Below are 144,179 nucleotides of genomic sequence, written 5' to 3' on the forward strand. Positions count from 1 at the left end.
AGTTCGAACTTACTACAGTTAGACAATTTACTACAGTTAAGAACTTTACTAGTTAGGAACTTTACTACAGTGAGACACTTCACAAGCGTGATTGCTATGGCAATCAGCTATGACAGGAATGGCAAAAAGCTTACCAAAGGAAAGCAATGGCAGAAATTGGATTATACGTCAGAGAAAATCTGGGCAGCACCTTTAAAATACATTAATAATAATATCAGAAGAAGAACGAGACATCTACAAGATCACTGCAATGTTAGGAATACTTTTATATCTACGTCCAGCACAGGATATGCATGTGTGCCTCCGATATGCTCACAGGATATAACCATACCGCCAGCACCTGCTACGATGTTGCCATATTTCTACCAAATTGCACCGTTTGTTCGACAAAACTTTGATGTAAGAAATGATGGCTACTTATAGATTGGTCAGTTAGAAATATTTGACGAGTTAAAAATATACTCACAGAGTTAAAAGTTTATCAAGGTACGGACGGCCACATGTAACAATTTTTTCGTCCATTCTGAGCGAAGTTACGAAATGAACGAAAAACACGGAATTATTCGGCCGAAATTCACAGAATTGTCTGAGCTGCGCATGCACACCGAAATCGTCGACGAAATGTTTTTAATTGGCTAAACAAATTATTAGCGAGCATGAATCTAGCAGCTTTTGTAATTTATATTGTCCAATCCACATAACGCGACACGTAAAAAAATACTAACACGACATGATATTGTAGAGATGATGCAACTGACGTGATTAAGCTAAAGATGACAACTCTTTCTACAACGGAACTTATGCTGCTAAAAAAGAAATTATTATTATCAAAAAAGAAAAGAATCTGTAGCCATAGTGTCCGAACGATAAAGAATCAACACTAGCGCAAACTAGGCGGTTTCATCGAACATACTATGTCCAATTGCGCTAGTACTTTTATTGTGGATTGTAATATGTGTCTTGGTCTATATAAATTTGTAAAAGCTGATAGAATCATGTGCGCTGATAATTTGTTTAACCAATTAAAAGCGTTTCGTCGACGATTTCGGTGCGCATGCACAGGTCAGACAATTCTGTGAATTTCGACGGAATAATTCTGTGTTTTTTGTTCATTTTGTGATTTTGGTCAGAAATAACAAAAAAATCGTTACATGTGGCCGTACCTGGTATTACTCAAAAACTTTAGAGAGCTGAATTAGAACAAATAAGTAGCAACTTTTTATTTGACACCCTTTAATCCTTTAATCCCTATGGGGATTAGAACAAACAATGGGATAAACAAGATGATATGTATAACAATGATAATATATAATATGTATGACAATTATCTGACTGAGATGTACATAAAAACCTATAGCACACTTTTTACAACTCACTTCTGTTGGTTGTCACAAGTATTTGGATATACCACATACAGTATGATGTGCAGATGTTATTGCACCCAATGCTTCAATTACTAACAGTATTACAGTTGTTCTCCCATACAAGCGCTTTTCAATCTCTTCAAGTTGGAGACATTTATCATCTTTTTCCTTTCTTTGCTGGCTATGCTGCAGTCATTGAGTACTGCTATATCTATCAGCCTCTAATCAATAAATATATAGCATATTTCTTTGCAAATTATTTTTTATTAATACTTTCATTGCAAAACAATAGAATAAAGCGGTTTTCATACCAAATTCTAAGCAAATAATGTAGTTTTTTTAGGTATGTTTCTTCAAGCATCCTGTGTTTTAAAATTAAGCACATTTGACAGAAACATCAAAATTTTACAACTTTTTGGTAATTTTATTTAGCATTTTCAAAACACACGCCCTTTAAACTTATACAAAAAAGTATAACATTGTGAGGTGTCGAATCTTACAAAGTGCAGCTACGTAAGAGGTCAAGAGGTATCGTAGGGCTAGACTCCAAACATGTTAAGCTGAGTGTATGCTAAGCCAGTAGCCTGGGACCAGCACTCCATTGATTTTTATGAAGGACAATTTGCTTAGCAAGTATGTAAATTGCCTGATGTACACTGTCACCTGATATTACACACGCATTTACTTTCATCGTTATTATTGCTCATTAGCAATAATGCTTGAAGTCGAATCCGTACCTAATCTGTTCTGATTGGTTGTCATACCTGAGAAACCAGTTTTGAATTGAGTGAGGTTAAACTACAGTTCGACTGGTTGTTTGAAAAATTATAAAACATGGGTTTTTTGTAATTTGGGCAAAATATGTCAAATAATCTGTAGTTTTTATGCAGCTCAAAATGAAAATTAACATACATTCACAGCCACAGAACTGTATACAGTACAGATTATAGTACAGTATTAAAATAACCGGTCTCAAACTTACGGAAATCTGAAAATGATCATTCCAATGTTTTCTTTAATAAAGTCAAACTTTCCTTGATGGAACAGTAGTAAATTAAGGTGTATTTTGACAAGCAGTTTATTGTATTGTTGTAGCCCTTGACCCACTTTAAGAAGATTGTCAAGTATGTTATCGTATTCATGAAATGGATCACAGCTCTGAGAGAGGAGTAAGTTGTCATATTTATGCACTTTCCATTTATAAAATCAGCTGAGAGTTGGAAGATCTCTGATTAATAGTTTAAAAAATATTAATAATGTTAAGTTAAAGTAAAAGATAATATTGAAATAAATAACCGGCTTGTTTTTAAAATGTCTAGAGATTAAATTACATTTAATAATTGGCATGCAAATTCACGAAGGTACTCTAGTGAGTGTACATCTATTTACAGGTGAGTAGGCTGGGCGGTTTTTTTTATCTTGAATTATAAAATGTAAATGGCAGAAAACAGGTTAAAATCTATATAATGTACTTTCAGGAAAAATAAAATTTTCAACTTGAAATCAAAATTGTTTTAAAACCCAATTATGAAATTTGCAGACTTAATATTTGAATCAGACTTGTAGAAATATTAAAAAAACGTTGTAGGATTGTTCGGTACCATCCCCCTACAACTCTTAAATATCCTCTTTTGCGCTGCAATGAATTGTTCTATTTAAGAATGAAATGCTCTCAAAATGCCAAATGGAAAAAATTTGAGCATGCTAAAAGTTGTTTTTGCTGCAATTTATGTACAATTTTAGTTTTCTGCTAAGAAACTGTTGGACAGACGAATTAAAGATTGTAATCTTCAATGGGACGTTTTTATTTTTGACAATTTGTTACAATGGGGGATTATGACTTTTGGTAATTATCTTGTGCTCCGTGAGTTCTTAAATAAGAGCATTTTGATCAAAGCTTACACAATTTTAACAATATTTTGTTTTCAGCACTAAGATAAAATATTCGGTGGCCAAAAACAAAAAAAAGTATAGTTTTTCTAGCATTAAAAAAATTTATTTATTTAAGAAGCGCTGCAAATACAGGTCAAGTGTTACAATGCGTGAACAACTTCTTGTTTCCTTTTTTGCTTTTGATTTATTTGAGTGTTGAAAATTTAGTTAAGGTGTTACAATGTGTAGACAACTCCTTGTCAATTTCTTGTTCCTTTTATTTATTTGAGAGTGTTGAAACTTAAGTTGAGCATTGCAATTTGTAAACAAATCTTAGTTTTCTCTTCGCACCTTCTATTTTTGTTCCTTAATGTTGAAAACTTAAATCAAGTGTTACAATGTGTACACAACTCCTCAATTTCTTCTTGTTCTTATTTATTTGGAACTTCTAAAAACCTTGATCAAATGTTATAATGAGCAAACAACTCCTTGTTTTTCTTTCATTTTATTGAGCAAGTACATAGAGATAAGGAATACAAGCAAAACGCTGAATTATTGACTGACTCTCACAATGCCTCGATAGATGAGGTTGTACAAACCAATGATAAAGCTGATGATGAAACTTCGAAAAGCTATTGATTTTTAGTATAACACGTTTCAATAATATCAAGCAAAACAAAAGAATTATTTAATAAATAATATCTGCAATTGACTAACAATAAAATGATGATGTATTGATGATGTATAGATAGCGCAAGGTCACATGATTTGAAGACAGTGGTTCATTTGCCGTCTAGTGATTGACTCCCAATCAAATTACGTATTTTAATATACTCTGCTATTACGCAACTGGACCTCTTGTCTGAACATGAAATCTGTTGACAAAGCTTTAGCGTCAAAAAATATGAATAAGCTTTTTTTATCAATATATTTCAATCTTTTGCAGAGCTGAGAAAACAGGTGGTGGCGGTTCTGAAGCGATCACTGGCATGGCCACACAGGACTTTGCCTCGGCTATGATGTCTACTGATGGGACGACCTTTGACCCTAAGCATTTTCAATCAAAGAAGGAGGTAAGATGTTAATACATCTCAGTAACTAGCCATTTTATGCCAATTTCTGGTCTATATTACTCATCACTTTTTGGCAGGTTTAAAAGTGACATTCAAACTACATATTTATTTCATTAAAGTGAATGCTACCCTGTTTTTGTTCCACATACAGCACTGCGCAAAATAATGAGACCGCCTTCCATGTTCTCAAAAATCATAATGCCTCTATTTTGATCATTGTTACAGCCTTAAATGTCTACTTATTCCTACAATATGCATATCGACAGACTCAGAAATTTGTGCTAAAGAGAATGGTATAAGGTGCAACTATGTGCATTGTATATAGACAAAAATGCTTTTAGCTACTCAACTTATCACACTTTGTATTTTGTAAATGGCATGTTATTACCCATATCAACAATAATTTAAATGGTTGGTAAACTAATATTTCATTGCTATATTATGATATCATTAACATTTAAATAATACATGATAAAAAATTAATTAATATTTTGTTGGCTCCAGTCACACTTAGCTTTTAATAGATTTGTCTTACTTTAATCTGGTGCCACTAATCTGTTAATTGGATTTGGTTAAATAGCTTGACACAAATTTATTAGATACCATTGCATAGAGTGCAGCATTTTGTACACATTGGTATAAAAATTGTTGAAAATAGGGTGTGTCGAAGGTTGACAGCTCTTATAGGACTTTGAAAACAACTCAAATTGGAGACTATTCATAAGCTAATGCCTGTAATGAAGATTTATGCTGTGACAGCTTTCACTTCGATGTTGGGCAGGTTCTGCAGCTAGCCATAGCATTATTTTGAGTCAACTAAGTTTAACTTCGAGCATTGAAATGAGTTTTTCAAAACAACTCAAAATTGGAGACAGCGCTGTAGATGAATAGCTTCCTTCTCTTGTCAGACATAGGAAGCTGATCGAATGAATTAATGTTTTTATTTTAATTAAGCAAAGCACTTTAACAGCATTAACTAACATATTAATGCTTTTAATCTCACACCATGCTGAATGTGTAAATGTTTTCTCTAGCAATCTAACAAGGCAACTGAATTTTTGTCAAAAATCCAGGAAAGCTATCACTGCAAATGTGTCAGCTTTCAATTAATATGTGTATTCAAAAGCTTCATATTTATACAGAGAACACAATGTGTAGGTAATAAAATTGCAGCAATATCTTTGACATTCCGAATAAATGTATTGAATTTTCCGGCAGTAATATTTTATAGGCTTACAAATTCTGAAACACCGAAAGTTCATTTATATTATGGTAAATTTAGTGAAGTCGAAACAGAAAACTTTTTAAATAGTCAATTAAAATTTTGGCACCTTGACTTACCTTGAAAACTACTTTTATACCATTTCAAAAGTACTCTATCTTAAAACAACTTATCAACAACGAGTATCCATAATTATTATTTAATCTACTGAGCTTAAATTTATGCTTTTGAAAATAGATATCGTAAATATCTGATATAATGCGACATTTCAAAGATTAACTTTGCCATTGGCACATTTTGTCAATCTTGTTTTTTATTTATGGGCTGTTGGGCACTACTTTTACCAAATTTTGGGTGAAAAAAGTTTTATAAATGTTTAAAATGAAATAATTGCAACCAAATTAGATAACAGGCAGCACTTTTAAACCTGACATATGATTACAGGAAACATCAATTTTGCCCAATCCTAAAGACCCTTTTGTGCATTAACAGGAAAACCCTGCTGTAACAAATACTTAGTTACAAAAAGTTATGCCAAACATTCGCAAACCTGCATTATTTTATATACAACTAATTAACATTACAATTGGAATGTGGTAGTAATTTAGAGTTCAAGAGCTCAAGTTTAAAGTTCATTTACCCATATGTGCTGTCACACAGTAGATGTGGTGACACCCCGAGTTCTTATATACGACCCCTTGTGTGGGTCTATCAAGAGAAGATTCAAACTTTTCGTTAGACGTTGTTTTTATTGCAAGTGAATCACGAATATGAAAGTACACAGCCAGCAGCATGTCAGTACCATATTGTAGCCTAGTAGTTTGTGTGTGGGACTATAGAGGTTGTTTAATGCACAGTACTCAGTTCTCACTGTTCAGACGTTTTTTAAAGTTTAAACTTTTTAAATGTCCGTACATTTTCCAGTCTGTATTAATCAGAACAAATAAAAGCTGTTTGTACAGTAAAAACAGACATCATTCACGAATGCAAATTACATTTTACAACATTCAGATATAAAACTGGCAATCCAGTTTGACAACGACTGTTGCCAACTAACATTTTGTTTAGAAGCATTCTCCGAGTAGTAACTTTTCGTTGCTGACCAAAAAGGTTGGGTTTTGATCAGCTTTCGGACAAGCTTTGTTGGGTGTCACACAGTAGATGTGGTGACACCCCGAGTTCTTATATGCGACCCCTTGTGCGGGTCTATCAAGAGAAGATTCAGACTTTTCGCTAGATGCTGTCTTTATTGCAAGTGAATAACGAATGAATCAAGCCAGCAGCATGTCAGTCATTATATACTAAAACATTATTCCGGTAGTTTCCAGAGAAAACAGTATTATTAGTCAGTTGCTAAAAATAGAATATTGCATAATAACTAAGTAAGTGAACTGTGTCAATAAAGAAATAGTATGACTCAACCATGGATTGCGCAATACTACATCAGCTATGTAACTATTGCGCAATATGCATGTATAAAGTCAGCAATCTGATGCAGATTATATTGACACATGCGATGACTGTTAAAATTAATGCCCACTCACCAGTACGTATAGCAAATTAAAAACCGCATTTCTCAGTAAGCTGAACTACTGTATTATATATAGAAGGTTACAAAAGAACGTGTAGGCAGACAATGGGCTCCTATAGGCCCACTCAGATCCGTATAGTTTCATAGAATCCCGCTACCAACAGAAGCGTATATGGGAGCCCACTCATTTCCGAACAAACAGGCTGCGCCCACTATTTTGGTAAAAGAAAAATTACATATAATCGAGAGACCGCAACATTACCCAACAAAAATTACTCCCATTGGTAGTCGCTCTGAAGTTAATTGTTGTATTAGACACCATTTGAAAAATGACACGTTTCCCTACAAGAAACTACCAATAATTTTTTGTAAAATTCTAAAGTAAATGCAAAAAAGTGAGGTATTAAAAGCGAGGTAGGAATATTCTATTAGAGATCAGTATGTTGATCGGGTTTGTTTGGAAACAGGAGTTTTTGTTTCCAGATGTGGTCGCGGGACTCTGTGAAGCTATAGGGCTTTGTGCCCACATAATTCAGGAATCACATACATATATACATGTACATGTATATATAATGCTATACATATATGCCATAAATATATATATATATATGCTATATATATATGCTATATATATGCTATATACATATATATGCTATATATATATAGCATATATATATATATAGCATATATATATATAGCATATATATATATATAGCTCAATTATACACAGCTCTAATTGACTCGATTATTGAGCCCTTTACTTTACAGTGTAAACCACATATACTATATATATATATAATCTTTCTTATGGTAATCAATAGCCATTATTTACTATGTGTTTTCCACGAGGTACATGGTCACTATGCCGTTCTAACTCAGTGGTAGAGCGTCCGGATAACAAACTTGTCGTAGCCTTCGTGGTGTTTGTCGCGAGTTCATCAGAATGCATTAAAACATCCAACAGAATGCGAAATTTCATTATCAAGATTTTAATAACTATAGCTAGAGGGACACACATACACACATACTTTGAGAAATAAATATATATTTCTCTATATATTTTATTATTTACGTTTATTTTACTCAATTGTATATATATATACACTATAAATTCCTAAGAATTATGAACTAGTATTACTAAAATTAGAGTGCTCAACAATATATTGGAGCAGCTATATACTAATAAATTATTTAAAAGCAATACTTATCTTTTTTCTCAGCTGAGAAAAAAAGATAAGTGTTGCTTTTAAATAATTTATTAGTATATATATATACATATATATGAGCAATCTTTCTTGTGGTAATCAATAGCCATATTTTACTACGTGTTTTCCACAAGGTACCACAGCGAATAAACCATATAAAAAGCAGTGTACAACAAAAAGTAAAAAAGAACAACACAAAAAAACTATAATCTACCTAAGAAACTAATGAATAGTCTAACTAATACAATATGGTAATGTTGGAACAGAATGCATAAAAATGTAAAAAGCAAGTTTGAGGATTGATATAAGTATTATTTAAACAAAAAGTGGATAAATAAAAGCTTTGTGAAAATAGTTATGCATATCTATGACAACAAACTTCTAGTTATGAAAACAACGTATAGTTACTATAAAAATGTTAAAATAGGGAAGGATAGATGGTGAATGGCATGATTGGTTAGAGGGTAGTAGGTGTAGTTTGAGTTCTCCATGCCCCTTCAACTACCGTTCCTACAAGACCAACATACGCGCTAGAACTGTACATATACGGTAATACGTGAACATAGATTGCGTTGATAAATTTCTGAGTTTACGATTATGAAAGTTTAGACAATGACGTCATAGCTCGTCAGCTGTGGTGGCGGAAATGCCACGCCTCCAATTGATAGCATATTAATGAGACACTAACTTTTACCCTCTAAAACCCATTTAAAAAAATAGCTAGGGTTACTTAACTACAACAATTCTACTTCTCAAATCTTTACTTTGTTGTTGACTTTTAGATATTAGGAGTTTTCTTTTCCTAGATACTTGAAAAGATAACTCTTAAACTATATATAATATACCGTAACTGGTAAAATCCGTTTGTTGAATAATACGGTAATTACTATTTTGATTATTATTAGAAGTTAGGCTTCTCTGTTAGTTTAGACTGATGTAAAGTCCCCCCGTCAATATTTATTTTTAGCAGTAGTTCTAAGCTTCAAAAATGTAAAAAGAAGTTCAGCTCATCGCAGGTGTATGTAAATGACCTGAACAGACGCTGCCGCTGGAGTGAGACTCTATATAAAACGATGTTTACACGATTGTCTATACTCTATAGTTATACTCATCTATGTTCTACTTAGATAAATCTCCTTGCTTATGAAACTGAACGAGTTGACGTTTGTGTCAATGCGTTTGTTCTACAATAGCCGTAGTCGCTATGTACTGTATATACAGTTCAAGTGCGTAGCCGGTTTCGCTAAGCTTTTACATGTATGCGTATTGATGCACACGTGCATACTGAGAGAGACCATAAAAATTATCACGGTACTGTACATGTATTTTCGAGATAAAACAAAGCTACGAATTTTTGACGATTTACCAATAGCGATTATAGGTAGCTACATACTCGCAAGCTACTAGCCTACTACCCACTATGCGTATTAGAAATTTAGTAGCGAGTGAACCTTTTCTTTTTGTTAATTACAGAGTCGCGGGCGTGTTTTCGGCACGATTTGCGTTAGTAATTTGTCATACATTACAATAACTTGTGGAATGCTGTGAAGATTTTCATTGTATTTGCAGGTATACAATAATTTATGATTTACAAGTACCGTATGTAGTAGCTTAGATCAAGTACGATTACAGCTGCAAATTCCAATCGATGGTTAATCAACGCATCAAAACATGTATTTTTTTCTAATGTGTGGTTACTGTTCGATTTTGCAATCCATGGCACTTTGACAAAGTGTCATGGATTGGAAAAAAAAACATGGTTTTTGTGAAAAAACCGAAAAAACCAGGTTTTTTGGTTGAACCAGTTTTTATGGTTTTTATAATTTTACCAAGGTTTTTTGCAATTTTAAGTCTAATTGACATCACTTACCATAGCTACATGATTGAGTATTGAACATACATATGTGGAATCATCTGTTGAAGATGGCAATGTGTGAGTTGTTATGGAAAAAATAGAGAAAACATATGGAAATTTCCGAATGAGTCTTTAATCAAACATGATCGATGAAATACAGAGCAGAAATCTTATCGCATAAAGTGAATATTTTACATACAGCTCTATGTATAAGTATGAATTTTAATCCAAGTGATTAGTCGTGTTGTAGTGTAGAGCAGAGCATAATGCAGATGCATTTTTAGTGTCTGGAGCAGTGGCAGATGACTCAACTTCTATCACCTGAATACTAGCATGACTGTCTAAATTGGTGTTTTCGGCTTGACATTTTGCTACGTGAGCTTTAAGCCTATCTGCGTGACCTTGCGTTACGACCGCACACCTATTACATTTGCCTTAAAACCTTTGCCTTTTGCAGTTCAAGTGAAAAACTGCCAAACGGGATCCTGTTTGCGAGGCATGTTGAAAGTTTGAGGCAAAACTTTAACTTTTCAAAAAACAAAAAACTTGATAAACGGAATTCTAACAATCCAACTACTTTGGCTTGTGCCCAATAAATGAAATATTAGTTTGCAAACTTGAAGCTTTTGCCCAAAAAGATTTTATTGTTTTAATTTCTAATTATAAGTAATCCTTTCTCACTGGCCAGACTTGAGAAAGTATTCATTCATTATTAGAGACGATGATTAGATTAGTATATTTCACATGGTTTTTATATTGCATCAGTAAAGAGATCCTCATATCACTTGATAAAACCAATTGAAAATGAAATTCACTAAGTCATTGTTGTGCTAGGATTTCATGTAGTTTCAACTTGAGCTCTGCCATCAATTTACTACTGTGTCCTAAATAAACTTTCACAGCTGATAATTACATATAATTGCATTTCTACTGCACATAAACCACTAGGAGCTTAAAATATTATGTTTTTCACCAAAAATAATGAAAAAACCAAAAAAAACTGGTTGTTTCACCCTGATTTAAACCGGGTTTAAACAACTCGGTTTAAACCATTGGTTTAAACCGAGCCAACCCTGCACTTTGTTGATAGAAGATATTGTGAAAACAGGTTCCACTGGCTCTAATGATCAAGGTGCACATCTTTACTGTGAACAATATCATACCTGTGTCTCAGATAGCGATCTGATGGCAATAATGATGCATGCACTTCTTCGTTGAGTCGACTATTGTTTAATTTTTATGTGAGAGAAAGAGCATCTCTTTTGTAAAATAAACGCAAGCTAGATGATGTAGTTTGGGCTCATAATGTTTGTCCAATCACAAGATTTTACCGGCTATCCTACTATGTTATGCTACTATGTTATGCTACTATGTTATGCTACTATGTTATGCTACTATGTTATGCTACTATGTTATGCTACTATGTTATGCTACTATGTTATGCTACTGTGTTATGCTACTGTGTTATGCTACTGTGTTATGCTACTATGTTATGCTACTATGTTATGCTACTATGTTATGCTACTATGTTATGCTACTATGTTATGCTACTATGTTATGCTACTATGTTATGCTACTATGTTATGCTACTATGTTATGCTACTATGTTATGCTACTATGTTATGCTACTGTGTTATGCTACTGTGTTATGTTACTATGTTATGCTACTATGTTATGCTACTATGTTATGCTACTATGTTATGCTACTATGTTATGCTACTATGTTATGCTACTATGTTATGCTACTATGTTATGCTACTATGTTATGCTACTATGTTATGATTGCTCTATGCAGATTCTGTTGAGTGCTGACGTGCGGGACATTCTTAATCAGCATCCTTCCTTACGAACCAAAGAACAGGTGCAGCTGGCAAAATATGGACTGCAGCATGTTCAGAGCTTTTCCGAGTATCCACTGCATATGCAGGAGAAGCTTGCTACTGTTGCTTACTTCCAAGAGTAAGTGGTGTGCAACTAGCAAAAGGTGAAGTGCAACTAACAAAAAGATGTGTGCAGTTAGCAAAAAGTGGTGTGCAACTTGCTTATAAGCTTCAGTTGTGTCTGGCCACTATCCCTGGGTTTCCTTGCAGTTTCTGAATAGTTTAGGGCCTGTTCACGTACATTGCTTTCATTGGGCATTTGCCAATTTAAAACTGTTTTGCCAGTGTTTTCAACTTTTGTACAAACACTCTCGGTAGACGATGCATAAAATGAGTTCAGCAAAAATATTCAAGTTCTGTAATTAATGACTGGAAAGGGTGCCTGGATGCTATTTGTGCAAGTCAGCATTCAATTAAGATTTAGCAAGGATGATAGCTGTTATTTTATATTGTATTTAAGTTTTTATTTTTTATTACTTGGATCTATTTCGTAGCAATAGTAACAGTAAAAATGGTGACGTAAACTTCGAAACGAGTGCCACCATGGTAATTTTTTATTTTCCAATTTTTTTTAAAAGTAAGTCTAGATATATAAATTTTTTCTTGACTAAAATTTGGTCAAGGACATAAAACCCAAGTTATAGCAAAGTTGGCCTTATAGGGTGGTGCAAGGAAAAATCTCCAATAAATTCAAACATTTTAGTTTCTCGTACTAATTTTGGAATAGGCCTATTACAAACTGTTAAAATCCATTCTCACATCTTTCGTGAATACATTGTCCCACGGCCTAAAGTATGGGCCTTTGCCACAAATGCATTTCGTAGCTGCGCATTTAGGTAATCTGTTTTCCAAATTGTAGCATATTGTCATTTTAGATATTTTTTTCGGACTTTTTATTGAAGAGAAATTGTATTAAATGCTTGTTGAGCACCTGTGGAGAACCTTATTAATTAATGCCATTGTTTGACGATAATATTCTTGCAATAGCATCGATGGTTATCAACAATAGATTGTCCTCAGTTAATAAAAGCGATCAAATATAACTTGAGATTAAATGCATGTAGGCCTATGTATATCACCTGTTCTTAGAAATCAATGGCTTTTACAATGCAATATAGTAGTGGTAGAGAGACTGAGCTAAGGGCAAGGTAAGATTTTTTATTATGAGAATCTTGTGTAAAATTTGGCGAATTTTTCAGTTTTTTAAACATTCTCAAATGTTTGTTTGTCGTAATACAATATCTTATCTATCTAAAACATTGAACAAATTTTAAATCGGCCTATAATTGATCCATGATATATTGTCACTTTTGTGACAATAATTATCCATTGTTAAATTGAAATAGATTTAATTCAAGTAATGAATAAAAAATAGATGACAACAAATATTTTAATTGACATACAGCGCTGCAATAAATGATAGACCAGAACCAATAGTTAATCATGTAGAGGCATACATACATGTGTTAGAGTTGTTTCCCCTTTTAAGAACATGGTCAAACAACTCCAAAAGTGTAAAATTACTTAGGCAAGAGGCTTAGCTATCATTAATAATCAAACACCTCTATAACTTAAACCTTTTACACCTAGTATACATTTCTTGAACATATTCTTTTAAGAAATTATGACTATTAAAGCCAAAATTATTTTGTATTCGCTTGATCAACCAAGTGAGTCAGTTGCAGGCAGGTGGTAACAGGGCCAGTCATGTTTTGCCAATGCCCATGATTTGCCATTGTCTATGGCAAAATGTTTGCACTCTGAATGAATATATATATTTTCTTTCAAAATATATGCACCATATACAGCATGCTTAGATTAGAAGTTTCAAAGCAAAGGTTTCTGACGAGTGGCTTAATACTATAGGTTGTTGTAGCAAGAAGGCTATAAAACCACCGGAGCTTTACTTTTAAAATCTTTTTTAAATAGTCAATGCTGATGATGGTTTGATGGTTATTTAGAAGTTTGGCATTTCCGTCAAAAAACTGTATCCAGCTTTGTCAATTTTAAGAGTTTTAAATATCAGAGAACAGCAGATAACAGCACGATGACAGCAGATTATCCTCAGGGCTAAATTTGGTACTAACTTAATGAGTGATGCAATATTGATGCTCATTTCCAATTTAATATAACTCATGGTGACTGAGTTAATATTATTAATGAGCCAAAATATTCACGTTCTGCTAAGTATTTTATTTTGGTTCAAATATTATCACATTGACACTCAATAAATTATTCTAAAGAGGGTGGAAACCAAAGGACGAATGGGAAAGAATTTCACCACAACTGCCTCTCTAAGAGTAATCACAACAAAGTTAGTAAAACATGTCTGCTATATTTTGTCGAGTTGTTAGGCGACTGCAGCTATGGCTGCTGCAACTGCTCCTGAGGCAGCTGCTGTTGCTCCACTAACGACAGTGCCAACTCCAGCTGCCCCTACAGAAACATATCACATAAACTGGTCACCACACAAGCAACTTAAGTAATTATTATGCAACTAATCAAAAATAAGTTGAATACACAACTAGCAAAAAGTAAGTCGTATGCACAACTAGCACAAAATAAATTGAAAGGCCAATAAAAGGCTCAATATAAAAATTCTTGTAGCACTAGTTTATGACAAACACTTCGGGTTCTACCGAAGATCCCGTATCAAATATAGATGCTCGCTACTTTACAGTTTTGTTTCAGCTTGGTCTAGTTGTCTAGTCGTAATCTGATCATGTGACCCAATACTTTGCAAGTAATTTCTGCAGCATTTTTCGATAATCACAGGTGACCAACAGGCTCGTCATGTTTATCAGACAATGATATGTATTCCTTCGAGCTAAGGTTGAAAAATTAAACAAATTTTTACGGTAAGTTATAAGATATCAGTGCTGAAAGTGAATGCATTACAATGACGATAAAGTAGACGCGTATGAACAATAGGCATGGTTTTATAGGCATGGGCAATGGGCATGGACGAATGAGGTTGCATGAATGTGTAAACAGAAACCATCTACGACAGCTACATCATATTTGAGCCGTTTTGGAAAGAGATTTTAATCTACGGCGGTTTCGTGATCGCTGCAATTAACTGTTCGTTTTTGAGCTTTTAGGAGCTTGTAATCACATTTCCACATATTTTGCACCTACAACACAGCAGAGTAAAACATATTGAATCTTGATACCAAATAACTGCAATGTAAATTTTGTTGCAGGTCAAACTTTAAGTTGCAGGTCAAACTTTAAGTTGCAGATTTGATTTTGCATTAATGTTAAACTATCTCATTAACTCCTTATTTGATGTCTAGTTCTCAGACAGTGGTTCATGCTGTGATTATGTCTTGTGGCAACAGGTTCACATTCGACAAGATGCCATTTAATGATGTTGTTGCATAGAGTTAAACCACTGAGCCCAAGAATGATCCTGTGATATATGATGATACTGGGTTGATCCGATGGGTCGACGCTCTATTGTGTACAAAATAATGGGCTACCAATTTTTGGCAAACATCTATTATTCGGCGACACAAAATTAATATTCCGCAAAATTGTTGTTATCATTTTTATTGTGTATGCTTTGTTGTGGTTAGAGCGACATGAAAGTCGTGATCTCATCTATCGTTATTTATGCTGACAGTTTGAAAATCTACTGCCTTGTTATTGTGCGACTAGTTCATTGATGTACAATCATCAACTCTGAAACTTATTAATAGACTGAAGGTTTAGTTCACAAGTCTATTATAAAGGTTACATATTATGTAGGCCACAATCATGTTATCTAGGTCGCTATCATGTTATCTAGGTCGCTATTATGTTATCTAGGTCGCTATTATGTTATCTAGGTCGCTATTATGTTATCTAGGTCGCAATCATGTGATCTAGGTCGCAATCATGTGATCTAGGTCGCAATCATGTGATCTAGGTCGCAATCATGTGATCTAGGTCGCAATCATGTGATCTAGGTCGCAATCATGTGATCTAGGTCGCAATCATGTGATCTAGGTCGCAATCATGTGATCTAGGTCGCAATCATGTGATCTAAGTCACAATCATGTTATCTAGGTCACAATCATGTTATGTATGTTGCAAGTGTGTTATATAAATCAGAAACGTATCATGTACGACACAAGCTAGTATATCATGGAGTTGCAAAATAGCAATGGTGTCTGCACGCTATGTGATTTTTACTACAAATTTAATTGACTCTAAAACCAACCATGTATCACTGTGCAAGCCAAGGCAGATAAATATTGATATTGTTCATTGATTTTGCCAAACACAGTTATTGAGTTTATGCGCTACTCACCCGCACTTTGACATACTGCAAACAATGAGCCAGCAGCTACATTGCCAATTCCAGCTTGAACTCCAGCAGCAATGCTGCCAGCAGCGACACCTCCAGCGGTGAATCCAACAGCTCCTTGAAATTAGGTAGAGCTATTTTAAACACATAGGATTACTAGGGAAATGAATTGAGGCTCACTGAAGTGAAGTTGTCTGACCATAACGCAAAGATCGGACTGATTTTGTTGAGAACTGAATTGTCTGATCATTCAACTAATACTTTTTGTTATTGAACAGTTACTACCCACTTACATACTACTGAATCCTTACTAAAACTTCATATTTCTTACATTCATCATTCAGATTATTGATCAATCAGGAAGAACGCCCAATTGATTAATTGGACTTGTGTATATACAGTAAGTGCCAATACTTGTGTATATACAGTAAGTGCCAATACTTGTGTATATACAGTAAGTGCCAATACTTGTGTATATACAGTAAGTGACAATACTTGTGTGTATACAGTAAGTGCCAATACTTGTGTATATACAGTAAATGCCAATACTTGTGTATATTTAAAACTTGTAAACTTTTTCTTGTACCACATTTTCTTGTAGGTGATTCAAAAGTACCGTTTTTTTATTTCGCATGCATAAAACATTCGATAAAAATTTTCTATTAAGGAAACTCGCATAACTTGCAGATTATTTGCCAGTTCCATCTTGCAGTTAACGCGAACTAGTGAATTATCAATATCATGGAAACCTAGCATACGTCACAGTAAAAACTTAAGATGCAAGGTGATCATACCAAAGCAGATCTTACAATAGATTTTATAACTAAAGGAAACCTACAATAATTACATTCCATCCTCACTATCATTTTCGATATTATTTTCAATAAGTAAGTTCTTAAAACTGAAAAATATATTTGATGTCGATCAAACCGGTCCTTATAAACCGAATTTGGAGACTAAATGCTATGGGAAGTTGCTGAAATGTAGCTTTTGAGTAATAGCTTGGCAGTACAATGGAAAGTAACTTTGTATGAGGTGTTGTTTGACAATAATCAATAATTTTCAATTATAAAATAACAAAAATATACGGAGATAAGAAATATAATCAACTTGTTGATGCTGAAGTCAGCTATACCTGCTCTCCTATTGCAAAAATCACTGATAGTTCAAGAACTAGTTCAGCTAACTCTAAAGCAAAGTAGGACAGGTTTATTGAAAGGAATCTCCGTCTTTATGTAATATTGATACTTTTGATATGCAACCAACGTGTCTTAGTTTCAATAGTGAATATGAAAAGGAAAAATTGAAATATAAGCTTATAAAATATCGTGTGAATTAAAATTTCAAATAAATTTTTAATGATGTTTTGTATAATAAACTAAGAATTGTATGTCAATTTCGGATTATGTAGTGTTGTACATACGTACACATTCACTCCCTTGCATGATGCTGGGAGGGAGTGTGGACTAAAGATTGTATGCCAATTTCGGCATACAGTCAAACATGGATAACTCGAACTTCACGGGACTAAGCGAAAGTGTTCGAATTATCAGAGCATTCAAGTTATCAGAGCACTGTCACAAGTCCATGTATTTACTTATTTATTAGTAGATACATGTACATATACAAACTATAATATAAATCAAAAGCACAAATGGCTTGTTTCAAATTAAATGCTTCTAATGTAAAGTTTAAAACGTTTTTATCAAAAAGTATAGAGATTTTTCTATCACTTGAGATTGGTTTGTTGTTTGAGGTGATGTTATTGCCAGGACGTTTTTTAGATTGACATTGGCAAAACTTGATCGTTGTTGAAATGCTCAAAAGATAAGACATCTTTTTCTTTTGAGCGTTTTACCCACGATCAATTTTGCCGATTTTTCGTGAAGTTTATGCAAAGATTATCTTACTTTACCTTGCTTCCGAAGGGCGATTGCTAAGCGGATTTTTGGTATAAATCAAATTTCACCAAACCTTTAGAAAAGTCATTGACAAAAATATTTTGTCGATGGTGGTAATAACGACGCTTATGTATTACGAAAAGTTGAGGTTTACCTCTATGGCTCTAAAGTGATTTTCTAAAGCGATAACAACCGTTTTGGTAGCCATTGGGAAAAACAATTCGAGTTAACAGTGTTGAGTTCGAGTGAACGGACCAAAGAAACCGTTCGAGTTAACCATGTGTTCGAGCTATCCGTGGGCGAGTTATCCATGTTTGACTGTACTTAGTATTGTACACAAGTAGACACTCTCTCCCTTGCGTGATGCTGGTAGATCAAGTATACCGAGTTATTTTGGGATACTGATACCGTTGCTATGCTAAACAGGAAGTACTTAAAAATGGCGTCCGAAAAACGTAATCGTTTATTTTTTGCTGATTTGAAATATAATTCTGACATTTTGGACACTTATAAAGAGTACTTTAGTGTTCCAGCTGATGTCAAAAGAAGTGAAAGTAAAGGGAATGACCATAATCTATACCTAACAATTCTTATAAGAATATTACAATATTTAATTATAAAAATAATTATTTGATTTTATAAGATTTAATTATAAGAATAATTATTCGAATTTACAAGATCGAAGTATATAATGACCGATGGTGTGCAATATGTTACTGTTATTATTTTTTTTAAAGATTTTGTTGATCATGCTACGGTTGTGCACAATATCGCGGCACTTGCAAGCCGTTTTTAAAATCTGCAAAATTAAGTAATACATTTTTTTTATAGATATACAGCTAATTCTATGACAACCAGCCAAAAACTGTTTACATTTTTGAATTCAGCATAATGTTTTGGATACAGTGACAGAAATCTAGATAAATATCACAACCTCTTAATATTGGTTGCTATGACGTTTTGAAATGTAAACAAAATTTTGCATCAGTGTTCGTTTCACAGACTTTAACACCAGTTTTCTCGGAACTATGTTTTCGCACTAATGGTAAACGTGCATTCAGTTTATTGACCATAAAATCTGCTGTAAATAAGCTAGAATCAAAATTCTTTTTGCAAAATAACCGTGAGAATTTTGTCCATCTGCTAGTGTAGATAACTCTAAATCTTATAATTCTGACTTTACCATGGTTTCTGTGATCATGACACAAATACCCATACTTTCTGATATAATTGACTAATTTAGAACAGGCTTGGGCAGCGCGCGGCCTTCAGGCAAGTGCGGTCGCCTTTTTGCTGTTTCAAAGCGGCCTTTTTGTTGCTGGCTAAAGAGGACAAAACTGAATGTACTTTTTACTACAATCTAAATACTGCAAAAATCGATTACTCGCAGCTTATCCTCGTGGCCTGTTTGATTTACCTGGAAAATTTGATAAAAGTTGTACGTGGCAGTTATGGTTTGACGTAAAGTTGCTGTAACCGCTGATCTGAACTCAAGTGCGAGTGATAAGTTGTTATAGGAATAACTTCTTAGGGAAGGAAGGAATAACTCAATCATGAGTTATCACTGCTCTTGTCTGCAGAAAATAACATCCCCTTTTTACATGGGGAATCCCCTCCAACGGTTTCTTCCCACAACAAAATATCCAGCATCTCTGTGGCAGTGAGTTTTCAAGTGCAGCATTGGCAAGTGCAGCGATGTCAAGTGCAGCAAAGATTATAAAAAAGCGAAGCAAATAATAATACAGTCATTGCAATAATTGGAAAAAATGATTTTTTTCCAATTTCCATGAATTTCTAAAATTTTATAATGTTAAAGCGATTGCTAAAAATTCATGCTATTAACATTAACATTTTGAGAAACACTGATATAGGAAAATAAACATTATTTTCCCTGCACATTGTTTTTCCTCCACTGCACTGCAAGTTAAAAGTTATAGTACACAGGTGATGGTGGTCTTTTATCAACTTACCATCCGAAAGTGGCCTTATGCCTAAAAAGATTGCCCACCCGTGAGCGAGAAACATCCTGGCAGTCAAATCACCTCAAACATTTAAAACAATCTCAAATAGTTGAAAATTACCCATACTTTCTGATATAGTCAACTGAAAATCTTTGTGAAAGTGCATCATTAAATTGTAATGGCGGCCCGCACAAGGTTTACCTAATGGGTAGCATGACTAGAGATTTTCTGGTTAATACATCTAGATGTAATCCTTGCGATAACAGTATGAAAATGGTTCTCTAGGAATGTAAGCCAAGTGGTAGGTCAGCTTATCCTCGTGGCCAAACTTTGACATTCGCTTGTTTAGTTGTGAGAGAATTGACAATAAGGAAATACAATATGACTTTTTTTTCAAGCCAACTTACCTAAAACAGCTCCTGGAACGACTAGCCCTCCCACAGCCACTGCTGTGCCGACAGCGAGAGTTTTAAGAGCGATGTCCATTCTAACTAGCTTTGTAACCGCGTGTCTCCGCGTGTCTCCGTTTACGTACTGTAGGACTGGCTTTCTAGGTGAGCCAACTTAATTGGTCACGTGTCATGACTACAGAAAAACAATTGGCGCGGTGTTAACTCAGGTGTATGATATCAGCGAGCTTGATTTCTCTTTCAGTGGGTGCCATATTATTGACTGATTTTTGCCTTACCAACAAAATCTCAGATAGCTTGCATATGCAAGCCTAGTAATCAGTGCTCTCCTAATGCTTTGGTTAGAACTTATGTTGATATGTTTTATGACTAGGCAAGAGTGTGGAGGAGTTGGAGTAAAGAATTTTATGTGACGTAAACATCCTTTCACATTAATTCCACTGAACGCAAATAATTTACGTAGTTTTTACTTCTTATTACTTAAAAAATTCCATATACCATAAAGCGGCAAACCGGTGCATGGGCTCAAATTAAAATTGAATTATGAGAATGTCATGTTTAACCTTAGAAATATGGTTTTCTCTCACCGCACTTGGGAAGGAAAATGGAGTAGAGGGGTATCACTATCACATATGCTAGTACACTGGTAGAGTGTAGTCTGGTGCGCTGTTAGAGATCTTCATGTGCGCCAAGAAAACACATAATAAGCAATTGCGCAATTATTTAGAAACATTAAAATCCGTTGCTTGTGGCATTTCTTAGAGTGTCGGTCTATCAAGCTGGATGTCACGAGGAGTCTCATTAAAAACAATGTTTTATCCTACCTGTTAACACCGACTTCGGACAAACAGACAGACATTCATACGCTGCTCTTATTATAGTAAAATGTATTTCTTTTTACTATATTTTAAACATATTTGCAATTTTCTTTTTTTGTGGCACAGATCTTGTTATCTAGAAAAGGAAAGAAATTGATTAAATAGACAATGAGAGTATTCAATCTCCTTAACTTGAACCATATCTGTCAGGTATAACTTTTATCGTAGGTTCTGTATAAATCAGACACGCTGATTCTGATTTTGTACTCAAAATAAAGATTGGTCCACCGACTTTCAGTCATTAAGGCTTTTTTAAAGGGTTTCAATATTCATCTCGAAAACATGAGCACAAAAAAGTGCGATAACAACGCTAGCTTGGGGTGACATCGCGCTTTTTTGAGCTCATTTTTCTCGGCGTTCAGCCTATTAAACATCATGTAACAAGCTACGAGCAATTTTAAATACTTATCCACCTTTCATAAAAGACTGATATTATTTTGAAGGCGGAATTTAGATAATAAAGGGTTTTAAGACACCCATCTCTATCATTCTAAATCGGACTAAAAATCCCCAATTTCCGTACGTGAAAAGCTAGGCTACGTCACATATTTATGGGTGGAGCTAGTTGTGCCGTTCGTGTTGGTTTCGAGACCGATATTGAAACGCTGTAAAAAGCTTTCATTACTCTGAAAGTTAGTGGGCCAATCTTTATTTTGAGTACAAAATCGAAATTAGCTTGTTTTATTTACCTGGAAAATTTAATAAAAGTTGTACGTGGCAGTTATGGTTTGACGTAAAGTTACTGTAACCGCTGATCTGAACTCAAGTGCGAGTGATAAGTTGTTGATACAAACCAACACTAACACAGTTACTGTTGAGTCGTTAAATTAAAAAGTAAAGTTTAGCTTTTTCCTTTTCCAAGGACCAGAAGGTGAGTTTGTGAAGATTTTGGGAAAGATCAGGCGATTTGCATGTGTTTTACTGTTCGTATAATGCAAAATCTCGATAACGAAAACATTCTCCTAGTGGATTATTTACGTTGTAGGAGCGTCTACTATATATCTGACACAAGCAAGAAATACTTTATTGTAAACATGGCTCATATCAGTTGAAACCTTTCCCTATTGTTTCATTTTATTAATGGGGCTGTTGTAAGATTCATCTTTCATGAATTCAAACTTGTTTTGTTCATGGTTTAAGGTTGTATGAAGTACAAATCATGGTGACCCAATTATTAACAAACAGCCACTGGAGATAGGAGTTCTGATGCATGTAGGGTAAAATAGGGATACTGATGATGTGACTGTTATCTAGATATTAGCAACTGATTACCATCGATAAAGACGGAACTCCCCTGGGGACTTTGTTCTATTTTACGGTATGATTAAAGTCCACCTTTTATGAATTTCCCTGCACTAAGTTCAGCTACCTTTGTTCCTAATAAATGCCAGATAAGAATTGTTAGGCTAACAAATACGCTGTCAAGACTTAAATTTCAGTATTTGAACAAGACTGAAGTCTACACTACTTACAAGGTGTAGTCTCAGAAATCATGAGTTAGCCTGGGTGCCTGTAAATCAGTTTTGATATGAAGGACTACCAATGTTTATATTAATAGAAGTAGAGAATTGGTTATACAGACTGATGTTTATATAAGTAGAGAGGTGGTTATACAGACTGATGTTTATATAAGTAGAGAGGTAGTTATACAGACTGATGTTTATATAAGTAGACAGGTGGTTATACAGACTGATGTTTATATAAGTAGAGAGGTGGTTATACAGACTGATGTTTATATAAGTAGAGAGGTAGTTATACAGACTGATGTTTATATAAGTAGAGAGGTAGTTATACAGACTGATGTTTATATAAGTAGAGAGGTAGTTATACAGACTGATGTTTATTTAAGTAGAGAGGTAGTTATACAGACTGATGTTTATATAAGTAGAGAGGTAGTTATACAGACTGATGTTTATTTAAGTAGAGAGGTAGTTATACATACTGATGTTTATATAAGTAGAGAGGTAGTTATACAGACTGATGTTTATATAAGTAGAGAGGTGGTTATACAGACTGATGTTTATATAAGTAGAGAATTGGTTATACAGACTGATGTTTATATAAGTAGAGAGGTAGTTATACAGACTGATGTTTATATAAGTAGAGAGGTGGTTATACAGACTGATGTTTATATAAGTAGAGAGGTGGTTATACAGACTGATGTTTATATAAGTAAAGAGGTAGTTATACAGACTGATGTTTATATAAGTAGAGAGGTAGTTATACAGACTGATGTTTATATAAGTAGAGAGGTAGTTATACAGACTGATGTTTATATAAGTAGAGAGGTGGTTATACAGACTGATGTTTATATAAGTAGAGAGGTAGTTATACAGACTGATGTTTATTTAAGTAGAGAGGTGGTTATATAGACTGATGTTTATATAAGTAGAGAGGTAGTTATACAGACTGATGTTTATATAAGTAGAGAGGTGGTTATACAGACTGATGTTTATATAAGTAGAGAGGTAGTTATACAGACTGATGTTTATATAAGTAGAGAGGTGGTTATACAGACTGATGTTTATATAAGTAGAGAGGTAGTTATACAGACTGATGTTTATATAAGTAGAGAGGTAGTTATACAGACTGATGTTTATATAAGTAGAGAGGTAGTTATACAGACTGATGTTTATTTAAGTAGAGAGGTAGTTATACAGACTGATGTTTATTTAAGTAGAGAGGTAGTTATACAGACTGATGTTTATATAAGTAGAGAGGTAGTTATACAGACTGATGTTTATTTAAGTAGAGAGGTAGTTATACAGACTGATGTTTATATAAGTAGAGAGGTAGTTATACAGACTGATGTTTATATAAGTAGAGAGGTGGTTATACAGACTGATGTTTATATAAGTAGAGAATTGGTTATACAGACTGATGTTTATATAAGTAGAGAGGTAGTTATACAGACTGATGTTTATATAAGTAGAGAGGTGGTTATACAGACTGATGTTTATATAAGTAGAGAGGTGGTTATACAGACTGATGTTTATATAAGTAAAGAGGTAGTTATACAGACTGATGTTTATATAAGTAGAGAGGTAGTTATACAGACTGATGTTTATATAAGTAGAGAGGTAGTTATACAGACTGATGTTTATATAAGTAGAGAGGTGGTTATACAGACTGATGTTTATATAAGTAGAGAGGTAGTTATACAGACTGATGTTTATTTAAGTAGAGAGGTGGTTATATAGACTGATGTTTATATAAGTAGAGAGGTAGTTATACAGACTGATGTTTATATAAGTAGAGAGGTGGTTATACATACTGATGTTTATATAAGTAGAGAGGTAGTTATACAGACTGATGTTTATATAAGTAGAGAGGTGGTTATACAGACTGATGTTTATATAAGTAGAGAGGTAGTTATACAGACTGATGTTTATATAAGTAGAGAGGTAGTTATACAGACTGATGTTTATATAAGTAGAGAGGTAGTTATACAGACTGATGTTTATTTAAGTAGAGAGGTAGTTATACAGACTGATGTTTATTTAAGTAGAGAGGTAGTTATACAGACTGATGTTTATATAAGTAGAGAGGTAGTTATACAGACTGATGTTTATTTAAGTAGAGAGGTAGTTATACAGACTGATGTTTATATAAGTAGAGAGGTGGTTATACAGACTGATGTTTATATAAGTAGAGAGGTAGTTATACAGACTGATGTTTATATAAGTAGAGAGGTAGTTATACAGACTGATGTTTATATAAGTAGAGAGGTAGTTATACAGACTGATGTTTATATAAGTAAAGAGGTAGTTATACAGACTGATGTTTATATAAGTAGAGAGGTAGTTATGCAGACTGATGTTTATATAAGTAGAGAGGTAGTTATACAGACTGATGTTTATATAAGTAGAGAGGTGGTTATACAGACTTATGTTTATTTAAGTAGAGAGGTAGTTATACAGACTGATGTTTATATAAGTAGAGAGGTAGTTATACAGACTGATGTTTATATAAGTAGAGAGGTGGTTATACAGACTGATGTTTATATAAGTAGAGAGGTGGTTATACAGACTGATGTTTATATAAGTAGAGAGGTAGTTATACAGACTGATGTTTATTTAAGTAGAGAGGTAGTTATACAGACTGATGTTTATATAAGTAGAGAGGTGGTTATTCAGACTGATGTTTATTTAAGTAGAGAGGTAGTTATACAGACTGATGTTTATTTAAGTAGAGAGGTAGTTATACAGACTGATGTTTATATTTAAGTAGTCCGGTATATAACCAGTCCAGCTCTCAGCTGTGTCGTAATACTCATTCATATGATCATGAAGTTGGGTACATGTTTAGAGGTTGACTTGCAACAAATGTCACATTACAGTTATTTGATATCAAAAGATTCTCAATGTCTTACTCTGCTGTGTTGTAGGTGCAAAATATGTGGGAATGTGATTGCCAGCTCTTAAAAGCTCAACAACAACAGTTAATCAAAGCCATCACGAAAACGCAGTAGATTGGAAAACAGCCCATATGGGACGCAGATGAACAATATGGCTTCTGTTTACACGTTCAAGCAACCTCATTCGTCGAAATATGTTCACAATTTCAATTTCACACATTCAATAAAACCATGTCTATTGTCATTGCGCGTCTGTTTCATCATCATCGTAATGCTGCCATTTTGAGCAGTGATATCTCAAAACTACCGTAAAAATTTGTTCAATTTTCTAACTTCAGCTCAAAGGGGTGCCTATCATCCTCTGATAAACATGACGAGCCTGTTGATCACCTGTGATAGTCGAAAAACGCTACAGGAATTGTTTGCGCTATATGGCAGGAAGTATGGGTCACATGATCAGATTGTGACTAGATGATTAGTCCAAGCCGAAACAAAACTGTAAAGTAGCGAGAATCTATACAATAGTTGATACGAGCTTTTCTGTAAAAGCTGAAGTGATTGTCATAAACTAGTGCTACGAGACGTTTTACATTGAGTCTTTCATTGGCTTTCAATTTCACGTAATAACATCACATGTCAAAATAATAACCACACCCTTTGACAGCATAATCAAAATGAAGAGTTCCAAGGTACGGCGTGTTCGTGATGGCTGTGATCAACTGTTGTTTTTGAGCTTTTAGGAGCTTGTAATCACATTTCCACATATTTTGCACCTGCAACACAGCAGAGTAAGACATGGTGAATCTTTTGATACCAAATAACTGTTATGTGAATTTTGTTGCAAGTAAACCTTTAAGTCTTTTTTTGAAATATTTAGCCTGACCACCAATTCTTCAGTATTCAACTAAACCCTAAACAAGGTAGCCTTCTTTCGTAACAATCTTCTGTAAACAACCTTGGTAGATCTGTGGGCAGACATCAAAACATCTTTTCATTTCATTCACTATGTTTCCATGATGTGCATGATCCGCTAACTTGAACCAATCCGCAAGTTCACAGCATCATGAAAATGGCATAAATCCGCAAGCTAAGCAAGTTTTGGGATTTGCATAACTTCACCAAACCCATCATGCTTGCGTATCATGAAAACAGCACTTGTGAATGATGCTCATGGAAATACCGCGCTAGCTATTCTATTTTAAACATTTTCAATACTTCCGTCGTCTTTTCTTAATCGAGTTTCATGAGTTTGCGTCACTAATACATGCGTCGCTAAATATTAACTTATAGCATACAATGCCTTACCATTTTTCAACAAGGCGTCAGAGTCAATCCGCAGTGTAGTGTAAATTCGTCACTGCCGTTGCCCGAAATTAGATTCATGTTTTATATTATTATATCACTTATACGCTTGTCAGTGCCATGGAACGTGAGAGATTGTCATGAGTCATAAGTATATGGAGAGTTATCCAATGATTCGTTAAGGTCTCAAGTGGTATGATGGTAGAGTGCTTGCTATTGATTCTGACATCCTTGTTCGATTCCTATGCGGAAAAATCTTTTTATCTCCTTTATTGCGGTTTTAGACAAAGAGCACTGCTCCTATTATTGTATAGGTTTTTGATGTTTTTGTGTCAAATATCAAGTTGTGATCCTTGAAGATTAGTCCATTGCATTGGGCAAGCTCGATATCTTTAGATGAGTTTCATCCCACATTATTCTAGTCATGGAGGATAATAAAAGCAATAACTGTAGCAGTTGCCAGAGTTGTGTTATGGTCAGGAGTAGGCGTTGCAGCCTTCCCCAGTTACTCATTGTGATTTTGGTTTTCTATGTTTTGGCTTGGAATTGCAAAATGTCATGTTATTTTAACATTTATAGTGACGATGCTTCAACTCCATCTTGGATTCCTCCAGATCAATAATTTAAGCTAACCATCTTTCACACACAATATTTTTAATTATATCACTGATAAAATTGAATCGCAACAATCTTACCAACCGAAGTTTTATTTGCTTTCCGCTGGCGTGATGTCGTTTTTCTATTGTTTTTATATATATATCGTTTTTCTTTTTACACATCTTATTATCGATAAAGTTTGACTCATGGACATAATATCATTATTTCAAAATATATAGCCTTGTCTTTAGCTACATGTTTATATCTGGATTCCAAGATGATAATTCAATATTAGAAGTAAAAATTTGTACAGCGCACCTTCAGGATATGATTTTGATCCGTTCTAGGGTTGGCACCGTATACTAAAAAAACTATGGAGAGATATAGAAACCACAATAATTATATAATGGAAACATACCTTGGGAAAAATCATCAAAAATTTACATTAGTACTGTACATATTTAAAATTCGGGACAAATAGTATGTTAACCTTAGTAGCTATAGTTACATACAGTAACTTTAGCATATTTAATGTATTTATTGTTTATGATCTGCATTAAAATGTGTTATGTTATGTCCAGTACGTACCATGGAGAGTTTTTACCTTCAAGACAGACATATACGTGTATAACTTTGAATTAGCTTTAAATAAGTTTAGCTTACTAAACACACTGTTAAAGCTAAGTTTTGGCATGTATTTTATATTATTTACTGAACTTCAACTTTTTATCACTAAAACTTTATTACCTGTCTATTTCCGGTTTTGTCTTCACCATAACTTTTAGCGGACCTAATTAAAACTTTTTTCAACATAATTCACCAACCAGTAATGCTATTTTAGAAAACGCTGGTTTAGTACAAAATGAAAGGATTTTTTATTAGCAGGTTGAGAAAAGTTGTCTGACCACTGACCTTCTGAGAGATCGCTACTCTCAACTTTGCTTCTGATTTTAAAGGAAAAAGATTACCAGTTTTCACACGAAAATGCTGAACTGAGAGAAATCGGTCATTGTGTCTCTTTCATGCATTGTGAAAATGTTTTTGGCGAACAGAATCTTGGCATCTATGTTATTTTGACGTGTGTCATAAACACATCGACTGCCAAATTTTAACTCAGGCAAAAATTTGGTTGAATTCGTAGGGTGAAACAAGATTTCTATAGCGAAGTGGGAAAATCATCATGTTCCATTCCGTAATTTGAAAAAATCTTATAACAGGGTAATCGTATCATGAGAGTGCACTGTGCTTTGTTGAACAGCATTGCTGTTGTAAGACTAACTCAATTAAGGACAAACGCCGCATATGCATCTGGCAAGTTATTTAAGATTTTGGCATGTAGCCTATATAATATGATTAGAATTGTTAGCCTATAAAGTTCAACCTGCCAAATATAGAGTTGTCCACTCTTGTGTAAACAATCTACCATAATAAAAGCTGTATTCGTCTGTCCGAAGTCAGGGTGCTAATTAGAAGAAGGTAGCATCCTACAGGATTTTAACTTGTGTATGATAATAAATCCTAGAGTATGTTTTTTTGTTGTGTGTGCTGAAAAACACCGCATGTCTTCTACACAAATATTTAAGACAGCATTACTCAAGCTCAAAATGTGTGTAGTATAGGTCTATAGTTCTCATGAAAAGTGATTTTTTGTAAATCCAAATGTTGCTTAATAAAATTGAAAATAATTAATCGGTAAATTAAAATAATAACATGCAATATATTCGCTACCGGTTGGCACCATAAAACCTCACTAACTAGTACCTCTTCTGGTGATCAGCCATCACCAAAATGTGTACAAATTGTACTGTTTATACAATTTGGTGATGACTTCATTTGCTTGCGTTTGGTGCAATACATAATGCTTTACTACCATCACACATTAGGAAGTTGTCTACTATCTTCAATAAGTGAGCATAATTTCTTATTTACTTTCTACCCTAAGAGGGATTGTTCAGATCATTCCACATGATATACTAATAAGAATAAACAATAAATACTTGTTAAGTGGTAACCAGGTTTGACTCTGGTCAGTGTTAAGTGAACCAAAGTTATTGCGGATGTCTACTAGCATAAATAGCCATCTAATCAATGGAGACTGTGCTTGTATTCATTAAGGGATTTATAACGGAAGCTACACATATTTGTACAATCAATTGCCATTCCCATAATTTGCACTTCAGGAGAAGGTAAAGCGAAGTCAATTGCGATTGAATCCGTCCGTGATTGTGTTTCTTAACTGTGCTTCTAAGCTTGTATTGCCACGCAGAAGCTATGGATATATGCTTTTGATATATTTAATAATGAAACAAATTATTTTGTTTCATGCAGATGGATGTCTAGATGACATATCTTTATATGTAGCCAATTAATCAATCTTGGTAGGGGGGTTTGAATCTGTTTGGATAAGCGCGCCTGCAACTGCAGCCCCTGCTCCAACTGTTGCTGTCGCTGCGGCACCAGCTGTAGCAGCTCCAGCAATTCCCACAGCACCTGCAGAATAAATAATTAAAATGATACATGACTGTTAAAAATATTGAATCACTCTGCTATAATTTGGTTTAAAATGAAGGCTATAAAATTGAGTTGCACCAGAAATTATTCTCAAACATGTCAAAACCTTTGCGCTGTTCGTGTCTGTAAGTAGTATACATTCGTATGATTTTAAAGACTCAATCACTGCTGATGGTTCTCAGTCGATGGCTATATTTTACTGATCTTTTATATATGAACTTAGCCAAAGAAATTTCGTAAAGTCTATCAAAACGTATCAGTATTTTTCTATCATTTGCGATTGTTTTTGATGTTTGACGTGATCTGACTGCCAGGATGTTTTAAGATTAAAATTGATAAAACTTGATCACTGTTAAAATGCTCGGAACAAAATGTGTAAAAACCGACGCTGCTGGTTGTGATACTCTAGGACACTTATGTATTCGCGTCATCTAACTTTCGCGTTTTCGCGGTGTCATCCTCTCTCGAAAATTTAATGAGCGAAACTGAACTATCATAACGAATGAGTGAAATCGCGAAGTTAAATAGCTTTGTTCATTGATATCCACAATAAAATTGTCATATTAGAAATGCAGGCAATTTTCGTCTGTGGTTGGGCTCAATGGGAAATTTCTGGTAAACTCATTATAGCTAATTCACCGACTGAGCAGCATGGCGAAGCAAATTAAGATTATATCAGTTTAGTCACCGAATTTGTAACTGATGAGGATGAAAGTCTGGTAGGTGAAGTCATAAAATTGAAGAATAATAATTGTAGTGATGAATTTTATTACCAACCAAAAACAATATCAACCCTTATCAGGTCCAACCACATTATCTCTTTCACTGCCAACCATGTACAAATTCGCTATCGGCCTAGTTCCAGCCATTTTACCGAAATTTCCGATATTGCTTCATGATATGTATACAGTATTTTTTCAAGTTCTACTTTAATTATCTGTATAATCACGAAAATCTAAATTGGCTATTATGTCATCAACAACTAATTACCTGTTTTATGACTCTCGCGGGTAGTTAATGAACTCACAGAAAAATGTTCGTTTTTAGATTAGAAGTTCTCAAACAAAAGTTTAAAATTGCTTCGTTGTTTTAGGCTGATTTTATAGAGAAATCTTCGGACAACACAGTCAATTTCATAAAACTCTTAAAGACCGTGGGTTATGTGGTCAACGAATAATAAAATCAGGTTACCACGCAATTGCTGAGAAAGTCCAAAAATGCGTTTATGGCAGTGGCCCCTAGAAAACGCATAAATGCGTTTATGGCAGCGAAAGGGTTATACAGTTTTGGTTGTGAAGTTGGTTGCTACCTATCTATTTTCTTCTTCTAGGGATTCGAGTGTGAAAGTCACGGCGGGCGGGACCTAGACGTCATTGATAGTCCAAGAAACAAATGGCAGCAAGTGATCAAATTGAATTGTCGATCTCACCCACACATTTCAACCTGTGGTTTACAAATACGAACCAGTCCCAAATTGAATTTTTTTCCTATTAGCGAACTGGACCTGAGAAATGTAATCTGTTTTTTTCACTGCATTTATTTTCACATCACTATATTTTCGCACTCATCAGAACCGCGAAATTAAGTTGCAGCGAAATTTTACTCTGTGTGCTACTCACGAAACTAAATACTAGCGGAATATATGTGTCCTAGGGTAGTTGCGATTTGAGCCGCCATTGCATTCAAGTTGAGGCGTTACGTGTCTCTATTCTGTCGATCTATTTGCAATTATAGACGTTATAATCGCACTTGTTACCGAGCACGTTTTGTCAGTTTTAATTTATAAAACTTATATACTGGCAGTCAGACCTCCAAAAAATCAAAAAATATGCAAATGATAAAAATTTGCTATACCTTCTGACAAAATCAATTTATTTGCAAAAGTATATTTTTAGCGTATGAACTTTTTGGCAATCAGCTTGGCATCAAGGAAAATGGCTAATTTAAAACTGTATGAAAGGAAGTTTTACCTGCACTTTGAAGAGCCGCAAATACTGACCCTGCTGCTACGTTACCAATAACTGATTGAATGGCAGCAGCTATGCTGCCAGCAGCAACTCCTCCTGCAGTAAACCCAACAGCACCTGCAATCATTAACAACGTTAGTTTTCTCGCTTTAAATAAGTCTTTATCTAGTTAATTTTAGTTTAGCTGAACTAGAATTTATTGAGACAAGCGAAATATTTACGAAAGTATTTTGCAATCAAAGTTGAGTAACCAATTAGAAACAAATCACTGTTACGCGTTTATCGCTGGGGTTGGAATCGATTGATTTTTTGTCGCAATCGTGCTTGGTGACATTCTTCAAACCACTGGTGTTACCTAGAGGCTGCCTACATTTACAATAGATAAGTTAGGAAGACCCAAATCTTTGTTTGTAAAAACTAGATACAAAAACCCTGCATAACGCCTCTACAGTTTCATGTTGCTTAGTTGGCAATAGCTGACACCTCATCTATTATTAAAAAATGTAAATTCATTATCTTTTAAGACGCTTACGATTATTACATTCCCGAGATTGGATGTACAAAGTGAGCTCAGAGATATGCCACATACTGTAGCTGATTCTCGGACCAACCTAGGCTGATTTAGCAAGCCTTTTTGACAGCAGGCAGTGTTTATTGGAGCATACTGTATGTGTAAATATTTTACAAGCATGCCAGTAATCTCTGGCAGCCCCAGCATCATGTGGTGTATTGCCTTGTTTTAATCAAGGCTGGCTCACACTATATCGATGCTAAAATACCTCTGTTATCGTCTATGATAACGATGTTCACACTATCACAAACCCATCCGCGTTTGCAGAAAATGCTCGTGACGTAGAGTTCTCATTTCTTTTATTGAATCATGAAGAAACTTCTTCGTTTTCGCATGCAGGAATCAAAGTCCCGCAGTCATAAACGGATACGAATAAATCACGCTATCTGCGACCGCGAATTACCATCGCCGAAATGGTTCACATTTGAAAACTAGTCATCGATGCTCGGCGAAATATATCGGGAAAGTTTGACAGCTGTAAACTTTCCCGGTGTGTCCGCGATGCTTCGTCGATTCGATGGGTTCACGGTTCACATAATCGATGATGAACCCCGAAAGGAAAACACTGACAAACGGCGATATACATGTAGTGTGAACCAGCCTTTAGGCAGACTCTTCGCCAAAGCGCTATAGCCTATTTGACCTATTAGCTCCTGGCTGTGAGATATTACCTAACATTTGTAATTTACTTCCACTTATGGATGCAGACTTTAGGCGCAAACATACTCGGAGATGTGACTGAACATACTTTGGCGATTAACCAGCAAGGGATAACGCTGGCCGCTCGCAAAAAGCCAATAAAGTTCACTATTACCAGTTTCTTCAGGGTGCTTAATAAATTTAAGTAAATATAGCGCCTTCTAGACAACGAGTAAATCATTTCTGTTGTTAGGCATATCACATGTTCATGAACTACAAACTACAAGAAAACAAAAATCGATTATTATATTTTTTATTATAATATTTTTGTATATACAGTACATGTAATTTACTTAATAGTAGTTAGTAATTTTTAAGAAAATAAATATTTGTCATTGTCAAGATGGTCAACCTTCAGCAATTGTTTCCCAAATGTTGGTTTTCTACTGGGTATCTTTGTAATTTTTGTGTGTTGTGTCCTACAGGACTAGGTGTGCTGTTATTTGATCTATGAACAATTCAGTACATTCATTTTGATGATATTATGGGTTCGTAAAGATCAAAGATTTTGAAAATGGCGGTCAAATGAAGGAGGCGTTTAATTAGAGGGTGGCGCTCTTTTTTTAACCTTCTTTAGTTGTGTTCAATTAGTGGCATTCAAATGGAGACAACATTCAAATAAATTTGCCTTCATACAGAGGCTTTACGGTATATATATTAATATGAAATATTAATATTCAATATGAAATATTAATATTTACATATTTATATTTTTGTCTGATTGCAATGCTAGAGAGCTATGACTTACCAAGAGCAATAGGAGAGAGGGCTAAAATAATAGCTATGGCTCCAGCCCCGATGCCCAATCCTATTAGAACCTTTTTCAACTTCTCTTTTTGCTCTTGAGTAAGGCGTATTCGACTGATTTGGAATCCCATGGTTCTGTCTGTGCTCTGTTTCTGTGTGCGAGTGAGTGTATGCAGCGTGTGCGCTTTGTAGTCCTCCACTATTGATTTTATTGCTAATTATTCTTAGGCAGCTGAATCATTTAAGCTTATCATTCGTAGGATAGTTGGAATAGTGGAAAGCTATAGTTCGGGTGCCGTATGGTCAACCCTTAATTGTGTTAATGCTATTAACAAACATTGAGGCTATGTTTTGGGAAGTCCTGTGTTGGTTATTCCCTCATGGATTTTCCGCTTAGGGGAAATTGTAGATAAACAAAAGGTTTTTAGCTTTTAAAATTTTAAGAACTGAAAGGTTTTTATAAATTATCGATTTCACTATTATGTTTTGTGACATCATTTCGATTGGGTTCTTTAAATTAACTCATGTATATCTTGAAGAAAATGTATTAGTTTCTATTTTGCTTGCTGTATATTTCATATTCATGCATATATTTGTTTCAACGTAAGAAGTAATTTCTAAGATACGATTTCCAAACTCTCAAAATACTACACATTTACTTTACTTCGCTTTACTTCTCAAAAGCTTTTCAAGTCTAGGTATAGAAGACTGGAAAAATTGAAGGTAAAATTGGAAACATTATATAAATTTAGTTCATTTATATTATATCATAATCATAAAGTAATTATATCTAGAAGGAGTTGGTGTAAGGTGGATACTATATTTATATCAATGAATCAACCACAGCACCTAATTTAATTTTTATACCTTATGCAAGTTTTCTTTTCTAGTTATGCAGTTTTATTATAATGTATTTGTTTTAGTTGTGTTAATCATTTCTTTAAAGTATGCAGAGGTTTGGGCTCTAGAATGAATCTGACAACATACAATACATTTTTAAGAAAATATTGAATTCATTATAACACAGTTCAATGTTTTACCGTATATTGTATTGTTTCGGTAGCTTAGTGACTGGCTTTCTTTAAAATATTCTAGAATTGACGCAAGGCGAGTCATCATCCGTGAAGGCCACACCGCTGAAAACTTTTACTTTATTCTGTCGGGCACAGCGATTGTTACGAAGTTGGTCAAGGACGAGGATGCTGGGAAAGTAGAGTTGAGGTTTGAGAGATACCTCACCAAGGGAGACAGCTTTGGGGTAAGTAGAGTAGGCAACTGACCACCGCTTCCCCTGGCTTTCAAAAGTCTGCGCTTTCGTGAGAGACACCCAAGCGACTCGTGCGTGTGAGTGTTGTACTGTAATATGTGTTTGTTATTATTATTGCTATTAATATCATACTGTATCCTGTTGCAGGTATAACTATATTTTACTACCTCATGCTTACCGTATATGTATATTATCCCATATTGTAGTCTAGGAGTATTTGTGCGAGACAATATAGGTAGTTTTATGGGCAGTACTCAATTCAGTGTTCGGACCTTTTCAATGTCATCGCATGGCCCAGGCTTTATTAGTTCAAACAAATGAAGATTTTCCATAATTTAATGGAAGAGAGAAGTGGGTATCTTAGGTCGGTAAAACGCACACACAACGCATGCGCAAAGCGCATACAAGGCACTTGCAACACACATACATCGTGGATACAACGCTGAAACAAGTAATTAACAACACATTAACAACAACATATTTATATTTAGTCTGTTAATAAAACAGGTCTAAAACATTACACAAGGTGTTCTATTTATTATCTGTTAATAAAACAGGTCTAAAACATTACACAAGGTGTTCTATTTATTATCTGTTTTAGAACAGGTTTAAAACATTACAACTCCTTTGTTTATGGCAACCCTGAGCTCTTTAATGCGTTTTTTTTCATTGTGTTGCTAGTGTATGCGCGTTGTGTCAGCAATGTTTGTGCGTTGCAAGTGCCTTGTATGTGCGTTGCGCATGCGTTGTATGCGCGTTTTACCGACCTAAGATGCACAGTTACCAAGAACTGTACTAGTGCATGGTTGTAGATGTACAGGCTGATATGAATACAGTCAAACTCAATTGTTGTGAGCTTTGTTTCGTATCACACGCCGTGGGAATTATAACAGTTTTTTATCATTTCAACTCTTTCACGACCACGAGCCTCATACTACGGCTTGGCAAAGCGTTTCTGTGTGGTCAATAGCTGCATGATGCGGCATCAACAGAGCTCGTACAAATTGATTAGAGAGCAGTTAATTACCCTATTTTATTTGTACTTGAACAAAAGGAAACAGTTATTTGCATTTGTTAAACCAATAAAAATATGTTAACAACCAATCCTGAACTTATTTTTCATTGCCATTTTTTCTGAGTCGTGTCAGACTCATTACAGCTACGAAATTCTACTAATTTTAGATCTATGGACTTTGGGCGATTTGTATTGAACAATAGTACTACTTAAAATGATTATTTTTATTAGTAATAATAATGCTTTAAGCTTTAATAAAATTGATAAATCGTGTGACCGTGGATGCTCACAGTTTTTGCCCATTTTGAAAATGCCAAAAAATGGCTCGAGCTCATTCTCCAACACATTTTTGGTATTTTTATGGCATCAGCTGATGTAAAATTTTATACTGATTAATTTGGTATTAATATAGTTGTTATAGGCGTCATGCTTTTAAAGTTATGACAATTTACACACGCCTTGTCAAACATTAGGTTTTTAAGAATAAGTAATTATGTGTAGGTAAAAAATTAATTTGCTAGTAAATGAGGTAATAATTGCTTGCCTGCATTAGTTGTTGCCCTTGTAGAATAGAGGGGTGTACCAGATCGCCTTCCTTTCTCTGCTTTGATTAGCCTTGCTCTCATTTAATTCTTATGCGAGCTTGAAGTAATGTTCACTTTTGCATAGGGTTTAATAGTATGGTGCTATAATGCTGTCATCTTCCTCTTTGCTAAATGCAATGGTCTACTAAGCTGCTCTAGTGATATCTATGTTGAAGTTGTCATTTCCTCATTGAAGAAGTACGCCCGGGCAACTTTCTATACAACCAATGAAGGCCATGTGTTACTCAATTTCTTTTTCAAAGCCGCTACGAGAGAAACTTTAAATTCACAGTGTGAGTAACTTGCTGCTGTTTTATAGCCTAATTGTGCCACGGGGAAAAAGAGTGTCGGTCGACACGGTATTTTGTCTGATATTTTTTCAAAATTATTTATTTTGATGTAACGTTGCTGTGTTTGATATATGAAATCAAGTCGTTGTAGTCTTTCTAAATACTTTTCTCAAATGAAAGCACCAGAAATTATAAACTACAATGAATAGCAATCCCTGTTTCCTAAATGCATTTATGTTCCAGCCGCATCCGAGAAATGGAATTTTCCTTCAAATAGAAACTAGGTTTTCAAGCATGAACCATCATTTTTACGCACTTTCTGAAACTAGAATGCTTTACAAAGGTTTGCAATTTCTATACATGTAATATGTAATTTGTACAGGTATCTGTACCACAACCATATCGTATAGGGCCTTGTATATAGGTATAGACTTCTGATATCCTCGAGAGGTTAAAGAGAACTGAACGTTGAAGCATGATTTGGGTAAAAATCAAGGAGGCCAAGGCAAAGCTAAATATTCTTGAATCAATCAATGTCTGGATAGCAAATTAATGGAAATTACTTATCGGTGATTCTCGGTAGATGAAGGGATGGTCAAATCCCATTGCATAGTAATAACTTATTACTAATGAGCAATCATGAGCTATTCATGGAGAGATTCTGTTTTATCGCTGATAACAACTAGCTAGTTGCTAGTGTTGCTATACTTACTCAAAGGAAGGCGACGAAAAGCCCTATGATGCAGGAAGTTAAAAGGACTTGACTCGTACTTGAATTTTTTGGCAGACTTGGAAGAGAGTACTTGATTAGGCGTCAATCATTAATTACCAAAACCTTTTCATCGCCTGTCAAGTATTTTAGTAAAGATTTATTCTCAACCAGACCTTATAGGTCTACCAGACACCAACATCTTGCCAATTTACACCACAGAGCAGCCTTATAGGCCTACCAGACACCAACATTATGCCAGTTTACACCACAGAACAGCCTTATAGGCCTACCAGACACCAACATCTTGCCAATTTACACCACCAAACAGCCTTATATGCCTACCAGACACCAACATTTTGCCAATTTACAACGTGAACAGCCTTATAGGCCTACCAGGCACCAACATCTTGCCAAGTTTCACCACAGAACAGCCTTATAAGCCTACCAGACACCAACATCTTGCCAATTTACACCACATAACATCCTTATAGGCCTACCAGACACCAACACCTTGCCAACTTACACCACAGAACATCCTTATAGGCCTACCAGACACCAACACCTTGCCAACTTACACCACAGAACAGCCTTATAGGCCTACCAGACACCAACATCTTGCCAATTTACACCCCAGAGCAGCCTTATAGGCCTACCAGACACCAACATCTTGCCAATTTACACCACCGAACAGCCTTATATGCCTACCAGACACCAACATTTTGCCAATGTACAACGCAGAACAGCCTTATAGGCCTACCAGACACCAACATTATGCCAGTTTACACCACAGCACAGCCTTATAGGCCTACCAGACACCAACATTTTGCCAATTTACAACGTGAACAGCCTTATAGGCCTACCAGACACCAACACCTTGCCAAGTTTCACCACAGAACAGCCTTATAAGCCTACCAGACACCAACATCTTGCCAATTTACACCACATAACATCCTTATAGGCCTACCAGACACCAACACCTTGCCAACTTACACCACAGAACAGCCTTATAGGCCTACCAGACACCAACATCTTGCCAATTTACACCCCAGAACAGCCTTGTAGGCCTACCAGACACCAACATCTTGCCAATTTACACCACCGAACAGCCTTATATGCCTACCAGACACCAACATTTTGCCAATGTACAACGCAGAACAGCCTTATAGGCCTACCAGGCACCAACACCTTGCTAATTTACACCGCAGAGCAGCTTTATAGGCCTACCCGACACCAACATTTTGCCAATTTACACTACCGAACAGCCTTATATGCCTACCAGGCACCAACATCTTGCCAAGTTTCACCACAGAACAGCCTTATAAGCCTACCAGACACCAACATCTTGCCAATTTACACCACATAACATCCTTATAGGCCTACCAGACACCAACACCTTGCCAACTTACACCACAGAACAGCCTTATAGGCCTACCAGACACCAACATCTTGCCAATTTACACCCCAGAACAGCCTTGTAGGCCTACCAGACACCAACATCTTGCCAATTTACACCACCGAACAGCCTTATATGCCTACCAGACACCAACATTTTGCCAATGTACAACGCAGAACAGCCTTATAGGCCTACCAGGCACCAACACCTTGCTAATTTACACCGCAGAGCAGCTTTATAGGCCTACCCAACACCAACTTCTTTCCAATTTACTCCGCAGAACAGCCTTATAGGCCTACCCGACACCAACATTTTGCCAATTTACACTACCGAACAGCCTTATAGGCCTACCAGACACCAACATCTTGCCACTTTACACTACAGAGCAGCCTAAAGCCGTGGTCACACGGGCACCGAACCGAACTAAATGACGCAAAACGACGTCGTTTTCAGCTCTAAAAAGTTCGGCTGAGGACATTTCTGGCCGAAACGAACTATTTCGGTACTGCTCGAAATTTCGTGCCGAACCCTTGCTCTTATTGGCTGGTTAAAATTCTAGAATTCTAGCGAGCACGCGTCACCTTTCTTCTTACGTGCGTGTGAGTAAAGTTAAAAAAGAAATGGGACGATACTTTTATTTCGTTAAATAAACAACATGAAGCAATTTACGACAAGGTTCACCCGGACTTGTGATTGAGTTGCATAAATGTAAGATGTTGCACTTAAGTTTTGCATAAATGTAAGGGAATGGTTGTGATTTTCTTTCGTGTAGAATATAAGTAATGTGTCATATTCATCCTGATGAACTATCGTTGACTGATTTATTTATGTAAAACCACAGTACTATGATAAAGACTGTTTTTGTTTGTTATGTACTCAGCATAGAAAAACATTCATATGTTAATAAAAAAAAAATTATGTTGATGGGAAGGGTTAGCAAAATATTTGTATCGAGTGATTTATTTTGAGCAGCTGAACGATCTTCTGATAAATCTGCTGTGTAATTATAATTTATAATTGTTCCTCAAAGTTTTTTTTGTTTACAATAGAAATATTTAACTCAAATACATAACAACTACTAATGAAACCGTGTCCTGTCTCTTTACGTATGGTATCTAGGAAGCGAAGTTACTTCGGTGGCCGTGTGACATGTGCCACGAACCGAACCAGCCTCCGAACCGAACCGATCCTACGTCGGTTCGGTGCTCGTGTGACCACGCCTTTATAGGCCTACCAGACACCAACATCTTGCCAGTTTACACCACCGAACAGCCTTATATGCCTACCAGACACCAACATTTTGCCAATGTACAACGCAGAACAGCCTTATAGGCCTACCAGGCACCAACACCTTGCTAATTTACACCGCAGAGCAGCTTTATAGGCCTACCCAACACCAACTTCTTTCCAATTTACTCCGCAGAACAGCCTTATAGGCCTACCCGACACCAACATTTTGCCAATTTACACTACCGAACAGCCTTATAGGCCTACCAGACACCAACATCTTGCCACTTTACACTACAGAGCAGCCTTATAGGCCTACCAGACACCAACATTTTGCCAATTTACACTACCGAACAGCCTTATAGGCCTACCAGACACCAACATTTTGCCAATTTACACTACCGAACAGCCTTATAGGCCTACCAGACACCAACATCTTGCCACTTTACACTACAGAGCAGCCTTGTAGGCCTACCAGACACCAACATCTTGCCAATTTACACCACAGAACTGCCTTATAGGCCTACCAGACACCAACACCTTGCCAACTTACACCACAGAACAGCGTTATGCAAAAGGGGTTTTTTCTTTCAATACACATGATTTATTTTTCTATTTGTGGTGTCAATACCAGTTTGCGTTAAACGACATCGACTGGTGCAAATAGAGTTAATATCTATCTATAAACTTCTAAATGTGTGATATATAAACCGTGGCTATAAGGCGATAATGCGGATTAGTTTGACTAAATACTTATTGCAACTCCTTTTTAATACCGTTCAATGTTACTGCAAGCTGTTATCATTCTTCACTATCATTCTTCAAACTTGTGAAATGTTTGCTCTTGCAAAGTGATTTCTCCATCATGAGTCATCTTGAGTGGTTGGCTTAGCATTGCGTAAAGCCTGGTTCCCATATCGATTGCGATACTCCGGCGGTAACTTGCGCAGATAAACTTGCGACGTTAGTCTCGGCGGCATATGTTCACATTTAAGCTGCATCGCTAAACATAATCGAGTAATCAAGTAAAATGTTCGCTCGCCATGCCGTTTCTATAATGGTGACGTTCACCCGTACAGTGCATTTCGGGAAGGTTTTGCCTGCGGCCTTTTGCGAAATTTGAACAGCGCTTAACTATTGCGATGCCGCCGGCAACTACCGGCGGTACCCGGCGCGTAGGTTCCCATTTCACCGCTAATAGCCTGTGGTGCTGTCGCCGGTGCTTTGCGACGTATATGGGGACCAGGCTTTATTTTCAAGGCAAAATGTATGCCTCTCTTAATGAAATCTTTACGCTTGGCTTAATGGATTACTACACTGACATAATGGTGTATTGAAAAATATCTGTCGTGAATGGAGAGGGTGTAAGCATTCTTAGGCTTTCGAGTCCAGGACTGTTTGATTAGGGGTACAAGCTATTGTTTACAGGGTGCACAAATCAATTTTAATTTCTCCCTTACATAAAAAATCGATAACATAACTACAGTCCTGAAAAGATCTGTTCATTTTAGGCACTGACACGGAATTACCTTTTTATCAGATTATAGCAGAGAGGCAGGAAAACAGTCAAAGATTGTAAGGAGTTGTTTCTTATATCGCGATGTTCCCATGACGTGCACGATTCACAAATTTGAGCCAATCAGCAAGGTACCCGCATCATGAAAACGGCGTAAATCCACAAGCTAAGCAAGTTTTGCAATTCGCGAAACTTTATCAAATCCATCAGGCTTGCAAATAATGGAAACAGCACTTGCGAATGATATGCATTAAAATACCACGCCAGCTATTCAATTTTAAAAATTTTCAATGGGGTTGCCCAGATTTTGATATCGGAATCGGTATTGGTACCGATATGGGTGTTAAGTATCCGAATCGGTATCGGCCGATGTTTTCTTAAAAATTTGAAAACTTCAGATACTTTTTACATATCAACTGTTTAGCAGAAACCTGTATTGTAGCCTGTTACTTTAATAAAAAATCATAAGCTGCAAGTTCCTTGCTTCTACCTAATGAATTCCGGGGTGATTGTTGCACAATCTATTTCATGTCTATAGCCTAATAAACATCCACACAGCTGAGCAATATTTTGGCTTTAGTCAGGGCGTAATCACAAAGTGCGGTATTTCCCAATTACAGCAATATGATTTATTGCAACCAATCACGAACAATGAACCATAATGAGAAACAAGAATGCGGTGTAATGTTTCTATTTACTAGCATTGCGAAATTAATTTGAGCAGTCGATGCATAAAGTTATCTATCTCTCTTTTGATCCTGACGATATGATGCATCGTTGGTATAAAATAACTTCGTTCGCATAAAATAACCTCAGTGGCTTATCGGTGTTTAGCCTGTCCTCCATCATCTGTGGCAAGTGAGTCCTGCAGTACGACTGGCTACATCGATAGCGATAGAAGATAAAGACGTCTCACTGAGATAATTGAATCACTAACGGTAATTAAAAGACACATTTATTTGCTCTAGACTTGTACAGGCGCAGCAGTTCGTTCTGCAGTTGAAGAGAGACTTCATTATCACAAAGCTGTACCACTAACAGTAATTACCATTATTAATGACATAGTTCAAGAAACATGGACTATTTTGTTATTAGATGCACGGTATGTCAGTATGTGAATATATATACATGTATATCTTTTCATAAATACAAACAAATACATCAATATTTATATTTTCTTTGCATTATATTTATATTTGCATAATAAAATTACCAATAATCTATGCAACACAAAAGAATCTGAATCGGATTATTTTTCAATAAAAATCGGTATATTGCATCGGTATCTGAATCGGCTGGTGAAATTAGAATCGGGGGCATCTCTAATTTTCAATACTTTCGTTGTCCTTTCGCGATCCAAGTTTCACATGTGTTATAGTCGCTAATTATTAACTTATGGCGTACAATTCCTTACCTTTTTTCAACAGGGCGTCGGAGTCAATCCGCGTCATGCCAATGTCCATAGAAATACTTAATTCACGCTGTAACATAACTTGCTCACTACTCCAAATCTGCATGATACGCGTCATGGAAACATAGTGTAGGTCGTCATGGAAACATAGTGTAGGTCGTCATGGAAACATAGTGTAGGTCGCTGTGTAAAAATCATAAACTCCTAGAATAACCTTCCAACAGTGTTTTTTTATCATATAATCCAATTACGTCTGTTTTTCATTATGTTTCGAGTCTTTTTGTATGATTTAATTCTAAGGATGCTAGTTTGCCCTCATCACTTGAATGAGTTTGACAATGAAAACCTTTGGGCAAGTTGGCAAAAAGTTGCAACCGTCTCAACAAACTGAACAAGTTTATCGAGTACATTGTAACCATCACAGCTATATATAAAAGGTCTTGAAATAATTCAACTTGGTAGGGGAGATTTGGTATTTGGATCAGTATTTACGGCCTTTGATATTTAGTACTCGGAGGCAATTCTCAATAAAAACCTCAGTTGTGAACAGTATAGGAGGCATTACCAATCATACTTCATATTAAATCAAGTTGTCTGCCCAGTAAATGTTTTACAAGTGCTAGTCTTTGTTACTCTCACCTTTTTTCTGTTATGAAAAGATCTGGCCCGAAAACAATGCTAAGACTATTTTTGAAGACAAACTTTGCAGCTACTTCACACGTGTATAGGATAAAGGATGAAGGATCTACTTCTTCTAGTCATATGTTCATTAACTCGGAGTTATCCTCCACTTGTCGCTTTTGATAATATGCAACCGACAGTCTTTACTCCATTGAACTTAAAACCCCTGGAATGGCAATCACGTGACTTTTACGTTGATAATAATACGTAACGTGTGCGCCATATTGGAGAGCTAATCGAATGCTATTTCCGTTTGTAAACAAACGGTGAAAAATGACAGAAATATACATGTTGAATAGTTATTTTCCAGCTGGGTGTTAATGAAAGCTACTCCAACACAACGTTTAGAGTGCCCTGATAGAAGAAAACCTATTTATAACATATGGAGTAGGATATATCAAATGATAAGTAGATGCATAATAGATTTTCATGGACCATGTTACTCATACAAACTGTTGTATTACAAATGCATAAACCCAGCAAATGATATATTCAGGCAAATAACAACTGTTCCATTATATTAAAATTCATATTACATATGCATAAATGCATATGGAAAAACTTAGCACATGAAGTGTTTCGATAAAAACAACACATAGGTATGTTGCCAAAACAGAAACTGTTTTCAAGATTTAAGTGATAATAGCTTATGAATGTATGATATGTATAATACAGTATCTGTAAAAGATGGAATGAACTACTGCAACAACTAAACAGAAATTAAAAACCGCTGTAATAGAGAATAATCAAAATAATGCAAACAAGGAAATGCAGGAATTAGTGTAATCAGATGATTAAACCTATACATAACTGAGTAAAAGGAGATTTGTATAGAAGTGGATATTGAGCCAATGTGCATCAGTTTCTTAGAACTAAATTAGATTAGGAATAACAGCACAACAACAGTTGCAGATGAATATTACAGTGATTATATTGTTACTGGCCTTTAAAAAGTACTACTTTAGTATTGTATGCCACAAAGATGCACCTTGCAGTTTGAGTGTAGGATTTTAGCATAATGATGCTGTCGGAGATCATAAAACGACTCAAGAAGGTTTTTCATCAATGACGCAGTGGTTGGATATGCCATCTGCCATATCCGTAAAGTGTTTCCTAAAGCATAACACATCACTAGACCTTACACTACTGATAAAATACACCACACAATGGAGTGGATCTGGCTTTGTATGAATACGAAAGTATTGATCCTGCAACTAGCAGGATCCTGATGACATCGTCTGATGGACGCACCAATCCTCCATTGTTTTGTAGCTTGAGTAGAGTATAGAGATGTCGGTACTGGATGTTTGACTTTGTCGTAACCAGCAACTGACGGCCAATGTCACGACAGCACTTTAGTTAGCTTTTGCACTATGTAGCCAGCTATATAGACTATACTGTTACCTATAACAGAAATTTGACATCTGAAATCATTGAGTTCCACAAACTGATCAACTTCTGAAGTAGCCTGTATGATGAGAATCTCGTTTTGAGCAGTAACATTACCTGTCTTACTAGCATCTGATTCTGCACCACATTTGATGATAAGTTTGCGAAAGGTAGCCTTTAACTGAGTAACAGTAGGATTATTATTCCAACCCCCTAAACAAAAGCATCAATTATAACAATTACATAAAATCAACAAAAATGAATGTCTTATTCACTTAATATAGTACCCTTAATAAACAACAATACAACTAATAAAATAAATGAAAATAAAACAGCTCAAAATGCTACCATATCGCTATGTAAAATGAAAATGTAGCAATTTTCACTGGAAGTCATTCACACCCATCTTAGGCATAAAGCTTAATGGTTGACTTGCAATAAAATTCACATTACCGTTATTTGATATGAAAATATTCACCATGTCTTACCCTGTTGTGTTGTAGGCAGGGTTGTTAAAAATCGATGATTTTTTGAAATCAAAAAATCAATTTCTATTGTTTTATTTGATTTTTTTATTTAAATCGATTTTTTTGATTCTTTGTTCCAACAAGATGTTTTGTGTTCTAAATTGAAAGTTATTGCTATCAATTTGGAATTTATGACTTGCAGGAGTATTATGTAGTTTTATTACAACAGCTAGGAAATGAAAAAAACATTAACACAGGTAACATTTGATCAAAAGGACAGCATAATTTATGCGTTGGACATTAAATCCCAGAAACGAAGATGAAGAATCACAGAGAACAGATCACACAACTGCTAAGCTGCAGACATATTCATAGGCACTTGCTGTGGCAGCTGTCACTGTTTTGGGTGCTGTTTGAGGTTTCTAAATTTTTTTTAGATATAGCTACTTTAAGTTGAGCAACCTTGCAGCACTGCGCTTGACAATATGGTTTTAAATTCAATAATTGAAAAGTATCATTCAACATTGAAAAATATTACCTTTAAATGGCTTCAGTCGAACGTTTTAACCTGCTGTCAAAACATGGATCATTGAAATGTTCGTTGCAGATAAGTGCTCAAGGATCAGGCTTATTCACTCTTCTGCGGTTGCGATACCATTGTAAATAACGAGAGTTCTCTGTTGGTTTTTTTGGAAATCTAAAAATTAAAATGAAACTGTAGTAGTTAGTTAGCAACAGTAGTAATAACAATAGTATTATTACTCTTATCTCCTTACTGCTAGCTAGATCCAGGTACAACAATAAATAATATTATAAGCACGACAAACACTTCCTTTAAATATAAATATTTAGAAATAACCTAATGGGTTGTAGTTCCAAAATATTAATATAAAAAAAATTCAAAATTTAAATAATAAAAAACCTTCGTTCTGAAGGAAGAACATTTCACTCACTAGCTTATAAATTTATCTAGTCACCGACAAAATTCAGTCAAACTCGTACACTCAGTAGTGACACTGATCGACTCTCACTCACCCAGTGACTAGTGTAGTAGAACTAACTAGTGGCAGTACTAACTAGTAGTAGCACAACTAGTAGTAGTCGTAAACCTGAGCAATAGTAATAGAACTAGTAGTAGAAGTGACTCACTTGTGAAATGTCATGCCTTTTCCTTTAAAAGTCCATTCTTGCGGTTTTTGCAGTTCATGGAATAGCAATAGCACTGTGCACCTACACCCTTATCTCTCGTACATAAATTATTAGTAGCAATCTCAGTAGTCTGTTCCTTTGATTGAGCGGTGTATTCGTGACCTTCCATAGCTGTTAAATCTAAAATTAGATTTCTTTCTCACATTGAACACAATGAAATTAACTTGAACATTAACTGATAATGGCGTCGACCGGATTTCCGTACTCGCGAATGACCTCTTGCCATTCCAGGGGTTTTAAGTTCAATGCTTTACTCTGTTGATGATTCCCGAATAGATCCAATAAAATATGTAGTATAATTTAATGTATATGATAAAGTATATAGTAATATATCATGTGTATATAAAATAATACAATATAATAATATATACTATATTTATGTTAATATATAGTGTATTCCGATATAAGTGTGTGATGATGCATATCTTTAATGTAAAGCAAGCTTTCAGTTGTCTTGGTTTAAGAACATTAAAGATGAACATTTTTCTATGATTTGCAGTTGTTTTTAATGTTTGAGTCGATCTGACTGCCAGGATGGTTCAAGATTAAAACCGACAAAAATTGATCGCCGTTCAGACGCTCAAACAAAGAATACGTGTGAAATGGCATCACTGATAGTTATCGTTGCTATTGTTAATATCGGCTATGGCGTTGAAGCTGCAGCGTTATGTGCCTCTATTCTGTCGGTCTCTTTGCAACTATAGAAGTCATAATCGCACTTGCACTCTGAACGTGTCAACCATGGTTATAGGCTTGTTCATGCTATACCGCCGTTTATCAGCGTTTTTCTTTCAGTGTTCGTCATCGATTATGTGAACCATGGACAGATGGCATCGACGAAGCAACGCGGACACGCTGGGAAAGATTGCAGCTGTCAAACTTTTCCGACATTTTGCCGAGCATCAATGACCGCCTTTCAAGTTTGAACCATTTTTGCGATAGTAATTCGCGGTCACGAATAGCGTGATTTATTCATATCCGCTTATGCTAGTCGCTGCGGTACTAGTATTTAATTCCAGCGCATGGAAACAAAGAGGTTTTTTCACAAAAAATTAAAAAGAGAAATGGGAACACTGTCACAGAGTATTTCTTGATGCAAATGGGATGAGTTTGGGAACATGGTTATCATCGACTATCACGTAAGTATTGTGGAATCAACACCGAGATACGGCGATATAGTGTGAACCAGCTTTGAGTTTTATCGATTTTAATCTTGAAGCATCCTGGTTGCCAGATCACTTCAAGCATAAAAAACAATCGCGGATGATAAAAATACTGAAATTTTTCGATAAAATTAATTAAAATTTGGTGTGAGTTCATCTGAAAACAATTTATTAGTCTCTTGGGATGATATTCGACGAAGCGTTGCTATGATTGGCTTATTCGGTGTAGATGGGTTGACTCAGTTATTGTGTGACCAAACTCTACATAGGAAATGGGATAACACCCTTAACCTACTCCAGCAGTAATTAGCAGCATTTGGTTTACATTGAAATTGTTTTTTGCAGGAGATGGAGTTGCTCCATCATTCGAGCAGGCAATGCACCGCTGTTAGCCAGACTCCGATGACCCTTCTGACGGTTGGCAGAGAAACCTTTTTCAAAATTTTTATGTCATCGCAAGGAGAGAACAGTCTGCCAGACCACATTAAGTTTCTCAGGTTAGCTTTTCCCGTCTAGTTTGCTCCTTAAACCATAAACTGAATTATCAATTATACTGTCTTCTAGAATGTGTTGAGACATTTACCGAGTTAAATCCCAGTTTTAGGAGCTTCGATTTTTAGGCATTGTCTTTCTTGTATAATCAAATTTAACTTAGTGAGCAAAGGCTAATTAACTCTATCACGATTTAGCCAATTTGAAGTAGTCAGTTGTGTCATCAGTCTCATAGAGCAGACTTTTCCATATAAATATTCTCGTTGTCCGACTGCGAATCGCCATGTCAGCTGGTCTTATTGTAAGTTTTAATCACTTGCTGACACATCTCAGTTTGTCTTTTATTGTCACAACATAACCTCATTGCTTTGACTATAATCTGTCCTTAGAGAATATTGGGAAGGAAATGTCACATATGTCCTTGTTAAAACAGCTTTTTAAGCTAACCAGTTGAGGCATATACCATGCTTTTTTCCTTTCTTGAAGCTTGGAGACGGCTAAATTGCTCTATGAGAATTCTAGATTCACCACAAACATACACTCCACACATACACTCTCTTAATGTTTCCTGATACTAATGGCGGTAGTTGGTTACGCTTTAAATTACCAAATATTCAATTTATAAGAGGGTTGGCAGACCTTTTACAAATATCCTGCTATTTGAATAATCTATTTACAAGCCTCTCTTTTATGACTTCAACTTTGTAGGTTTTTGTTAGCAGAATATTCTAGACTGATAAACATGGATAATAAAAGACATCTAGCATGGATAATAAAAGACATCTAGCATGGATAATAAAAGACATCTAGCATGGATAATAAAAGACATCTAGCATGGATAATAAAAGACATCTAGCATGAATAATAAAAGACATCTAGCATGGATAATAAAAGACATCTAGCATGGATAATAAAAGACATCTAGCATGGATAATAAAAGACATCTAGCATGGATAATAAAAGACATCTAGCATGGATAATAAAAGACATCTAGCATGGATAATAAAAGACATCTAGCATGGATAATAAAAGACATCTAGCATGGATAATAAAAGCTTTAATTTGGTCGTTCAAGCATAGTGGATTATTTAAGCGATATGATTGGAGGAGCTTTCAATTAATAGCGCTGTGTGTATGCTAATAGCTATATTTACAGAACCTTGACAGCTCTTAGACTCATCGTTGCTTAGGTTTATCGGATCAAGTAAAACCTAAATGTACTATTCACTGTGGAATATATAATCACTGTATAGTAATACAGAGATTAATTCGTACTGTATAGAATTCCCTGGTGTTACATGCCATGAATTTTTGTCGTATTTTTCTTCTTCGTAGCAGGTAAATGGCTTCAAACGTCCCTTATTTAATTCTTCGAAGCGATTCAAACCTTCAATTCAAGGGGGTATTTTTGAAAACATCGTATCAACAACGAAGTGCTGCGTATGATGTAAACATCAATATTCATATTATTGCATAAATCTGCGATCAGAGGTTGCATTTTCATCGTCTTCATTGGTGATGTCGTTACAGCATTCTTACGCAGCTCTGTTTTCAACGCACGTGTTTTAAAAGTAATATCTCCGAAATGAAAAATATTAACTCCTAATTTGAAAGAAAATTTTTCCACCTGTATTGACATTTGACGTTGGAAGAAAATGTAGAGATTTACTAGTTAGTTAAGATTAGGCTTCACAGTCTTGTATTCATTCAAACAGTTAAATACAGAGAGAGCAGGAAACAGTAAAGTAAAAGAGGTTTGCACAGATAAAAACAAGAGTATTATAGGGAGTTGCCCCTCCATTGATTAACATGAGGAAACAACTTCCAACTGTAAACATGATATGATTTCTATAAAAAACTACATAAATAATACTCCTACATAGTTTTTACAATTAGCAGAGGAAAATAATTGATACACGTAACCAACGAGTGAATTATTATTGTCAATGAACGAGTAGTTTACGGAGCTCTTCAAATCGGGGTCGAGCGAGCGGTTTTGTGAAAATGTCAGCTATGTTTTTCTCAGTCGGGCAATAAGAAGTTACTATGACACCGTTTGTGATAGCTTCTCTACAGTAGTGATACTTTATGTCAATGTGTTTAGTTCGTTTCGTGTTTGAACCTGAGTTTGCTATTGTGATAGTTGACTGGTTGTCAACATAGACATTAATCGCTGGAGTCGGGCAGTTGGTGACAATGTCGTATAGCTGACGAAGCCATGTGGCCTCCCTTGCAGCATCATACAGCGCTACATATTCTGCTTCGGCGGTAGATACGGCAACAATACTCTGCGATTTACTGAACCAGCTAACAGGTGTACCGCCGTGCATGAATACTAATCCGGAGGTTGAGTGTCGGTTATCACAATTGTCCGCCCAACTAGCATCTGTATACCCGAACAGTTCACCAATGTTATGTTTTTCAATGTGAAGACAGATGTCTATACTGCCTTTGAGATATTGGAGTACTCGTTTTACAGCTGTCATGTGCGTTTCGGTTGGTGATGAGTTGTACCTAGATAACACTCCCACCGCATGAGATATATCAGGGCGAGTAGCAGATGCCGCATACAAAAGGCTACCTACCATCGATTGGTACACACATGCATTTGCTAGCTTACTATCATCGTCTTTCATAAACTTCACATCGGTAGCCATTGGGGTAGAAACAGAGTTAGCATTTTCCATTCCATATTTGCGTAGAACTTGCTCGATATAATGTTTTTGATTTGGCGTGATGGCGGTTTCACTTTGGTGGATGGAAATTCCCAGACAGTAGTGCAAACTTCCAAGATCTTTCATCTGATACTCTGAGGCTAACGCTTGTTTAATCTTGCTCATCTCACATTCAGTATCTGACATAATAATTAGGTCATCGACGTATACAGCAATGATGGTTTTCACTTCACATATTTTGCGTACATACACACAATGATCAGCATTTGAATTACTGAAACCAAGAGATTTGAGAAAGTTATCTAACACAATGTTCCAACACCTAGGAGACTGCTTTAAACCGTACAACGACTTACTGAGCTTACAGACTAGGTGTTCTTTTCCTGTCTTCTCAAAGTCTGGTGGCTGACACATATAAATTTTTTCCTCGAGTTTGCCATTTAAAAATGCCGTCACAACGTCCATCTGGTGCACTAGCATACCTCGATCTACGGCCTGAGCAAGTGCAGCTCTGAGAGATGAGTGTCGAACTACTGGAGAGTATGTTTCATCATAATCGATGCCAGCCTTTTGCGCATATCCTTTCGCTACAAGGCGAGCTTTGAAACGATCGACTTGACCATCGGCATTGTACTTCGCCTTAAATACCCATTTGCATCCAATTGATTTACGTTGTGAAGGCAGCTCTACGAGTGTCCATGTTTCATTGCTCATGAGAGCATCATACTCCTTCTCAGCTGCAGCTAACCATTCATCTCGCTGCTCACACTTTTCTACTTCAATAAGGTTCAATGGTTCGACAATCTCACTAACATGACAAGCGGTGTCTATACCTAGGCGCTGTGGTGATTTGCGAGGGCGGTCAGATCGGGGAAGTTGAGTTGTGTCAGCACTGCAAATATTTACTGTTACAGTAGCAGGGTTGTCCACCCTTGGACTTGCGGCTGGGATACACGATTCATCTTTGATACCCAACTGTTGTTCATTGAACATAACATCCCTTCTCACAACCACAGAATTAGATTGATGGTCGTACAAGCGATAACCTTTAGACCTTACACTATAGCCCACAAATGTCATGGATTCAGCTTTGTCGTCAAGCTTTCTACGAATAGCGTCTGGTATGTGCGCATATGCCATGCAGCCGAATACTCGAAGGTGATCTATATCAGGTTTCTCACCATACCATATCTGATAAGGTGTTGTAGGTGCTTTGTGTGTGCGAGTTGGAATTCTGTTCCTTAAATAAACAGCGGTGGCAACAGCTTCAGCCCATAGAGATTTGGGAAGATTTGCATTTATGATCATAGCACGAGCAGATTCACATACCGTTCTGTTATAACGTTCAGCCACACCATTTTGCTCTGGAGTATGTCTAACAGTTAGTTCATGACGGATACCTTGGGACTTTAGATGGTTTTCGAATTCTGTAGAGATATACTCGCCACCTCGATCAGAGCGTATTGAGTGGATTGATTTTCCGGTTTGGTTGGTTACTAAAGCCGCAAACTCACAGAATCTAGAAAATACATCAGACTTATCTCGTATAAAAAATGTATGGGTATATCTACTGAAATCATCGATAAAAGCAACAAAGTATTTACTACCTCCTATGGATTGTGTTTGCATAGGACCACACACATCTGTGTGTACAAGTTCAAGGAGACGCGTGGACTTGATGTCGCTATTGGGCTTAAAGGGTTTTCTCGACATTTTTCCTTTTACACATGGTTCACACAAACCTAGTTTTACACCAGAGAGATTAGCGCCACTCACCAGTTGTTCCCTGTCCATACGATGTATAGCGGCTTCATGAACATGACCAAGGCGTTGATGCCATAGCTCACCGCTGTGAGAAGTGATGTGCACACTGTCATTTGAAGTTTCTATATCCAGGTAATACAGTTTATCTATGAGTGTTCCTCGGCCACATACTTGTTTTCGTTGGTTTTTAATCCAACATCGACTATGTCCAAATTGAATAATCAAGCCCTTAGAGGCTACAGCGCGAACAGAGAACAGGTTTGTGCTTAGGTCAGGTATGTACAGAACATCATATAACACAGCTTTGCGATTCACTCTACGACCTAACTGCATTGATACTTTAATGTTACCTATTCCAATGGCGTCTACAGAGCTTCCATCAGCTACTTCTACTTTATGAGGTTTGTCAAATTGAGTGAACTCGCTGAACAAGCTTTTATAAGGAGTCATGTGCTTTGTAGCGCCTGAATCTATCAGCCAGCGTTGATTAATTTTATCGGTGGAGTCACTACCCGTACCAGCCAAAAAGGCTGACTCACCCGTGTCAGGATAGTTATCTGCTGCATGCTTAGCTTGGTGTGGAACATCTTTGAGTTCTGCATTTTTTCTCTCTCCGTTTCGCTCTCTACAGAAACGTTGAACGTGGCCAATTTTATTACAGTACCAGCAGGTAACCCGGCGTCTAATTTGCGGTCTAGTAGCCAAGAGAGCAGTATCAGGGTTGGCGACAGCATTTCTTTCACTAGAGGCTGATACAGAGCTATGTTCTTTTCGTTTCTGCTCTTCGTTTAAAAGAGTTTGTTGAACAAATTCTAGCGATGGCGTATCTTTCTGCGTTTCGAGAGCAGTAACTACAGATGAATAACTCTCCGGAAGAGAGCCTAGAAGAGTTACAACTTGGTCCTCTTCAGCAATAGGTGATTTGATAGCAACTAGCCGATTCGTGAGATCTTTCATATTCTTTAGATGACCTTCAATTGATGCGCTCTCAGACATTACTGAGCGAAAGTAGCGCTTCTTCAAGAACATTTTATTAGCTAGAGTGTCTCTCTCAAAATGTTTAGACAGTTTGTCCCATGCCTCCTTGGCCGTTTCACATTCAGTTATAAGGTAGAGCAACTCATCGCCAACCGCAAGCACAATATGAGATAATGCCTTGCTCGAGTTCTTATTATAGGTAGCTTTCACAGCCCCATCAGCTGTGCTTGCCGGAGCAACTGTAGTTCCATCAATATATACAAATAGCTCCTCAGCAATCAGCAGATGCTTAATCTTGAACTTCCATGTGGCATAGTTGCTGCTAGAAAGTTTGTCTACTCTCCATTTATCGTCCATAATGATCACAGATGACTAATCTAACTAGTTACACAGTACATATAACGTTCCTGGGCCCATAACCTGTAGAAATTTACTAGTTCGTTAAGATTAGGCTCTCACAGTCTTGTATTCATTCAAACAGTTAAATACAGAGAGAGCAGGAAACAGTAAAGTAAAAGAGGTTTGCACAGATAAAAACAAGAGTATTATAGGGAGTTGCCCCTCCATTGAATAACATGAGGAAACAACTTCAAACTGTAAACATGATATGATTTCTATAAAAAACTACATAAACAATAGAAAATTTGCGCCTCGCTGTAGCTAAAGGCGTAACAGGCTAATATAGAAGATGCGTAGCTGTGCGACAATTTCTTCGTAGCATGTAAACTCATCAGCTACGAACAATTGGGAGTTGTGTGACCACTCCTGTTTATAATGTAAATATGTCCTTCTCATTATTGCGATCAAAACCAGGACTTCGAAGCTCAAAAACTCGTAGCATGTAACACTAGGAATTAATAACTTTTTAGCCTGTTTTCTGCCTCTTGCAAAAATTAGCTTCAAGTGTTCCCATAAAAACACTTTTTTATAGTCAGTCTCTATGACACAAATTTGAGCAATAATAGTTTATCCTAGTAGAAGATTAATAAAATGTAGCTATCGACTGACCCTGTGACAGCAAATGTCGAATGTAATTAGGTCGATGCATTGGTTCAGATATGTTTTTATGGAAAGATCACATCAAGAAAATATTGTTAAAGAAAGATGGTTGACCCTGTAATACCGATTATATACATTGCCAATAATAATAATAATAATAATGGTCATATCATAAAGAAGCAATAGTAATTTAAATCTTTTTGTCAATTTGATTAAATTTTTTGATAACAAAATCTTTTTGCAATTGTTGAAGCGAAAAAATAAAAATCGCAACAAAGACTCATATTTACAAAATTCTGGCGTCAACTTGGCCTACCTCGACCCCGCTCTGGCACAGTCATTACAGTTAACGCTTTCTCAGTGATCAACATTTTTAAATGTTTGGGAGCTTATGTAAGCAGTCAGTCTGATAAATATAGAAATTAACTTAATTTTGTTCTTGGACAATGGCTAATGGTCAGTCCTGTTTTAGCTCTCTGGAAATGCTGAAAGGCTTCCCTCCTCATCTATTTGTGGAAAACCGAGAGAAGTGCCTTTTACATTTCTTCAGGTAAACCCTTTGCAGGTTTTAATAGATCATTTCAATAGAACTCCCACCAAAGAATAACTTTGTTTTGAAATGGTTATACTATTACTTTGTATTTTTCAATGTATTTCATAGTTGACTTTACAAGATAACAGATAAAGTTATTTTTAGACGAGGAGCAATCATTGTGAAAGATAGCCTTGAGTCTGAATGGCTATATTTCATAAAGTCGGGCACTTGTCAGGTTTTGAAAGAGCTTAAGGGTCTAGAACCAACAAAACGAAACAAACCAACCGTTACCAGGATTCCAACAGATTATTCCCGATGTCTTCCTAAACTTGGCACTGGTGCCCAAGGTAAGGCTTACCATGATCAGTATAGGCTTTGATGATAGACTGAGAGGTTTGAGACAACCTCCAAGGACAATTCTGTCTAATTTAATAGCGTAAAACACATTTTTTCGGTGAACAGAAATAAAGACCGGACTAGGCTATAATTTCTCTTATCACTTTGACTAACTTACAAATACTAGTAGACATAAGATTTGAAAAACGGATTTGGAAACGACTATTTCGAATGTGTTGGTTTACTGGCTGTGACTTACAATGCTTTCGAATTCTCTGCGAGAAATGGGTACATTGCGTGGCTTTCAGATTCCTGTCACATGACCCTCACAATTACGCAACAGTTATACAATATTTACATGACGGGCATGACGCGTGAGTTTAAGTCAATCCGCAAGAGATCCTCATCAGGGAAACAGCAGAAATGTGCAAGTTAAACGAGTTTTGCTATTCGCCAATCTTTATCGAATGATGGAATTGGCACTTGCGATGACGCGTATTAAAATATCGCGCAGACTACTCCATTACAAGCAGTTTTACACTTCAGTCAAAGATTTGTCATTTTTATTTCGATTTTAGCTTTGGTTCCGAATGCGCTAATTCTCCTGAATGCTGCTACACGTGACAAGACTGCGTCGCTACAACAATTAGCGACGCAGTCTAGTCATTTTATTAAAGCGCTGAAATTAAATGTGCCAATGTCCATAGAAACACTTAATTCTCATGGTAACTCAAATTGCGTGTGCGCACAACTCCAAATCTGCATCATGCATGTCATGGGAACATAGTAATAGCATGTTTATCAGTGATCAGAAGACATGACATTACGATATGAACTAGTTGGAGAGACATTGTTTTGAGTGGGTCAGCATATGGCTGTCGATTCAGTCAATTAAGCTCTGTGACTGCATAAATATAGTTATACATCAATTAGTAGTAGGATTTGTATGGAATTTCTTATTATTATACAGTATGTGTAATGATTGCAACATACGTAGTTGTTTAAATATAGAGTGTTGGTTTGTTAAACCCTTCACATAGCTATGTACATGACCGAAATTTGATTGATTTTCTAAAAGAATTAATAAAATTCAAGATTTCTATATTATTTCTTAGTTTCGTCTATTGAGCGATCTTTTTAATCCCACAGTACCCAGGCTAAGTAGAGTATTCAACTCAATTTACATAATTTACGCACTTACATTTTATATACATGTACAACAAAAATTGAATTGCTATACTATCATAATTTACAACATGACATCATCACACTATCTACTTGGCTATTATGTTTTCAGGTTCATAGTTCTGGTGTCCCTAACAAGATACTTCAAATTGGAAAGGAATTGAATTAAAGTGTCCCCCAGGTCACATGACCTGTTGTAAACCAATCAAATTTGGTATCATTGCGTAGCTAAAAATAACTTTCTGGCCTAACCGGAAATTTTCCGTTCAAATGCATATTTATGGTAGGGCAACTCTACAAAACTGCTGTTATATATATATGTCAGATGGTGTAACTTTCACGTCGTCTCTTTTCCTGTAGTGAATAATGTTGAACTAATTACTGTGGCAGTAACGCAAATGTTGTGTCAAGGTCAAGACTGACAATAGATGACTTAACTTCGTTCGTCTGGGTGTTTTAAGTCGTATAATCGCCTTGCGGCATTATGCTACTTTTTGGTACAATTGAGGCGTTATTTTTGGGCCGATTTTTTCTTTGAGTAAATTTTTACAGTATTGATCATTTAAGTCGCATCTTTATTAATACTGCTTTTTGCTGGAACGATGCCATTCCATGGTATATTTTAGTGATCTAACGTATTGACCTTATATCGATAACAATTAGTGTCACAGTCTACGGCACACAGATCATTAAAATACAAACCGAATGAAGTAAAACCTGGTAATGGGCTTTTCCAAGTTATTCTCTGCTAAGTAGAAAACCATAATGTCTTCTTCAGCAAAAGCCTGATTTCTGGAAATACGGCATTTGTTTATATATCAATTTTGTTCGATTAAAATTTTTCCAATTTCATTCTCTATTTTAGCTTCAAAAACAGTGAGCGGGTTGAAATGTTTGGCTCCTCCGATGGCCAAGACTCCTCGGCAGCGACTTCAGTCGTTAAAGAGCAAGTCTCCGACGATTCCAAGTAGCAACTTTCTCGAAGGAGACTTCCTTTCCAAAGAGGACGACCATCTTCCACTTCTAATGGTGATTACCATTAGTTAACATATTTTGTCAGGTGACCCGCATTGTCTGTGTTTTATAAACATCAGGAGTGCCTTTACTGTCATTTCATGGAGGGGACGGTAGATAGACCTGAAGCTATAGCAACGCATTTCTCCGAAAGTTGATGGGTGCACTCAATACTAGCGCACTGTGTCTGTTAGCTGTTAACAGTTGCCATTGTTACTCTAGCACCTGGGTGTATAGCGAGCTGTTGTTGTTGCGCCTGCAATTTGGCAGTAGCTGCCTATACCACTCAGATTGTTTCGATTTAAGTCTGTCCAAAAGTCAGGCCTATTACTGATACAGAGAACTTTGTTTTAGACAACGCTGTGTTTCGCTGACCTTCACAGTGCAAGTGTTCATATTATTTATGTTAACTCTACATGAATCACCGCTTGAATTAAGTTGCATTTGTTTTCGCTCGAAGCATGCTAAATCAAGATTTTTGGCCAAAAATATCGACACGTTGAATCAATAAATTACTTTGTATGAAATGCTAACTAAATCTAACAGAAACACTTGTAAGGCCATTCTCAGTTTGTTGGTTTTTACAGTGGTAATTGTATTTATTTGTTTTATTTGCTTTTGTTATTGCTATGACATACTTTTTAGTAAGTAACAGCATTATTTTGTACTTGATTCAGTATTGTTTCAAATCAGGTGTTTTAATGTTAATTTCTTCATTTAGTAGTTGAGGGCTTAGTAATTTAGGTAGTAACTTGAATAAATTCAAGTTATTTTACTGACTGCCAGCAACATCGACCTTTCATTTCTGCTGCAGGGAGGATGTGTTCTCGACATCAGTGCAGCAGATGCTACTGTATCATAAACTTCCTTTTTGTGTAAATAATTTATGTAAAATTTATGTTTCATATACATATATATGAGAATCTCAAAGTCTGTCATTCGGTCTTTCCAGCTCTTGATGAATAGTATCTAACAGTGAAAAATCCGTATCGCAGAGGATTTGATCTAGGAACCTTCTGTTCATAGGCTATTCACTAACTCTTGGAGCTACGCAAGATGCAGTGGATTCTTTGGGCGATATGAGTCGTTATGTTGGTTAAAATACGAATAGCACTCTGCGATATGGAGCATTGTCACTAAAGCTTGCTCTCACAGATTTTATTAGTAAGTTTAGGATAAGGATACTAGCCTACTCGAATGAGCCATTGGCAACTAAATTACCTGCCACTGCTTATAAGCTGTTTTTAACACCTGTGCAACGCCGGGCATTCGGCTAGTTACGTACTATTTATTGTAGTTATTCTGTATTATTAAATCTTAGTTTGTTTCTATTTTAAGGTCCAAGGAATGAGTTTGGGACAATCTGGAATGTATTAAGCAATTTACATGTATTTTGCGCTTTGCATAATGTACAATCCGTATGACTTAGACATTCTCAGACCAGATTACAGTGTTTACGTTGTAGGGTCTTCTCCTGTATCTATTATATTTTATTTTAGACTAGCTGCATTACCCGCCTACAGTAACAGATTCACGGGCAGCATAAGGTTTATTGAGAGTTGGCTTTCATACTGTAAAACAGCGCCAAATATGCAGTTACATCTCCCTCTCTCCATCTCTCCCTCTTTCCCGTCTCTCCCCTCTCTCTCTCTCCCCTCTCTCTCTCTCCCCTCTCTCTCTCCCCTCTCTCTCTCCCCTCTCTCTCTCCCCTCTCTCCCTCCCTCTTCCCCCTCTCTCTCTCCCCCTCTCTCTCTCCCCCCTCTCCTCCTCGCTCTCCCTCTCTCTCCCCTTCTCTCCCCCCTCTCCCTCTCTCTCCCTTTCTCTCCCTCTCTCTCTCTCTCCCCTGTCCTCCTCGCTCTCTCCCTCTCTCTCTCCCCCTCTCCCCCCCTCTCCCCCCTTATATAGTAGATAGAGAACAGCGTTTTTCTAGTGGTTGCAAGAAACAACCTTCACATGACCTTCCCGGTACACGTCGGCAGTAAATATTAATTAGATGTAATTTACTACTCATTAATTTATTTAAAGAGTAGTAAATTTTATTTAATTCACTACTAATATTTACTACTAATTTAATTTTACTACTTATTCATATTAATTAAGTTTGCTTCGCACGATCGAATCGAAAAAAAAGACCGCCATATAATTTATTTATACTAGAGATGCCCCGATTCTAAATTCACCAGCCGATTCAGATACCGATCCGATATACCGATCCTAATTGAAAAATAATCCGATTCAGATACCGATTCAGATCTTTTGTGTTGCATAGATAGTTCTTCATTTTATTATGCAAATACAAACATAATGCAAAGAAAACATGAATATTCTTGTATGTATTTGTTTGCATTTATGGAAAAAATATATATACATATTCACGTACTGACATACCGTGCATGTAGTAACAAAACAGTCCATGTTTCTTGTAATTTGTAAATAAAGGTAATTACTGTTAGTAGTGCAGTTCTATCTGTGATAACGAAGTCCCTCTTCTATTGTTGGATGAACTGCTGTGCCTGTACAAGTTTAGAGCAAATCAATGTTTCTTTTAATTACCGTTAGTGATTCAATTATCTCAGTAAGACGTCTCTTTCTTCCATCATTATCAATGTAGCCAAGAGTACTGAAGGGGGATTGACTTGCCACAGATGTTGGAGGACAGGCTACATACCGATACGCCACTGGGGTTACCGTTTTTTGTACAATACAAACGATCCATTGTATCGTCAGGATCAAGAGAGTGATAGATAACTTTATGTGTCGACTGTTTAAATTACTTTCGTAATGCTAGTAAATAGAAATATTACACTGCGTTCTTGCCTCCCATTTTTGTTATCTTGTTCGTGATTGCCTGCAATAAATCCTATCGCTGTAATTGGGAAATACCACACTTTTTGTTTACGTTCTGGCTAAAAAGTTTCCTTCGCTGTGTTGATCAGGCTATAGACATGAAATAAATTGCGTGGCAGGCCTGAAATTCATTAAGTAAAAGTGAGAAGCTTACAGTTGATGATGCTTTTTTATTAGTATAGCAAGCTAAAATACAGTTTTCTGCTAAATGGTTGATCTGTAAAAAGTATCGGAAGGTTCAGATTTTTTAAGAAAAGATCGGCCGATACCGATTCAGATACTTGACACCCATATCGGCACCGATTCCGTTACCAAAATCGGGGCAACTCTAATTTATACTGCTCATATTTGGGAGTTATCGGTGACTCAATATATCGAGAAGACAACTCATACTATTAGCACATCAGTATTTATCGTCCATCCCTACGATGAATAGCAGGTTACCTATTATAATAGAGGCGTGTACTAACCGGAGATTTTCGTTAATGCGCCCTAGCGGTGAAAAAAAACACAGAATAGACACGCCCTTATATAAAAGTAGCGGCTAATAGTCCGAAAAGTACGGTACTCTATAAAGCAGACAGACAGATAGAAAGATAGATAGACAGATAGATAGACAGACAGACAACGATTGCCGTTTATATAGTAGATGTACTAACTGGACTTAATGTTGTATTACCATGTACATTTTAGTTCAGATGTACCTTTAACAACAACTCTAGTCATAAGTTTCTTAACAGAAATTCCTTTATTAGATGGAAAAGAAGCTCGAAACAGACAAAGAATTTAGAGAGAGTTACCAAGCTAAGATGGCCGGTCTCGATGTACCATTGGAGAACACAACTCCTCATCGCACGGCTGCTAGAAACAGCAAAATGGATGTCGGTTATACGAAGAGCAAATATAACGCGCTTACAGTCATTAAGAACAAGAAGAAGCAACTGGCAGTAAGCAGATAGCCTGTGATTCTAAACTTTCTGTTTGTAGTACAGTCATACCTTAACATACGAGCTTAATGTGTTCTGGTGCTGAGCTCGTATGTCAATATGTTCGTATCTGAATGCAGTATTTCTTATATAAAATAACTAGGTACAAATTATTCGATAACCCCTATATTATTAAAAAACTACCTAAAACAGTCTATTAGGATGAAAAGATGTGTTTTGAATTGTTGTAATTGAGTACCTACCCTCACAAAGTAACGAATACTCATTTAGTTGTTGTGTTCAGCAATAAAATGTGACTTTACTATGTGCGGTTAGTGTTGTACGCTATGACACTACATGCCAAAACGATATATTGGCCCTGTGAGCTATCGATATCGTTCTGTGTCGAAACTTTGGAGTTGAGCTCTCTCGATATAGATTATTGTGGTGTTTCACCAAAAACAGAAATACAAGGGTGTATATACAAATACAAGGGTGTATATACAAATAAAAGGGTAAATATACAAATATACAAGGGTGAATATAATTGTGTCCTAATACAAAGAAATTAGGAGTTGTCCTTTCTCTCTAACTTTATTTAAGAAACTTTTATGAAACGTTTTCTACCTCGCCGGTCCGTTTCTAGAGGATTCTCAAAGAGAAAGGAAATCCGCGGGCTCGTGAATAAGTTTTAAGGAACTAGCACTGTGCCAATATTGAGTCACAAAAGCCGGCGATAATCGATGTTGATTATGCCAATTAAACACAGATATTTATCGTCTTGACATAATATGGATACATTGATATACCCGATTACGAAATCGACCTACAAAACACCCCAAAGTGATATCGTCCCACACAAAATCGACACTTATCGTGCAATATTGTTTTATCGTGCAGCAAAACGTACGGTACTGAGTGGAGTTCTTACTTTCTAGACTGACATAGTCGCTACCGGTGGTGTGAGAGAGACTTGACAACAACGTGTTCGGTACACTAGACTTTTGTAACGTCGCGTAACATAAAGGATTTTTGCTTTCTAAACACACGCTTGTAGCTAAAAAGTCTTTCCTAAACCTAACTTTGATTTTTCTTTCTTTTCATTTTTTATTATTTGTTTCCAGCTTGGCGCTTTTTGCCTCGCTTTCACTATAACCTTTTGCCGATCTTTTTCACATTTTTTGGAACTATTTTGATGAGAACGATCGAGCGATGCTGTTCTTAAAACAGGCTATTTCGTACTTGACCATTTAATGACCATCAAGAAACGGCTCGTATCTCAACGATTTTTCATATCTCAAGGCAGAAACTTGCTCGACATTTGGATTCTATCTCAATTTTCTCATATGCTTGGTACTCTTATGTTGAGGTATGACTGTAGTTGTACTTCGGTTTTGATAGCAAAGGTGTGCTTATAAAACAGTAGTTAATAGAACATGGCATTTTTAATACAAGAAAACTGTATTAAAACGTAATATTTTAAGGCGTTCCAGTGGTTCTCTATGTTGGTCCAATAAGAAACATCACAAAAAATCTTCACTTGTTTTAAACAAACTGTACAATAGATCCTAATAGACGACCAGCCAACTCAGATCCTCAAAATGAACCTTTCTAATTTGCCTTGAAACATTGCTGAAATATTCTATCCAATAGCATTGCATGGATGCCTGAAGTTTGTATGAGACGTATGAATGCAGCAACATCACACCACTACTGGCCCATGCCCGCCCGACTTTTTTCTCATAAAGCGAAGAAAAAAAGTTTGGCACGATTATTCTAGGGATTTGAAGAGGCTGATTAGTGCAGTTAGAGTATCAGTCTATAAAGCTGCGCGCCAGGCTCAAGCCCATTGTAAATTTCGAGACTAAAGATATGTTATCTGGTGTATGCATTTTAATCATGTCCTGTTGTATAAAGTCTTGTCCTCGAAGTTAATAGACTAAAATGATGTTTTACTGCTAAAACTTAACTAATTTTACAAAATGGCAGCTTGTTCAGACTGTTAACTGCATCTGAGTTAACGAAACCTTGTAGAGTCAATCATGAACTCAGTTAATATCTACAGCCCAGTTTTTAATGTAAAATTCGAGCAGATACCTTTCTCGACATTTAGCTTAAGAGCGATTTTTCTCAAAAACTATAAATTTTGTAAGTAAAAATACAGAAAAGCTTGTAGCGATTAAATTTGGCTTGCGAGATTAGTTTTTAGTATACAAAGATGCAATGACTGCCAATGAGCCGTCTTATTGGTCAAGAACTGGCTCGTATTTATTTCCTGCCGGGCGACAGTTGTTTCTCTTTATCAGGGATAGGCATTTTAATCATATATCTTTCATCTGATTTGCTCAATTGTTCAGGTGCTTCAAAAGGTAGCTCAGTTGATTAGGGGGATCAACGTGATAACCCGAATGTCAAGGGTTTTAGCCTCATGTCCACCAACATCTTAGTTGTCTCATTGATTGCATGTATAAAATTTTATGGTTGCATGAAAGTTGACGCATTTAAAAACTGCTAATTTAACGTGAAATATAAGGGTTTGATGCGCATACTGCACCTGATCATTTTTGATAAGCGATATTAATTCAATAGTCAGCTTTTATTAACGAGTTTGTGAGTCCACAATAAATGTTTTCCCAATGAAACTGATTCAACATAGAACGAATTGCAATGGAAATATGGTAATCTGTCCTCTTTGGACAGATTACTGTCCAATGAGGACATATTACCACATTTCCATTGGACAGTTGAGTACAGCTTACAGTGGAAATTGTAATCCGTCTAAAGAGAATCACTCAGTTCAACGAATTAAATATACATGGATTATTTATCGTTTGTCCGTTACGGAGGCTTATGAATGTAGAGCGGTGGTTATCACTCAAATGAACCCATGGTAATAAAAATGCTTGTAACAATTCTTTGTTTTAATTTCAATTATAAATTAGCTGGAAGGTCTGGGCAGTTATCATCCCCCTGTGTTTTATTATTCGAATTACATAAATAGTGTGTGTATGTAACTATAAGTTTATGTGAACATTAGAGAGCAGCCGCAGGTTAAAGGTCAAGGCCGGAGGTCAAGGCCGGAGTCTCAAAGAGGTCTTATGAGACATCAGAAAGCTCATTCTTTAAGAAATTTTTCCTGTTGTTGGTACATCTTGCTTTTCCCTTGGGAAACATGAGAAGTTATCATAGAATAGTAAAATAGTATCAAAAATTACTGTAAAATTTATATTTATTTTTGTAATGACGATTTTGGTTTATATGGGTGCATATGGTGTCTTACAATGCGCTTGTTTAATTTAGTTATCAAAATGAACTTAATTGGTAGATTTTATCAGAGAGTATTGATATCTTGCTATCATTTGTGATTGTTGTTGGTGTTTGAGGTGATCTGATTGCCAGCATGTTTGTCCATTAAAATCGATAAAACTGCATCGTGCTTAAAACGCTAAAAGGCTGTTATCGGCTATTGTGTTCAAGTTAATGCGTTACGTGTCTCTATTCTGTCTGTTTCTTTTTAAATATAGACATCATAATCACATTTTCACTTGATCTGAGCCTTTTTAAATCATGATCAAGTTTTGTCGATTTTAATCATGAAACATCCTGGCAGTCAGATCTACTCAAACATCATCAACAATCACAAATGATAGACAAATACTGACACTTTTTGACATCTTTTATAAAAATTTTGTGTCAGTTCATCTTTAATGAGTTTTAAAAGTAGCCCATCCTATGTTGATCCAACTTTCGATATACGGCAGTTAATATGTCTCTGTATTGCTACAGCCTCTCTCTCCACCCCCTTATGCTGTGGAGACGGGCAGAAAAACAAAGGTTAAGTTCATTGAAGATATTGAAAATGTCTCACCTAAAGAAGATGACAATGGAAGTGCTCAACATTCTATCAGACCTCGGGCTACCTCGCTTTCATCAAAGGTAATCATTTTAACTTCCCATGCATGAATGAGATGGAGAGTTAGCAATTACTTTGCAGCATTAAGACTTGCTGTTGTTTCGAAGGTTTTCTTTCTTATTTATAAACCTAAAGTTGTGATTGAAGACTGCTATAGGGAACATGTCTCACCTGATGTTACAATACAGTGGACCCCCCCCCCCCCCCCCCCTTATACAACATTAATTTGTTCGGGTGTTGGCAATTTGTGGTGAAATGTCATATAAATATTGTAGTTAGATTCTTACAAAGATGTGGTCAGATAGGCGTGGGTGTTATAAATACCATACTTTTCGGACTATAAACCACACCCCTATATAAGCCGCATTTGCTTTATTTTCCCAAAAACCATAATAAAACAATACATATGCCGCACCTTTGTATAGGCCGCAGAACTCAGGACGTTGCTTTTTAATGCGGCAGCAACTTCGCTGTTTAAAACGGAACAGTGGCTAATGGCACTGTTTTGTATTAACCGACGCTTTGTATAACCTAGTGTCTAACGGAACAGTACCGTTAGGCATTGTTTCGTATATTCTTTCACCGCTAGAAGCGCACTAACCGGAGATTCTGGATGATGCACCCTAGCGGTGAAAGAAAACGCCACAGAATAGCCGCACCCTTATATAAACCGCATGGCTCAAATCGTCGGAAAAAAGTAATGGCTAATAGTCCGAAAAGTATGTCACATGCACACAACTTTCATCTAAAGTGTCACATGCGCTCAATTGTATTAGAGGTTGTGAGATGCTTGTGAACATTAAAGGTTGACTTGCAACAAAATTCACATTACAGTTATTTGGCATCAAAAGATTCACCATGTCTTACTCCGCTGTGTTGTAGGTGCAAAATATGTGGAAATATGTTTACAAACTCTTAAAAGTTCGAAAACGAACAGTTAATTGCCGCCATCACGAAACCGCCGTAAATTAGAATCTCTTTCCAAAACGGCTCAAATGTGACGCAGCTGTGGTAGATGGTTTCTGTTTACACATTCACGCAACCTCATTCGTTGAAATATTTTCACAAATATACTTCACGCATTCAATATAACCATGTCTATTGTTCTTACGCGTCTATTTAATCGTCATTGTAATGCTGTCACTTTTAGCACTGATATCTTATAACTTACCGTAAAAATTTGTTTAATTTTTTAACCTTAGCTCGAAGGAGTACATATCATTGTCTGATAAACATGATGAGCCTGTTGGCCACCTGTGTTAATCAAAAAATGCTGCAGAATTTATTCGCGAAGTATTGGGTCACATGATCAGATTACGACTAGACGATTAGACCAAGCCGAAAAAAAACTGTAAAGCAGCGAGCGTCTATATCTGATACAGCCTTTTCGATAAAACCCAAAGTGTTTGTCATAAACTAGTGCTACGAGAAGTTTTATATCGAGCCTTTTATTGGCCTCTCAATTTACGTGAGAACGTCACGTGACAAAACAATAACCAAATGTAATGACTACATCAGAGAAATAAACTGATTCCAATCTATGGCGGTTTCGTGATAGCTGCGATCAACTGTTCGTTTTTAAGCTTTTATGAGCTTGTAATCACATTATTACATATTTTGCACCTAAAACACAGCGGAGTAAGACATGATGAATCTTTTGATATCAAATAACTGTAATGTGAATTTTGTTGCAAGTCAACCTTCAAGTTGGGCCCAGTAACATTTTGTGAGTTTCCGTTGATAATTTTTATAAGATGTGCCAGCTTCTATTCACTGTGAAACTTGTGAGGATTTGCAAGCTCATTTGAAGCAACCCTTGTAATACAAGACGTTTGACTATTTTCGTATTGTCATTGTGATTACAGGCATGTTGATTCATCACTGCTCTTTGATTCCTTAGGCAGATCATTAAAAGCAAAATTTGTGGAACATGCGAACATTCGCCGACGCTGTTTTAGAGGAAATTAGGCTGATACCCTTTTGTTTAGGCTCACCATGTTTCCATGATACGCATTATTCACAAATTTGAGCTAGTTTGCAAGTTAATTGCAAGTTTTGCGATTCGCAAACCCTTATTGAATCCATATTGCTTGCGAATAATGGAAACAGCACTCGCAAATGATGCGCAATGAAATACAGCGGCAGCGATTCAATTTTAAACATTTTCAATGCTTCCATCGACCTTTCTCGATTAAATTTCACTTATATGTGTTACAAACATGCGCGTCGCTAATTATTACATTTTAGCATACAAGGCGCCAGTGTGCACATCATGCGAATATCCATATAAACACTGAATTCGCACGGTAACACAACTCTCACACATTTCCAAATCCGTATGATGCTCTTTATGCGGATCATGGAAACATACCCTAGGACACTTATATTTCGCTAGTATTTAGTTTCGTGAGTAGCTCACAGAGTAAAATTTCGAAGCAACTTAATTTCGCAGCTCTGATGAGTGCGAAAATATAGTGATGTGAAAATAAATGCAGTGGAACAAACATAATTAGATTCCTCAGGTTCAGTTCACCGATAAAAAAAAATTTCAAGTTGCGACTAGTTTGTAATTGTGAACCGCAGGTAGAATGATGTGGGCAAGGTCGATAATGCAATTTGATCGCTTGCTGCCATTTGTTTCTTGGACTATCAACAGGCCCGTTTTCACTGGGGCAGCTGGCCGGCTGAGCCGCCCCAACCTTTTGGGAATTTTTTACGGTAAATACAGTCCAACTCGGATAACTCGCCCTCAGATAAAATGTAACATTTCATCTCAAACACAAGGTTAACTCTAACGGATTCGTTTAGTCAGTTCCAACGTAATGATAAATTCCTTCAGATAACTCGACCTCAACATCATTTATTCGAAAAGTTATTTGCCCAACGGCCATGGACACGGTTTTTATCGCTGTAGAATATCACTTCATTCCAAGCCATAGAGACAAACATCAACTTCTAGTAGTTCTTAGGCATCATTATCATCATCATCAGAGGCAAAATATTTTTGTTAACGACTTTTATAAAGGTTTGCAGAAGATTAAGTTTTATCAAACACCCACTTGGCCATGTCCCATCGAAAGCGTAAAAGCCTCCGAATGAACTTAAAATAAAATCCGCAAAATTGATCTTTGCTAAAACGTTCAAAAGAAAAAGATGTTTCTTTCTGAGCGTTTTAACTGCGATCATGTTTTGCCTATTTTAATTTAAAAACGTCTCGTCAGTCACATCACTTAAAACGAAACAAATCTCAAAAAATTACAAGTTATTGAAGAGGTGTCAGTGGTGAATCCAAACCTTTCCAGAGCCATGCTGCTTGTGTAGTACTGCGAGTGTCAGTGTGTCTTATTTTCTTTCAACACACGGTGCTCACTGCATTGATTGATGTCCCCAGCAAACGATAACGCTACTAACCGCGTGTGCATTGACATCAAATTCCTATCATTATTAATCATTCTTAATGGGAAAATAATCATAATTAATTGCAAAATAATAACGTAATAAATTTTGACAGTCAAACTATTTTGTTGGTTTATATTTTAACGATGCTATAGTGGTCGTTAAAAAACTTTAAAAAAAATGTCGTTATAAAATTCCATTCTACAGTATCAATGAACAAAGCTATTTAGTTTCGCTTTTTCGCTCGTTTGTTATGATAGTTTAGTTTCACACATGAAACTTTCGCGAGAGGATGACACCGCGAAAACGCGAAAGTTAGGTGCCGCGAATACATAAGTGTCCTAGGGTAGTGATTATGATCTGTGAGATTGGGCTCTGTGTTGTGGTGCCTTGGGGTGTTATGCTCTGCCACGTTATGCTTATCTTCATTACGTAGTCAACTAGAATCAGGCAGGAAAGCAGTCAGTTCAGAGTTGAATAGTTTTTCATCGAAATACTTTTCATGCCCTCTACAGCCTCATAGCCACTGTCATATCGCTATGCCGTAACAGGTGTGATATTTCCACAGGAAGCTACGAATGGAAAAACTCATGTAAGGAGAGACCCAGCACCAGTCTACGTACAAGTGGATCTCCTTAAGCCCAGAGATGTTTTCGTGAGTTTCTTGTGCTGTCTATCTGATCTATTAGCTGCTTTTGCTTTCTTTAAAAATTGGCAACCCGATCACCAAACTGAACAAGTTTAATAATCATACATGAACTTACACAAAATTTTAAGATTTCGTCAAAAAGAATCGATATCTTTCTACCATTTGGTAATGTTTCATGTTTGAGGTGAACAGACTTTCGGGATGCTTCTAGATGAAAATCGACAACCCTTGATCGCCGATAAATTGCTCACGCTAAGCGAAACTGCGATTATGACGTCTTTAGTTACAAAGCTGCATACAGAATAAGGTTGGATAATGCTGTAACTTGAATGCAGTAGCTAATATCGACTGTAGCAATGATATTAACTAGTGATATCATTTTGCAAATATTTTTCTGAGCATTTTAATCGCATTTAAGTTTTGCGTATTTTAAACTTGAAACAACCTAGCAGTCAGATCACTTTCAAACATAAAAAACAATTGCAAATAATAGAAAAATACCAATATTTTCTGAAAAACTCTAGTAAAATTGCGTGTAAATTAATCTTTGATAGGTTGTAACTGTAACAGCTAGACATAGCAGGTCTTGAAAGAATTCAACTTGGTAAGGTAGATTTGGTATTTGGGTCAGTATTTACGGCCTTTGATATTTAGCACCCGGAGGCAATTTTCAATAAAAACCTCAGTTATGAACAGTATAGGAGGCATTACCAATCATACTTCATATTAACTGGAGTTGTCTGTCCAGTAAATATTTTACAAGCGCTAGTCTTTGTTACTATCACGCCTTGCTGCTATTACGAAGGGGACTGGACTACGTTTGACATTTTCTACTTGAAAACAACACTTTTTGAGTTTAAACTTTCCAACTACCTCACCAGTATGTATATCGAAACTTATTGGGCAAAACATTCATTTTGTGAGATTATCTTGTTTGGCAGACAAAGGTCACGCAAATAGATAATTTTTACACTTGTGAACTTTAGTTTTTGAACTTTAGTTAGTTCTCAAATACACTACGTTTCTCACATTTGGGGTTGTGGGAGTGGGAGTTGAGTTACTTCAGCAATCCAGCGTTCCAATGAACACCTGCACGATGCAGCCACGTTTAATGCGTTAAACCCCAGCACTGGACCCCATAGGTCAAGTATTAGCCTAATTAATGACTACAAATAGTTGCAGTCTTGTCACGCTAGCTTAGCAGCAATCATTCGGAACATTGGCCAGTCGGACAGCTGAAATCTAAAATATAACGACTCAAGTATGAAAATGTTTATAATGGAACAGTCAGCGATATTCTAATGCGCATCATTCGCGAGGGCGGTTTCCATCATTCGCAAGCATGATGGAATCGATAAAGAATTGCGAATAGCAAAACTCGCTCAGCTTACGGATTTATGCTCTTTCATGATGCGGTTAATTTGCGGATTGGATCAAATTTGTGCATCGTGGAAACATGGTGATAAAGATAAGCATTTGTTTATTGGAAACTAAACCTCCGAGTGATGAGAGGCTCCTTGCTCCGTTGATTAAATATGGCTCAAGCCCAACAGCTCGGCAGTTTCTGAAATCCAGTTTAGTTCGTTTGAAAAGGAGCTACTGGGATTTGAACCTCCGATCTCTAGTTCTTCCCGTCTGCTCAAGTTCTATATCTCCGTGTTAAACCATAACTGTCATGTACAAATTTTATCGTATATTCTAGGTAAATCAGCCACGCTGATTCCGATTTTGTACTCAAAATAATGATTAGTCTACTAACCTTCAAAGTAATTTAGGCTTTTTTAAAGCGTTTCAATATCCGTTTCGAAAACAACACAATCGGCATTACAAGCTCCGCCCATAAATATGTGACGAAACCTAGCTTTTTCAAGAACAGAAGTTAGGAATGTTTAGTCCGATTTAGAATAATAGAGATGGGTGTTCTAAAACCTATTATTATCCATATCCAGCCTGAAAAATAATTTTAGTTTTTTTATGAAAAGTATGTAAACTATTTAAAATTGCTCGTAGCTTGTTACATGATGTTTAAATGGGCTGAAGGCCGAGAAAAATGAGCTCAAAAAGCGGTTTTATCACAAGCTAGCGTTTTTATCGCGCTTTTTAAATATGCAATGCTAAATAGCTTATGTACCTTTCAGAAAAGACTGAGATTATTTTTAAGGCTGAATTTAGATATTAATACATTTTAAAACACCCATCTCTACTATTCTAAATCGGTCTAAACATCCCTACGTAACTTATTTCGTAAAAAGCTAGGTTACATCACGTATTTATGGGCGGAGCTTGTTGTGCCGATGGTGTTGTTTTCGAGACCGATCTTGAAACGCTGTAAAAAGCTTTCATTACTCTGAAAGTTAGTGGACTAATCTTTATTTTGAGTACAAAATCGGAATCAGCATGTCTGATTTACCTAGTGAATACGATAAAAGTTGTTCGTGACAGTTGTGGTTTAAGGCCCTCATGTCTAGTCATGTTTTTTAAGATTTACTCTACCTGGTGCATATTTTTCTTTTCTTTCGTGTTTTATCTGTATCAAGTGTGAAGTGTAGAACTTATCACTGTTTATGCTGTATTCTCCGGCATCTTACCAATCATAGGAATAAAGTTTGATGCATCCTAATAACTGTTTCAGGGTTTAACCAACATCAAGTTTGATGAGTTTATGGAAAACAAAAGCCTGAATGTCAGCTTGGTAAGTATCAAGGCCAATCATTGATTTCGTATCAACGATAATAATCCGCAGCAGCGTTGTGAGCTGTCAGCGATTTTCGGCAACGGATATTATATTTTGTTGTCTGAAATATCTTACAACAATGTCACAAGCATTATTGTCACAAAGTGGTGATGCAATGTGACAGGTTCGAGATATCTGGTGTTGTGATTGTATCCTGATGTCTGCACAAGGCTAAGAGTTAAGACGTCCGGGTGTAATATTGCGGCTAACTATGTATAAGTAATAATATGCAGGAGATTGCTGTGAGTGTATGATATAATCCTTTATTGCTGACTTGTAGCCATGCACGCTGTAAACTGAATTCTTCCTTCTGATGAACTGCTGCAGTCAGGCTATTTATACCTCCTTACAATTATTCTAGAAACTTCCAGAAAATCCATTCAGGAAAAATCTAGTAATAGAACAATGCTTCTAAATTTATGATCATGACTCATCAGCGTATTGCGCAATAGCTATTGTCCTGCTATAACATTGTTTATGATACTATATACAGCACTCAGAATCTGTGACAATTATAAGGATATGTTTTCTCCTTTATTTGCTACCTTTTTTAAAAAGAATGATGGTCTGTCAGAATAGCCAACTAGTACCATAAAATATGTGTTGTATGGTGTTTCAGATAATATAAAATGGTATTATTTATAATATCTAATAATATGTTATAATGTTTGTATATTCTAGCTTTCTGCTCATGAAGTTTCTTTTTTCATCATTTATTTTTCTTCAGAACTAGTTTGAAAATTTACAAAATTTTTATTTCTGGAATGCCTGCATAAAGAATGCTTACGCTTTTTAAAGTGACCGCTTGAAATTTCGATGAAGTTTTAGCCTGACACTTTCTCACGGAATCCTACCAGTTCACAAAACTGTTGGGATATTAGTGCGTATTCTTTCATACGCTGATTTTTCTGCAGGATAAAATTATGTGCAGAAGTACAGTGTATAACTTATGATCAACTACTCAAAGGTAAGACTAATAACGATCATTACTATAACACAAGCCCTGTCTGTGTCAGTAGCCACAGCTGGAGGCTGGGAAAAAAGATTGCATCACACAGGATTTGAACCCTTGACATTCAGCTTGATAGCTTGACAACATTTGTGCCAATCGACTGCCTTCCAGCATTTAGGAATTTTTATGCAGATGTTCATCTCTGAACTTTATTGCAACTGTCTGCGGTGATCGGCGCCTCCATTCCCATTTCATCGCTGATAGCCCTGTTGTCCTGCCACCGGTGGTTTTAATTACGTTTTTTATGTTTTTAGTTACGACTTTTTTAGTTTTTTATTATAGTTACGTACGGTTTTAGTTATTATAATATAACCGAGCTGAGAATGAGCACAATATTACTGTAAAGACACTGTACTCCATGTATGTATGACCACATGAGATGTTAAAGGATGCTTCATGTAATCATATATTTGAAAAGGAAATACGTTCGTCTGTGTTTGAACCAACTTTCCCTTTTTGTTACAGGTTAGTCGAGGTGCAGAGTGTGTCATGGTAGAGAAGCAGTTTTTTATAGACAATGCTCCACAGGAGGTTAGGCATGCCGTGATGTCTCTAGTACGTCCCTACCCTGAGATAGAGGTTTTACAAGGTAAGCTCTAAGGCTAAAACTAGTAGAATTGTCTGTTCATTTATACAAAACTTTAGGAAATGATATGTTAACCTTTCAACCCTAACGGCCGCTTTTGCAGCCGTACATAGTGTGTGTCTGAAACCCCAGTGGCCGCAAAAGCGGCATTGACAAGACTCTGTTTACAAAAGCTGTTTCTAAGTAACAGCGTAGAGTAATCAAATTAATTCTTGCTCAGGATGTTAGACCAGAAATCTTACTTCCATTTGTAACATTTTTCAAAGATATTTATCTACTTCCTTCATTGTAATAACAAATCTTTATTAGGACGATATTGCAGAAAGTCAACACGACTCGTTCGTTGGTAGGTAATAAATGACTGCAAATAGAGAATTTTATGATATTAACTATAGTTTTCTAGTATATATTGAGTCATGAAATGATGATGAGCATGTGCTCGATGGATATAATATGACTAAAGGTTTTTTTAGTTTTAGCCCGAATAATGATGAAGTGCTGTTTTTTTATGTTTGATGACATTTGCTGTTGGATGCCCGACTTTTTTTACTAGTGTTTGACCAAATATCATTGTATTATGAGTACATTTACATATATTTAACAAAAGTTTAATAACTTCGGATTGTTGGACAAATTGCTCAGGGTTACTGACACGCATTGTCAAGAATGGCCAGGGTTCAAAGGGTTAATCCATTGGGTTGCAGTAAGTGACAGGGTTATAGGTTATAATCATTTATGTGGTTTGAATATTCATTTTGGGTAAATTGGGAGTTCGTGGAGTTGTGTATTCCAAACAATCGTAGATAAATGAGGGCAGTGTTTTAGATGATTATGTCAGAATATACAGTGCTGCAAAAACTTATGGCAACCCTCTAGTTCTTTGTTGATAGAAGGATCTTATCATATCTCATCTGACCTTAGGTCAAAGTGCATAAATCTTTGCATCTTTTTCTTTTTGCTTGAAAAGTAATTAAAATACTTGAAAAGTCATCTTTTCGCATAATTACATGTAGATGAAAGTATTTTGACGGCAAAAGCAGCATACAGAACAAGACTCAGAGTAACATGTCAACCATTGCATATTATATATTTGTTTATTTAAAAAAAATGCAAGAAACACCAGTGGAATTTAGCAACATGCAGAAATATCTCAAAGCAAACAGCTGACTGTAAATTTGCGCTCAAACTCATCATGTCATTCCAAAGCTTTTAGCAGCATGAAACGCGTGTCAGGATTTTTTTGAATGAAAACAAAAGAGTTGGTATTTAAATTTTCAATTGCATATTTGAACTGCTCATAAATTCTGTTTAAAACTGATATATAGAGTTGAGTTCTGGTGATTTCTAGCGCAGCAATCTAATTGAAACATAACCTATGTCATATCGTTTAGAGAGTTGCCATAACTTTGCTCAGCTCTGTAGCTATAAATGCCTTCTGAACATGTATATGCTACAAAATCAATGCTTTGTAAGCTGCAATAGTCGACCACTTACAGCCAAACAAATATTTTTAGTAAATAGTAAAATGTAGTTATCGGATTCGCTATTAGCTCATCCTATGATCGATAAAGTATTTGTGGTGTTAATCGATTACATCTAGAGTTGTTCAAAGAGGGTGTCAACCTTAGAAAAACTACATGTCAAGAGTGAAAATAATTTTAGTAAAATACAATGGCTTTATCAGACTGAATTAACGTCTTGTCTTAATATTCTCACTTGACTCAGTAGCAATTGCTTATTATCTGTCAATACTTTTTCAGGAAATTTAGAACTGAAGACTGGATGGGAGGAATACAGAGAAGATGTATTTCAAATGTCACAAGAGCGAATAGCTGAACGAAAAGCTTTGATGCATGCTTCATTCCCTGTTTGAACTCGACTCGCTAAGGTCACATTATTTCTCTATGTTTAGAGTTTCCTTGAGCTGAATGCTCTGATTCTACTGAGCCTTGACCTGTTTCCAGCGTTTAGCCACACTTTCAGCTGTATTTTTAGTTTATAATGAACTGTCAAATTAAAAATAATTGTACGGTTTTTTGACCAAGCAAGTATTGGCTTCGATTAAATAGTTTGATAATGGTATTAGTTCAGGCGCCCTGAAGCTTTTCTGAGATTCTATGGTTTAAGGTTTCGCTCAAATATTTTTAAATATTTGTTTGAAAAACTCATTTTTTTTGATGAACAATTCAATCTGGTTTTTTTTGTTTTGCCGCATATTTGTCTCAAGCTTTTCGGGTCTCATCTAGTTTTGTGTGGAGTGACAGATTATTTTTGAAATTCTCTTACAAACTTGCTTGCATTTCAATTTAACAATTATTTTTTAGAAAACTAGTATTTGTTTATTTTTGTACTAGATACACTCATGTGTTCTGATGACTGATCAAGACTCTTGCAGTCTTACTCTTCTAGAGCCTTGCTCTAGAATTATAGTTATAACTTCCTTTTTAACGTGATTTGCTGTTTTTGGCTAAATTAAGCAAATGTTCCTGAAGTATTGAAATTTTTAATCAGTACAGAAAAAATACAACAAAATTTGAATAAAAAATATTATCTAATCTTTGGATCTGTGTGCAGTTTTAAGAGAAATTTTTATATTTGTTTGTTCAAGTCTGGAAAATAAATTTAGTTGAAGTTGTCTCATCCTAAAAGTAGTAAGGTAACTTTCTCAAGTAGCTAATCATCATGCTTTTGTTGTAAAGGTCTGATATTACATTGCAACTCATTATCAAGGCCTGATCTCACAGCAAAGCTTTGTGTTATGTTGAAAGTGGAGAGATCAGTGGTCCCTCGTATGTCTAAATAAAATAGCAGATGTTTACTCTGCTACATATGTTCTTTCAACTGTAGATATATTCACTAATACGCTGGTAGCCCCGTGCACTCTGAGAGGGTGTCATGTGTAATAATTAATGAATAGTTATTCTTAACTATGGAAAGGTGATTGAGCAGGGCAAAGGAAGCGCCCTGAGCTTTGACTCCGAATATCTGGGTTCAATTTTTGTGTGGTGCATATGTTTTCCTAATGCTTGTAGCATGGTATCAGACAGACAGATGGACACCGCTCTCATTACAGTAAAAATTGTACAATTTGTATTCTAGTGAGTTATTTCGTTTAGAATAGTTTTTTTTCAGTACATTTCTAATTTGATTCTATTATGATCAGTGTCATGATGTTATCAATTTGATAACTTTGTAAAAGGTAAAAGGGTGTTCAGCTCAAAAGTATGGTTCCCATAAAGCGGCCAGACCCCGGCAGTAATCTCGCGCAGCCAAACACTTGCGGCGCTAGACTTGTCGGCTTATATTCACATAAAGCAGCGTCGCTGATGATTGCGTAATAATGGCTGCTCGCCATGCCGTTTTGAAAGCGCTGACCTTCACCTGCACATTGCATTTCATGAAGGTTTTGCCTGCTGCGCCTCGCAAAAGTTGAACAATGCACAACACTTGCATTGACCACCAGAAACTACATGCTGTACTCGGCGCGTAAGGTTCCTATTTTTTTCGTGGATAGCCCTGTTATTCTGCCACAGCACTTTAGTGGGAACCAGGCTTAAAAGGCAGGCTTAAGAGACATTCCAAACAAACAGCAATATATTAAACCTCCAGGCTGATAGCATGGGTGAAAAATATTGAAGTTGACGTAAGACAAAATATTTGCTTTGCGTTATCACTCTTTTAGGTAGACGATTAAGTTTTAGTAGGATGCAGTAAGTGATCTGATTGGTCAAGAACGTCTTCATCTTTATCTCTTTCCAGGTGTCGGTTGGCTCTCCTTATCAGAACCATCCATTTTAATCATGGCCTGTTGTTTAATCATGTTCAAAGGGAATCACCATTTGAAGGTTAACATATCACCACGTCCTTTGAAGGTCACCCTTCCCCCTACTTGCCCAGCCTAAATTTCTTGTCATGTAAATTTGTAGATTGAATTGATGTTTTACCGCTAAAACTTAATTACAGGTAGTCGTCGACTTAGGAACTATGCGAAATATGTCCACGCAACTTTACCGTCACATTCGTGGGAAGGTCAGGCAGGTCAGTGCGAGGCGTAGCCTAGGCCGTTCTTCGTTATTTTCATAAAGCTTTTTCGTTGTTTTTCGTCAGTGCGAATTTTTTGGCACACGATATCAACAATAATTTATCTCGAAATTAAAGTTCGGCGATTTGTGTGCTGATTATATACGTTATTAAGAGATATCTTGCTCGCCATGGCGAGTTCATCGTTATCCGTTATGGTAAAAACGGATTCGCAAACAGATAAATGATAAAATATTGGTTAAAAGTATGAAGTTCACTAAAATACATATGAAAACTTCCTTCAAGTATGTGTCTAGTAAGCTAAATTCATTGAGGTTACATCAAAATCGGCAGAATATACAGAATTTACTTACGTCTGAATTGACTTATAGCTGGCAGAAACAAAACGCATTTGTAAATCGACCACTAGTTGTATTTTATAAAATGGTGACTTTTTCTAACAGCTATTCACATATGATTAACAAAACATTTAACACTAGCTCAGATTTATAGTTCAGTTTTTTTTACATGCAATGTAAAAAAACATAACTTGTCTCTACTCGTACCTATAACTTCTATAAGTAAAAATACAAAAAGCTTGTAAGAAATAAAATTGGGGATTACTCAATCTCTCACATATAGTTTTTGAAGTTTCTCAAAAGATTGAAATTTTGTAAGCAAAAAATGTAAAGTGCTTGTGTTTGATCAAAGGTGTCTAGTCTATAGTAACTATAAAACCTTTTCTTGATAACTACCTCATTAGTTTAGTGTTGGTATTTTGTTCCGGTTTGTTCATTTAATTTTTACCTAGCTTATAAGTTTTATATCTTAATTTATATTTTCTATAGCTCGATTTGACAGTTTATCATGCTACGTGGTTATTTAAAGTCGTTAACCTTGGCCTCTGGAACAAATTCACCGTATTTTCATCAAAATATTTGATCCAACATCATGGCTTTGACCTACAATGTATGTATCGCAATGTATTAACTTCATATCTCGAGGTATAAATATGCTAACTTTATATATCAAGATTTAAATATACCACCTTCATATCTCAAGGTTTAGATATACTAATTTCATATCTCAAGGTTTAAATATATCAGCTTCATATCTCAAGACTTATATGCAGTCAAACATGGATAACTCAAACTTCACGGGACCGAGCGAAAGTGTTCGAGTTATCAGAGCGTTCAAGTTATCAGAGCACTGTCACAAGTCCATGTATTTATTTACTTATTTATTAGTAGATACATGTACATATACAAACTATAATATAAATCAAAAGCATAAATGGCTTGTTTCAAATTAAATGCTTTTAATGTAAAGTTTAAAACTTTTTTATCAAAAAGTATAGATTTTTCTATCACTTGAGATTGTTTTGTTGTTTGAGGTAATGTTATTGCCAGAACGTTTTTTAGATTAAAATTGACAAAACTTGATCGTTGTTGAAATGCTCAGAAGAAAAGACATCTTTTTCTTTTGAGCATTTTAACCGAGATTAATTTTGCCGATTTTTCTTGAAGTTTATGCGAAGGTCACCTCACTTTTCCATGCCTCCGAAAGGCGATCGCTAAGCGGATGTTTGGTGAAAATCAAAATTCACTGAACCTTTAGAAAAGTCGTTGACAAAAATATTTTGCCGACGGTGGTAATAACGACGCCTATGATTTACGAAAAGTTGAGGTTTACCTCTATGACTTGGAATAAAGTGATTTTCTAAAGCGATAACAACCGTCTCGGTAGCCGTTTGGCAAAAAACTGTTCGAGTTGACAGAGTTGAAGTCGAGTTATCTATAGCAACTTATCAATACGTGGGAACTGACCAAAGAAACCGTTCGAGTTAACCATGTGTTCGAGCTATCCGTGGGCGAGTTATCCATGTTTGACTGTATACTAACTTTATATCTCAAGGTTTAAATATACTAACTTCATATCTTAAGGTTTAAATATACTAACTTTATAACTCAAGGTTTTAATATACTAACTTCATATTTCATATTTCAAGGTTTAAATGTCCCAACTTCATATCTTAAGGTTTAAATATACTAACTTTATAACTCAAGGTTTTAATATACTAACTTCATATTTCACATTTCAAGGTTTAAATGTACCAACTTCATATTTCAAGGTTTAAATGTACCAACTTCATATCTTAAGGTTTAAATGTACCAACTTCATATTTCAAGGTTTAAATGTACCAACTTCATATCTTGAGGTTTAAATGTACCAACTTCATATTTCAAGGTTTAAATGTACCAACTTCATATCTTAAGGTTTAAATGTACCAACTTCATATCTTAACGTTTAAATGTACCAACTTCATATTTCAAGGTTTAAATGTACCAACTTCATATCTTAAGGTTTAAATGTCCCAACTTCATATCTTAAGGTTTACAAAGTACCGTTTGTGTTCTCCACTGTCAAATAGTTTCACTTTGCTTAGGACTTTGCTTATTGGCTGGCATAGATGGCTTCTATTTGTTTGCGGCTCATTGTCGAACAGCTTCAAAATTTAACACCTGTTCCTTAAAGGTTGACTTGTAATAAAATTCACATTACAGTTATTTGGTATTAAAAGATTCACCATTTCGTACTCTGCTGTGTTGTAGGTGCAAATTATGTAGAAATGTGATTACAAGCTGTTAAAACCAATTTATGATAGCTGCGATTAACCGATCATTTTTAAGCTTTTAAGAGCTTGTAATCACATTTCCACAGATTTTGCACCTACAACACACTAGAGTAAGACATAGTGAATCTTTTGATACCAAATAACTGTAATATGAATTTTGTTGCAAGTCAACCTTTAATGACAGCGCAATCATAATTGACTGCAAACTTTTAATTGACTGGTTGACTGGTACTATCTTCATTAATTTGACCTTTGACCTTGCTGTAAGCAGTGCAGTTACCTATTTGAACTCGCTATCAAAATGAGATAACAGTTTAAATACAGGCGTATGTGTTAACTGATTGATGGCACTATATCAACATGATTGAGCAAGTGGTAGATTCATGCAGTTGATAGATCATCAGTCTACCACGCTGAAAGTCCCAATTGCCAATATCATATGATGCAATACAAATAATGTCCCAATCCCATATGATGCAATACAAATAATGTCCCAATACCCATTAAGAGAGCCCCAATTCTGTATGATGAAATAAAAATAAATATATAAACTGTGGCTTCAAACAAGCTCTGAGAGATTGGTCACCTTTCCTAATGGAAAGGTTGTTGAGTAGTGCATAGGAAGCGCGCTTGGATTACACTTCAAATATCTGGGTTCAATTCCTGTGTGATGCAATTGTTTTTCCTAATGCTCATAGCAGGCGACAGATGGACGGACATGACTTTCATTATAGTAAAAGTTGTACAATTTGTAGCCTATTCTGGTGAGTTCTTTCGTTTAGAATGGGTGCCGTAAATCAGTGCTGATGAACACTTTAGAATGAACAAGTTTTAGCCTTTTGGAGCGCTTGAGAAGTTGTTTAAATCTTCATTTTTTTAATTTTATTCGTACTGAAAATTATACATTCGTAAGACTATTGTCGAAATTGGTTTATTTTTTGTAGATGACTAGTAGTTTACTAGGCTGTTTGAGAATTTCATTCTCACTTTTTGTTGTTTGTTACGGTGGATGTATTAAACTGAGCAACCATTGCCTTTCATACCTGATCCGTTTACAACTAGCCTCATATTATGCTGCTCTCTTTTACCCTAGGACACTTATATTTTGCTAGTATTTAGTTTCGTGAGTAGCATACAGAGTAAAATTTCGCTGCAACTTAATTTTGCAGCTCTGATGAGTGCGAAAATATAGGGATGTGAAAATAAATGCAGTGGAACAAACATAATTCGATTCCTCAGGTTCAATTCACCGGTAAATTTTTTTTTCAATTTTTGACTACAGTAATACTTCAACTTAGGAGTGCTCCAACGTACGAGAAACTTGAGATACGAGCCAGCTTTCAAGCAAGTTTTAGCACTAACATACGAGCCATGTTTGAGATACGAGCACTTGAGTCAGTTGCCAAGTATGCCGGAGGTGTTTTATGAGAACAGCATCACTCTGTATTTTTCAGCTGCTCAGTTTATACTGTTGTACCAAGTTTTTTGTGGACGATTTTCTGTGCAGAATTATTTGTAATTAAACGTACTGTGCGTAGACCGAAAGTTTGCCAGTAAATTGAAAGATAATACAAAGAAAAAGCAAATGAAAACAATTGATATTAAACGGGAAAATATCGAAAAATGTGCGAAATGTGTATGCGTGATTTAGTTAGCTCGGCAGTATGACAGAAATACATTCATAATTATCAAACAGAAAGATTATATTCAGGACATTTAGTTCGCAAAAGGACTAACCATAGTTTCTAAATGGTGCAGCGATCTTCATGACCGCTGATGGCATTGGACAAACATTTGGCCGGTGACAGCGTAACTGAAATGATGCTATGTGAAAAGGTCGGCGCTATCTATCCAAGCTGTTTAATAGACATTCGGACAAGTTGGCTAGTGGTCGTGCATTAACCCTTTGTGATGACACCTGTGTTCATCCTAATTGCAACATGTTGAAAGGGCGACAAAGGCAAACGTCCTTAGATAGGTTTATCTTAAAACGGCCGGCTAGTTGTGAAAGCGAAAAAAAGGAAAAATTAGCTAACCATCGAGAAACTTCAAACTATGAACGCCGAAGAAGTTTTAATTACGTTTAGTTGAAAATGAAAGTTTGCTTTTAGGTTTGCTTCTAAGCTTGTCTTTTAACACTTTGATAAAATCCAAATTTATCAAAGTCAACTGTTGTAACGAAGGATAACTTATATCTCCCTCCCTGGCAAATGCGAGCGTTAACTGCTATTGTATGTATTTAATTTTACATTTTAATTAATCACATTTCCTTGCATTATTTTTTATTTGTTGCTTTTTGAAAGCATGTAGTACGTTAGGACAATAACCAACATGTTCTTTCTGTTACAATATCTTGTTTTGAGTGTTTTATTTGCTTTTTTTAGAGTATGGAAACCAATCAATATATATTTAATTGTTCTATATATAAATAAATTGCACCAACATGCGAGTAAATTGACATACGAGCTCAGTCTCGGAACGCATTAAGCTCGTAAGTCGAAGTATGACTGTAGTTTGTAATTGTAAACGGCAGGTAGAGTGGTGTGGGCGAGATTGATAATGCAATTTGATCGTTTGCTGCTATTTATTTCTTGGACTATCAATGAACAAAGCTATTTAATTTCGCGTTTTCGCTCGTTCGTTATGATAGTTTAGTTTCGCACATGAAATTTTCGCGAGAGGATGACTCCGCGAAAACGCGAAAGTTAGATGAGGCGAATACATAAGTGTCCTAGGGTAGTATGTCTACTATTCCCTGTCGGCTCTCTTTATTGTTTTATATTTACTAGTAACCTGGCTGTCTAGTGTGCCATGAGAGATCTTCAGGTGTAATAACTATGTGTACATAGTTGTTCCGCAATGCCAGTGGACAAATGATCGGTTTACCATTCCGAAAGTCACGAGATCGAATCCCGTGTGGTGCAATATTTTTTAACAACCTTTGACCGTCACGTTGGATGAACGGTTACTGCTCTTGTTATAGTAAGAATTAGAGTATAATCTTCTATGCTGTGATAGATACTTGCCTGTGAGTCAGGTATCATTTTTACCTTTTACTCTCACTTCTCATGTCTTCTTTCCATATCATAGCTTATTCCTGTGTTTCTAAATTTTCCGTTTAAACCCATTATAGAGTTTAAAGCGGCCTTTTCTGGTGATGACCATCTAGTATTCAGTGGTAGAACTGCTTTAACAGCAGCCTTGGCATATTTATCTAAGTTCAACTAGAGCATGGGTGGGCAACCTTTTTGGGTATAAGGCCGGTTCACACTATATCGCCATATTTCGGCGTTGATTCCACAATACTTCGGTAATCATCGATAATAACAATGCTCACACTATCACAAACCCATCCGCGTTTGCATCAGGAAATATTCCATTACATTTATCTTTTTAAATTTTCACGAAAAGACCTCTTTGTTTTTGCAAGTGGGAATCAAAAATTAGTCCCGCAGCAACTATCATAAATGGATATGAATAAATCACGCTATCTGCGAATTACCATCGCCGAAATTGTTCACATTTGAAAGTCGGTCGTTGTTGCTTGACGAAGTATCAGGAAAGTTCGACAGTTGAAAACTTTGCCGACGTATCCGCGTTGCTTCCTTGATACCATTTGTTTACGGTTCACATGATCGATGATCAACGCTGAAGTGACAACTCCGACATACGGCGATATAGTGTGAACCAGACGTAAGGCCACTTTCGGATAGTAATTTGATAAAAGGCCCCCATCACCTATGTCCTATAACTTTTAACGACCAATGCAGGAAAAATAATTTTTATTTCCCTATATCACCGTTTCTCAAAATGTCAATGCTCATAGCACGAATTTTCAGATATCGCTTTAACATCATAAAATTTCAGAATTTCATAAAAATTGGAAAAAAATCAACTTTGTCCAGTTATTGCAATGACATTATTATTTGCTTTGCTTTTATATAATCTTTGCTGCACTTGCCATTGCTGCAACTAAAAACTCACTGCTGCAGAGCTGCTGAATATTTTATTATGGAAAGGAACTGTTGGAGGGGATTCCCCATGAAAAAAGGGGATTTTGTTTTTCTACAAGACAAACACGGTGATAGCTCTTTATGACTGTGTTATTTCATCAATAAGGAAAGCAACTTCTATATAATGCCAGACTAACAATCGATTTTTGCAGTAAAAAATACATTGAATTTTTTTCTGTTTAGCCAGCAACAAAAAGGCCAATTTGAAGCTGAAAAAAGCTGCCCATGGTCTGAACTAGAGCTTCACGATAAGACGATTTTTAGATAAAAGATTTCAGAATCACCGCCATTTGAAGATATATCGCCAACCGTGTAAACGATATAATCGTATGATGGTGATTTATCTCACACCTGACGATGTTCAGAGTGAGTGATCCTGGAACTAAAAACATGGGCCTTCTATTCTTATAATACGCTCATTTCATGACCTTCCAGGCGTCGGACATTTATGAAACAAATGCTTCTAAATATCGCGGACACAAAACAGTTTCCGTTTACGTTAAAATAAACACAAACATTAACAGAAATTAACAAGTTTCTAATATAATAATAATATCGGTAAATATCGCAAATCGTCTATTTGCAATAATGAATCGTCTGGTGATTCTGGAAATTGTGAAGCTCTAGTTTCAACGAAGTAACCAACATATGTGCTTGAATATTTAATATATGTTCTATCGACTTCCTCAATTGTGCAAACACCTATTACTTTAACAGGAAGTTTAAACTGCATTATAGAGGATGGGGTACATCAAAGATGAGAAATGTTGACTCCCGTGCCTTTCTCTTCCTTGAAATTCTCATCTCATCACCTTGTGAGCTCCACCACAACTACATGTTCTCCAGGTATTTCATCACATCCTGTCACCCGTTTCTAACAAATTTTTGTTCTTTTTTCCTCACTATACTCATTGACATGTTTGGTGCTTTATAACTGCAGCTGGATGATCAGTTCAATTCAAATCATTCACGTTTCCTCAGCATTGGCCAAAACAAAATGGGTGTATTAATAAGAATGCTGTTTGAATGTGGTCACTGCTGCAAACACCGATTTTGTGCCATCAACCAGTTCATTGTTTCAATATATCATAAAGCCTTCATTTCAATAGCATGGGGCTCTAAGTTTCAATTTTTTTTCTTCTGACTGTTCAATACCTTCCACAATTACTTCTGACTCATTTTCTGCTCAGCTGAGCTAGTGGATATTAGCGTCCGAACAATTTTTACCGGAGCACAACTTTTATGTGATGCACTTTAGAATACATGTAGGACTTTTACGCGAATAAAGAAAAACTGTTTGTAATCAAAATAGATTATTATTATTGATAGATTATTTTCATAAGCATTAATTTGCATATTTATAGCATATTAGGTGATAGAATCGTTGTGGTTATATAAACTCTGCTACAATTGATTGACTCTTGTAATTCCTGCTCTATTGCACATAAAAAGCCAGTTTTGGCTGCAATCTGTAGAAACATATTGATGAGTACAATGATATTTTATGCAGCTTTATTAAATATAGAACTTTATAAAATGAAAATATATTTTCAAATTTAAAATACAATAAAATAATTTAAAGTTATGTAGCATTTGGTGCTAAATAAAAGATCGTACCAGGAAGAGGAGACGCTCAGCTGTAAGTTTATTACAAAAGCTGTCTCAAAAGCTCAAAATCCGCTGTAGGCTCAATTTTTCGTTTTTACCCAAGGATCAGATCGTTCGAAAAGGGAGGCAGGTTTTTGTAGAATTTTGTAGAATAGTTTTATATTTGTTGTAGTAAAAGATTTTAGTGCCAATATTACTTTGGCTGCATTCCTATCACAGCTTAATTTCATGTGCTGTCCACTTGTCAACAAGAGATAGTATATCGCTAATGCTATGTGCGAGGAATGTCTTGAAATTTTATGTTTCAGCCAAACCTCTGCATGTAATGTTTATTCATTTTAAAATTTGTTCATCTCTCAAAACTTGTATGTTGGAGTCAATATCTCAAAACCTGTATGTTGGAGTCAATATCTCAAAACTTGTATGTTGGAGTCAATATCTCAAAACCTGTATGTTGGAGTCAATATCTCAAAACTTGTATGTTGGAGTCAATATCTCAAAACCTGTATGTTGGAGTCAATATCTCAAAACTTGTATGTTGGAGTCAATATCTCAAAACTTGTATGTTGGAGTCAATATCTCAAAACCTGTATGTTGGAGTCAATATCTCAACGAGCATCTATATTTCATGTAGCTTGTTCATAGCCCATCAACCTAACCATGCAGTAGTCACAACTAGCATTAAAACAAGTGCATTATATAAAACTAAAACTAAATATATATTATTAATTATTATTATATTAAACTAAATTGAATAAAAGCTAAACTAAAATATTGTCTAAAGATGAATATACACAAAGTTTAGTAGATTTCATCAAAAATTGTCAGCATTTTTCTATCATTTGCGATTGATTTTGATGTTTGAAGACATCTGAATAAAATGATGTTTTAAAGATGTAGTTGCGTCAAATTTAAGTTGATCTTAAAAGAAAGCATTTTTTTTTCTCTATTAGTTGATATGTTGTTTGTAGTGTTACGCGATCGCATTGCCAAGATATTTGAAGATTAAAACCGAAAAAATCTGATCGCCGTAAAAACGCTCAGGCCACCAAAACGTGCCCAGAATTGCCCAAAATGATGTCACGCGTTTGGCAACCTGTCTCTATCTCTCGTATTCACATCGGGTATTTGCGATAAAAGTCTAGTCTTACGCGGCTCTATTGGCATATATCTTATTTTGTATTTGCTCTTGTTGGCTAGAATAAAATTTTAAATCCTGCTACAGATGCATTATTATGAATGTTTCAAAGGCCTCAAATAACGAAAATTGAAAATTTGTTCTACTCACTTTCTCCAAATGTTGTGTAAACATTTGGGTACCGACTACCAATTCTACCGGTCTACGGTAATTCTGTCAAGTCACTTTATGTAGAACGCGGTCTTTGTATCAGCACAGTTCTGCAGCTACCCATATAAACGATATACAGCCTCCCATAAGCCCCGCCCACATTATGTCGCCTATTACCTATTGCCTACGTACTAGTTTCTTACTAGTATTCTTACCGAATACTAAATAATTGAAATAAGCAAGCCACCTCTTTGAAAAGAATATAGACAGGGATAGAGTTTTAAGGATGAGAAGTCTGCTGCAAACTGGATTTGAACTCACATTCTCCAGTTCTGCGGACACCCATATACCATATCCGATTCACTACAATATTCTGCAAATCATGTTTTGCATTATCTTCAACAATATTATTTTATTATATAATTTTTACAAGCAAAAATATTTTCATCTCGGCATAAAGCTTTTATTAAAAATATTCATCAAGTCGTGGCCACTCACATAGTATTAGCTGATACAATAAGACAAATTCATCTACTGCAACAAACTCAATCAAAACATCATCCAGCACGCATTCAAGTCTCGCTTTCTCCTTAATGGCAGTTTCCACACTGACAAAGCTTCTTCGGCTGGTGGGACGACATAAACATTCTGTAATCAGTAAAACAAGTAAATGTAAACAAAGTAGATGCAATAAATATGTCATTCATAGATATGTCATTCTAAAGCGTATCTATTGACAGCTCCCAAATTGGGAGTTAAATAGATTGTGAGTGTAATTTTAAAAACGAATTAACATTTAATAAAGGCACAAGTACGCCAAGCCAACGATTCGAAGCTTTGGTTCTGGAAATTAAAGATTTGCAATGATCAATCGATTTTACCCACTTCCTACGAGTGAAAATAATTTGTAATCATGACTCTAATTTACCAAAGAAAATTCGAAAAAGATATTATAGCTAGGTAAAACGGCAGATAAGCTATGAAACGATGATTGGAGATAGCAAAGAATTATCATTTTATTAATTAGTATATGTATTTATGACTATAAAAAATATTACATTTACTAAAGTATAGAAGACTCTAAGTTAATTTACCTCCATTCTGTCTTCTTCTGCAGCAAAACGCTGCTGACGCCTGTCAGCTTTGGCCATAGGCTGTCTACTCTAATCTTTTACTAAAAGTTGCTCAGATAACTCTGAGTAGCGGTCGCTCGAACTTGAAGCCATTTAAAACTATGTATAACTTAGTAATTGTTGAAACGCGTTGAATCAGTAACGATGAGAATGAATTCTCTAACGATGAGAATCTTCGAGATCACAGACAACGCGTTTTACGAGTGATAACATTTATTACGGCCTATATAAAAATTTCGCACGCATGATTGGCTAACGAATCAACCTCATATTTATTGCTCGTGGTTTCGTTTCAGATACCTTGTTTGTGACGTCACGAAATAAGCACCCGCTGGAACGTGAGCTTTTTAAAAGAGGGCCTCATTCAAACGCATATATCTCTGGACAGGGTTGGTCTACAAAGACAAAAATGGCATCAAATTGTAGCTGATGTTTTAGCCTTTTATGGGTCCTAATTTCATTTTTGACGCAACTACATCTTAAAAGGTTGACGTGCAACAAATTTCACATTACAGTTATTTGGCATTAAAAGATTCACCATCTCTTACTCTGTTGTGTTGTAGGTGCAAAATATGTGGAAATGTGATTACAAGCTCTTGAAATCTCAAAAATGAAAAGCCGCCGTAGATTGGAATCTCTTTATTTCGATGACCACAAAATTTGGTTATCGTCTTGTCACGTATGTTCTCACGTGAATTGAAAGGCCAATACAAAGCTCAATATAAAACTTATCGTAGTACTAGTTTACGACAAACACTTCGGGTTTTACCAAAGACCCCGTATCGAATATAGATGCTCACTATTTTACAGTTTTGTTACGGCATTATTTAATCGTCAAGTCGTAATCTGATCATGTGACCTAATACTTCGCAAATAATTTTTGCAGCACTTTTCGATTATCACAAATGACCAACAGGCTCGTCATGATTATCAGACAATGATTAGACTATGATATGTACTCCTTTGAGCTAAGGTTAAAAAGTTTAACGATTTTTTATGGTAAGTTATAAGATATCAGTGCTAAAAGTGACAGCATTACGATGACGATAAAACAGACGCGTAAGAACAATAGACATAGTTTTATTGAATGCGTGAAGTATATTTGTGAAAATGTTTCGACGAATAAGGTTGCAAGAAAGTGTAAACAGAAACCACTCTCACAACTACATCACATTTGAGCCGTTTTGGAAAGGGAATCCAAACTACGGCGGTCTCGTGTGGCTGCGATTTTCTGTTTGTTTTGGAGCTTTTAAGAGCTTGTAATCACATTTCCACGTATTTTACACCTACAACACAGCAGAGTAAGACATGGTGAATCTTTTCATATCAAATAACTGTAATGTGAATTTTCTTGCAAGTTAAACCTTTAAAGAATTTAGATTAAAGATTAGACTTGAAGATCAAGTCAGTGAAAGTTCCCAAATTCGGTTTAAATAATGAGACTTCTAATAGTTAGTCTTAGAACTATTATTTTCTTTCATACTGCACTCGTGAGTGAACAACGACATATAGGGTTATCTCTGTATATACTAGTACCCTGCCGATAAAGCACAGATAATAAATATGTGCACAATTAATCATAAATACCTTAAGGAAATCGATTGGTACATGTGTTAGAGTGTCGATCTACCAAGCGGAATCTCATGAGTTGGAGTCTCGCTGAAAGAAATATTTTATTCTAGTCTTTAACCTTGGCTTTGGACAAATGGACAGACATATATTATTATAGTAAAGATGTTTTTTCACTTTATTTTAGACATGGAAGTTATTTTTCTGTTGCAACATAGGTTTTTTGGTGCCGGAAAAAAGTGGAAAAATTGATTTAAATTGACATGAAAAGCTTATGCTCCCCTTAAGGGGAGTGCACACTTTCAATGTTCATTTAAAAACATTTTCTTTCCCTTTTTTTCCTGAGTAAGGTCTGGCTTGCGAATAAAAACGAGAATTTTGTAATGTTCAAATGACAAATTTGTAATTTGTTGAAAATACAGTAAAATTTATATTATAGATACTCCAGATATATTCATATACGTCGTTCTCTCTTTCTCAAGTAGAGCAAGATATGAAAATGATACTTTTAAGACTATGGGACTCCCGTTATTCATATCAAATTTGGGAACTTCCACCATCTTGATGCTTTACGTTGCATCGACTGGAAGCTTTATTTTACATGGAATTATTTACGTAATATGATGCAAAAACTTTACATAATTTATTTTGTACGGCAGAATTTATACGAAAGGTTCACATTATAGAAAGATCTACTGTACTATTTCGAGAAAGCCTTTCAGGAACCTTTTATTTTGTAGAAATATAAAGTCCTTGGCACCTGCCGACAATCGTGCCGTGCTTGGCTTACTGGGAGAGTACGATAAACAGGGTGGCAAGATTATCGATGATCCGTACTATGTATGTTTGTATGATTAGAGCTTATTAATTTTACTTTTTGGAGTTATTTCCTCATGTGTTCATGTTTGTTGATTTTTTATATAATTTAAATCCGTTTTTATTATTGTACTAGCAAAATGCCCGGTGAAACGCACGGATATAAAATATCAGCTTAGAAACAGTGTGAAGTAATGTAGTTGCCTGCCATCAGCCTGGCGCATTGCCAATAACCAATTTGAGTTAGCTTACTAATAAAAGCCGTGAGAACAAGCATAAAATTACACTGTGGTATAACGGAGAGCTGTGGCGTATTTCCACCCACATAGCGACATATATCGCCTAATGAATCCATCAATCTCTTGTAGTGTAAATGGTAAGGTATTTGCCTGGTGAGCAGGAGGTTCCGAGATCAAATCTTATGCGATGCAGATTCTTCAGTACAATGTTTAATAGCTTTTGCTGGACAAACTGAAGGACGCACACACAACTTTAACATTTATATATAGATAAATCTTGTAAAATTCCTATTTCTGATCTCTTTTAAAAGAGGTTCAAAGAGTGTAAAGTCTAGGGTTTTTAACAGGACGAACAACTTTATTTATCCAAAATCATTTTTCTACTGAATAATTTATTCAATATTCAAGATGTATATTGATAAATGGACTATTTTGATTATAATCTCTGTAGTACGCAGCCGAGTATCAACTTATTGTTAAATGAGTTTTTAAAGTTCTTTTTGAAGAATATTTATTTTAATGAAATTAAAATCGGTAAGCTATTTATAATAAAGCAGTAAACATATATGTGTTTATATATGTGTCATGATCACAGAAACCATGGTTAAGTCGGAATTATTAAATTTAACGTTATCTGCCTTAACAGAAGGAAAAAATTTTCACAGTTATTTTGCAAAAAAAATTTGATTCTAGCTTAATTACAGCAGATTTTATAGTCAATAAACTGAATACATGTTTACCATCAGTGCGAAAACATAGTTCCGAGCAAACTGTTGTTAAAGTCTGAGAAACGAAAACCGATGCATAGTTTTGTTTACATTTCAAAACGTCATAGCAACCAATATTAAGAGGTTGTGATTTTTATTTAGATTTCTGTCTTTATCAAAAAAATTATGCTGAATTTAAAAATCTAAACAGATTTTGGCTGGTTGTCATAGAAATGGCTGTATATCTAAAAGAAAATGTATTACTTAATTTTGCAGATATTAAAAACGACCTGGCAGTGCCACGATATTGAGCACAACCGTAGTATGATCAACAAAATGTTTAAAAATTAATAACAGTAATATATTGCACATCATCGGTCACTCTATACTTTGATCTTGCAAATTCGAATAATTTTTCTTATAATCAATTCTTATAAAATCGAATAATTATTCTTATAATTAAATATTGTAAAAATCTTATAAGAATGGTTAGGAATATATCATGGTCATTCCCTTTACTTACACTGCTTTTGGCATCAGTTGGAATACCAAAGTACTCATTATAAGTGTCCAAAATGTCAGAATTATCCTTCAAATCGGCAAAAAAGAAATGATTACGTTTTTCGGACGCCATTTTTCAGTACTTCCTGTTTAGCATAGCAACGGTTTTAAGGTTTTCTTTTGAGGTTTTAAGACATTTATTATCTAAACTGACTTCAGATTCAGAAAGATCACTCTTTGATTGGTCTAGAAGCACGTGTTACAAAAATCCTTACCAAAATTATAAATTCAGTTAGTGCAACTTTTAAGTCGAATAACTCAACTTCGTGATTTGCGACTTAACCATGGTTTCTGTGACCGCGACCCATATGTTAAACCATAACTGTCAAGTACAACTTTTATCATATATTCTAGGTAAATCAGACGCGCTGATTCCGATTTTGTACTCAAAATGAAGATTGGTCCATTAATCTTCAAATTCATTAAGGCTTTTGAAAGCGTTCCAATATCTGTCTCGAAAACAACGCAAGTGGCATAACAAGCTCCGCCCATAAATATGTGACGAAGCCTACCTTTTTTAAGAACGGAAGTTAGGCATGTTTAGTCCGATTTAGAACACTAGAGATGGGTGTCTTAAAACCCATTATTATCTAAATCCAGCTTGTAAAATACTCTCAGTCTTTTATGAAAGGTATATAAACTATTTAAAATTGCTCGTAGCTTATCACCTGATGTTTAAATAGGCTGAATGCCGAAAAAATGAGCACAAAAAAGCTCGATTTTATCACAAGCTAGCATTGTTTTCGCGCTTTCTTGAGCTCATTTTTTAAATATGCAATTTTTTAAATAGCTTATCTACCTTTCAGAAAAGACTGAGATTATTTTTAAGGCTGAATTTAAACAATAATTTTAAGACATTTTTAAGACAGGGTTTTAAGACATCCATCTCTATCACTCTAATCGGTCTAAACATCCCTAATTTCCGTACCTAAAAAGCTAGGTTACGTCACGTATTTATGGGGGAAGCTTGTTGTGCCGATCGTGTTGTTTCCGCGGCCGATATTAAAACACTGTTAAAAAGCCTTCATTACTCTGAAAGTTAGTGGACTAATCTTCATTTTGAGTACAAAATCGGAGTCGGCGTGTCTGATTTACCTAGTCAATAGAATAAAGGTTGTACGTGACAGTTATGGTTTAAGGAATTATAATCATTTCCTGAATTTGGCTGATAAATTGTTAGGAGTTTTCTTCTCATATTTTTTGCATGCTTGGCCCTTCCGCTAGGTTTGAAGTCTTTCAAAAATGATCTGAATCGTGTAGTTTTTTGTTGGAAATTCAATAAAATTAATATTCTATGAACATATGTGGCTTGAACTAAAATTTATTGGCTTTCACTGTGATACTTTCTATCAAAGTAAGTTGCATTGTTTGAAGCTTTCCACAAACCTTTGTTTCACAAAGTATTCACTATACTAATAATTATAGTTAATAGGTCTATGGTTTAGAAACAGTCCAATAAGTGCCCCTAGTCGCTCCACTGTAGCACTTTCCCATAAATGCTGTTTGGAACTTAATGTAGTTGCAGAACTCCCGTCTATGCATGTGTATACCGTAAGTCCTTATGCTCAAGTCGCGTGACTTGAGCATAAACTTATCCAAGTTTTTAAAACTTACGTGAGGCTTAGGGCGGCTTCTCGATAAATGCGGTCTTTGCTCAGTTCCGCGCTATAACCATAGAACCGCAGCCATGATACACCGTTATGTACGGGATTTTGGCGACCTACTCGTTTATTTTCAGGGTCATGTTTATGGAATACTTTGGACTAACGAAGAAATTATCGCTAATGTTTAACTCACCACAGTCGTAGATCATTAAAACCGTTTCTTTCCTGACCGCATATTTCCATAAACGTGAAGCCCTCTAACAGCACAATAAAAATTTAGCTGAGACATGGCAAAAAGTTGTTGATGCAAGGGTTTAGAAATTTTAATTCGAACTTGGAAGTAAAAGAACATTCTTTTCACATGTACTGATGTAGCCTGTTTTCTTATTCAAGAGTACTGGGTATAACGAAACCCTTCTCAACACTCTCGCTCCTGAAGGGGTCAAGGACGACAAAACCTCGGTCATTAGCCGCGGTCTGTGGGCATACGCGGCTTGTAGGAGAATTATTTTTTCTTTCGAGAATCATCTGGTTTTGACGGTACAACCGGTGTGCTAGAGCTAATAGCACTAGTGTTGCTGGTACTGGAGTTGCTATTATGAGGAACTTTTCTAGTATTCACAGCAGCAGTATAAGTGAATAAAGCATTATCATCGTCCGAACTACCGTTACCATGACTTTCCTCTATATATTTGAAGATTTTAGAGTTTAAATTTCTACAATCATCTGAATCATTATCGTATGGAGCAGTCAAAGGACCGCTGACTACCGTTGAATCAAATACAGTTTCTTTTTTCATTTCTAAGGCCGAGTCGGATGCTGACTTTTGCGTCTTCCATTTTTTGATTGCATCGCGTTTTTGTATTTCTTTAGCTTGTAGCATAAAGCAATGACCTCAGATGATCGTTTCATATCATAATTGATAGACGAACATCTTGCTGTCAATATTTAGGACTTTCGTATCATTTATTCATTATACTAGGCGACGGATTTATAAACTTATACCAAAAACGGCGCAAACATTCTTTGCCCACGGAACTAATAAAAGACGTTTATGTCGTTTCCCCAGTGAAAGGGTTAAGCTCCTAGATGCATAACTTTCCTTATAATTTGACCTGGTTCACAAAGGTCAACCATATCTAGACTGAGTTTTAATGTTTTGTCAGTTGGTTCATAGATACAAAGATATTATGACAGCTTGCTATTGCTTTCATGAGTGGCAAGAGCTGCTGTCATGGTGATATTTCCTGTATTATCTAGAATGGCAGCTTTTATCCTATCATCTCTTGCACATGTGTAACCTTCTGTTCAGTGATTGTCAACACTTTTGATAAGTGAAGTCCTAGGTTTTTCATTTCACGTTCAGCTGCTTTGTAGGGAAGTGAGGCGGATTTTGAGGAGGTCTACCAGAAATGTTTACGATGCTGTCAGGAGTTCTACAGACAAGCTTCTCGGGATAATTAGCCAGTTCATAAGATTGACAGATCATTTTAAAATTTGGCAACTGCAACCATGTTTTGTTGAGAAGTGTGGATGCTAGGGGAGACAACTATCTCAGGTGCTAGTGTTTCATTGGTACAAGTTTCATATTTGCTTTCTATAATTGATGTCTAGTTTCTTTGCAGTTGGCTTATATATGCGGAGAGCTTTGTTGTAATACTGCTCGACTTTGAGAAATCTAAAATGCTCTTCGGTCTTAATGATCAAATCTTTTGTATTTTTGTTTCATGCAAAATGTTCACTTTTCAATTATGCTTACATTTGTTGAAGATTGGCCAATAAAGTTGCAAGGTCAAGGTCGCTATCATTTAGTACATGTATATTAGCCGCACATAAATCTATTTATTATAATAATAGCCATGTCTGTCCAAAGCCACTTCTAGAGGTTACGAAAAAGATTACTTTCAGCGGTGTACGAACTCGCAAGTTTTGTCCTGTCAGACCAATGCTTTTCCACTTGCACCATTTCACTGCCTTGCCGTATTCAGGAATACTTGTGCGGTTATTCATTACTCTTGAATCATAATGAGGAAATGGTTGATTTTTAATCCTTCATAGAAGCAGTTCGTGTGTACAGAAATCAAGTGATGAAATGTGCGCAAGGCAAGCGAGCTTTGATGTAACACCAAGGTCTATTGCATTGGAATTTCATCACAATCCATTTACTTTGCTTAGCTCATATTCTATTGGTCAGTTATGCTATCGCTCAGCAAACTATCACATTTTTATGACGTAAAAAGTTGACTGCCCAATTGTGTGTACCATTATAAGCCCTTGCAAAACTACTTGGCACTTACATTGAAAAGCAATACAGCACAACTTTCTAGCCAAGCTTTTATCATTTTCAAGGTTTGTATCATAATCTATAATCGTAATCTGTATACCATAAAACCTCTAATCAAACGCCATCTTTATTTGACCGTCACTTCTATTTGACTGTTGCCTCGAATTGAAAAATAGACCGCCACCCTTCAAGTGCACGCCACTTGAACGTTCTTTGATCTTTACGAACCCATAATAGCAAGAGATCAGTAGAAAATTGTCCACAAAGTCCTACTAATTAGGATTCAGTTGCATCAATAACAATTAATTATTTCATTGCTTCTGTTTGTATCGAAATCTTTTTTCCAACTCGTAAGCTTTTCGGTTTTTTTCATTGAAACTTTGAGAGGCGGCTAAGTTTATTAATATGCGAAATGCAATGCGTAAAAGTTTGTCTCTGCTCTAAGCACTAATCGGACATGGCCTGCCATTTTAAACCTCATAGGCGATGCAGAAGATATATTGGGTCTGTTGCCTAGCCATCCAATAGCTGGCTACTTTTTCAAGGATTCTTATTTGGGTAGCCATATTGGTAAGTGCTGACATAACTGGCACAGGCCTTGTATACTCTAGTTGGTTGCCTAGCAACCTCTTCAACCAGACATTTTTACCCATAAACATTTGGTCACTTCTTATAGACTCAGAACTCTGTAACTGTAAAGGTGTTAATTGTTCCTTTATGTTAATATGGTTGGTAAGGAGGAGAGTATTATTTTTAAGCATAGTTGTGCATTTGGAAGGAGAAATTTAAAGAAACAGTCTACTAAATCGACTGTCTTTGTTTTGTCTGCTGCGTGTTGTTTTTCATTAAACTTGTTCGTAAGTCGACTGTCTTAATTTTGTCTGCTGTTTTTTCTTTAATAAAATGGTTCATAAATTGGCTGTTTTTATTTTCTCTGCTGCGTATTTATTTCATTAAACTGGTCCGTGAATCGACAGTCTTCGTTTTGGCTGCTGCATATTTTTTTCTTTATTAAATTGGTCAAATTTTGGGAAGTCTTGCTTATCCTTGATGTAGTCACCATTCAGTTATTATTAGCAACTTGTTTATACTAATTGTCACAAAGGATGGAGTTGAAAATACCCAATTGTCTAGCCTGGCTAATAAATATGTGACAAGTGTAAACCATAGCCTGAGATATCCTTTCGAGCTGGTGTAGGATGAAATCAGCGAAGTCTATCACTATGTTTCCACGGCGAGCATCATGCAGATTTGGAGTCGTGAGCAAGTTGTGTTACCTTGTGGATTGAATATTTCTATGGATATTCGCATGATGTGGATTGACTCCAGCGCCTTGTTGAAAAAAGGTAAGGATTTGTACGCCATAAGTTAATGATAAACGACGCACATGTTAGTACAACGGGAGCTATTGCAAATATTTAAAATTGAATAGCTGGCGCTGTATTTTAGTGCGCAAGTAATATGCATCATTCGCAAGTGCTGTTTCCATTATTTGCAAACATGATGGATTCGATAAAGTTTTGTGAAACGCAAAACTCGTTTAGCTTGCGGATTTATGTCGTTTCCATGATGTGGTTAACTTGCAGATTTGCTCAAATTATGCATGTCATGGAAAAATAGTGTATCATCTTCCTTTTGTTTTTTTCGAAGCCTCTCGTTTTACTGCTACCAAAGTTGCTAGTTATTTAAAAAGCTTGTGGTAGCAACCGAATATGATTTTTCTCACTAGTAAACACTGATAGGAAATTGAATAACTTGCTACTATTGTATCTAAGTGACATCATTTCATACAAATACTCTTGGATTTCTATTCTCTTCATTCAAAAAGTATTAAAATGTAACCCGGATGCTTTGATGAATAACTTTGTCATTATGTTAAACACTGCTATTAGTCCAACTTGCAACTCCTGCACTATAGTTAAATGTCTATGTAAAAGAGCGTACAACTCTCAAGTTTATTGCTTATTAGTACTATTTCTCTAAATCAGAACTACAATAACTAAAACATTAGATATTAAAATAATTAAACATATTTATTATTGGTAAATAAACACAAATATACACTGCTTTTGTGAATAAACAGTTGTTTTTTGAAGTTTGCTCGTTAAAAGAACTCTGAAAAAATACAGTACATTTATATAAATAAAAGTCAAAGTGTCATACAGGGGGATAAACTTGGGAAAAAATTTAACTTAGCGTACATTTTAACAGAAAAATTCATTCTTTGAGAAGCTGTGACTGTATATCAGTATTTATATATAAATAAATGTTTCTTTTCGCATTGTCTTTTATTCAAATCATTGTTTGATATCACATGTCTGCTAGCTGTGGGTGCCGCCTGTCTCCTGGTGGAAATCTTACCGATAGTCAGTCCTTGGTATACTAACACCGCTGGCGCTTGCCAAATACTGGTCATCGTCAACCTAAAGAAAATAAATTGCATTTTAAATTAACAGGAAAAAGATCTTTGCACAGCAAAATTGATTGCTTGTATGTTGAGAGCTTCACAAAAGTATTTGCTCTATGAATGTTTCTCTGAAAATCATAATGGAAATGCTGCTCAAGCTCATTTTGATATTGATTTTTCAAATTATCACAGTGATCATGCGCTGCAGTTTTTTTTATCTAGTATTGTATGAAGCTCATTGATATTTGCAGCGCGAGGTGGATGAAAAAAGATTAGCATTGCTGCAGAATTGAACATTCACCTACAGCTATGAGACTTAGAAGCTATACTTGTCTATATGTAGGAAAAATCCTAAAAAATGCACATTATATCGATTTGGTTGTCACTGATTTTTAGATATCCAGATTTCTTTGGATAAGAAAAATAATTGAGACAAAAATAAACAATGACAGTGCTGAATTTTTTTTAAAGACAAGAATTCAAACCATTGTAGGAATATTTACTTTGTGCAAGGTGAGAAAAATCCATCACAAGGATATGTACTTTTTGCATGAAGATAAAATCCACAAATCGGCCTATTAGGGGATGAAGAGGGTCAGTTTGGCACCATTAGACATAACGCTTACATTATTGGCACTACTTACGCTTACAACCTGGCACTAGGATCCCAAGCTACATCCATGCTTGCCCCAAAACCCGGTAGAAGACAACAGGTAAAGTAAACTAAGATTAAGAAATCGATTTGGAAAACTAACACCGCTCAAGATTTCTATAAATATTGAGGTCATTCATAGGCCTTTTTTGGCTGCATGATTTGATTACAACTTTTTGTTCTACCAAAATGGAGACAAGCAAGCCAATTTAGGGCTGGCGTATTATTTTATCAGCTTTTGCGGAGGAGTTGTCTGTAAAACTGGATGAGGGGTTGATACAATTTTATCACCTTAGGATTTTGCTGTCAATGGTAGTCGATGTTTTTAAATGAAGGATGACTGTATGTACTTCATGTGTTCAGTTCTGTTCAAGCGCATAAGCACTTGTAAGCAGTGTCATTTACCACTGCATTATTATTTTCAAAACCAAAGCAATGTTAACTTATCAAGATAACTTACATGGGCTGGGTTTCTTCCGTCTGATGGTACGGGTACTTCGGGAGCATAGGCTAGGGCATAGGTCAATTGGCGGCCATTTGACTTTATCGGATCGGCAACCGGTCGGATATTTTGACGATCAATATTCTTGGCCCGGGGAATCCTCTAAAATACACAAGTAAAGTTATTCTTTTGTATTAAACAACGACCCATAACAGAATATACCGTATCCTACTTGCAACCGTTTGTCATTAGATCTTTCTTCTGACTAAATGTGTGCATTTAACCTTGTTAGTTGGAGGCTGTGAGCCTCCATTGTCGGTGGTTCCTAGTTGTTAGCCTTCATCCTAGTTGTTAGCCTTCATCCTAGTTGTTAGCCTCCATTAAAGTTGGTGTAAGTCATGTATAAGTGTGTTATTAACATTGCTAGTAGCATAATTATGCCTACTAACACTATATATACTGTTTGCAAGTACATATATTACTAACATTGCTAGTAGCATGTGTCTACTAACACTATATATATACTGTCTGTAAGTATGTTACTAACATTGCTAGTAACATATGTCTTCTAGCGCTATATATACTGTCCAACAATCGAATGAACCACTCTGTAAATTAAGATATGCTCTGCATGACCAGCTATGTTATACTTATAGACTAGCTGTGCTACTCGGCGTTGCCCGAGTAATAAAAGGTTTTTGGACAGAAAATTGATTTGTATTTAAAATATACACTATAATAACATTTGGCATTCTAACTTTCAAACTGCATATCATGAAAGAAGTGTTTTTATAGTTGAAATATATTAAGATAGAAAACGAAAACAACTGAAAAGGTTTTAAAACTTTGTCAAACAACAGTAATTTTTAAACTTCAAGTCATGAGGAAATAATTTTGTGCAGGACAGGATCTTTTCTTTGGAGGCATTAGACAATGTGTAACTTTTGAGAATGCATGTGCTTAACAGATTAATAAAAAAATATGGTAGTATTTTGTAGTTGAAATTTTATTAGAATGATGTCTGCCAAAAATGGTTGAACGAAAAAGTAATATTAATAATAAAGAATGGAAACTAGGTAATAATAACCGTGATAGAAAAATAAATGTTTAAACTTCAAACACGATACTCAAATTATGTTTAAAAAATGCAAGTTGAAATAAAAACGAAAATGCGACAAACTTTGAAAACTTATATTATAAACTTCAAAAGTTATACGAAGTTTATAAATGTAATAGAATGTAAATCTATCTATATATATAGTTCTCAAAGTATGTAAATGTAGTATGTAAATATAAGAGAGTGAGGAATAACCGATACTTGTAATCATACATGATAAGTCTTACAGTAAATCTTACAGATAATCTTACAGCAATCCTACAAAGGTTGATTGTAAATTAATTACAAATTACTAATTGGCTAGGCTTAGAAGAAAAGATGTAAATGGTAATACACAAAGGGAGCACTGATAGGAACATACAAACAAAGTTGTTTTAATTTGAACTAAAAGAAAAAACATAAATGGATTTTTTAAACGAACAAAATCTTTGTTCGTATTTAATGATTGTGGAACGCAAGGTACCAAATCAGAATAAAAAACATAGTGTAGCTGGGAAAAAGTCTTCTGAGCAGCTGGAATAACTTAGTAGCGAACTAAATGTAGATGTAAAATAAATAGCAAGTATGTAAACTACGAAATGTCGATGCAATGTATATATTTTGGTAATGTTTATAATCAGTACAAAAATCGCCAAATTTCAAGTTGGAGATAAATTCTTAGCTTTAACGAAAAAAGACGAAGAAGCATCGCGGATGCATATACTTTGGTCTCAAAATATTTCAATGTAATTGTCCGCATGAGAAGAATTGGCCTTGACCCCAGATATATAGTAATTGAACCATACGAAAAATAATTCTTAACAGGGGTTTCGTAACGAGTGGCCCCATCGGTAAAATAATCAGCGGGGGCTATATCTATAGCGCTATCTGGACGCACACACCAACACTTAGAAATTAACATATGATCTGCATGACCAGTTGTGTTATATATATATAAATAACGAGCATTCACAAGCCTTACACTAATCTACGAACTCTTTGGTAATATCAAATTGCTTATAATTCAATTTGTGACTATATTTATTAATGGCTGTAACAGTTGATTTATCATAACAGTTAGTTGTGGTTTCCGGCGATTACAAATTTTATTGGTTAGAAACATTGATATAAAACTGCATGTACTCCCATGTGCACTTTGAAATCTCCCAGACTTTGTGCCCTTTAAAAAGCTTTAACATTTTGTAGTTGACTATCGAAAGTAATAAATATCTATTTAAAATATTTTACAAGGACAAACCCTCTTTTAGTAAATGTCAGTTTTGTATTTACAATTTCTTACCGTGTAAAGCTCTACAGTTTTCTACCGTGTAAAGCTCTACAGTTTTCTACCGTGTAAAGGTCTACAGCTTTCTACCGTGTAAAGCTCTACAGTTTGCTACCGTGTGAAGCTTTACAGTTTTCTACAGTGTGAAGCTCTACAGTTTTCTACCGTGTAAAGCTTTGGGAATATCTAATAGGAATTAATAGTCCAATCAACTTGAACTTTTAGAATTATGTAAAATTATGAGACCGATTGGTTTGTGCAGAATGTTTTCAGCATAAGTACGCAGTACAGAAGTGCAAAAAGAGTTGGTGTTCTTTTGGCAACCAATTTTCATTTTTCATTTGGATAGAAGTGTCGTCGGTATTTTGCTATATCTCAGGAACTGACAGTCCAACCGACTTTGAATTTTGCTAAAATCTTATACCCCACAAAGCTATCAGAATTGTTCAAGCTTCTGTGACCTGAAAGTACGTACAAAGAAATGAAACTACGAGTCTGAGTTTATTCGGGTGGATATTCAGGTGAAAAAACATATGGGTCGCGATCTCAGAAACCATGGTCAAGTCGCAAATCACGAAGTTGAGTTATCCGACTTTGAAGCTGCACTAACTGAATTTATAATATTGGTACCGATTTTTGCAACACATGCATCCTGACCAATCAAAGAGTGATCTTTCTGAATCTGAAGTCAGTTTAGCCAATAGAAGTCTCCAGCAATTGAAAAAAAACCTTAAAACCGTTGTTACGCTAACAGGAAGTGCTGAAAATGGTGTCTGGTAAACGTAATCGATCCTTTTTTGCCGACTTTAAAGATAACTCTGATATTTTGGACACTTTTAATGAGTGCTTTGAATTCCAACTGATGTCAAAATCAGTGACATTGAAGGGAGTGATGATGATATTTTCCTAAAAATACTTTTTAGATTATTATAAGATTTAATTATAAGACTAATTATTCGATTTTACAAGATCGAAGTTTATAGTTTTCGAATAATACTGTTATTATTTTCCTAAAGATTCTGTTGGTGATACTATGGCTGTGCTCAAAATCGACAACACTTCTAAGCCAATATCTGCAAAATTAAAAATAAGTAATACATTTTGTGATAGATATACAGCTATTCCCATGGCAGCCAGCTGAAATATGGTTAGATATTTGAGTTGAGCATAGTTTTTGTCTGTAAATACAAAAATCTAAATAAATATCACAAATCTTTGATATTGGTCGCTATGACGTTTTGAAATGTAAACAAAGTTGTGCATTGGTTTTCGTTTCTCAAATTTCAACACCAGTTTTCTCAGAACTTTGTTTTACCACTAATGATGAACGTACATTCAGTTTATTGACCATAACATCTGCTATATTTAAGATAGAATCAAAAAAGATTTTTTGCAAAATAACTGAAAATTTTTTCCTTCTGCTAGTGTAGATAACTCCAAATGTTACACACCCGACTTAACCATGGTTTCTGAGATCATGACCAATATCATCAAGTTGCCTTCGGCCTAGGCTCCAGTCTTTAAAAAGATTCTTAATTTTAATAAATTCATTCTGACAATATATTAATATATTTTAATGTATTAATATATTGTCTTAATTTATATATATCGTTTTAATTAATATATTTTAATATATTCATTAAAACGATTCTATTTACCATATTCCTAACACACTCTACTATTGTCTTTCAATGAGTCAACTCACCACATCAAGGTCAGGAGGGAACAGCATGCTGATCCTCCTTGCATTTTTATACTCTACGCTATCAATCAGATTGAGCTCGAATGATCTCTTGGGCCCCTCTTCGTCATCTTCACTCTTTTCTAAAATGTGCACAGCGTTTTTTTCTATTTATTTCTGAGAATAACCTGTAGGGACTGGCCACTTCTCTTCGCATTTGCTTCTAAATTCTGGTGTGCTGACAGGACTTCATTGAAGTTAAAATCAAGCTCTCCATTAAGGTTTGATAACATGTTACAAATTTAAATAGTTTGAATCTTTAAATGAATGTAATGGTTTTGCTATTGAGTCGTTTGAATGCAATTTTAAAATATAATTTGTTCACTCCCAATATGTTGATCCAAAGGAACTTTTATGACATCAGTTCTGATCTAAGATTGAGACCTGACCGCGAAACCTAGACCTTGTTTACAAATCGTAGGCTGTACACAATTGTTCAACCATATAAATAAAATAGACACCGTGTTGTCACTTGATAAAACCTTGCCACCATGTGACACTTGTGTGACCTTCATAAATCAAATGCAATGCACAACTAAAAAATCTTTAATAGCGCAAGAAGCGCAGTTGTTGGAAACATTTTGGAAACAACATTGATAACATGGAGCTAATGAGATATATCAGTATATCAGAGCCAGTGTAAGAATAGCGAACTAACTTTCTTGAAATAAAATTAGGATTTGTCTCCTCTATATATCAAGTCGTACACATTAATCGCTCGCTACTTGACGCTTTAGATGTCACGGCTTCATTACTTTGAAGAGTAAAAAGTATTCATCAACAGGTTAAATAAAATAAAAAAATGAAATAGAACCCACGATATATAACTCTAAATCTGGCCTGGTGAGATCCCTAAGTGTGCATTATTGTTACGTTTTGTGAAAGCGCAAAGTACCTAAGAAACACTTTATCATGATTTTTAACCGCTGTCGACCCTCAACATAGTCTAATGAACCTACGAATAAAAGGATAATGCTTGCGATAATTGAAATAGTCACTTCATTAGATATGATTTTATTATTATAATATATATTACGCGGATTTTCACTTCTCGCTGGGTTGCTGTCCGATTAGCTGCAAAAAATGAAGATTACCGAAAATCTGATTTCAACCCACCTTTTGAACTTGTTTTGTTACGTCGATAGGCATATATGATAGCACTTGCTATGAGTAGAACTGCCACTCCTCCAGCTGAAATTGCTCCAATGACCTCGGGGGTATCATCCAGCTGGTTGCACTCAGGTCCTTTGAGCCCCCAAGGGCATCTGAAACATGATATAATGAGGGTTACGTGGAATCAAATCTGGTACAGCAGTAGCTGTTTAGAAGAGGCTTGCTAGTAGCTGGTTAGAAGCTTGCTAGCAACTGGTTAGTAGTAGCTTGCTAATAACTGGTTAGTAGCTTGCATTTGTTTCTGCATCTTTAAAACCTACTTACAACTGAGAGAAAGGCTGTAGAGGTCGGTGCTTGGCACTGGCATGTTTGGCACCTGTTTCTTACAGCAACTAAACTATGCCGACGTCGCTGGTTTTGTGTGGAAGGTTTTTGCATTGCGTGAGTTTTATTGGCCGTGATTATGTATGACTTGTCTCTCATTGGCTGAGACATATTTGACTTTTTTAAATGTTGCAGAAAAACCGAATGGTTATAGTTTTTTGTGAATGAACTTTATTCAAAGTTTGGTCACAGTCAACCCCCCTAATAGTAGTGCCATTTTGAAATAAAGTTCATATTCTCAAGTAAGTGCAACACGCTTGACCTTGCAAATATCTACCTGGTATATAATATTTTTGGTAATTTGTATTTATGGCATGAAATATGTAAAATAAGCATGTAAATTCTTATCATGACTTAGAGCTTCGCTGATCCTGCAAATTTTGCTCAGTTGACTTCTCGACATAATCTTCTCAAACGCACCAAGGTTACAGGTTTCATAACTCGATAATGTGAAGTTAAGTTACTAGAGGCACTAAAAACTAATCCAAACCTAATTGTAAAAAATCTCAAATTTTCTTCAACAAATGAACTTTTGCCAATTTTAATTTGTGAATGTAGTTTTATGTTCAGCAATTGTCAAGTTGACTTTAGGCAGATAATGCAATGGTGCAACAAAACTTTCCAATAAATTTGGAATGTAGCTTAGATACAAGTATTTCTCTAGCAATAATAAAAATTTAAATGCTCAAAACATAAATTGAATGTTTAAATTATATTAACTTTAACTTTTAAATGAAGTTGAAAAATAAATTCAAATAATGGTTTATATGTTTGAATGATGTTCAGAGGTTTAACCTTTAAAATCTGGATCATAAATAAACTGCTCACCTGATAAATCCATATAATTTTGTAAAAATGAAGCGAGTTTATAAATGTCAGAAATACCACAAAGAGACAAAGTGGAGTAGCTATTACCACTAAACATTATTGGAAATAATTAATGCAATAATTAATTAAATCCTAATTAATGCACTTATACAAATTTATTATTTTCTTTTTAGCAGTATTAATGACTAATTTTGGAAAAACAATGTTTTAGCTCACAGCTAAAATAAAAGGCTACCTACTTGTTTAACGGTTTAGCGCATGAAGTGAATATTTACATTGTTCTGTTTTTGTCAGGCTTAAATGAAGGATTTTATTTAAATTAAACTAAAATTTGAGCTTTAGACACAAAAATTCTGATTACTTGTTTGCAGGAGCATCTACAGTAATGGATATATCTACTGTTACATCTACAGTAATGGATATATCTACAGTTACATCTACAGTAATGGATATATCTACTGTTACATCTACAGTAATGGATGGTAATGAACTTACCATTACCTATATAATTATGTTTCAGGCTATAAGATACTTGTATCTGCATTTTTCTATCACTTGCTATTGTTTTTGATGCTTGACGTAATCTGACTGTCACTAGGTTTTAAGATTAAAACTTGATCGTGGTTAAACTGCTCAGAAGAAAAATACATGCTGAAATGACGTCATTAGTTGAGAGGCTGCCTGTCTCTCTAATTATTAATGTCGGCTATTGCGTTCAGCATGCAACTTTATGAGTCTCCATCCGGTCAGTCACTTTGCTGAAGTGCAACTATAGATGTCCTGATCACACTTTCATTTGAATCGAAGCGTTTTAACCGCAATCAAGTTTTGAAGATTTTAATCTTAAAACATGCTGGCAGTCAGACCACCTCAAACATCAAAAACCATCACATAGGAAAAATACTGATACTTTCTGATAGATACTACTAAGATTTGGTGTAAGTTTATCTCCAAGCAATGTCAAAGTGTCAAAACCGCTACAGCTTCTACACAAAGAAATCAGAAAGTTTACGTGTTGCCTTACTTTTTGGTTGGGACAGTGTTTGTAGTTGTGGTCGATTTGGCTGTAGAGATAGTAGAGGAACTAGAGGTGGTAGGTCTGCAACACAAAGTCATTAGTTACAAAAGCGAACCAGGAATCTTTCTAGCGATTTATGAGAAAGATCAGAAACATTTGGCAGTTTTTTCTCTGTATGAACAAGAGTATTAGCATAAAAAATATTTAAACTCGTAAAAAATTTAAACATGAAAAAATATTTGATGTTTTTTGAGAGCCCAAAAGGAAATGAAGTAAATGAAATGAAATAACATACTAATTTGTTGCAATGTTTAATGGAGCTGTAATCTACCTTCAACTACTGTAAAACCTCTATTTGAATGCCATGACAGTCAATTTTTCAACCCTTCCTTCACAGTGGCATTTAATTAAAGTTGGGCATTCAAATAAAGGGGGAAACCGTATTTTTGATTTGCTCGTCAGAGTTTTGGGAAGATTAATTTAACCCTGTTGTGCGCGAAGCAATGTTAATGTTACCGAGATTTTGCACTCTCCTTCAGGCAGATCCACAATAATGCCATCGGCTTCAGTACTTTTGCTGAAACGTTTTCCATATACGTCGAAGTATCAGATCGAGTTAAACAAGGTACTACTTTGATTGCAAAATATTGGCTTGGTACAATTATTATATTGATAGTGTCGCTTTCAAATTTTTAAAGAAAAAATCATCAAGCTTGCGAGTTAGAAAATGGACATAACATTTTAAGTTCGTAAAGATGTTTTCAACGTTTTAAAGTTAGAATACACCATAATAAGGGCTGCTATTACGCTGTACAGAGTTTCTGAAGTGTATTCTCATCGTCCATCAAAACGTCTTCAAATCTATAGGTAAGACCTTATTAAGGACAATTCTGAAAACAATAGACAGGATTTAGACTTTACTGACTTTGCATCAGATTGTAGATCTGATGATTGTGACTATCGATCTTCTCAGGTACACTGTTAATAAAACCATGGCCACCACTGCAGTAACAACAAAATAATTAATTGTTATTGATGCAACTGAGACATAATTAGTACTATTTTGTAGACAGTTTTCTACTGATCACTTTCTGTTATGGGTTCTCAAAGATTGCCAAAGTGGCCGTCAAATAGTAGTGAGGTTCAATTAAAGGGTGGCACTAAATTTTGCTTTTCGCTGTTTATAGCTACTGGCACTTCTATATTGACATTCTATTAGGGTTGGAGGTTCCAATAAAGGTCGTATTCAAATAGAAGCTTTACGTTATTTGATTTGAGGATAAGTCTTGTACATAATTTTTTACACAATTTACATACAATTTAGCATCACAACAAAAAGACTAGCACAAAAAGACCCTGAGCACTAAAGAGCTCAGGGTTGCCATAAACAAAGGAGTTGTCATGTTATAAACCTGTTCTAAAAAAGATAATAAATAAAATACCTTGTATGATGTTTTAGACCTGTTTTATTAACAGACTATAAATATAAATATTTTGTTGTTGATGCGTTGTTAATTACTTGTGTCGGCGTTGTATCCACAATGTTTGTGCGTTTTATGTCAGTTGCGCTTGTGTTGTATGTGCGTTTTACCGACCTAAGATGCATTGTTACCCATTATACTACTGGTTGAATTGCTTTAGGAATTATTCTTTTCTGCTTGTACATCCTCATTTTTCACAATGAAAATCATTAACCTGAGCAATCATTTAACCCAACCACAAAAGTTACTTTCTCTTTTCATAGTATGATTTAATTTTATAGATATACTATATTTTATTGGTATAGATGAAAATAAGTTAGGTTTATTTTTTTTCAAAGCTACAGAAACATGGCTCGGAGGCTAAACATTCTGGTAATCAGATCTCTTCAAACGTCAAAAAATATCGCAAATGATAGAAAAATACCGGTACTTTCGGATAAAATTTGGAAGAATTTTGTGTAAGTTCATCTTCAAATATTTTTCAATGCTAAAGGAACATGCTACAGAGACTAATGGAAACAAAGGTGAAATTGATTTGAGAGTTTACTGTGCTTATCATGGAGAATAATACACAACAGGTTTCTACGTGTACAAAACAGAATCCATTTTGTTTATCCTTTTGTGAGACTGAACCTTATGTATATCATCAGAACCTCACCTGAATAAAGCGTGTGGAATGATAATATTGCTAATGTTGTTAAGCAATTTTGTGTCGATAATAAGTAGTTGAGAAGTATTCAAGCTCTTGGATTGGGTTGCGTTCCAGCCATCGACACGATCTCTATACCCGTGAACTTCATTTAAATTAGTCGAATTGATCTGCCAATCCAGCCTGTCTCTGATTATCGTTGCGATATGTGTTATCAAGTCATGATCGTTTTTGGGAATCCAGAAAGAAATGATATTGCATTCATATTCGGTGTCATTCAGTGATCGGCATGTTACATTTTGGGATTCAGAAATGTTGTTGAACGCCATTTCTAGCTGCAAAGAAAAACAACTAATAACTTAATGTTGAGCTACTACACCAAATTGGGATAGTTCTCTGTTTGTGGAGGTTGAAAAATAGAATCAGGTTTTTTTGAAGTTTCATTCTAACACCACCACGGCTAATCAACAAGTTACTCAGAATGTTGGTAGTTTGAAACTAACAATATTTTTGAACACAAACAACATCTGAATTTGTTTAACAATTTAAAACAGCCAACAAGAAAACATGTTACACAAGAAAAGCTACATTCATGAAGGCAATTTCAAGAGACTACACTATATTACAATTTTCCTTAATAAAAGCCATACATATGTACCACCATGTACTACATTATTGCATTGCATTTTAGCACAGGATTACAACGGTGATGTTATGGTGCAGTACTGTGACATACCATGGTGACGTTAATGTACAGTACTGTGACATACCATGGCGATGTTATGGTACAGTACTGTGACATACCATGGTGATGTTATGGTACAGTACTGTGACATACCATGGTGATTTTATGGCACAGTACTGTGACATACCATGGTGATGTTATGGTGCAGTACTGTGACATTCCTTGGTGATGCAATAGTACACTAAAATGACTCACTATTGTGACACAATTGTACTTTATATAACAATATAGTAGACTGACTTATTGCAGTATTAACACACATTGCTGCTAGACAAAGCTTACCGACTTGATGATGGCCACGCGGACCCATGATACCCATGATTCATCAGTCAATTGTGATGCGTTAGTGACGAGTGGTGGTATCGTGAATCTGTGATATTTTAGTTTAGGAACATCTGGTCTAGCGCTTATGCTGATTGGTTGGGTATTATTGTTCCGGGTCAATGTGGTATTCTAGAGATTTTTTCGTACCTTATCCTCAACTTGTTTGGATAAGCCCAGCAGAAAGCTATTAGAAGGTAGAGCGCGTCGATATCTAGATCCAGGATTAGATGCTGAATGTGCCCTTGGTGTTGAAACAACCTTGCAATCAAACTCTTTTGTAGTTAAGCTGATGCAAACAACTTCTTGAAAATTATGATTTGTGTTCCCTTGAGTGAAAACGTCGCGAAGCTGAAACACAAACCCACAGCAGTGTAACATTCTCTGTGAGAGTAACTGGATATGTTATACTCTGTAGTTAAAATCATTTTACTAGGCAGTAGCAGGTAGAAAGTCCAAAATAATTTTTTTCTGTTTGTCTTGTGAAAAGGACCTCAAGAACAGGGGTGTGTGCTTTTGTTTGCAGTACAGTGTTATAAGACGGATAAACTGGGAGAGGTTTCATTGACATAATGAGCAAGAGAAGCGCATGATGAAGGTTTCATCCCCTGAAAAGTTACCCACCTCATACAACTGAAATACCATAATTCCTTGCGTGTAAGCCGCCACCATATGAAGGTCTCACCTCAAATGCTGAAAATTTTTTTTGAGGTGTAGGTGCACAGAATGTATAAGCCGCACCCACAGTTTTTCCATTCATTTAACACGCTTAGCCATTTACAAAGTCTACAGTTATTGTCTGTCATCGCATGCATGAGTTGTTTAAGGGTGGCAATTGACCAATGAGTGTTCCCATCTTTGGAGTAAAATATTGTGCCTTCAACAAACTGCAGCAAAACAAGTACCAAATCATTGAGTAAATTTTGAAACCTATGTCACCAAGAAGAGAAAAACACAACACCTTGCTTAGATTTAAAGTTGTGAATATAGCTTTGGAAACAACTACTTAAAATCCTACTGCAGTTTCTGAAATATGGCAAACAAAATTAGAATAGAATCAAGTGCTGGAGATGTTACATGGCAGTGACCATGACTAATAACTTCATTAAATCTGTACAAGTACTGAACATCTTCTAGCGCCTTATTGTTGAACGAATTATTTTTATCATTTAGGCATTTTAAAAGGTACTTTCGCCTTGAACGTAGAGAAAAATTTGCAAACGTAATTTTGATTTTTGTAAGCCACATCTCATAGTTTTAAACAAAAATTATTGGTTCTCATGCACGGCTTATACACGAGGATTTATGGTATGTCTAAATTGAAGGAAATGAACATCAAATCTGTTGGAACGTGGGATGTGACATCGCATCTCAACAAACATCACAACCACCGAAGTTGAAGCGAATCTATTTTAAGAAAGCGAGAACCCATCACATTGTATTCACAAGTTTCACAAAATGAAGGGATGTAAACAATTTTTTTAATTGTTTTTAAAGATTAGCATTTAAAGTTTTACAATCTGATATTAAAAACTCTAATGCAAGTATGATAAATTTTACACCCAATATATTATCAATATACGCTAGATATCGTGAACATAAGGTCAGTCCCTATCCTTGATATTTCTCTAGTAATTGCTGATTGGTCTTTTCACATGAAAAGACCAATCAATACTTTTGACTGAGTCAGGTTGTTCTCCCGCAGTTATCGATGTTAAAGAGCATCATTTTGTAACACGCGACAATCTGATAATGACTGATCTACCATTTATGAGTTTCATTAAGGTTTCAAAATGCACTTTTGCATGCCAGAGATTTGCATGTCAAAAATTCATTAAAGATGAACTTACACAAAACTTTAGTAGATTTTATCACAAAGTATCAAATTTTTCTATCATTTGTGATTGTTTTAGATGTTTGAGGTGCTTTTGACTTCAAAGACTTTCTCGATTCAATATATATGATATAGAAAAAGCTTGATTGCAGTTAGAACACCTAATTAAGAATTAGGCGATTGTGATGTCTATAGTTGCAAAGAGACACAATAGAGAAGCATAACGCTGCAACTTGAACACAATAACTGATATCAACTATAGCAACGATAACAACCAGTGACATCATTTCACATGCATTCTTCTTCTGAGCATTTTAAATCTGATCGATTTTGTCGATTTTGATCTTGAAACATCTCGGCAGTCAGATCACCTCAAGCATCATAAACAATCGTTAATGATAGAAAACTAACGATACTCTCTGATAGAGTCTACTGAAACTTTGTTTATGTTCATCTTTAGTTCATATTGAAGTTAAACTTAAAAAAAGTCTGCTAACATCTATATAAAAGTATAAACCCAATATAGTATATACTAATGTATATCAATCTCAAAACTGGTCTGTCTGTGTGTCTTTCGGCATGTCCAGTTATAGCTATAAAAATCTTGGAAATAAAACCTCACATCCTGTTGGATTTGAACTCACGAAAATTGTACCCACAGGTTTATAATCCGATTGTCTAAGCACGAGTCTATAAAGCTCTTCCGATTCATAGCTCTCACTATATACAGTATACACTCTTTTCCCAATTTCACACCTTAAATGATGAATTAATTGAAACTCAATTAATTCTATGAAACACGATGCTTTTTTCACGTTTTCAAGAACTTCAATTTCCGGTTTTTCATAAGGTTCAATTGCTAAATCGCGGTCCAGATTTGAGACTTTTTATGTGGACAATTTTATTATCTCAAGTAGGAATAACCTCTATATTCTCTATCCTTTTGGTCAGACAAAGTCAGTCCGATATCTCGTTTTTACATTTGTACCAGTATCGAGATGTACTAGAATCCTCGTATTCAAAGTTTCGATGGATAGTTTCTGCTGGAACCGTAACCTTTTTTATATACACACACACACGCACGCACACACACACTTCTATGCATGAATTGTCATTATTAACTTCATATATTCATGATTTTTATTTTGTTCTCTCAGCTCGTATTAATTTTATCATTGCAAGTTCAGCTTTTATTGTAATCGAAGCAAAACAGACTAATTTAGCTATTATTTGTTTATTATTTACATTTTCATCACTTTTACTGTTTTGTTTTGTTTATTAATTTATTTGACCGGCCCAAAACATTTTTTCCATCATGATATGAACTTTGAAAGTTAGAATGGTAAATGTCGCATATGTTAAAAATGAATAAATATTCTGTCTAAAGACTTTTATAACCTGAGCAGCACCAGGCGTTCACCTAGCATACTATAAATACTCATATAATACTATAGTATAATATAGCATAAAGTAATATGCAACTTTTCATAAGTGATATTTTTAACAACAAAAAAACTGGTTCAGGAACAAAACGAGTTTTGGGGAATTTAACAAAAGCCGTTTTGGATTTTTTGAACAAAAACCAATGCATGATCGTGATTTTTGACAAAATGCAAACCACTTACACACGTTTTAGCTAAAATTTAGGAAAAATGAATTAAGCAAAGCTTATATTTAATGCAACTGCTTGAATGCTAATTGGTTGATGTAGTAAGAAGCCAAAATCTATCAAGAAATCATCAACTAGTGTAAAAGCATGGTCACACGAGCGCCGAACCGACTTAGGTTTGGTTTGGAAGATGTTTTACTTCGGTTCGGCTAAGCCACATGTCAAACAGCATTCGAAGTCACTTCGCTTCCTGGATACCATACGCATGGAGACAAGACACTGTTTCATTGGTAGTTTTTATGTATTTGAGCTAAATGTTTCTATTGTAAACAAAAAACTTTGAGGAACAATTATTAATTATAATTAGGCAGCAGATTTATCAGAAGATCGTTTAGCTGCTCAAAATAAATCACACAATACAAAGATTTTGCCAACCCTTCCCATCAACATCCTTCCCATCAACACAATTATATTTTTATTAACGTATGAATGTTTTTCTATGCTGAGTACATAACAAACAAAAACAGTTTTTATCATAGTACTGTGGTTTTACATAAATCAATCAGTCAACGATTCTTCATCAGGATGAGTGTGGCAGATTACTTATATTCTACACGAAAGAAAATCACAACCATTATTTTACATTTATGCAAAACTTAAGCGCAACATCTTACATTTATGCAACACAATCACAAGTCCGGGTGAGCCTTGTCATAAATTGCTTCATGTTGTTTATTTAACGAAGTAAAAGTATCGTCCCATTTCTTTTTGAACTTTGCTCACACACACTTAAGGAGAAATGTGACGCGTGCCCGCTAGAATTTTAATCAGCCGATAAGAGCAAGGTTTCGGCCACGAAATTTTGAGCAGGACCGAAATGGTTCGTTTCGGCCAGAAATGTCTTTGGCCAAACAGTTTACAACTGACAGCAACGTCATTTTGCGTTGTTTAGTTTGTTTCGGCTCTCGTGTGACCGCCCCTTAAACTAGAGATGCCCCGATTCTAAATTCACCAGCTGATTCAGATACCGATCCGATATACCGATCCTAATTGAAAAATAATCCGATTCAGATCTTTTGTGTTGCATAGATAGTAGCTCATTTTATTATGCAAATACAAACATAATGCAAAGAAAACATGAATATTATTGTATTTATTTGTTTGCATTTATGGAAAAAAATATATACATATTCATATACTGACATACCGTGCATGTAGTAACAAAACAGTCCATGTTTCTTGTAATTTGTAAATAAAGGTAATTACTGTTAGTGGTACAGTTCTATCTGTAATAACGAAGTCCCTCTTCTATTGTTGGATGAGCTGCTGTGCCTGTTCAAGTTTAGAGCAAATCAATGTTTCTTTTAAAAACCGTTAGTGATTCAATTATCTCAGTAAGACGTCTCTTTTCTTCCATCATTATTAATGTAGCCAAGCGTACTGAAGGGGGATTCCCTTGCAACAGATGTTGGAGGACAGGCTACATACCGATACGCCACTGGGGTTACCGTTTTTTGTACAATACAAACGATCAATTGTATCGTCAGGATCAAGAGAGTGATAGATAACTTTATGCGTCGACTGTTTAAATTACTTTCGTAATGCTAGTAAATAGAAATATTACACTGCGTTCTTGTTTCCCATTTTTGTTATCTTGTTTGTGATTGCTTGCAATAAAACCTATCGCTGTAATTGGGAAATACCACACTTTTTGTTTATGTTCTGGCTAAAAAGTTTCCTTCGCTTTGTTGATCAGGCTATAGACATGAAATAAATTGTGTGGCAGGCCTGAAATTCATTAAGTAAAAGTAAGAAGCTTACAGCTGATGATTTTTTATTAGTATAGCAGGCTAAAATACAGTTTTCTGTTAAATGGTTGATCTGTAAAAAGTATCGGAAGGTTCAGATTTTTTAAGAAAAGATCGGCCGATACCGATTCAGATACTTGACACTCATATCGGCACCGATACCGATTCCGATACCAAAATCGGGGCAACTCTACCTTAAACCTACTGCTAGATGTGTGATGTTCACTTGACTCACCGATTGCAGCACAACATCAACATAGATTTTCAAAGACTTCTCATCTGCTTCTTTTATTTGTATAGGTATTGTGAATGTGATGATATCTGACGATGTTGTTGGAGTTGTGGTTGTGATTGTTGTGGATGGGGTAAAAGCAGCAGTTGTAGTGGGGTTTGATTTGGCTGTAGTTGTGTTCAGTTTCGGACTGGTAGTTGGTTTAACAGTTGTTGTAGAAGAAGCAGCAGTTGCAGTGGGGTTTGATTTGGCTGCAGTTGTGTTCAGTTTCAGAATGGTAGTCGGTTTAACAGTAGTTGTAGAAGAAGTAGCAGTTGTAGTGGAGTTTGATTTGGCTGTAGTTGTGTTCAGTTTTGAAGTGGTAGTTGGTTTAACAGTACTTTCAGTTGAAATGGCGGTTGTGGTGGGGGTTGATTTGGCTGTAGATGTAGTAGAGGTAGTAAGTCTGCAACACAAAGTCATCAGTTTTAAAAGCAAAGCAGGAATCTGTCTAGAAATTGTGCATTGTATTTGATTTACGAAGGTCTCGCAAGTCTCACTTGGTTTATCAAGTGTCAACATGGCTATTCGATTTGTACGGCCATACATATTCTGTACGGCCTTGATCTGTAAACAAGGTTTAGTTTTCGCAGTCAAATAATATTGCATTTATGGCATGAAATACATAGAATAAACATGTAAATGCTTTTCATGACTATAAGTTTCGCTGATCCTGTAAAATCTGCTCAGTTGACAACTTGGCATAATCTTTTCAAATTCACCAAGGTTACGGATTAAAAAACCGGATAAAGTGAAGTCAAGCGCTACCACTAAAAACTAATCCAAACCTATTTATAAAAATCTCAAATCGACATAATTTTCCCAAATGCACCAAGATTGCAGGTTTCAAAACCCGATAAAATGAAGTCAATTTGCTAGCGCCCTTGAATACTGATCTAAACCTATGCGTATAAAAATCTCAAGTTTTTTAAATGTTTATATGTTTGAATAATATTCAGAGGTTTAGCCTTTAACAAACTTTGATCATAAACAAACGGCTAGCCTGATGAATCCATATAATTTAAGTTAGCCACATAACGTTTTTGTAATTTTTTAAGATGTTTTCAATGTTTTAATGCTAGAATACACCATAATAAGGGCTGCTATTACGCTTTAAAGTGTTTCTGAAAAAGTATTCTCATCGTTCATCAAAGCGCTTCAAAGTCTACAAGTAAGATTGCAAACCACATTAGGGACAAATCTGAAAACAAGAGATAGGATTTAGACCTTAGTGACTTCGAATCAGAGTGTAGTTTTGATGATTGTGTCGATCGATCTTCTCAGGTACACTATCATTAAAATCACGGCAACCACTGCAGCAACAACAAAACAATTTATTGTGAGTGATGTAACCGAGTCATTATTAGTACTATTTTGTAGACAGTTTTCTACTGATCACTTTCTGTTATGGGTTTGTAAAGATCAAAGAATGTCAAAGTGGTGGACAAATAGTGTTGAGGTTTAATTAAAGTGTGGCGATGTAATTTAATTTTTGCTTTTTATAAAGGCTGGCAATTCTATAATGGCGATCTATTATGAGTGGGGTTCAATTAAATGTGGAATTAATAAAGAAGCTATTTGACTTTGATATAGAAGCAGTTAAAATAAAAAATATTTAATTTGAGAATTAGTATTGCCCATAAATTTTTTTAACAAGTTGGACAATTTCCAAGCATAACGTAGCAAGCTAGTAAATTATATTTGTCCTAATGCATTACTACTGGTTGAATTGCTCTAAGAATTATTTTCTCCTGTCTGCTCAACATCAATTTTCATAATTAAAATCATTAACCTGAGCAAAATTTCTGCCCAACCACAAAATATAGTTTCTTTTTTATAGTATGATTTAATTTTATAGATATAGTATATCTCATAGATGTAGATAAAAATAAATTAAGTTTAGTTAAGTTTTTCTTGAAAGCTACGGAAACATATCCCAGAGGCTAATGGAAGCAAAAGCTTATCACACAGACTAATACACAACAGGGATATACATGTATGTGTACCAAATATAGTTCATGTTGTTTATCTTTTTGTAAGACTGAGCAGTATGTATATCATCAGAACCTCACCTGGATGATGTGCCTTTGACCCATTTGTTAAGCGATTCTTGGTCGATAATAAGTGGTTGTATATTATTCAAGCTGATTATTTGACTTGTGTTCCATCCGTCAACACCATCTGCGTACTCGCTCACTCCGTTTAATATAGTCGAGTTGATCTGCCAATCTAGCTCGCTTTTAATTATCTCTGCGATATGTGTTGTCCAGTCATGATCGTTTTTGGGAATCCAGTAAGAAATGACGTTGCATTCATATTCTGTGTCATTGAATGATCGGCATGTTACATTTTGGGATTCAGAAAAGTTGTTGAACGCCAATTCTAGCTGCAAAGGAAAACAACCAAGAACTTAATAATAAGCTACTAACCAAATTGGGGCAGTTCTCTATTGCGGAAGTATAAAAAATAAAATCTGGTTTTTAAAATGTTTCATTTCAACACCTTCACATCTGATCAAGGACTTGTTCAGAATACTGTCAGCTTCTTGTTTGAAATTAAAAACATTTCAGGAAACAAACGAATAATTTTTTAATCTGTTTAAAGCTTAGTACAACTACAAATGAAAACTTGGTACGCAAGAAAAACTACATATAAGAGAGCAATTTTAAGAGACCATATTATGAATTGCTGTAATTAGTAAAGCAGGTATGTACAACCATGTATTACATAATTGCATTGCATTTTAGCACAGGGATACAATGGTGATAACATACCATGGTATTTTTACGGTACAGTACTGTGATTATCATAGTAATGTTATGGTGCAGTACTGTTGCATACCATGGTGATGACATAGTGCAGTACTGTTGCATACGATGGTGATGCCATAGTGCAGCACTGTTGCATACCATGGTTATGACATAGTGCAGTACTGTTGCATACCATGGTGATGCCATAGTGCAGCACTGATGCATACCATGGTGATGCCATAGTGCAGTACTGTTGCATACCATGGTGATGCCATAGTGCAGCACTTTTGCATACCATGGTGATGTCATAGTGCAGCACTGTTGCATACCATGGTGATGCCATAGTGCAGTACTGTTGCATATCATGGCGATATGATAGTGCAATACAATAACTCACTGCAACGACACAATTGTACTATATATAATGGTTTTGAGGAATGATAAAAGCTTACCGACTTGATGATAGCCACACGGACTATAACCCATGATTTATCAGACAATTGTGATGCGTTAGTGACAAGCGATGGTATGGTGAAATGGTGACTGTTCAGTTCAGGAACATCTTGTGCAATGCTTAAGCTGGGTTTTTGGGTAGTATTGTTTGGAGTCAATCCTTTCTTCTTGATATTTTGATTCATGGTATTCCCAATTCTTGCAAGCAAGTCCAGATGCACTGCAGTGCGTCGATATCTACTGCCAGGAATTAGTGTTGAAACAATCTTTGGTGTTGAAACAACTTTGCATTCAAAATCTTCAGCGGTTAAGCTGATGCATTCAACTTCTTGAAAATTATGAGTTGTGTTCCCTTGATCAAGAGTGTCTTGAATCTGAAACACAAGCCCACAGAAATGCAGCTCTCTGTGAGAGTAACTTGATACATGTACACAATAAGGGAAAAATATGATGCCGACTTTGAATTTAAAAGTCTGTATGTATCTTCGGAAACTACCCACTGAAACTCTACTGCAGTTTTTGGCATCAACGAGAAGCAACCAACAGGTGGAATCATGTGCTGGAGATTCTACATGACAGTGACCATGACTAATGACTTCATTACATGTGTACAAGTGCTGAACATTTCCTAGCGTCTTATTTTTTAAAGTTATCTTTACCACAAACATAGTGAGAAATTTACAGATATAATTTTTAGGCTGTCTTTATAGGCTGCACTTCCATATTTTAAACAAAATTTAAGGTTCACAGGTACGGTTCCGACATGAAAGTTTAGGGTATGTCTAAATTGAAGGAAATCTTCCGGTGTCACTTTGTCGCAAAAATATTATTTCATGACAACCAACCAATCATCTAGTGCAAACCTACTGCTATAGATTGGTGATGATGACTTGACTCACCGATTTCAGCACCACAGCAACATAAATTTTCATAGACTTCTCATCCGTTTCTTTTATTGCTATAGGTATTGTGAATTTGAAGATTTCTGATGATGTTGCTGAAGGTATAGTTGAGCTTCTTGTAGCTGCCGTGATTGCGGTTGGTATAATTGGTTTAGTAGTCGTAGTGCTGGTAGAGGTAGGTGAGTAAATAGTTGGAGTAGTGGTTGATGGGGCTGCAGTACTTGGTGCAGTTGTTGGTTTGGCCCAAACCAATTCTGTGGCAAAAAAGAAAGTATTATGCTAAAAGGGTGTTTTAAAGTTCTATGCAATATTTTTGTTGTTCTATGTTTTGTAGACCTGCCATGCCTTTTAAAGTCTGTCAAGAAAATGTGTTGGATCTTTCATTATTTTTACTTGTTTATTCTAAATTGGAAGGTATACATCTATTGTATAACTATATTTAACAACTTGATGAATGCCTGGCATTTTCCAAGCAATAAAAAATATTATAGTACAGAAGTTTATTTTTATCCAACATTTACCGCATTTACCATAATAACTTTAAACAGATGTTTGTTTATTTGTTGTGTGTGCTATGAATTTAATTACACTTACTCTATATATACATCTATTTATAGCATATTGAAGATTTCTAGTGAAGGATTTATCTTTTACTGCCAGTCCAATGCACCGCTAAGGATTGGTAGGTGTACTAAGCATGTCAATAGTTATTCCATAGTATGGCAAAGCAGTCGAGTTGTGTAATGGTTAGCAAGCCCACTTGAAAAACAGGTGTTTTTATTTTAACATCCATTGTGAAATGGTTTTGTATTTCTTAGTAGGTCAAGTATTAGATAATAGCAAATTTTAGTAGTTATAACTGGGCATGCCACAATTTAACAAAAAAATCCTTATATTTCTACATCTAGAAGTTTAAGGAAAAACTTATTGCACTCATCACTGTGTTCACTACAGTTCACAAAAAGTTGTCTGTTTATGTGGAGTAGAAAAAGATTTATTAGCCTTGACCAATTACATGCTGAATTCAGATAACAGCAATGATGCTCTCAAGTGATAGATCATAATCTTTCAAAATTATAAGTTTGGTATTTGGTTTAAACCAATAACCAATCAATTGCTACTAATATATAATCAAAACAAGCATCAGAAACAACTTTTATAGTATACGCAAAAACAAATGTTAGCATATTAACCAAAAATACTTGCATCATTTTCTCAGCCAGCTGTGTCATGATTGTTGATTATGTTTGGAATCATTTCATTTTCTTCTTTTTTTATTTAGTCTCAAAATAGTAGTAATGGTTATGCTATCATAGCTCATTATTTTATTCATTGGTTAGCTGTTATAATACCAATTTACACAAAAATAAAATGATTTTTAAAAGGTTTATCCTAAAGTGAAACTACACGGGCTGAAGCGGGTTTGGTAGGATGAGGCAAGTCACTTACCACGATATAAACTAAAAAGGTATGAAATGGGTTAAAATAACTTTCTTTCTATAAATTTGGTGCCTAACATAGCACTAAGATAGAGAATACTACATAGTTACTAAGCAGTTTGAGAATCATAAAAAAACACTGCTTCCTTTGTATAGTTAGCAAGATACCGTGGGAACAGCGGCGATTTTTTTATTAATATTGATGAACACACTATCTTATTTCAATTTACTGAAGTTATGAGTCAGTTATTAAGATAGTACCATTTACAATCAACTAAAAAAAGAGTTAAAATAGCCTTACATTTATTAATTCAATGCCTAATTTAACACCAGGAGTCGTGCTCCCTTCATGCGCAACCCAAAGGCAGTGGAATGCTCCATGTTCCCAGTTTTCATAAAATCATGTAAATCAACACAATTTATAAGAATAAAGTTAGACACACATCAAGTAAATCTATCTTGCATATTTATGTACATACATTTACAACACATACTCACGCCTAATATCTGACATGTTTTTGAAAAGGCGTTATAATTCATACTTTAGATATATTTGAATCTTATCCTGTTTTTTTTGTTTGTATCTGGCATGTCTCTGCCAAACATTTTTCTTAAATGGAAGTTTTCTCAATAGAGTTCATGAATATATAACATTTTTTATTAGCTGTGTCTTGTTGTATATCGATTATGTACCAGCAAGCCGACTACAAATGGCTTACTGATCAAAATAGTATGGTAACTGACAAAAAAAGCTTATCTGAATATATTATTTTGAGCGAAACACAAATTTAACCTGTTTGGCTGATTGGATTGTTTGACTGATCAATAAAATAGTAATTCCTATAATGGTAGTAGTCATGTCAACTCTGAAAAATTTTGGTACTTGAAGAAAAGCCATGGTTGCATTAGCTTGGGAGATAATAATGCTTTATCCACTTGCGCTGACGTTGTGGATGGTGAACAGTTGCCTCATAATAGCAGTTTCAATACAAGCAACCCCAATGCTACTGGCTTCACACCGGCTACTACTACTGAGGGAATATGAATTGGAGCATATTTAGCTACACAGGCTTTAAATGTTTAGAAAATACAAGCTTTCATCGCTCTGCAATTCATCCTCTCAGTCAAGATCTGACTTCACACCACCTGCTGATACTCCTCTGTTAGAGTATATTGATTACTTTTTCCTCTCTGCTGAGCAATGTTGAAGTAATTTTTAGAAGCTTATAGTAGTAGAATCTAACAAGTACCACAAGTATACACATGCAAAATGGAAGTTCTGCAACCACAGCATAAACTGCATTTATAGGAAAGTGCTAAAGCGGAGCCAGTAAAAGCAATTGTTGAACTGTGTTTGAACAAGAGTTTAGTAAAAGCTCTAAAGAAAGTTACTCACTGTAATCGAAAGCAATACATCTAAAACCATTTAGTAAGTATCTTAAAAGTACTTTTAAAAAATGCTGATCTCGTCTAACTTAACTTCAAGACCAATTTTATGCTGCGCTTCATTAGTTAGTGTTTTGTGAACTAGCAAAAATCAAAAATTCATAGGAATAAAACTCACTATAATCTTTAGGTTTTTGTAAATCATCACATGCACAATCGAGTTTGTAATAACATCGGTTGTGGGTACAAAAGAGCTCAATTGTTAGACATTAGAATTTGCTTAAAATCTGCTGATAATAACAGTAAAGTAACAATAAATAGTTGTAAAGTCTTTCCATAAAGTCCTAAATTCATTCGGCAAACTTTAATGGCTAGTGGTAAATTGTGATTTATTGGTTGACAATTTCAACCTTCACTTTGATCCAAAACCAGGATATAATATTCACGATAGTTATTTCTTTCTTGTTTTTTGTGGTCATCAGTTAATTGCTAAGAGTGACAGACCATAGTTTGTGGTTGTATAATGAATGTTTTATGCTCAAGTTTTATACAAAAGCGGTACATTTAGCGTAATATCTGCCAATGATAACAACAAAGAAGGAAGACACCCCCTTACCGTAATGCTGCCACATGAAACCAGACTAAAAACAGTAGATGAACAATAAGACTAACCTAAGAACACTCTATTGATGATGATGCTGACGGCTAAGCAACTTGCCAGCTGAGATATGATCGATCTCCCAGCCATTGTAAACATTAAATAAATTAATGTTTACAAACGTGTAGACCACAGGCTAAGTAGAGGCTAGGCTAAGGTTCTGTTGCTTTTAACCATGACTTCAAGTCTACAGTTTTAAAAATTCATGTATCCTAAAACCTGTTACCGGTAGGTCAGAAGATAGTAACAAGTGACAAAATTGAAAGCAAGCAGTGATGTTCTCAAGGTCATTGGCAGAGACTATGATGTCATTGTTATTTCTCTTTCCTGCAAACAAGCTTTTATCAGCAAAATATTTATTTTATCTGCTCTGACAAATGTCAGCCTTATCTATATCTACTGACAGGTGTGTGATGATGACAAGCTAAACATCGGTATGTTGCTTTTCCCTGAAATGAATTACATTATATTATTAACTATTTTAGCTAATTTTAATAATATAATTACTTAGATCTTTAATAAAATTACACCTAAAAAATACTTAAAATTATAAATTTTAAAATGAAATTTCAATAAAAATATGTGTATTTCTATTTTTGGTTAATATATTTGGAGCTTTTTTTTCCTAAAATTGAATATTTTTTGCAGCAATTAAAAGGTTATACTGATTTTATAGCTAGTTGGAGTTGACAAATAATTGTTCAGTCAGTTTCAGAATATATTAGCATAAATTAAGTTGCTATGACAACATAGTGTCAACATCTGCCTTTTAAGTTTTAGTAACCAATGAATAATATATTTCAACCTTGACCTTTCAACATCAAACTTGCTATTCCTAAAAAGTTTTAGTAAACATTATTTTACAATTTTCGAAAATTTGTGCATTTTGTTTATAATCTGCCTGCCAGTTTAAATAAGTCAAAAACCCTCTTACTTAATGAATTTTAAGAGCATTTGCTCAGCTAACAGACTTTTTTTTGTTGTTGATGATGAAAAAGTGTTTACGCTAGTCTCTAGTCTATCTACTTAAACTCTCAGTTGTTTCCCAGTTGACTTCCATAGCCTTTACTTTTTTTATTACCATTATTCAGTGTTCAAATAAATTGTTTGTAATTCAATGTTGGATAAAGTTTACTATTGGCAGATTTTATATGTTCAATCAACTGGAGTTCATTAATTTCTCATTCAACTGGTAAACCTGATAACTGACAATTTTTTTTAACAACTTTAGTATAAACTTCCAAAATGTTTTAGTGATTCGGTCTTTGTGAAGCATGTTTGATGATCATTTGATTTACTTTACTGTATATAGAACTTTATTAATTTCCATCTGCATGACTCATCATATCGTGCTATCTATTGTAAGATCCCATGCATGTCTTGTCATTTTATTTTATCTGTAACATGATAACCTGCCCTACTTGTCAGTTCCTTTACTTCATGCAATATTTGAGTTTGTGATTCGCTGTCTCTACTTCCTTCTAATAACTTTATTAGATTTTCGGTTCTTATTCAATAATCTATACTATACAGTCTTTAAATATATATATAAATTAGATTTGGTAGAAAACTATTCCTAAACAGATGAGTAACTTTAATTTTTATAAACTTTGAATGTTTCGTTAAACCAACTTTTGAGCTACAAATGTAATTTTCTGTTAAATACTTAATCATGAGTAGCTAAGTTATTGCTTGATTATTTTTATTCAGACAAAAAGTTTATTTTACTTTTTTTTAACTCCTTATTTTATTTTCTATTACTCGCTATATTGCAAATTATGTTTTTATTTGTAATAAACTTTATTTGTGACCAGAAAAATTGAATAAATAACAACAGAACTACTAAAATATTCTGAAGATATGCACTTGATGTTTCTGGATCTAAACCAACTAATGAAATTCAATGAGAGTCTTTCCCTATTTTTGTCTAAATAAATACTGTAGTTCATAATCTTTCTATAGAATCCTGATCGTGTGAGCATATCAGTCCACTACATAAAGATGATAGTAATAGTTAACACAGAACTACACACAACAAGTAATAATTTAGTCCTTAGTTATATGGAAAACTGTGATGAGATAATGTTCACATCATGTCACACTTGATTTCATGTCAAATCCTGATATCACTAAAAATTGTTTTTATATAAAAACATATTTTGTTGTAAGTAGACGTAAGTTGATATGTGGCGGTAATTAGGTCGTGATGTGTTAAACTCTCTTTTCAGAGAGTCTTGGTATCAAACTTAGTACTTTGCTGTTTGTTTGAAAAGTCTGTTCATTGTTTGCATTTTAGTTTACTAGGACTATAGGCTGGTTATTAAGGTAACTACATTCACAAACAATAAAAAGAATTATACCACGTACCAAACTTACTTGTGAAATTTTATATTTGAGCATGGATGCAAGGAGGCTGTTAAAACTTACCTCCAAATCATCATAGACCTCTAAACAAATATGCATTGAAAAGCTGAAAAAAAAAACATATTTACCAGTTGATATCTATTCATTGAAATTAACTCCCAATTATCTTATAGCCTGTGTAAAAAGTTTTTGGACCTTTCAACATTTTTAATTTATTATTCTAAATTTGAAAACAGAATTTTGTTTAATTTTTATTTTTTAATAATTTACTATTTCATAACTAGGGCCTATATTTAACACTTTGATGGATGACTGGCAATTCACAAATAGTTAAGAATATTTTAGCGCAAATATTATTTTTAATTTACGTATACAAGATTTACTACTTTAACTTTTAATTGAAGGTAATTGTTCATTTATGTGTGTGCTATCAGTTTTATTAAGTTTATGTTATATATATATATATATATATATATATATATATATATTCATAGCATGCTGGGGGAGTCGTGGCACATATTTGTCTTTTAGTACTATGATGGCAGGTGTAATAACTATGCTCATATTTATTCCATAGAATGGCAAAATGGCTTCGAGGTTTAATAGTTAGCAAGCCCATTTGCTAAGCAGGAGTTTTCAAGTTAAATTCCAGTGCAATGCTGTTTTGTCTTTTCTAGTAGGTCAGATACTAAATAGTAGCCTATTTTAATAGTTAGAAAACACAGCAGTTTAACCAACAAATGCTTATATTTCTACATCTAAAGGTTGCAGGAAAACTTATTGCGCTCATCGATATGTTTGTTACAGTTTTATAAAACAACTGGCTTCTCATGTGCAATTAAAAAGGAGTTATGAGCTTTGATCCATCACAAGCCGAGTTTAGATAACAGCAATGATGCTCTCAAAAGATATGTCATAACTGTGCAGAGTTATAAGTTCAATAATAAAAATATATCATATGCTACAAATATATAATTAGTAAGCAACATAAAAATGTTTATAAGATATGCAAAAACAAAAGTTAGCATTCTAAACGAAAATGCTTGCATAATTTGCGCGGCCAGTTGAGTTCTGGTTGTTGATTTAGCTTAGAACTCTCTTCGTTTTTGATTTCATTTTAGCTTATATATTCAAGATAGTAGTAATGATAGTATCATAATTACTCAAAGCAAATATCAGTTGTTATAATACAAGTTCATAATTAAATAAAATAATTTTTAAAAAGTCTATCACAAATTAAAACCGCACACACATAGACAAGTTTGCAATGCTGAGGCAAGTCTCTTACCACTCTATAGTTCGAAAAGGTAGAAAAAGAGTTAAAATAGTCTTCGATCTAAAGATTTGGTGTCTAACAAAGCACTAAGGTAGAGAACACTAAAGAGTTATTATGTGGGTAAAGAATTATAAAGAAAACAAGTGGTTCTCTTGTGTAGCTAGAAAGATGCCAAGGAGACAGTGGGGTAGTTACTGTTATTATTGATGAGCATATTCTCTCGCTTTAAGTTACTGAAGTTATGAGTCAGTTATTAGGATAGTAACATTTACAATCAAGTAGAGAAAGAGTTAAAATAGCCTTTCATTCATAAGTTCAAATGCCTAATTTTAAAATGTTACAACTTAGCCTTTAATTACATCCCTTGGGAAAACTGCATGTATAATGAAAAAATATTCACATCATGTAACATGTGATTTCATGTCACATGCTCATATCACTAGACAATTGTTTTTTTTTCAAAAACACATTTAAATGTAACTAAACATTAGTAAATATTTGGCAGTAGTTAGGCTGTGATGTGTTAAATAATATTTTCTTCGGACATTGTTAGTACCAAATTAAATCATTTGCTGTTTGTTTTGAAAGTGTGTTCAATGTTTTCATTTTACTTTATTAAGATTATTAATTTAGGAACTACATTAGTAATTACTAAGGATTATTAATTTAGGAACTACATTAGTAATTACTAAGGATTATTAATGATTAGTAATTAAATTCTAAAACAATAAAAAAAGGTTATCCAATGTACCGAGCGTATTCGGTGTAAAATTTTGATTTTCGACGTAGATTCAAGGGGTTACACAATCAAATTTATGTAGAGGCAAAATGGGGAATTGAATGAAAAAGCTTAGGAACCACTGGTTTAGAAATACAGAAGAAACTTTGACTTACTTCTTGTGTTTTGCAAGCAAGTTGAACAAGAACTATTTATTCCTTGCAACTAGCTAACAATCCTTTTATTGCCTGTTCCAAAGCTTTTAATTTGTTTTCAAATTGTCATAGATCTCTAAATAGATATGCATCCAGAACTTGAGAAATATGTTTACCAGTTGATATCTATTCTTTGCAATAAATTAACAACTATCTTATATTATATGCAACAAATTGTTGGATCTTTCCATTTTTTTATTTATTTATTCTAAATTTAAAAATATAAATATATATTTTAACTATGTTATGGATAGTGGGAAAAACTTTAGCAAAGAAAGATGTCTTTCATTAACGTACACAACATTTGCCAATTTATCTTTTAAATAAAATGGTTTGTTTATATGTGTTTTTATAAGTTTGACTAGAATAATGCTATTTATAATAAGACTATGTTATTTATAATATGTTGGTAAATTATGAGTACGTATCTTTTTTCTTGTACCATAGCAATCTCGTGTACCACTAAATATTGGCAAGTGTAATAAGTTTGTCCACAGTTATTCTATAGTATGGCAAATGGCTAAGAGGCGTAGTGGTTAGCAAGTTCATTTGGAAAAGAGTATTTTTAAATTAAATTCCATTGCAATGCAGTTTTGTCTTTCCTAGTAAATCAGCTATTATGTGGTAGTGTATTTTAATAGCTATAACTAGACATGTAGCAGTTTAACAAACAAATGCCTATATTTCTATATGTACATGCAGAAGTTTCAAAAAAATCTCGTTGTACTTGTCAGTATCTTTACTACAATTTCATACAAAAACTAGCTTCTTGTGTGCAAAAAAAATATTTATGAGCCTCGATTAATCAATGGTCCTTTCCAAGGATCATAACTGTTAAGTTACAAGCTCACAAACGCTTCAAATATATACTAAAAAACAACATAAACAATGTTTATATTATATGCAGAAACATAAATTACCATTTTTGAGCAAAAATAGTTGCATTATTTGGTCCCAGTTGTGTTCTGATTGTTGATTTTGCTTGGAACTCATTTCACATTTTTAGTTCCTTTTGATTTACGGCCTCAAATATGAGTACTGATGCTTTCCTAGCTACTCAAAACAATTGCATGTAGTAATTTTTATTATATCTATTTACAAGTAAATAAAATGATTTTTAAAAGGTTTATCTCAAAGTGAATCCAAAGGGTTTCCATCCAAAATCCAAATTCAAAACAGGTTTGCAATGCTGAGACCAGACTTTTATCACAATATAGTCCAAAAAAGTCCAAAAAGGGTTAAAATAGCTATCCACTTAAAAATTCGGTACGTATTAGAGCACCAAGGTAGAGAATACTAAACAGTTGTTAAGTTGGTAAGGAATCGTGAAGGATACAAATGCTTCCTTGTGTAGCTAGACAAATACTAAGGAGACAGCAGAGTTGTTGTTATTATTGATAAACACACTCTCTGAATTCAAATTACCAAATATATGAGTCAACTTTTACATTAGTACTATTTACATTCAACAAGAAAGAATAATTAAAATAGAATTCCATTAATGAACTCAATGCTCAATTTAACACCAGTAGTTGTGCTCCTTTGATGTAACTACCAAAGAGCTGTAAAATGTTCCGTGTTTCCAGTTTCATCCAAAATTCTATAAATCATCATAATTCATAACAAATAACTTACACTAACATCAAATACAATGTATACTTTTAGTTATTGCATACTCACACATCATATCTGACATAATTTTAAAAAAAAGCATTTTTAATTCATGCTTGAAGGTACTTTAATATTATTCTGATTTTTTGCAAAAAGCCGCAAAAACTTTTTTAAATTGAACTTATTTCAATAAATTTGTGCTATATATTAAATATTTCTAATTACCTATGTCTCATTGTATATCGATTGATACCAGCAAACAAATTACAAAAGACTTGCTGATCAACTTATTGTGGCAACTGGTAAAGACGCCTTATGTAAGTATGTTATATTGAGTGAAACCAAAGTTTAACGCTTTCGTTGGGGAAAATCAAATAGATGTCTTTTATCAGTTTTGAGTGGAAACAAAAAAAGCGTCATTGTTAGTAAAAGTAAATAAAGTCATCACAGTAAAAATAAAATAGCATGTAGATGCGGTCAAGTATAAAATATCGTTGCTAAGATATCTATAAATTTAGATATGAAACGATTTTTGAGTTTAGCAACAAGCCAAAAAAGTACGAATTTGCTATTCCATCGCGAAAATGTAAAATGAAAAATCAGTTAGCTAAGGAATCAGTTTTTTGAAATAAAAGAATAAAAAATTGATTGAATCTTTTTGTGATCACTCATTGTTTGACTGATCAATAATATGACATTTCCCATGGTATCGGCAATGTCAACTCTGAAAGCTTTGAATGTATGGAGAAAATTCACGCTTACGTTAGCGAGGGCGAAGATAATGTTTTATCCATTTGTGGTGCAGTTGTGAATACTAAGAAAGTGCCTTATTACAGCAACTCCAACACACACAACACGAGTGCTACTAGATTTAAAATGCCGGTTAATCTTCCTAAGAGATTAGAAGTTGAAGCATTAAAAAGTAACACAGGCTTTTAATGGTTAGAAAGTTCAAGCCTTAATTGCTTCACAATTTATCTTCTCAATCAGGGCCCAATTTCAGATCCCTTCCTGAAAATCCACCGCTAGAGAACTTTGATTTTTTTTCTTTTCTACTGAGCAAGGTGAAAGTAATTTGTAGAAGTTTCTTGTAGAACAGAATCAAACAATTATTATGAGTATACAATTGCAAAGATAGGAGTTGGGCAACCACAGTCCAAACTGCATTTATAGAAAAGTGCTACAGGGGAGCGATAAAGATCAACTGTTTGGACTGTGTTTGAACAAGAGTTTGTAGAAAAGTTTATAACCAAGTAACTTAATTTAATAGAAAAGATCATATCGAAAACCATTCAGTAAAAATCAACTCAAGCCATGTTTGTTCCTAGGATATCTTCTCTGAAAATGGATACCGTCTCAAAAATTTTAGAATTAATGTTCACTATAACTTTTGGATTTTTGTAGATCAGCACATGCATATTTTAGTTTCTAAAGATAGCCAAACATAGTTTGTAGGTACAAAGGAGTTCAGATGTTATGCCTAAGAGGTAATTTAAAGTTTTCCAATATTAACCGTAGAGTATTATTACATATTTGTAGTTAGGTCTTTCCATAAAGTCCTAAACTTATTCGAAAAGTTTTTTGACTAAATTAAAATTGTGCTTTATTGGTTGACAGTTTAAAGCTTCACTTATATCCAACACCGAAAATTAATATTCGGTAAATTCGTTTTTATTTTCTTGCTTTGTGCACTACTGATTTAGTCTCTAAAAGTGGCAGGCCATAGTTTGTTGTTGTAAAAGAAGTTTTGATGCACAGTTGTTACACAAAAGCAATACATTTAGCATAATATCTAACAATGATAACAACAAAGAAGGTAAACGCTCCTTACCATATTGCTGCCACATGAAACCAGACTAAAAACAGTAGATGAACAATTAGACTAACCTAAGAATACTATATCGATGATGATGCAAACGGTTAAGCAATTGCCAGCTGAGAAATGATCTGTTCTCAATGCATTGTCAACTTTAAATGCATTATTGTTTATAAATGTGTAAAACACTGGCTAATTAGAAGTCAAACCAATAATCTCTTTTTCTTTCAACCTTAATTTTAGGTTTTTAGTTTTAAAAAATCTGAAATCCAAAAGCCTGTTCGCAATCGGTCATATGAATAACGTGTGACCAATTTACAAACAGGAAGCATTGTTCTGAAGTTCATTGGCATAAACTATGATGCAATTGCCAATCTCTTTTTATACAATTGAGCTGTTATCAAACAAATGTTTATTTTAGCTTCCCTGACAAGTGTCAACCTTATCCATATCTACTGACAGGAGTGTGATGATTATGATGATGTGATAATAGTAAGCGATAAATTGGCATGTTGCATTTCAATTAAACGGATTATGTTATGGTATTAAATAAATTAGCTTATTGTAATAAAATATTTAAATTTTTAAGCACACTAGACTTAGGAAAAACTGAAGATTTAATTTTTTAAAATGAGAATTTAATAAAAATAAGTGTAGGCCTATATCTATTTTTATTCTTATAGGTAGTGTTATTTTTGGGCTGGAATCAAATTTTTTTTAAACGTTTTAAAACTTACACCGGTTTTACGCCTAGTTAGAGTTGACAAATAATCTTCCAGTCAATTGTTGTTCCATTATTTGTCTGATAAGTTTTAATTAACCAATTAAATGAGGAATAATATAATTTAACCTTGACAGTTAAACAAAAAACTACCATTCCTAAAATTCTCTACACTGTGGCAGTAATCATTGTTTTACGATTTTCGTAGAACTTTGTATTTTATTTATAATCTGCTTGCTATTTTCAATAAGTCAAAACCCCTTTCTTTACTGAAGTGTATGAGCCTTTGCTCAACCAACATATACTTTCCTTTGTTCATGATATAAAATGTCTATGCTGGTCTATTTTCCAAATTTTTAAGTTTTGCCTGGTTGACTTTTATAGCCATTACTCTTTTGTAACTACCGTTATTCAATATTCAAACAATTTTTTTGTAATATACTGTTGGACACAGTTTATTATTTGCGCATTTTATAGATCCTAATAACTTGAGCTCAATGTTTTTGATTCAACTGATTAACCCTATGACTTGACTTGACTTAACCCTATGACTTGACTTGACTTAACCCTATGACTTGACTTGACTTAACCCTATGACTTGACTTGACTTAACCCTATGACTTGACTTGACTTAACCCTATGACTTGACTTGACTTAACCCTATGACTTGACTTGACTTAACCCTATGACTTGACTTGACTTAACCCTATGACTTGACTAACTTTCTTATTAATATAAACTTCAAAAAAGATTTAGTGATTTTGCCTTTGTGAAGCGCCTTTGATGGTCATTTGATTTACTTGATTATAAATCTATAGTTATATTACTTTCCATCTGCATGACTCATCTTCTCGCTTTATCTATCCTAAAATTACCTGCATGCTCTGTCATCTCTTGTTATCTATCATAAAACCACCTGCATGTCTTGTCATATCATAGTATCTATCAGATGATCACCTGCATGTATTGTCATATCACGTTATCTATTACATGATTACCTGCCTTATTTGGTAGTTCCGTTACTTTATGCATTATTTGAGTCTCTGATTCAATTGCTGTCTCTATGTGTTACTAATATTTTCATTATATTTTGTGTTTGTATTCAATAATCGACACTACACAGTCTTTAAATATATATATAGAAAAAACTTGGTAGAAAATCATTTTTAGATAATTATGTTACTTTAATTGTTATAGATTTTAAATGTTTTGTTGAGCCAACCTTTGAGCTAAACCTTTAAAAACCCGTCAAATAGTTTGGATGAGAAGCTGTTTGTTTATTTTTCTTCAAATAAAAAGTCAATTTAACATTTTTTTCATTTTAACTAACTATTTTATTTTCTATTAATCATTATGCTACCAATGAACTCTTTTTTTGTGATAAATTTTATTTGTGACCAAAAAAACTGAATGAATAACAACCAAAATAATAAATAGACATGAAGATATGCATTTGATGTTTCTGGATCTCTACCAACTAATGACAATGAGTGTCTGTCCATATGTTTGTCTGTAATTCAAACTCGGTCCATAGAATCCTGACCATGTGAGCATATCATTACACTATGTGAAGATGCACAATAATTAACACAAAACTACGATAAGTGATAACTTGGCCCTCAGCTACTTAGAAAAAAACTACCCATAAAATAAGATGATGCTCACATTATGTCACATTTGATGTCATATCACATGATGATACCACTGAAAACATGTTATTTTTATTAAAAAACACTTTTAATTGTAACTAGACATAAGTAAATAGTTGGCAGTAGTTAGGCTGTGATGTGTTAAACACACTCTTCTTTGGACATTGTTGGTATCAAACTTAGTCATTTGCTGCTTTTTTGGAAAGTGTGTTCATTGTTTGCATTTTTATTTATTAGGATTGTGAGCTCGTTATTAAGGTAAATACATTCACAAACAAAAAATAATTATACAACATACTGAACGTAGAAGTTGAGAAATTATATCTTTCGACATGAATGCAAGGAGGCCGCTAAAACTTACCTCCAAATTGTCATAGATCTTTAAATATATAGGCATTGAAAAGCTGAGAAACATTTTTACCAGCTGATATATTTTTTTTGCATTTATGTAACATCTATTTTCTAGTCTATGTAGCAATTTGTTGAATATTTCATTTTTTTTTACTTTAACATTCTAAATTTAAAGGCATACAATTATTTCATATCAATACTTCAGAAATGGCTGGTATCTCAAAAACACTAAAAGAAATTTAAGCACCAAAAATTTACTTTTAATCAGCATATTCAACATCAAAAACTACCATTTTAACTTTTAAATGAAGGTTAATGTTTATTTCTGTGTGTGTTATAAGTTTAACTGAGTCTATGCTATATATACATATATTTATAGCATATTTGGAAAGTCTACGCAAATATATTTTTTGTAGTACCATTTCAGTCCCGTTTGCTACTAAATATTGGCAAGTGTAATACATTAAGTATGTCCACAATTTTTCTTTAGAATAGCAAAATGGCTATGAGGTTCAGTGATTAGCCAGCCCATTTGTAAAACAGATGTCTTTGAGTTAAATTCCAGTGCCAGGCGATATTTTTCATTGTAGATCAAGCATTAGATAATAGCATATTTTAATAGCTTTAGCTGGACACGCAGCAGTTTAGCAAACAAAATCATGTGCTTTTCTACAATTAAAAGTTGCAGAAAAATGCATTGCTTTCATCGATATGTTTGCTGCGTTTTTTAAAAATCTGGTTTTTCTGCGCAAAACAAGAGGAATTATGAGCCTCGAATCATCAAAAGTCGAGTTTAGATAAAAGCAATTATGCTACCAAAGGATATGTCATAACTGTGCAAATTTATGAGTTAACAGTAAAAAAAAAATTTATCATATGCTACAAAGAAGCAACATAAAAAAAGTTTATAATGTATTCAAAAACAAAATTTAGCGTTTTGAACATAAATAGTTGCGCCATTTGCGCGGCTAGTTGAGTTCTGATTGTCGATTTAGCTTAAAATTCCCTTCGTCTTTTTATTTCTTTTTAGTTTTAAGCCTCAACGTAGTAGTACAGATGGTATCATAATTACTCAAAACAAATATCAGTTGTTATAATACAAGTTCACAATTCAATAAAAGAACTTTTAAAAAGTCCATCGCCAAGTGAAACTACACGTGCTTATACAGGTTGGGTACGCTGAGGCAATTTTTTTACTGCTGTATAGTTAAAAAAAAATACGAAAAGGGTAAAAACTGCAGCACATCTATAAATTTTGTGCCCAATGCAGCTCTACGGTAGAGAATACTAAATAGTTATTATGTGGGTAAAGAATCATAAAGAAAACAAATAGTTCCCCTGTGTAGCCTGGAAGACACCAAGGGGACAGTGAGGTTGTTATTATTGATGAAGAAACTTTTTTATTTCAAATTACTGAAGTTTTGACTTAGCTATTAGGTAAGTAAAATTTACAATCCGCTATGAAAATAATTAAAATAGCATTTCATTCATGAATTCAAGGCCCAATATAACACCAGAAGTTGTGATTTTTCTATGTAGCTACCAGAAGGCAGTGGAATGCTCTGTGTTCCCAATTTCCTTAAAACTCAAGTAAAAATCAACATAATTTATATAAAAACTTACATATCTATATAGATTGTATACTCACACTAAATATTTGACACGCTTTAAAAACACACATTCTTATTCAAGCTTTGAAGATATATTATTTTCCTGTTTTTTTCCATCGTTCTTCTGCAAAACATGTTCTTCAAATAGAAACTTTCTCTATAGAGTTGAGGAAATTGGTTAACAGTAGTTGAGGAATAGACCATATTTGGTGGTTGTAAAGAAAATTTTAATGATAAGGAGTTGTACAAAAGCAATACATTAAACGTAAATGTAATATCTGCCAAAGATAACAACAAAAAAGGTAGACGCCCCTTTACTATATTGTTGTCATATGAAAACAGACTAAAAACAGTAGATTAACAGTAAAACTAACCTAAGAATACTCCATTGATGACGATGCAGATGGCTAAAAGATTTGCCAGCTGAGAAATGATTCGTCTCCAAGCCATTTTCAACATTAAACAAATTAATGTTTACAATTGTGTTGAGCACAGACTAACTAGAAGTTAGGCTAATGTCCTTTTTCTTTTAACGTTAACTTCAAGTCTTCAGTTTTAAAAATGCAGGTATCCAAAAACTCACTACCGGTCGGTCAGAAGAATAACGAGTGACAAAAGTAAAACAAGCAGAGATGTTTTAAAGCCCATTTGCAGAGACTATGATACCACTGTTATCTCTTGTCTACTGTGTGTAAACAAGCTGTTATCAGTTAAATGTTTTAGTTTCTTTTACCTTCTCGGACAAGTCTGAGTTTTATCCATATCTACTGACAAGTGTGTGATAATGCTGACAGGTGTGTGATAATGCTGACAGGCGTGTGATGATGCTGATAAGCAAAACATCGGTATGTAACCTTTCACCAAAATGGATTGCATTATGTTATTAATTATATTAGCCAATTGTATTATGGCAGTTAGACTATTAAACAATCTAATTTTCAGTCTTCAGTTTTAAAAATATTGGTATCCAAAAACTTGTTTGTATACCGGTCAGAATAAGAATGAGTGACAAATTCAAAAATTAGAAGTCATGTACTGAAGGTGACTGGCAGAGCCTATGATGTCATTGTTATCTGTCTTCTATACGAACAAGCTGTTATCAGGAAAATGTTTCTTTTAGCTTGTTGGACATGTGTCAGCCTCATCTATATTTACGGACAGGTGTGTGATGATGATAAGCCAAACATTGATATGCTTGGATTATCACCAAACATGGATTACATTATGTTTTTTTAAATATATTACCAATTACATTAATAAATTTAAACTGTTAAACTATTTAGGCTTCAAAAAGACTAACCATTTCCAATTTTAAAATGTCGATTTAATAAAATATGTGTACATATTTATATATATATATATATATATAGATATATACATATATATATATATATATATATATATATATATATATATATATATATATCTACTACTTTATATAGAAACGCCTTCGGCAGGTCTTACGGAGCCAGCTCAATGCCAAGAACCAAATCATGGCAATAAATACCTACGTACTGCCAGTAATAAGATATCCAGCAGGCATAATAAAGTGGACTGAGGAAGCCATCAAAGAAACAGATATAGCAACTCGTAAACTGCTGACCATGCATGAAGGACTCCACCCAAAATCTGATACTACTAGATTGTATCTTGATAGGAAAGACGGTGGTAGGGAACTCAAAAGCGTACAACAGACAGTGAAAGAGGAGGAGCAAAGCATCAAAGCATATGCAGCCTCCATGGCCATCTCAGATAAGTTACTAGCTGAATTTCAATCGGCTGCTCTTACAACGGACCTACGCCCTGATGATGAGGAAATTGACTGGCACACGAAACCTCTTCATGGTGCTTACCACCAACAAATATCTAAGGTTGCCGATCTTCACCAGACATATATGTGGCTGAACAAAGGAAACCTAACGGCCAATACAGAGTCGCTAATCATGGCAGCCCAGGAGCAAGTGCTCCCAACAAGGCAACTCCAAACGAAAATCTATCACACTAGAGATGATCCTAGATGCAGACTGTGCAAAGATGCACCTGAGACCATCCAACACATCATCAGTGGATGCAGGCAGTTAGCAGGGAACGCATACACTGAGCGGCATAATCATGTTGCAGGTATTGTGTATAGAAGTCTATGTGATGAGTATGGCCTTAATAAACCACAACACTGGTGGGAAGCTCTTGTAAGGTGAATGAAAATGACCGCGCTAAGATCCTCTGGGACTTCTACATCAAATTTGACAAGCATGTCCTAGCAAACCAACCAGATATAGTGGTGGTAGACAAGGAGAACAAGAGGGCTGCTATAATAGATATAGCAGTACCCAATGACTACAATATAGCCAGCAAAGAAAAGGAAAAGGTAGAGAAATATCTTCCTCTTGGAGAAGAAATCGAAAAATGCTGGAATGTATGAACAACTGTAATCCCAGTAGTCATTGGGGCACTGGGCGCAATAACACCGGCGCATAAAATGTGGCTTGCCCAAATACCAACAACAATCAACTCAGGTGAGTTGCAGAAAAGTGCGCTATTGGGAACAGCTAAGATCTTGAGGCGAGTGCTCAAACTCCCAGGTCTCTGGTAGGAGACCCGAGTTAGAGCAGAATTTACCACCCATACGGGGTATCCGGGGTGAGGAAACAATTTATATACAGTCAAACATGGATAACTCGAACTTCAAGGGACCGAGCAAGTGTTCGAATTATCAGAGCGTTCAAGTTATCAGAGCACTGTCACAAGTCCATATATTTACTTATTTATTAGTAGATACATGTACATATACAAACTATAATATAAATCAAAAGCATAAATGGTTTGTTTCAAATTAAATGCTTCTAATGTAAAGTTTAAAACGTTTTCATGAAAAAGTATAGAGATTTTTCTATCACTTGAGATTGGTTTGTTGTTTGAGGTGATGTTATTGCCAGGACGTTTTTCAGATTGACATTGGCAAAACTTGATCGTTGTTGAAATGCTCAAAAGAAAAGACATTTTTTTCTTTTGGGGTTTTACCTACAATCAATTTTGCCGTTTTTTCTTGAAGTTCATGCAGATTACCTTACTTTACCTGGGATTCGTTAAGAGCAACACTCCGAGGCAGTTCAATTAGAAGTTTTACGAGGTTTCACGGTACATTCTATATCACTCACGCTTTTTTAATAGATACTTATTGAATGTACACATGTATTCTGTGTTTAGGTCAAACGATGAATAGTTTTTTGTAGCTCAGACAACATATATGTTTAATTACACCAATTTTAAGACGTTTTATACAATTAAAATTCCGACGTTGATTCAACACGGAATCAACGTCAGAAAACTATTCATCACGGGCTAGCCGGGTCACGCACTCAAAGATTTTTGCCACGCACATACAAAACAACATGCCATTTTTGTTTTGTATGTGCGTGGCGCAAATCCTTGCGCGCGTGACCCGGCTAGCCCGTGCTATTCATCGTATCACAGTATAAATCAATTTTCACCAAACTTTTAGAAAAGTCGTTGACAAAAATATTTTGCCGATTTTGGTAATAACGACGCTTATGAATTACGAAAAGATGAAGTTTACCTCTATGGCTTTGAATAAAGTGATTTTCTAAAGCGATAACAACCGTTTCAGTAGCCGTTGGGCAAAAAAACAGTTCGAATTAACAGTGTTGAGTTCGAGTTATCTATAGCAATTTATCATTACGTGGGAACGGACCAAAGGAAATGTTCGAATTAACCATGTGTTCCGAGCTATCAGTGGACGAGTTATCCATGTTTGACATATATATATATATATATATAGATATAGATATATATATACAGTCAAACATGGATAACTCGTCCACTGATAGCTCGGAACACATGGTTAATTCGAACATTTCCTTTGGTCCGTTCCCACGTAATGATAAATTGCTATAGATAACTCGAACTCAACACTGTTAATTCGAACTGTTTTTTTGCCCAACGGCTACCGAAACGGTTGTTATCGCTTTAGAAAATCACTTTATTCAAAGCCATAGAGGTAAACTTCATCTTTTCGTAATTCATAAGCGTCGTTATTACCAAAATACTATAATTAATAGTTAAATATTTATTTTATTAATATCTCAAACTTATGTTTTACAATAATAAAATAAACATTAATTCAAGCCGTAGACCTAACCTACTGTACGTAATTTAACTAACAACAGCAATAATGAAATATGTTTATTAAATCTCTTATTATATTGAAATGCAATATTAAAAGTAAAATGGCAAGCTGACGTGTAATACACAATTTTAAAATTGGTGGTTGGTTAAAATAAATATTAGTTCAAGCTGTAGACCTAAACTACTGTACATAATTTAACTAACAACAGCAATAATGAAATATGTTTATTATAGCTCTGAAATGCAATATTACAAGTAAAATATATTGTAATATACAGTTTGAAAGTTGGTTGTGTTGAATGCAGAACAGTTTGACAACGATATGTAAAAGAAATAAATATTAATAAATTAAATATTTAACTATCTCAAACTTATGTTTTACAATAGTAAAATAAATATTAATTCAAGCTGTAGACCTAACCTACTGTACGTAATTTAACTAACAACAACAATGCCAACAATAAAGAAATATCTTTATTATATCTCTGAAATGCAATATTAAACGTTAAACGGCAAACTGATGTGTAATATACAGTTTGAAAGTTGGTTTTGTTGTGATGAATGTAGAATGGTTTTGACAGCGATATGTAACAGAGAGCAAGCGTTGGCATTTACGCGTCTGGAAGTTTTATGCAAACTGGAGTGAAATAAGGAAATATTCTTGTCATAAAAGGGCGTTGTAGTAACGCCCTACCTTGTAGATAAGATGTAAAGAAATCTGGCTGATGTTCTAGATAATTTGAAAAACATTCGGTAATTGGACAAAAACGTAGGCTGATAAACTGTGTACCACATTTTCGTACCTGTAAATCGGTCTACGCCTCAAACAGTAGACAAACAGTACACAATCAACAGTTCTACTATCTGTCGCACGGCTTTATTGGCGTTTCGTAGGTCGGTCGAAACTATTAATAAACCAAGGTGTTCAAGCGTTTTGTGGCGATTTGTGGCAAGACTATCGTTCTATTCTCTGTCGCTCGGCGTTTCAATTTCCAGTCTTAACTTTTATTAAACGAAGCTTTTCAAGCGTTTTGTGACGATTTTCGTCCTAATAAATCTGTCTATTTATGTATAATCCGATCAGATAGGTTAGTTTTAGGTATTTGCGTCAACCTTTCATAAGCTTGGTAACATATTTAAATAGATTTATATGCGTTTTGTATCATTATTATACTTAAACGACTTTACTGAAAAATAGTTAAATTTGTTGATAGGTTTTCGTTGCAAGGGTTTGGTGACGGCCGTTAACGGATAATTTTTTCGGGAGTGGTGTGCACATGTGCATTTATCATAATTCTCCCAATCAATCGTTTCACTCTTGTTTGGTCGTGGGATTATTTAAAATTTCTCCCTTGACATAAGAATATTTTAGCGCAAATATTATTTTTAATTTTCGTATACAACATTTACTACTTTAACTTTTAAATAAAGGTGTTTGTTTATTTCTGCGAGTGCTGTAAGTTTTGTTAAGTGTATGCTATATATACAACCATTTATAGCATGCTGGGGGAGTTTAAGCACACATTTTTCTTTTAGTATCATGATTGCAGGTGTAATAAGTGAGTTCATATTCATTCCATAAATGGCAAAATTTCTACGAGGTTTAATAGTTAGCAAGCCCATTTGCAAAGCAAGAGTTTTTCAGTTAAATTCCAGTACAATGCTGTTTGTCTTTTCTAGAAGGTCAGATACTAGATAGTAGCATATTTAATAGTTAGAAAATGCTGCAGTTTAACAAACAAATGTTTATATTTCTATATCTAGAAGTTGCAGGAAAACTTATTGCACTCATCAATATGTTTGTTACAGTTTTATAAAAAAGACTTGCTTCTCATGTGCAATTAAAAAGGAGTTATGAGCTTCGATCCATCAAAAGCCGAGTTTAGATAACAGCAATGATGCTGTCAAAGGATATGCAATAACTGTGCAGAGTTATAAGTTCAATAATAAAAATGTATCATATGCTACAAAAATATAATCAAAAAAGCAACATAAAAATTTTTACAATATGTGAAAAATCAAAAGTTAGCATTTTTAACCAAAATACTTGCATAATTTGCGCGTCCGGTTGAGTTTTGGTTGTTGATTTAGCTTAGAACTCCCTTCGTTTTTTTATTTCATTTTAGCTTATATCTTCAAGATAGTAGTAATGATAGTATCATAATTACTCAAAACAAATATCAGTTGTTATAATACAAGTTCATAATTAAAAAAAAGAACTTTTAAAAAGTCTATCACAAAGTAAAACCACACACGCTTAAACAAGTTTGCAACATTGAGGCAAGTCTCTTTTATCACTCTATAGTTCAAAAAGGTACAAAAAGAAATAAAATAGCCTTCCATCTAAAAGTTTGGTGTCTAACAAAGCACTAAGGTAGAGAATACTAAAGAGTTATTATGTGGGTAAAGAACTATAAAGAAAACAAGCGGTTCTCTTGTGTAGCTAGAAAGATACCAAGAAGACAGTGGGGTAGTTACTGTTATTATTGATGAGCATAGTCTTTCACTTTAAGTTACTGAAGTTATGAGTCAGTTATTATGATAGTAACATTTACAATCAAGTAGAAAAAGAGTTAAAATAGCCTTTCATTCATAAGTTCAAATGCCTAATTTTACACCAGGAGTCGTGCTCCTTCCATGTGGCTACCAAAGGGTAGTGGAATGCTTCATGCTCCGAATGTTTGCAGAGGTCATATCAATCAACATAACTTATATAAAACCTATGCAGACATCAACTACAATGTACTTAAATACCTGTATACAATGCATGCTCACAATTCATATTTGATACGGTTTTTAAAATTGTAATTTTCAGTTCTTACTATAAAGATATTTTGAAATTATTATTTTATTTATTTTTTGCATACATCTACAAAACATTATTTCAATAGATTTGATGTATATATAACATCTCTTTTTAATTGTGTCCTATTGTATAATGATTATGTACCAACAAACTAACAAGAAACGTCTTACAAATCAAACTAATATGGCAGCTAGCAAAGACAGTTCATCCAATAGTTAAGCACTAGTTATTTAATCACTAACTACTGCTTAACTAGTTAGTAATTAGTAGAGTAGCAAAGTTCAAAAGTTGGTAGTTAATATTCACTGTAATTTTTAGGTTTTTTTACACCAGCAAATTTAATTTCTAAAATTAGCCAAACTTTGTTTGCAGATACAAATGAGCTCAGATTTTATTCAACATCTGTAACTAAAATTTGATAAAATAACAGTAAAATACCATTATATAGTACTGTAATAGTCAAATCTTTCAAAAAATTCCCAAATTCCTAAGAAATAATTTTAATCAATAAATGTAAATTTTGCTCTATTGGTTAGCAATTTGTATTGTCACTCAAGCTCCAACACCGAGAACTAATGGTCAGTAAAG

At 34.9% G+C, this 144,179-nt stretch overlaps 3 protein-coding genes and 1 long non-coding RNA gene across 6 annotated transcripts; 2 read left to right on the forward strand and 2 right to left on the reverse strand.

The window, feature by feature from the left end:
- The first annotated feature begins 9,745 nt into the window (after positions 1-9,745).
- Positions 9,746-77,098, forward strand: LOC137401654 (cyclic nucleotide-binding domain-containing protein 2-like). 2 transcript variants are annotated; one of them, XM_068088106.1, is made up of 13 exons: positions 9,746-9,836; positions 11,918-12,081; positions 35,290-35,452; positions 48,864-49,015; positions 55,899-55,976; positions 56,124-56,308; positions 58,348-58,511; positions 62,099-62,290; positions 66,056-66,205; positions 70,147-70,233; positions 72,860-72,919; positions 74,439-74,562; positions 76,320-77,098. In XM_068088106.1, exons 2-13 carry the CDS (start codon positions 12,044-12,046, stop codon positions 76,430-76,432), a joined length of 1,506 nt encoding a protein of 501 aa, XP_067944207.1. In that variant the 5' UTR covers positions 9,746-9,836; positions 11,918-12,043; the 3' UTR covers positions 76,433-77,098. The 2 variants fall into 2 exon arrangements, with proteins under 2 accessions (XP_067944207.1, XP_067944208.1); XM_068088107.1 differs by lacking the exon at positions 66,056-66,205.
- Positions 14,353-20,641, reverse strand: LOC137401851 (interferon alpha-inducible protein 27-like protein 2A). Its single transcript, XM_068088325.1, has 3 exons — positions 20,563-20,641; positions 16,297-16,410; positions 14,353-14,438 (listed from the first exon to the last, which is right to left on the reverse strand). The coding sequence occupies exons 1-3, from the start codon at positions 20,639-20,641 to the stop codon at positions 14,353-14,355; spliced, it is 279 nt and encodes a 92-aa protein (XP_067944426.1).
- LOC137401655 (interferon alpha-inducible protein 27-like protein 2A) lies at positions 29,910-43,689 on the reverse strand. 2 transcript variants are annotated; one of them, XM_068088110.1, is made up of 3 exons: positions 43,613-43,689; positions 32,181-32,294; positions 29,910-30,189 (listed from the first exon to the last, which is right to left on the reverse strand). In XM_068088110.1, the coding sequence occupies exons 1-3, from the start codon at positions 43,686-43,688 to the stop codon at positions 30,065-30,067; spliced, it is 315 nt and encodes a 104-aa protein (XP_067944211.1). In that variant the 5' UTR covers position 43,689; the 3' UTR covers positions 29,910-30,064. The 2 variants fall into 2 exon arrangements, with proteins under 2 accessions (XP_067944211.1, XP_067944209.1); XM_068088108.1 differs by lacking the exon at positions 43,613-43,689 and adding an exon at positions 34,196-34,341.
- A 14,388-nt stretch (positions 77,099-91,486) lies between the features above and the next one.
- On the forward strand, positions 91,487-96,556 carry LOC137402064 (uncharacterized). The gene is made up of 2 exons (XR_010979437.1): positions 91,487-91,665; positions 96,130-96,556. It is a non-coding gene; the product is annotated as an uncharacterized lncRNA (long non-coding RNA).
- Positions 96,557-144,179: the final 47,623 nt, after the last annotated feature.

This window comes from Watersipora subatra, chromosome 8, assembly GCF_963576615.1.
Source record: "Watersipora subatra chromosome 8, tzWatSuba1.1, whole genome shotgun sequence".
NCBI classification, from domain to species: domain Eukaryota; kingdom Metazoa; phylum Bryozoa; class Gymnolaemata; order Cheilostomatida; family Watersiporidae; genus Watersipora; species Watersipora subatra.

Excerpts from the sequence above, each read along its gene's own strand:
- LOC137401655 (XM_068088108.1), bottom strand. The coding sequence starts at position 34,325 with ATGGGATTCCAAATCAGTCGAATACGCCTTACTCAAGAGCAAAAAGAG. Across the intron at positions 32,295-34,195 it reads CCTCTCTCCTATTGCTCTTG|GTGCTGTTGGGTTTACTGCA; the intron begins GTAAGTCATAGC and ends TAATGATTGCAG. Across the intron at positions 30,190-32,180 it reads TGCGGCTCTTCAAAGTGCAG|GTGCTGTGGGAATTGCTGGA; the intron begins GTAAAACTTCCT and ends TTTATTCTGCAG.
- LOC137401851 (XM_068088325.1), bottom strand. The coding sequence starts at position 20,641 with ATGGACATCGCTCTTAAAACTCTCGCTGTCGGCACAGCAGTGGCTGTG. Across the intron at positions 16,411-20,562 it reads CGTTCCAGGAGCTGTTTTAG|GAGCTGTTGGATTCACCGCT; the intron begins GTAAGTTGGCTT and ends CCTAATTTCAAG. Across the intron at positions 14,439-16,296 it reads TGCAGTATGTCAAAGTGCGG|GGGCAGCTGGAGTTGGCACT; the intron begins GTGAGTAGCGCA and ends ATGTTTCTGTAG.
- LOC137401654 (XM_068088106.1), top strand. The coding sequence starts at position 12,044 with ATGCAGGAGAAGCTTGCTACTGTTGCTTACTTCCAAGA. Across the intron at positions 55,977-56,123 it reads TGCCTTTTACATTTCTTCAG|ACGAGGAGCAATCATTGTGA; the intron begins GTAAACCCTTTG and ends AGTTATTTTTAG. Across the intron at positions 74,563-76,319 it reads TGAGATAGAGGTTTTACAAG|GAAATTTAGAACTGAAGACT; the intron begins GTAAGCTCTAAG and ends ATACTTTTTCAG.